Genomic DNA, 144179 nt, shown 5'->3' on the forward strand with positions numbered 1-144179 from the left:
TATGGACTTTATTAAAATAGCTATATAATTAGCCTTGAAATTAGTAGAATGATTCCTCGTACTTGATTCTATCTCAGAATTGTTTTGGCTTTTCTAGTTCCTTTGCCTTTCCATAGAAATTTTAGAATAATCTTGTTTGTATCTATAAAAGAATCTTGCTGGAATTTTCATTGGTATGCATTAAATCTGCATATCAAGTAGGGGAGAATTGGCATCTTAACTGTATCAAAACTTCTAGTCCATGTATGTGGAGTATCTTTATTTATATCTTTGATTTGTAGTTTTTATTTTTTTCATTTTCTTTCTGTTTAGAGAACTTCCTTTTGTCATTGTTTTAGTGTAGGTCTGCTGGTGACAAATTTTCTTAGTGGCCTTTATTTGAGAATGTCTTGATTTCCCCATAATTCTTGAAGCATATTTTTGCTGGATATAAAATTTGGGGTTGAGAGTGTTGTTGTTTTTTAACACTTGAAAATTTTTTAACCCTATTTCTTTTTTCTTTCCTTCTGGGTCTCTGATGACACAGATGTAAGATGTTATTTTATAGTTCCACAGAGTTTTGCTTGTTTTATTTTTAGTCTATTGTTCTTTAGATTGGCTGATTTCTGTGTTTCATCTTATAGTTAACAGATTATTTTCTCTGTGTTTCCCCTTCTGCTGTGACCCATTGAGTGGTTTTATTTAATTTTTAGTTATGTATTTTTTAGTTTTCAGAGTTCCTTTGAATGTCTTCTTTATATCTTTGCTGAGACTTTCAATTAATTAATTAATTAATTAATTTCAAATGTGTTTGTAATGACTCATGCATTTTTATGATGGCTGTTTTGAAATCCTTGTCTCATGATTCTAACATTGTGCCATCTTGGTGTCAGCATTCATTTTTTATTATTCAGTTTGAGATCTTGAGTCTTGATTATGAGTGACTTTTTTATAGCACTTTAAAAATGTTATTCCACATCTTCAGGCTTCCATTTTTGAGAAGTTTGTAAGTCTTAAAGCAATATGTCCCCCCCCCCACTCTTCCCCCCACCCCCTACTATTAGTTAAAGCTTTCCAGTAAAACCTTTTTGGTTTTCAGCAATCTTATTATGTTTAATTCCCTTAGGCTTTGTTTTGTTTTGTTCATTTGTTTTCTTTTTAAAAAAAAATCTCTTTTATTGGAAGTATTACATATGTCCCCCTTTTTTCCCATTGACCCCTTCTAGCCCTCCCCCACCCTAGGTCTTCACCATCCTATTGTCTGTGTTCATGGGTTAGGCATATATGCATACAAGTTTGTTGGTTGAGCTCTTTCCACCCAACCACCCACTCCTGCCTTCCCTCTGTAGTCCTTTTTTTGAAATGGTGAGATGGTGTCTTTCACCAGTTTTTGTGTGACCAGATTATACATTTTTAGAAATTTGCATGATTTGGAATTAAACTACAACTAGGCTATCACAGAGTAAAGAAAAATAATGTTACCTGTGTGTAAAAATATATGTGTTTATAATGAAAATAGGCTATTCTAAAGCTACTGTTTAGGGATTTCAGTAACTAGTAAAGTAAGAAAAATGTCTATTTTTGTTTTCCTTAGCTCTGATCCACAAAGCATTAAATAAAAATGAGCATTTTTATGTTTTTGGCTGTATGAGTTTTCCCCCCATATTTTGTGGGTGATGAAATTTCTTAATAGTGAAGTCCAGATTTCTGATTAAGCAATTTGTTCTTAGTGGGCTTTTAAATCAAATTTTATCTCTGAGCTTTGAGAGTTAGGGCTGCCAAGATTTGAATGAGGAAGAAAAACATTTTGATCCCTACTGACATTAAATTTTAAGACTTTGTAGTTGTAAAACATAAATACTAAAAATAATTCAAGTTTGAAAATAAAGTTGCAATTGTGTTATTATTTTTATTATATTTACTTTGCATGGAAAAATGCAATCTAATATAGGTATGCTATACAGTTACATTTGAGTTGTATTATAAGTTCACGTTAGAGCCTTAAAAATTTGTTTTGTAAAATTTTACTCTAGTTTTTTATGTTACCTTACTCTTTATATTATAAAGCCCATAATATCAAAATAATACATATATTTCATTAGTTTCCTCGCATAAACAGTTTGGTAAATGAAATAATGGCAATGTGTAAGACTATCCAAAATTTTTAATTATTTTAGAAAATTTATTGATGCTTTGTACTTGAAGTTGAAAGTTAAACATTGAAGTTTCTACTTTTTAAATTGTCATTAGTATTTAAATATATTATACTTATAAATGGAAGGTACTTAGCTGCAAATCCCAGTTTAGAGTGCTTAGGGAATGGGATGGGGCAGCAACCCAATCAGTACCTTGATTACATTTCTCTAACTCAGCAATTTTGTGCGTAGAGTACCGTGTTGCAAAAATAACTATTTTTAGATTTGTAGTGTAATTGAACTGTTAAGGTTGCCCAGAGGGAAAGAACATACCTAAATCTAATGAAACAAACTCATTTATTTTCAGTGATATGTATACATTTTTGGTTAATTTAGATTTTAACTGGGTTAAGTATTAATCATACCTGCATAGGTGTTTTAGATCCAATACCATTATGAGTGTTATCTTGTGAATAGTTTCTGATTTTGTAAATGTATACCATACACTCAAATAATCATGTTGGGCATGTTTATTTACTTAGCACTTTCTATGTGCTGATCATTCATGTAGAGTGAAAGAGAGACAATGTCCCTGCTTTCAAGTTTATCATCTAACTAGTATTTACTACAGAATTCGCTTAAATATGTGTGGTTTATATCTGGGCTCTCTACTCTCTTACAGTAGTCTGTGTGCCTGTTTTTTATTCTAGTACCATGCTGTTTTGATTATTATAGATTTGTAATATAGCTTGAAATCAGAAAGTTTGGTGCTTCCAGCTTTATTATCTGTTAGGATTGTTTTGGCTATTTGGGATCTTTTGTGGTTCCGTACAAATTTTAGCATAGTTTCTCCTGTTTCTGTGAAAAATGCCATTGGGATTTTGTTAGGGATTGCATTGAATCTGTAGATCACTTTGTTTGGTATGCACATTTTGACAATATTAATATCCTTTCCATCTAATCACAGGATATCTTTTCATTTATTTGTATCTTCAGTCTTTTTTATCAACGTCTTACCATTTTCAGTGTTCAGATCTTTTCCCTCCTTGGTTAAATTTATTCCTAAGTATTTTGTTGTTTTGAGCACGTTGTCTCTCTGAGCACAATCAAGGTTCTGTCATTAAAGGAAGGAGAAGCATATATTAGGTAGGCATTTCTGGCAGAAAAGTTGTTTTATAGAACCCATTAATTCTACCAAAAAATATATTAAATCAGAAAATTAAAAACCTTAACCTATTGGGCTGGAATTCTTTCTGTTGTTTGAATACTGAATCAAGGACATTTGTTACTGTTTTTGATCCGAGTACTTTCTCAGACTGTGGCCAGAGGAACCCAGAATATACCAGCGAGAAATGGTAGAAAATGCATGTAGTCTGAGGACCAACTTATAAATATGAAAAATAGTACATAAATATGTGATTTCAAACATCTTTAAATTTATATACCATGCTTATAGTTTGTTTTTGTTTTTAAGAAAGAGAGGGAGGGAGAAAGACATCAATGTGAGAGAGAACTATCTATTGGTTGCCTCCTGTACACGTTCTGATTGGGAATTGAACCCACAACCTTTTGGTGTACTGGGACGACGTTCCAACCAACTGAGCCACCCATTCAGGGCCCAATTATATTTTCAAATGTGCATTATTTTGTTATGTTGCTTGTGATCTCAGATGAAGATAAGCTTTCAAATTAAATGATCAATATGCTTATAACAATTCTATAATAGGAAATAAACATAGCCAGATAGATTATCAGATATACGTAGTTACACTTTGTTCCTGCAAATAATATGTGATGTAGGTGCAAAATTGTACAGCTAAAGATATTTCCAGTGAGATCATCAAATTGGCAAAATATTCCTGAAGGTTTTAAGAATGAGGTTCTGAAGGTATGCAGTTATTTGAAATATATTTTGGACAAGCTTCCAGTGATGTAGAAGTTAAAAGGTCTAGCCAAAAGATTGAATCACTGAAGAAGTGCAGAAAGAACCAGCAATAAACTTGCTAAGTGTCCTTTCTGGAAATGCAATCATTTCATTGTTACTCACATAAGTCTTCTAAAGTGCTTTGGGATACCACCAGTAATATAGATTCTGTGCCCATGAGTAATAAAATAAAATATTACTCTTAGTCACTTGGAATTTTAAATGTTGCTTTATTTCTAGATACAGTAGAGTCATTTTTCTTCTTGGTTTCCAAGGAAATCCTCAAAATAATTGTATTTTCTTTTTATATTATTACAGTTGAATAACTATGTAATAATATTTCACATGAAAAAATGTACAAGGTATAAATTATATCAAAATGATTTTTGAATTCTGAAATCTTGTTAATAACAGAGTCCTCAAAGACTTTTTATATGTAAGGAAAATAATTTTATAACAAAATTAGCTTTATTTTAAAACTTTCAACAACCAAAAGAAATTAGATGGGCCAAGATAATAAATATTATTTCAGTACCTCCTGTTTTTAGGGCACTAGCTATGCTGGCACTATGCTAAAAATCATATTGCCCTTGAGAAGCTTATAGTTTGAGCAGATAACAGAAAATAATTCATGACAGGACAGTTTACTGATATGTAAAACCATTCCAGCAATAAAAAAAAACCATGCTGCTGACATGACTGCCTATTTTGGTTATTGCTGCATAGCAAATCATCCTAAAACTTTAACGGCTTAAGACAAAAGCACTTTTATTTCTCATGATTCTGTGAATTGGCTGGGTGGGGCTCATCTGGGTAGTTCTGTTGGTTTTACTTGAAGTCTCTTACACACTGCAATCAGATGGTAGTTGGGCTGGGATGGCCAAGCCGACTTCTTCATGCACATGTGTGAGGGTTTTGGTCTCCAAGTGAATTCTCTCTTCCCATAATATCTCATTCTCTAGATTCTAGAACACCTTACTGTGGCCTTTTTTCTCCTATGGGTTAGCCTTATATCACGGAGTAGGGATCCAAGGGTCAGGAGGTGGAATTTTTAGTACTCAAGTCCTGGGATCAGAAGTACTATCCATTTTCACCCATTTTATTGATCAAGATAGTCACAAGACCAGCCTGTGCTGGTGGGATGGATTCGGGGAATAAGTTCTAGCTCTTGATGTGAGTAACAGCAGATAGCTAGTGGAGGCATTTTTGTGGGTCATTTGGGAGATTAGTTACCACAATGCCTGGAGTGGTGGTCCAGGTTTTAATTGCTGTGGGAGTTCAAAGAAAGATGATTCTCTGAGTTTGGGTGACTAAGGAAGTTTCCAAAGATTAGCTAAGGCTTTACTTCTGAGTTAAGGCTGAGCATAGAGGAGATGGCAGGGAAGGGGTGTGTGGTGGGTATTGTAGGATCTGCTATAGGTAGAATAGCATGCAAAGTACACAGGTAGAAAAACAAAGTCATTACGTTAATAAGAGTTCTAATAAAAAATTTTAGAAGTTGTCCCCCAAAGCATTGCTTGTTTCAGTTACAATAGAACTGGTGAAATGCGTAGGAAGTAAATGCTTATGAAAGGCTGATAGTTCTAAATAGGGAGCATATTCTTTAACCACAGCAAAGCCAATGACTCTAGAATTGAACCATTATGAGCTTAGAAATAAGATGGTGAAATTTGATTTGGAAGAATCCTCATTCATTCCTACAGCAGACAATGAATGTCATCTATGAGTTAAACACACTCAAAATGACTTGAACTATAACCCTGAAATACAAGGAGTCAGCATTGGGAAGATCTGCTGGCAGAGAGTTCAACACTGAGCACACACACCCTAACGAGGAAGTAAACGTAATGTATTCAAGGAACAGGAATAGAGTTGGCCTTGCTGTAGCTGCTGAAGAAGAGATGAGGCCAGATAAGGGTGGCCTCTGAATCCATGGTAAGGACGTAGGAGTTTTTTCTGAGTATGAAGGGAAGGTTGGGGTATGTTCTAAGCGGGGAAGAAATGTGGCTATGATTTACCTTTTATAGGGATCATTTCTGATTCTGGATAGAAGGGAAAACTACAGAAGAGCACTGATAGGAAGATGCCAAGAAGCTATTGCAATAATCCTCAGGATAATGGCAAATTGGAGTAGGTGGAAGTGGAATTACTGAGAAGTTGGATGCTATCTATCCCTCACTCCTTTGTCTAGCCCAGTGGTCGGCAAACTGCAGCTTGGCAAACCGCGGCTCGAGAGCCACATGCGGCTCTTTGGCCCCTTGAGTGTGGCTCTTCCACAAAGTACCGGCTCTTCCACAAAATACCGACTTCTGTGCATGGGCCACACAGTTTCAATCGCACTGTATGTGCACGCCTGCATGTGGTATTTTGTGGAAGAATCACACTCAAGGGGCCAAAAAGTCGCATATGGCTCGTGAGCCGCGGTTTGCCGACCACGGGTCTAGCCTGTCTTTGCTCTCCACATATTGCCCCTTTCTTAATTCATTGCAATAGTTGGTGAGTGCCTGTCCTTGGTCTAGCCCTCTTTTCTCTCCTGCTTTACTTTCTTCTCTATTGTTTCCCATTTTTTTCTGTTTTTTTTTTTTCCATCTCATTCCTTTCTGATTTTTCCCTCTTCCCCTCTTCATTACTTGAGCTATATGTAGGCCTTATAAAGATCATCTTACTCTCATTCAGTGATAGACTAAACCTTGACTCCTTTGAAGAGGCATATGAAGGGGCCAGTCTTTTCTAGCTTATCCATCCTGGGAAATGTACAATATTCTGACCTGGTCTTTCTTTCTTACAGAGGGGACTGTGGAATTAGCTCTCTGTAGCTTTGGCTAGCACTGGAAAGGTATCAAATTGTAGTGGCTCATTAAAGGAAGCTATCAATAAATATAATATACATGTCCTGAAGCTGGAACTGGCTGAGCTACTAACCCAGTTTTGATTTGGCTGTACTTCAGAATCTTGCTGGGAATGAGTGAATGAATGAATGAATGAATGGAAATAAAATTTTCTGGTCCACACAAGCCATCTATCCCTGTGTACATGGCTGAAAAATTTATACCTTAGTGGCTTTCACATCCTAGATAAATGCTTTGGACCTAGGTGGACAAATGGGCCAGGCAGCCCACATTCCTCCTGGGACAAATGGGCATCTTTCAAGGTCAACGTATTCCTGACTTGGGATTCCAACTATCTCTAGTTTTGTATATTGTTACATTTGTAACAGTCGGCCTCTCCTCATTCCTATCATTAATGTTTAAAAGTAGTAACTCAGGAACCAGCTACATCTCCCACTCACAGTAATAAAGTTGACAGGGCAGGGGCTAAGGACAGCTAAGAGCAAAACCAGAGTAGATACTGCAGCTGACGTCCAAGAACTGGGCATTTCTTGGGAATTCACACAATTTCTAGGGCTAATTCTGTCATACAATTTATACTTCTAGCTGTATTGTTAAAATACTTTATTCTCTAAAGGCAAACTGAAGAGCTCAAAATGCTTCTCCGTGGTCATAGGAATTGGCAGCAGGAAAGTTGCACGTGGTGAGTAAAGTGCCCCTAATACAAGGAGAGAAGCAGAGAGGTGCCTTCATGGGACAGCCTGGTGCACCTGTGTGTTCGGGGTGGGGCAGTGATTGGTGCTTTGGTTCTCATTTTGACAATGCCGCCATGGGATTAATTTACTCTGTGTGCACGGTTCAGCCTGTGTGCACGTATTTGTAGGTAAGGGTGATGTTCTATTTTTGTGAAGGAACACTAGCAATACATCAAGTAAATGAATTATTTTATTTTTAGATTCTAGGATTTGAGGACAAAGTTAGGATAATACAGTGCAGGGTCTTTACCCTAGTGGTGTGCAGAAAGGGGGATATGTGAATTGGGGAGAGCAAGAGAACCCTTCAACCTAGACCTCTATTCACAAAGGTTATCACATTTAAATTGCTATTTTTCAACTAAAGTTATGTAAATGATTACAGAGAGACACAATTTTAGAAAAAAGATGTGTCCTTTTATGGAAACATTCATCCCCAATTGACTTCACTACATGTTCATCAGGTTATTTATTCCCCAGCCCCTATTACAAAGAAAAAAAAGGCCAGAGGTAGTTGCTGCAGAATGGAGATTTGAGTTGCTACTATTCAAAAACTTTATTTTAAACCTTGGTAAATGTAGCACGCAAGTAGTATCACTGTCTACTTAATTTAAGTGGTGATGTGGCGGGAAGGGCCTAGTAACAGCTTCTGCAGCATTGCTACAATCAGTTGCAGAAGGTGATAGTTAAGTACCGTGCCAATTTTTTAGACTGTGTGAGTCTGTTGTACCACAAAATTGGGACAGCTAGGAAGTTTTCTAAAAAACACACTTTTAAGAAATATACTTTAATCCATCTTTTAACTTGCTTTGCATAAGTAAACCACATGCTAATACACCACTTACTTTAAGAGTACTTATCCAAACATCACAAAGTCAGTTCCAGAGTCTAGACAATTTCCAGTCCCTCTGTCAGAAAGCAAATAACAACAAAAGACTTATTCCAAACGTAAGTCAACCAGAACCTTGGAGAACCTTCACCATAACTTGCTTTGTACAACTTCAAGAAATTTTGTGAATAACTCACAGTGGGGAGGAGCACATCCCCCCCTAAAACTGAGAACATATTGCCCAAGTTACACATGCTGACAAGGTAAACATCTGCTTAAGAATTCTTTCGGAAGGGAAAGTGGTATGAAATAACCAGGGGATGCTGTCCCCTCTTTGAAACTCTAAATTAACTACAGCCTTGGCTGTACCCATGGCCCTCAGGATCTGAGCACTATGCATGATCTCATCTTTGGTTTTAAGAAAATGGAAGCTTAACTTTTCCACCAAAATACTTGTAATTGTTAACCTGCTGGAATGAAGGTAGGCGTGGGTATGGGTGGATGATAGGTGATGTTAATTTATGATTCTTTTGTACTTCTTGCTATGTATACACTTATCAGCTGACTCCTAGTGACTCCACATAAAGGCACAGTTATGTGTATATTCGTTTGGTTATTTTCTTCCGAAGAGCACAAGATGATTGATCATTTGTGGCGTTTTTCCAGCATGGATGCAATTCCCAGGTAATTACTATAGTGCCATGAAACCAAATTACACCAACTCCAGAAGTCTTGCACTTAGCCATAACCCCACACCCAGGGGTCATTAAAGTTAAAATGTCCCTTGAGTTTCTTTTTAACATTAAGTTAATTGCAAACACTACAGATGGAGATAAAATAAAAATAATGTACTGGCCTTAAACACTCTCTTCCTGAATAAAATAAAGTTATGATGGTGAGATATTTTATCATAGTGCTTCAGGATCCATTCTTGTGATATTACCTGGTTCACATTGGGTGCAAACACAGGGAACAGTAATTAATCTTATGTTGAAAGTATGAACTTAAAGCCCTAAAGAAGAGGATCAGAGCTGTGTGCACACAACAGGTTGCAGAATGTCAGACATATTTATGTGGCAATTTGAAAATATTCCTGATTCTCATAACTATACTCCTTGGAGGAAAAGGAAATTCATCTCATATTCTCTTTTTAAAAATAAATTTTTATTGATTTCAGAGAGGAAGGGAGAGGGGGAGAGAGAGAGAGAGAAACATCAATGATGAGAGAGAATTATTGATTGGCTGCCTCCTGCACGCCCCCTACAGGGCATTGAGCCAACAATCCTAGCATGTGCCCTGACTGGGAATCAAACTGTGACCTCCTGGCTCATAGGTGGGTGCTCAACCACTGAGCCATGAGGGCTGGGCTCATGTTATATTCTTTATGGAAGAAGGTTATGTATAAATAAGTCTGAAGAAGAAGCAGATGTTAGCTACTATTGTTTTAAATAGAAATACATTGTATATAGAAACTTAAAGAATTTGACCCTATATCAAATGTAGAAGAAAAAACACTTTATTTAACTATAATAAGCATAGGCAAAGCACCAGCTTTGCACCAAGTCTTCTCTGGGTGGAACAGTGATTATACAGGTAAGAAACACTCTCCAAAGAACTCGCAATGCATAAAATCCACAGTTCAGGTGCCCTTAATCCTAGGCAACATTTTTTGGGTTGCTGTTGAAAAATTTTAAAATTAAATCTTAAATTGTGAGGTGGAGACTTTGCCTTTTTCTCCTTATAAGGTGTTCTTCCTTGGAAAATGGGAAAGTTCATTGGAAGAACTTTGAAGGAGATTTTGCTATTACTGGAGCCTGAGACCTATGTTACATGTGCCTTGGGAATAAAGGAAAGATACTGGTCTCCAGTGCTGTCAGGCTGGCCTTTTAGGTGCTTGATTTTTATTATGCTGCTCTGCTTACCCTGAAACCTACACTGGTATATTCCAACCAATGTGGTCTGAATTTCATCCAACATTTTAATATTTATCAGTGCTAAACTCAGTATTGCTTGATACGTCAAATTTGTTGCAAATCATTACCAGTTGTACAAATACATTATTTACTCATAACTGGTAAAAACACACTGTCATTAAATGAGTCGACATACTCAGTGTAATTACCTGGCTGGGAGTCTGGGTAAGTGTGATTATTCTGGAGGAAGAAAAATAAGAAAAAAATAAAGTATAATTTCATGGAAACTATAATCTTTGACAGTTATAAAGGTAGGCATTTTCTAAAACTTTCATTTTATTGTACCAATTTTTATTTTTCTCTGTTCCTTTTTATAAAGTCCCTATAAATTGAAGTTTGGATGGATGTATTGAAATATTTCACTCAAAGCTTGGCACTGATGCACTGTACCTAGTTTCATTACCAGTTCCAGATGACCCACCCTCCCGATTGAGTTCGTGGGTTGTGCCACCAAACCCTAAAGTCATGGGGAAGTGACTCATTTGCCAGGGGAAATGCTTATGGCACAGCTCCAATCTGGAACAGAGACTGGCAGTTGATTTCAGCTTGGAGCAGAGGCAGAGAAGGAGCCAGAGTCCAGACTAAAGCTGCAGTAAGGCTGTCCAAGTACTGGAACATCCTCCAAGATTCACAGGGCTGTTCTCAAATTTTGTATTAAACTGAAAGTAATGAGACCTCATATCTGGTAATGATTTAATTCGGCATTTAGTGATGAGCAATGACTCTGCTCTTTATGGTCATAGCAGGATGGCTCTCTGCTTTGGGTTGCACTGTCATAGAAGTCATGGAAAGGACCAACAAAGAGGTTAATAAATTCTACTCTGGCATGTGAATCATGTCTCAGGTGTCTCCTTGAGATTATAGGCAGGGGGCACCCAGTGTCTTAACTCTAGCTTGTCACATAATGCATAGTAGGCATAAAATATTTCACTCATCAATTTATGTCATAAGCATTTACTCCTACTATGCAATAAGTATGATACGCCTAGTATACAGGGTAAATAGCAGTGGCCTCCACAGTTATGATACCATCATCAAGAACCTGCAATCTAGAGTTTGTTGAATATATTTTTTAAACATAAAAAATTTATTTAGTTTGTCCTGATATAACAATAGCATAGGAACTTTTGAGTCATTGTTATTTAGTGACATTAATCCATTCTGCATAGGACCTTCACTGGCATCCGAGTCACTTCTGTTGCAGGCAGTACTGCCCTTAGAACAAGGCAAAAGGGGCCTCAGCCCTGGACCTTATGCTTCTTTAAAGACCTAGTTGATGACCAGTACTCAGCCCTGATAGAGCAACCAGGAACCTTTAACATCCCGAACATCTCTTAAGACTAACATTTTTTCAGACCCCGAGGAAATGCTCTTCCACTTTTTTTTTCTTCCCTGCTGTGTTCTTGAAACAAAAGGCAACTGTTCTGAATGTGGTGAGTCTGTAGATTGTGCTGCTGCTCTTTTGAGATAGATGCAGCTTCAGGGTTTAGGAAAAATCCCCCCACCCCCAGTTTTATTGAGATACGCTTGGCATATAACATTGTGTGAGGTGTACAACAAATTGAATTGGTACACTTATATGTTTCATGATTACTACCACAGCATTAGCTAACACCTCTGTGACCCATTTGAGTCGAAGAAGTATTTAGTTAGATCAGGGGTCCTCAAACTACGGCCCGCGGGCCACATGCAAATACAAATATTGTATTTGTTCCCGTTTTGGTTTTTTACTTCAAAATAAGATATGTGCAGTGTGCATAGGAATTTGTTCATAGTTGTTTTTTAAAACTATAGTCCGGCCCTCCAACGGTCTGAGGGACAGTGAACTGGCCCCCTGTTTAAAAAGTTTGAGGACCCCTGAATTAGATACTTGTTGAATCTTAGATAGTTACTGTAGCGAGCCAGCACGACCATGGCATACTCAGCCCCACGTTGGGCACCTTATGTGCTGAGCCAGTTCAGCCAGGTTCGGTGAGCCTGAGAGGGGGCAGAGAAAAGACAGACAAGAGAAGAAAGCTGGGTCTGGATGGGACGCTGTCCTCTGATGGAGAGCCTCTCTGATGGAGAGCTAGTGACAGCGCCATGGACTACAAGCCATGTCTTTATTTTATAGCCAGATTCCACCAGGCAAAGTAAGGGCGTGGCCAAGATGTTTACAACATTCTCGTGAGTTTCGATCCTACTCAATTACATGCACCTGAACCTATCAAGCCCACATCACTCAGGCATGTGGGGCCACGTGTTCGGGCCATAGGTTCAAGCGTACAACTATAGCTGTTGGCTATAATTGTGCTGGGAGGGCTCTGCCCTCCAAGCTGGGACTTGCATGTGGCCATGAGAGGACTGTGCCTTCTCATTAGTCCGAGGCTTGAACCTGTCCAAACACTGTAGCCATTCTCCACAAGTGACTGAAATAAATTCTTATTAACAAAGTTTCCTGACATCTATTTTTTTTTGCTGCTTTTGTGTTTCAATTTGATTCTGAAGATGCTCACAAGTTAGTATTGTATTTACTTTGCATGAGGCAGGTGAAGAATATTGTGCAATATTTAAAAATTTATATTTCATTTAAATTTATGTAGGTATACATGTAATATGCACTAAGTATTAGAATTGCTAATAGTTTTTTATTAAAATGTTTAATACATTTAATTTTTTTATACATTTAATTTTAAAAAAATAAAATTTCAGCATTTAAATATTTTACACTTAAGATTTTTTAAAAATTTTATTGATTTTTTACAGAGAGGAAAGGAGAGGGTAGAGAGTTAGAAACATCGATGAGAGAGAAACATGGATTGGCTGCCTCCTGCACACCCCCTACTGGGGATGTGCCCGCAACCAAGGTACATGCCCTTGACCGGAATCGAACCTGGGACCCTTCAGTCCGCAGGCCAACACTCTATCCAGTGAGCCAAACCAGTTAGGGCTACACTTAAGATTTTGATGTGAATTATGATCTTGTCCTTCACTTCCAATAGGGAATTTTGAATATTTTAGAAGAAACTAATTTTGAAAATATGCATGTGAAATAATTTTAATATTTTGATTTTTAAAATTACCTTAATTTACATTTTTATAAAAATATCTCTCTATATAAAAGCCTAAGCGACCATATGACCATCTGGTAGCTATGACACACACTGACCACCAGCGGGCAGACACTCATCGCAGGAGCCGCCGAGCTGTGGTGACGTGGCAGCTGCAGTTCTTGGGTGATACACCCAGAACCAGAGAGAAGGGAGCCCGATTCTGGGGTGCATCACCTGAGAATTGCCCTCTTGCAATCTGGGACCCCTTGGGGAGTGTCGGAGAGCCAGTTTTGGCCCAATCCCTGCAAGCCAGGCAGAGGAACCCCAGCAGTGCACGAATCCATGCACGGGGCCTCTAGTGTTCATATAATTTATGATTATATTTTAAAAAATTCTTCATTATTGCCCTTGTCAGTTTGACTCAGTGGATAGAGTATCGACCTGTGAACCAAAAGGTTCCAGGTTCTGTTATAGTGAAGGGCACATACCTCGGTTGCAGGCTCAGTCCTGGTTGCACCAATGTTTCTCTCTCTCTGTCCCCCCCTCCCCCCCCACCCGCTTCTACTCCCTCTAAAAATCATTGGGGGAAAAAATTCCTCTGGTGATGATTGACAAAAACAAAACAAAACACTTAAAAAATTCTTAGTTACCTTTAAGACTAAACAATATAATAATTATTTATCTGAAAGGAAGGTAAAAAAAATGATTTAAAAAAATAAAGCATGATGTCCGGCTTATGTGGCTCAGTGTTTGAGCATCAACCTATGAACCAGGAGGTCACGGTTTGATTCTTGGTCAGGGCACATGCCAGATTTCGGACTCCATCCCCAGTAGGGGGCATGCAGGAGGCAGCAGATCAATAATTCTCATCACTGATGTTTCTCTCCCTTTCTCCCTCTCTGAAGTCAATAAAAATATATTTTAAAAAAATAATGAGGAGAAACCAAGATGGTGGCATAGGTTAACGCTGGAGTTTGCTGCCTCGAACAACCACTTCAAAAATACAACTAAAAGACGGAACGGACATCATCCAGAACCATAGGAAGGCTGGCTGAGTGGAAGTTCTACAACTAGGAGGAACCGAGAATCAGAGGAGGCGCGGTGCTGAAGTAAAATACTAAGGTTCGGAGTGCGCGCAGCGCGGGCTGGTGGCTGAGGGCGCGGTTGTCTGTTTCAATCCGGAGGGAGCCTCAGAATCTGAGCTCCAGATCCGGGTGAGTCTCTAGGGACCCAGACTCAAAAGGGAGAAGCGGGACTGTCTGGCTTCGGTCCCTCCGAGGTTTGCAGCAGTTGCTGGGACAGAGAGGCAGAGCCCTGGGGACGGACTGAGAGCAGCCATAACTGCTCCTCCTCCGCCCTGTTGATCCGTGGGACCCGCCCCGCCCAAGCCCTGCACAGAGGCATTTGCCGGATAGCCTCAGGCAAAGGCTAGATTAGCACCTCCCTAGAGGACAGAAGTTCTCCCACTGCAAACACAGCTGATTCTCACAGCCAGTTGGCCTGGAGGTCAAGTAGTAATTACCTACAACAATCAAGGCTTGACTACAACAAGACTGCTCATAGAGACCACAAGGGGGTGCACCAAAGTGTCTACCTCAGGTAATTGGGACACTTAACACGGAAAGCCACTCTATCGACACAGCGAAGCATAAAAAAATGCCAAGACAAAGAAACAGGCCACAAAGGACAGAACCGGAGGAAAGCAGGCTACTGGATATAGAATTCAAAACCACACTTTTGAGGTCTCTCAAGAGGCTTCTAGAGTCTGTCGATAAACTTGATGAGATGTACAGGAAATCTAATGAGACCCTCAATGGTGTGATAAAGGACCAACTAGAAAGTAAGCATACACTGACTGAAATAAAGAATATTATACAGACTCCCAACAGCAGACCAGAGGAGCGCAAGAATCAAGTCAAAGATTTGAAATGCGAGGAAGCAAAAAACACCCAACCGGAAAAGCAAAATGAAAAAAGAATTCGAAAGTGTGAAGATAGTGTAAGGAGCCTCTGGGACAGCTACAAGCATACCAATATCAGAATTATAGGGGTGCCAGAAGATGAGAGAGAGAGCAAGATATTGAAAACCTATTTGAAGAAATAATGACAGAAAACTTCCCCTACTTGGTGAAAGAAATTGATTTACAAGTCCAGGAAGGGCAGAGAACCCCAAACAAAAGGAATCCAAAGAGGACCACACCAAGACACATCATAATTAAAATGCCAAGAGCAAAAGACAAAGAGAGAATCTTAAAAGCAGCAAGAGAAAGAAACTCAGTTACCTACAAGGGAATACCCATACGACTGTCAGCTGATTTCTCAACAGAAACTTTGCAGGCCAGAAGGGAGTGGCAAGAAATATTCAAAGTGATGAATACCAAGAACCTACAACCAAGATTACTTTATCCAGCAAAGCTATCATTCAGAATTGAAGGTCAGACAAAGAGCTTCACAGATAAGGAAAAGCTAAAGGAGTTCATCACCACCAAACCAGTATTATATGAAATGCTGAAAGGTATCCTTTAAGAAGAGGAAGAAGAAGAAAAAGGTAAAGATACAAATTATGAACAACAAACATGCATCTACCAACAAGTGAATCTAAGAATCAAGTGAATAAATAATCTGATGAACAGAATGAACTGGTTATTATAATAGAATCAGGGACATAGAAAGGGAATGGACTGACTATGCTTGGGGGGGAAGGGATGTGGGAGATGCGGGAAGAGACTGGACAAAAATCATGCACCTATGATGAGGACATTGGGTGGGGAGTGAGGGCGGAGGGTGAGGTGGGAACTGGGAGGAGGGGAGTTATGGGGGGAAAAAAGAGGAACAAATGTAATAATCTGAACAATAAAGATTTAATTATTAAAAAATAAATAAATAAATAAATAAACAGCAACAACAAAAAATATAATGATATAGTTCTTTATTACTCAGTCCATCCACAGACCACTTTACATACTATACTTATTAAATTTAATTTTCTCTGTTATAAAGCAAAGCTAAACATTTTATTTTTCTGTTTTGAAATATTTGTCAATATAGGAAGATAGAATATATTTTAATGAAAAGTTGCCTTGACATAATTTAAATATATAGAGTATGATATGTTGGCCTCCATTTGTAGTCTTGCCCAGGCTTACAAATGCTAGAGTTTACCAGGATGGTTGGTTAGTTGGTAAGACTTTACAATGTTTCAAACATTTTATTTTACACAAATTATTGAAAATTGACATGATTTAAGCAAAAATCTTTTAAGGGCTTTAGCTTTATGCTGCTGTTTTTTTAGTGTTCGGTTCTAATGGCCACCCTTCAGCCCACTGTTGCTGCAGGTTCCTTGCTTGGCAGGAGTTTGTAAGGGCGGCCAGGGCTGCAGAACTGCATCCATCTCTGCTTTGCCCTTCCACCCACCACTCTGCTTCTAACCTCTTCTCTTGACTGGACTTCCCAAGCTGTATTTTATTGCTTTTGCTCCAGGATCTTTTTATCTTATTTGCCCTTTGTATTGATGATGTCTTTGGGCAGTCGGCCAGGTTTTAATTTGGCATCACCTCAAAGTGCTGCATTTGGTACCATCTACTACACACTCCTCCCCTCAAACACCTTCCTGGCCCATGCTCCCTAGTCCCCCAGTGACCCACCTACCCACTTCCATATTAGTAAGAAGAAGAAACAGTTGTAAATAAGCTAAACTTTCATATAAACACAATTCAATTAGTTAAAATCCATAAATGTACTCTTGAAATATGGGATTTTATTAAAGGTAAAAGTGGTTTTACCTGGGGAATGAGATACAGGAGTAGAGGAAGTAGTTAATCATTTTAATCCATTCTGTAGATTTTGATTTTTCTTTTTTAACCACAAACATGATCTGCATTAAGTTCAATTAATTTTTGTTTGGCCTTCTACCCTTTACTAATAGAACCTCAAGTCCAGTCTGTGTGGTCAGATAGGAAACAAAGGCTTTCTTCTTTCCTACTTGTGACATCTGCTACAATGAGACTGTTTCACTGCCTCCCAGTTATAAAACAAATGCAATGTACATCAATGGGAAGAGAAACTTCCCGTGAGGCCAATGCTGTCAGTGTTGTCAGTGTATTGCAATGCCCTGCCCTCTGCTCAAATTAGCATTGGCTGTTTGTTTTTTTAAAATGTTTTTATTGATTTTTTTAGAAAGAGAGGAAGGGAGAGGGATAAAGAGATAGAAATGTCAGCGAGGAACATAATCGATCAGCTGCCTCCTACATGGCCCCTACTGGGGATGGAGCCCGCAATCCCAGCATGTGCCCTGACCTGGAATCTAACTGGAACCTCTTGGTTCATGGGTTGACGCTCAATCACTGAGCCACACCAACTGGGCAGCATTGGCTGATTGAATAAAAGTAACAAAATGTCTTATTACTTACACCCTGTACTATTTGACTGTATTGGACTCCGTGCTCAGAACATAATGGTCATCAGTTCCATTAGTCAATTTCCACTGTTCTTTGGATTCATTCCTGTACACCATTAGTCAGTGTGCATATTCCTGTATACTGTGTTCTATTTTCATGGGCCTGTATTTCACAGGTAGGCAATATCTTTCAACATATTAATGTTCATTTTTCCAGTCTGCTTCTAGGTAGATACTAGGGGCACGAAGATGAATCAGACATGGCCTTAATACTAGGTGAACTCATGGTCTAGTAATAGTAATTATAGTTTATATTGATAAGTATTGTGGTTGGTATATAAATAAACTGTGTGGGAGCACAAAAGTGGGAAGCAGCAAGATTAAAAAGGACATTCTCCACTTGAATAAAACAGACTTTAGAATTTAGTAGTAATGCCAGTAAGCATGATTACTAATTGAAAAACAATGATAATTCACCACACATAAATTATATGTTTTTAAGTGACTAAGTAATTTATTTAGAGATTAACTTAGTTAAAGAACTTCGTGGTTAGCAAAAGAGTAAGTCCAGACTATGAATCCTTAATTTCAATTATAAATTAAGTAACTAAACTAAGAAAATGATTCTCTAGTTTTTCCTCCTTAGAAATAAATCCTATACCTTTCTACTTTCCACTGAGAAACTGTCCTAATTCTCCCAATGACAGAACTCTACCATAGTCTTTCTAGACATGAAATCTATGTATTCCCAGACCAGGCCACATCCTGGCTACTGTCCTAAATGAATCACAGTTAAAAACATAAACTCTGAAGTATGTAAAAAAAAAGTTGGAGGAATTAAATACAAGTTTGTTGTTTTATATCCAGTATACCTTGATTTTGGAAATTATATGCAAATTCTACAGAGAAAAGTTGCTATTTTTTTAACCTTGGTTTTTGAACTAACCTATTATAACAACTTTTCTGTCTTCACCATATAAAATAATATATATTAAATGCCTTCAAAGGCAGTTAGTGTGCTTGTCATTTTCTGAATCAGCAGCTAAAGTGAGAAAGCAAACATACCTTAGAATTTTAAATATGTCATGTTCAACACTGCATATCTTGAGTTGCCCAAGGGCCAGTGCACAATAGGGACTTAAATATCTGCTCAATGACTACATGGAAAAGAAAGTATTCAAAGAATTTCTATAGATTTGATAATTATGGCGGGAGTGAATGAGTGGTAAAGTTATAAATCTCATTCTGTTTTCTAATAGCACTGTTGTATGGACAGATGCAAAGAAGATGTGAATTGATCAATAATGTAATTTGGGGGGCGGGGTTTGGTTACATGTCTTCCTAAACAAATACCTAACAGGTTTCCTCCTACTCTGTGGTTTACACAGACTTGATCTGGATTGTTAATTCATATATAATCCAGAAGGGCTAGCAAAACTGCCCGTGTCTACTTTCCTAAGCACCAACCACATGTGTTTCTTCAATGTAAGCTTGAATTCTAGACATTATGAAACGTATTAGCCAGACCCCTACTGACTTTTAGTAAACAGAATTGAGTGTAAATAATATTTATGACCTTGTAGACTACTTGGCTGAATCCACCTTAAAAGACAGCTTCATTCTGCTTATACAGCAATGTTTCACCATCTACAGTAGCACACACGCACATATACAAAAGTACAGTTGGACCAAGCCAAAAGGAGAGAAGAAAGAGAAATTCACCAAAGGAAAAAATATATATAAAGGAAGGTGACTAAACTGAGACTTCATACAACTGTTTATTTGTTATAAAACCATCCATGAGCTAAGATATAAGCATAAGCATTAAGTGAATGACAGTTGTTTTATTGTGTTTTCAACATTTTTAGTTGTATCTTAAAAAATACCAGATGCTGTCCACATGATGCCAAACATATGGCTTTTGGCTGTGCTCCTATGATCTGTAGTAGATTGCTATAATGTACAGGGCAGGGAAAAAAAGAGATTTACAGATAGCCCTGGCCTGAGTGGCTCACAGCTGGATTTAATTTCACTGAACTGATGGCCTCTTCCCTCCAGCACCTTCTATTTTATCAAATGCCACATATTGTTTTTTGAAGTGGTTCTTGTTGTCATAGTGAATACCACAGATGGATAGCACACAGGACATTTGGTTGTCTGTTTTCTGACTAAGGTCAGGACCTACTGTTGTTCATGTTTGGGTGGAGGACATATTTCATGGGCCTGCCCAAAAAACTAATGAGTTTCAGCTGTCTTGGAGATAATGTATAAGACATTGCTCACTTGGTTGACATACTTAGAGGCCATTATAGTCACTTGCATTCTTAAGCACTAATACGGTGCCTGGCGCCCCTCAAGTGTGTCTTGGTATATATAGTAAAAAGGCGAATGAGTACATGTGAATAATTACTCAATTTAATTGTGATATCTTTATATATTTTTCTGCTTCCCTACTAGAATTTAAGCTTCTTGAGTGTCCAAAATATGTCGTTTTCAATACTGAATAGCCTGAAGATAGCCCAGGGGGTGATACACAATAGGGACTTAAAGATCTGTTCAATGACTAGATGGAAAAGAAAGTATTCAGAAAGTTTCTATAGATATGATAATTATGGAGGGAGTGAATGAGTGGTATATGAATGGTAAAGTTATAAATTTCATTCTGTTTTCCAATTTTTCCTTAAGCCCTATTGTTTTAAGAGCTTTGTTCTTTGTTTATATGATCTGTTTCTTCTAACTGTAGCATAATATTTGCGTGTGCATTTGCTACATTTTACCTATCATTCCCTAACTGATGAATAGTAAGATTTCCTCCAATCCCTTTCCAACACAGGAAATTTCCAGCCATCTCTACTGCTGCCATGACACTGTGATGTGGGACCATATGGGAAATAATTGCTATCTTCACTTACAGATGGGGCTGGTCAAGTTTTAAAATGTTACTGAAGTCTTATTTACTTTTTTTCAAAAAAATTTGTTTAAACACAATTTTATTTTAGTTCATTATTAAATTTATTGTAGTGACATTGGTTAATAAAATTATATAGGTTTTAAGTGTAAAATTTTGTAATACCTCATTTATATTTTGTGTCCTGTGTTTACCACCCAGAGTCAAGTTGCCTTTGTCACCATATATTTGACCCATAGTTTCTAATAATAGTTGTTTGCTTCTGAATACCTTTTTAATCTTCTATTTTGATATATTATTGAAAATGTAATTAAAGTTATTTTGTTTTTTAGTAATCTTTATTTGACCTGGATTGAGAAGCTTATAAACATTAATTATAGACAATACTGAGATCAATCTCTGACAGTAAGATTTTAATTAGAAATAAGTGGAGTCTATGAGAACAGACCTGGTGAAAATCTTCTAGTTGACAAAAGATAACCTTTACTCCATCTCAGTTTTTTCAACTCTGTAACTTACCAGCCCAACTCTGGATGTACATGGGCTCAGGGGAAATTATATCAGTGGTTAAAGAAACTTGGAAATGTTTTTGACATGATCTACTGAATCCATCTCATGAAAGTTTATAAATAGAGTGTTAGTCTATAAGTCTATTAGTTTAAAATAGCAGCAAAATTATCCCTACGTTTATTTGCTAAAACTTACAAATGTTGAAATGTATTTTTAAATCAATATTTTTAGAAATTTTTCACATATAGTTACATCCCTAGAAAAATAACCTATGATGAAATAATTTTTCAGTTCTAAATAAACTCCAGATAAAATGATGGGAGCTCTACCAGCATTTATAGCTCTAAAATAATTATGTTAACTTTCCATTTAATAGACTACATGGAAATCTAAAGATTCAAATTAAAACCCATCAGCATATACCTTGGCAAAGGATTGCAAATATCAAGGCAGACCATGTCCTTTTTATAAGAGAGCTGAATCAGGATAAGAAGGAACATATTCTTAGTGTAGGAAAGTTAAGTAACACAGTCCTCTGATACTGAGATTAAAATGACCAATGCACTTTTATCCCTGCCAAACATTTCCTACCCTTTTCCAGTTAGTAAGCATAAAGTTTTTAAGTCTAGGGAAAGAATAAAATTCCTTGGCAGACAGAATTCAGATTTTGTGTACCAAAACAATTATTCACTCAATTTAATTTATTGTGTGCTTACTGTATACCAGGCACTGCTCTAAGTGAATAACTATGAAAACAAGGCTCTTGTCCTTATAGGATTTATGTTCTAGTAAGAGGAGACAAATACTAAATAAATGAACAAAACAAGAACTTGTCAGCTAGGGCGTTCATTTTTTATTAGAGCTATAACAAATTGCCACAAACCTAGTGACTTAAAATACAAATTTATTAGTTACAGAGGTTGGAGTCTGATATGGTTCTCACTGAGCTGAAATCAAGATGACAGCTGGGTTTGCTTCCTGTGGGGGACCTAGGGAAGAATCCATTCCCTTGCATTTCCAGCTTCTAGATGCCTCCTGCATTCTTTGGCTTGTGGCCCCTTTCTCCATCTTCAAAATGTAATACTCAACCTTCTCCTCCCATCATCATATCTCCTCTGGCTGACCCAATCCTCCTGCTACTCTTGTAAATGGTCTTTGTGATTGTATTGGGCCTACCTGTTTAATCCAGGCTAATCTCATCTTAAGGTTCTTAAATTAATCACATGTAAAATCTCTTTTTCCTTACTATATGCACATGTCTGAGATGAGGATGTGAACATTTTTGGAGCCATTATTCAGCCTACCATACATGGTGATAAATGAGAGCATGAATACTGATGGCACTATGGAGTACAATTGACTTGCTTCTTTAGGTGGTCAGGAACATCCTTCTGAATAAGTAGAGTTAAGATGAGATCCAGATAAAAAAGGAACCACACCGTGGAATATCAGGTCAGGGAGGATTCCAGGTAGAAGAAAGAGAAACAAGTTTGGCTGTGCAAAGAAAATAAAGAAGGCCTGGATCTCAGAGCAGAGATGGGAGAGGGGGGTTGAAGCCAGACAATGTAGGATTCAGTAAACTAGGGAGAAGTATCTTTGTTTCTGCTACCTTCACTAACCACATTTCAAGAGAACAATAGTATGCAGTAAAAGATGAACTTTACATAATTAGTCAGGGTTAAAAGCGGTGTTAGGTAACCTGATGCAACTGGAAATCAAAGCTGTTGGTGGTGAGGATTGGAGACAAGTAAGCTTGATTTGTCTTGGCAATGTTGTGGTATGTCTATCCCGTCTTTGTAGTGGGAGAGTCTGCATAATGTTGACCAAATACTCTGCAAAGATTCACTGGAGGATCAGTGAAGAAAGGAGATTGATTTAGAAATGAACACCTTGGCAATGGATGTCCTCTTCACGAAGCAGCTTTTAAGGAAAGTTCCACGCTGAGCCCTAACTAGGAAGAAAGGTTATTTCCACGGAAAGAAAGGACTCCCACTTAAATAGGCCCTTCAAAGGGAAAGATGTTTAATAGCTGCCAATTGCATTAAAATAGGGACACAAACATGGCTGAAGCCGAGCTTTATTTTTCAATGTCTAAAGACGGTCTAAAATGGCAATCTGCTCTCTTAGGGAAATGGGGAAAAAATTAGGAATGTGTGATTAGCTCCTTCTTGGTATCCACAGGGCTTCTAAATAGGGGAATGAGTGTGGTTAGGATTGAAGACAAGAACCCTTTATTAATTTATTAAACATTTAATGAGTATCTGCTTAAAGAGAATTGGGAAGATAAATGGTAGCTAATCCAAATACCAAGGGGTTGGGAGGAAAATATGTATTCTTAGCTCCTTTTTGCTCTCTTGTCCTATGAAGGTTTATCCTGATGAAATTCATGTGATCTAGCTATACTACCCTCTACTCTTCCACATTGACTGTTGATAACATTTACAGATTTCATTAACACTTTCAGTATATAGCGTATAGTATCATATCCTGCCACATTTCCTGCTTGTCATCACAGTCTGTGTGGATGACAAGTTCTTTGATCTCAAGTCCAGAGAGCTTTACTTTTTTGTACTTGAGCCACTGTTGCCTCTGGCTTTATCATGAAAATTGTTGCTATCTGGAACTATTCCTTTATGAAATCCTAAACCCCAATATCACCACTTTTATTTTTCTGGTCATTTTATTCACTTAATTCTACATCCATTCTCCAATATTTTATAAAAATATTTTTTTATTGATTTCAGAAAGGAAGGGAGAGGGAGAGAGAGATAGAAACATCAATGATGAGAGAGAATCATTAATCAGCTGCCTTCTGCATGCCCAAAACTGGGGATGTAGCTGCAATCCGGGCACGTGCTCATATGGGGAATCAAACCATGGACACTCAACCACTGAACCACACCAGCCAGGCTCCAACATTTTTAAGGCCTCTTTTTTCTCCTTCTAATTTTCCCCATAAAACACTACCTTTCTTATACACTTTATCTTTTTTTTTTTACACCATGTAATCTAGATTGGACTTCCATCAGTTTTTGGTCTTTTTGCAATAACTGCCTGACAAAACCTTCAATCTTAGGTAATTCTGTCTACAAAGTTGGTGTACCTATCAATCAAGGATTGCAGTTGGATTCATGCAAGAGAAGATAGTCAAATACAATGGTTTCACTAAATAGGATGTTTATTGTTTTAGTAAAAATAATAAGTCCAGAAGCTGACAGTAGATGGCTGGCACAGTAGTTCTGCTATATTATTAGTATTCTGAGCTCCTTTTATATTTCTGCTCCACTATCCTTGTCACTTGGCTTTAATCCTCATAGTTATATCAAGATCATTTTAAAGCCAAAAGCAGTTTGCCATCTTCAGCCTCACATCCAAAGAACAGGCAGAAAAAAAAGAAAGTAAGAATGTAACAAAGAGAAAAGTGACATGCCGAAACTGGTTTGGCTCAGTGGATAGAGCGTCGGCCTGCGGACTGAAAGGTCCCGGGTTCGATTCCGGTCAAGGGCATGTACCTGGGTTGCAGGCACATCCCCAGTAGGAGATGTGCAGGAGGCAGCTGATCGATGTTTCTCTCTCATCGATGTTTCTAACTCTCTATCTCTCTCCCTTCCTCTCTGTAAAAAATCAATAAAATATATTTAAAAAAAAAAAAAAAAGAAAGAAAAGTGACAATGCTTATGGTAGGAAAGCAAAACTGTTTCAGAAATTGCCAGCATACTTTTTGTCATTGGCCAGAACCACCAGTTATAACTGTGGGCTGTGAATATATGTATAAGATGGACACACTGCTGTTCCAAATGAAATCCCATTGTGTTCGTAAGAAGAGGAGGAGAATGGATATTGGGAAGTCACTATTGGTACCTACCTCAGCATCATTACAAATTAGCTTTCCTATGTTAACTTCTCAAGTAATCCTCCTGTGATTACCTAGCTATGTACCTCTTAGTATTAGTTTGCTAGAGCTGCCATAACTAAGTAGTGGTCTCCTAAGGCTGCTCTCCTTGGCTTGCTGATGGTCATTTTTTTTTTTACTCTGTCATCACATGGCTTTTTCTCTGTGCACATATGTCCCAGTGTCCCCCTCTCTTCTTATAAAAACACTAGAGGGCTGGTGCACAAAAATTTGTGCACTGGCTGGGTGGAGGGGTGTCCCTCAGCCCCACTTGTGCCCTCTCACAGTCTGGGACCCCTTGGGAGATAATGACCTGCTGGCTTAGGCCTGCTCCCAGGTGGCAGAGGGCAGGCCCAATCCCTAGGTGCAGCCCCTGGTCAGGCTCAGAGCAGGGCCGATTGGGGAGTTGGGGCGCCGCCCCTTGTCATGCACAGAGCAGGGCGGATCGGGAGATTGCGATGCCACCCTCAGTCACGCTCAGGGTAGGGCCGATTGGGGGGCTGGGGCACCGCCCCCTGTCACACTCAAGGCAGGGTCGATGGGGAGGTTGCAGCGCCACCCCCTGTCACGCACAGAGCAGGGACGATCAGGGGGTTGGGGTGCTGCCCCCTGTCACTCACAGAGCAGGGCCAATCAGGGGGTTGGGGAGCTCCCCCCTGTCATGCACAGGGCAGGGCCAATCAGGGGGTTGAGGAGCTCCCCCCTGTCACTCACAGAGTAGGGCTGATAGGGGAGTTGGGGCACCACCCCCTGTCACACACAGAGCAGGGCGGATCAGGGGGTTGGGGCGCTGCACCCTGTCACACACAGGGCAGGGCCAATGGGGAGGTTATGGCTCTACCCTGTCACACACAGAGCAAGGCCTGTGGAGGGGGGTTGGGGCGCCACCCTCTATCACCCACAGAGCAGGGCCGATCAGGGGGTTGGGGTGCCGCCACTGTCACACTCAGGGCAGGGCCGATGGAGAGGTTATGGCTCTACCCTGTCACACACAGAGCAGGGCCCGTGGGGGGGTAGGGGGGGTTGGTGTGCCGCACCCTGTCAAAAACAGAGCTGCAGGGCGATCAAGGGGTTGGGGAGCTCCCCCCTATCAGACACAGAGCAGGGCTGATCAGGGGGTTGGGGCGCCTTCCCCTGTCACAAACAGAGCAGGGCGAATAGGGAGGTTGTGGCCCCGCCCCCTGTCACACACAGAGCCGCAGGGCGATCTGGGGTTTGGGCGCTGCCCCCTGTCACGCTGATCCTGGTGCCGGGAGGCCTTGCGGCTCCACTGATCTTGGTGCTGGGAGGCATATTACCCTTTTACTATATAGAATAGAGGCCTGGTGCACGGGTGGGGGCCGGCTGGTTTGCCCTGAAGGGTGTCCTGGATCAGGGTGGGGGTCCCCACTGGGGTGCCTGGCCAGTTTGGGTGAGGGGCTGAGGGCTGTTTTCCGGCTGGCGGGTGACTAAAGCTCCCAACAGCTCCTTTTTTTCTTTTTTTTTTTTTTTTAATTCTGGGCCAGCTTTAGCTCTGAGGCCTCGGCTACTGAAAGCCGGTTTCTGGCCTTTGTTTTTCCTTCTGTATTTGATACAATGTTGCAGTCCGGCTGGCTGAACCTGGCTGACTGAAAGCCGGTTTCTGGGGTTTTGTTTAGCTTCTTATTTGCAACATAGTTGCTTAGAGTTGCAGCTGAGAGGCCGGCAACTCAGGCGGGGAATGTTAGAGTCAGCTGTCACTGGAGCAAGCAAGCCTCCCTGTTCACTTCAGTGCATGGCTGCTGGCCGCCATCTTGGCTGACAGTTAATTTGCATAAGGATATGCTGATTAGCCAATGGGAAGGGTAGCGGTCGTACGCTAATTACCATGTTTCTCTTTTATTAGTGTAGATTAGTTCCAACTGGATTAGGGCCCCACTCTTATGACCTTATTTATCATGATTTACCTCTTTAAAGGCCCTGTCTTCACAAAAGTTACAATGGGGATTAGAGCTTTAACATATGAATGTTGAGGAGGAACATAATTCTGTGCACAACACTCTTCTATTTCTTACAAAAGATGTCACACCTTCACCTTTCTTCATCTATCAACTACACACCACTCCTTTCCTCACTCAAAAAATTTACCCTGCCTTTACTCTAACTCATAAAAAATAGGGACTATCAGGGAAGAACCTCTTCATCTTTCTCCCCTCTCCTCTTCACCTGAAAGTTTAACTTCAACAACTTTCACACACTCAGTGCGTCCTTCCAGTTAATGTTAGGGAGGTGACAACAGTAGCAGATGAAGATTTCAGAATTAAAACATATGTAGAGTGAACAGCATCTTCTGCGGTAGTAAAACTAGCATGATATTAGAGAACCACAGTTAATTGTTTTATCAAGGTTTGGAGTATTCTTTTCAGCAGAGAGTAGGAACTTTAAGATAATGACAACATTTCATATGCTTTTCCCTTAAAAATTGTATAATCTTTCTAATTTTATCAGACATATAGTTGTCCATCGATATTTGAATGACATCACAATGACACCTAGTGCTGTAGGAATTTCTTTCATCTCTATGAAGTATATCTTTAAAAATAGAAAGATCTTTCTAAGCGGAACATAAGAAAGGAGAATGAGTCATTATAATACACATCCATTCCATTTGAAACAGAAACAGAAAGGATGCAGAAAAGTTGACACCTGGAAAAGTACCATGCTAATGTCCAGTGGGACACTTCATGGAATCTCTCTTGTGTGAGCAGAAATGAGCAGGTTGATAAAAAAAAAAAGTATTGTTAAATATGATATAAAATGACTTCCAGGTAAGAAACTAGTTATCCACATACGTATGATCTAGATAATTTTAGTAACAGAACCAGGTCAAAGTCATCTTTTATGTCTTTGCTTTACATAAAAAATAAAAAATAAAATGTCTGCAGTGGTGGAGTATGGGGTGGGTGGAGGGTGGTGTTGGTATGTAACATGAGATATCCTTTGGAAATATAGCATTTTCCTAATAAGGAAATATGGGAAGTATTCATAGACCATTGATCTTAGTAAAAGACAAAATATATTTTTTATCATCCTGAAGTAAAATGTTTTTTAAGATTTTAACGACTAATAAATTTAGATTCTATAAAAATTATATTAAAGATTTTGTTTAACTTTTAGAAGAAATTACATATGAAGAAAATTAACTTGCATTGTTTATGTTCCTTTCTTTTTACAGCATGGTGAATAATATATAGAACAGATACTTAGCCTACCAACATATATTCAGTCTCAAAAACTTTGACCAAAAGGATATAAAAAATATTCTCCAAACTTTGATGTCCTTTTAAGATAAATATATTTTGTGAGGTTCATCCTGAAGACCCCACACAGACAAACTGAGTTGCATTTAATTTATAATTTTAGAAGGGCAAGTGGCTGAGTCAATCATGACATATTTGAACATGTGGTTAGAGAAAGTCTAGATGAGGTTTTAGACCACTAAAGACATTTTATTCATCTATGTAACATACTAAATTACTGCTAATTTTTTTTCCACTTGAATTTAGGGATTTATAACTTCATAGCACAAGTAATTGGGTCCTTTCCCACAATCCAAATCATGTTTCAAGGATTGACTAGGACATGTGAGTATAGGTACTTTTGTGAACATAAATTAATTTGTGGGGAAGGGAATTTAGGCCATGCAGATAGACTTTACTCTTAATTCTGCACTTTGTGTAATTCTTTAGCTTAAACTGGAGGATAGACCAGTGCCCTCTGGAGACACGATTGATCCTTATATTCACCACTGTTTTAGGTGTCGTGCTTTCGTACTGAAATTTTTTAGGTGGTGGTTTTCCTGCTCTCTTTTTGGATGATCATTTGTTGGATCATTTGAATGGACAATGGCTGTGCAACATTTACAACTCTGAAGGTCATTGATTTTAGCTCTGTAACAGACACAAATACTAAGAAGGACTAGAATTTGTATTCCTCTCCTAAGCCAGGATCTTAGAACCCTAATTGCATCAAGAGAATATATCTCATTCCCAATAAGTACTAGGGCCTTCAGTACATTGTATAGTAGTTTGACCAAATTATCTAATCTTATATATTCTTTGTTTATTTCCTGGATCTATTTAGAAATGTTAAAGGTCCTAGAGAGATCTGTATGGACATGACAATACTTTGAGCGGTCAATATTATAGCTAATGTGGCTGTATTTTGAACTACTGCTTGTTCACGTTCATCAACTTCTTGGGCAAGGGTTTTATGGCTTATAGATATTGTATGATTCTCCTGGAATTCTTATCAGAGTTAAACTCACTTTCCACATACATATGTGACATCTATGTGTCTTGACATTTATTCCTTAACCCACTGGAAGAAACTATACCTCCTCTGTAATCAATAAACTACAGAGTGTGTGGAATGCTGAAGACAAATGTAGTTTGAATATACTTTAAAATAATGTCATTGAACTGAATATTTTCCCCTTATTTGGTTGAACATCTGTATTTTTCTATGGTACAGTATGAGATATACCCTAGCAATATCAAAGAGTTAATATGTTCCCTTAGATTTCTAACAAAATGGCCCAGTGGAGGGCAATATTGGAGAGAAGAGAACTCTCTGGAAGCTGTCTACTCAATTCTGGCAGAAGAAAAACTGTGTTCACTACCACAAAGTACCTTGCTCTTGGCTCAATATAGGAGACAATAACTGTGCCTCTGCTTTTTGTAAAGTTGGGTATATAATATTTCTGGATATAAAAATCTTGTATACTCATTTTAGAAAAACCAGAAAATGCTTATGAGCATAAAAAGGAAACAAAAATCAGCATTATGTCCACCACTGATTTACCACTATTTCTGTGTGTATTATCACAGTTTTCTGTCTCTAAATACACAGACATAATTTTTTTTCAGTTAAAATAAAGGATGCACAGAAGTCCTTTTCATTAACTATTCTTCTTAAATATATTTAATGACTGCATAATATTGTATTGTATGCTTTTACAGTAAATTGCTTGTACAGTAATTTGTTGTTTAACATTTAATTTTTTCCCAAGGTTTTTTTTTCTTTTTACTACTAAATAATCACTATAAATCTTACTTTGTTTTTATATCTTCTTGCAGATTAGTGATTATTTCCTTAGCATATATCCCAAGAAATATGTAATAATGTTCATTTTCTGGAAACTCTTGCCAAATCATAGTTTATTATTTTTAATTTTCTAATTTGATAAGTGAAAAATAAATATCTCATTTTAATTTGTGTTTCTTTAATATCTGGTTAGTTTGAATTTTTAAAATGTGCCCTTGCCGGTTTGGCTCAGTGGATAGAGCATCGGCCTGCGGACCAAAGGGTCCCAGGTTCAATTCCAGTTAAGGGTATGTACCTTGGTTGCAGGCTACTCCCTGGCCTGGGTCCTGGTCAGGGATCATGCAGGAGGCAACCTATTGATGTGTTTCAATATAACATAAAAATAATAAAATAAAATAAAATAAAAATGTATTTATTAGTCATTTATATTTCTTCCTTTGTAGGCTTATTGTGTGTCAGACAATTTCCACACGGATCTGAAATTTCCCCAGATACATGGAGATATGTAATCCTAAAAATGCCTCTCTACTCATCCCCCAAACTGTTTCCTCTCTTGCCAGGGGAAACATGAAATATTTTAATTTTGATACATGTTCTTCATGCCTCTCTGTCTTTCTCCTTGCTTGTCCTTCTGCCTATACTACCCTTCCTCACTTGGGGAAATCTTGTCCTCAAATTCCAAGGTCACTCAAGTGTCTGTTCTCCCACAGTATTTTGTGGTCTCTGTTACCTCACTTATCATGGGAATCCTAGCTTTAGGGTTAGTGGCTTGTGTCTGTATCTGGAACAAACTTTGAGCTATGCCATGCAGGGACCACATGTTATTTCTCTCTGGGCCCCCTCCACCCTTGATTTATTAGCACAGTATCTTGAGCATATGAGGCCTGCAGTACAAATAGGTGATGAAGGGAAGTATAAGTACAGCTCAGTTTGGCACTTTATAACTCTCTTAAGTGAGATGAACCCATATGCAAACTACAAAAGGATGATTTGCCTAGAATATATTTAAACTTTAATTCAGAATTATAAGACTGCTTACATGTGACCCATTCAAATAAAATATAAAAGACACATGTCAGTATAATTGACATATTCACACTGCTTAAGACCCATATCTTTGCTAGATATGGAGCAGGCAGAGTGATATTTTGCACATGAATCTAAGGTCTCCTCGCTGTGGGTCCTGGTGAGGCAGCCATGCTCACTGCTCTGGGGAGGATTGGAACTCTTTAGAGCAGTGGGTCTGGGAGAGGCCAGATGTTGACATCTGTATAGTTGATGTCCTCAATTCATCTAGTGAATGTTTTACAAAATAAGGGTGATCATATTTTTACTATATCTTTCGCACCATGAGCCTACACACATGTACACAGATATTGTCCAGCCAGCTGAAATCATTGCCTCAGGGACAAAAGAGTTTTTTCCTCCTATTTTGTCCTAAGTATCTTTAGGGCAGCCAAGGAGCCTGTAAAATAGTATACTATTGGACTTTATGAGATAAACACCTGTTGATTTAAAAGTACATAATCTTCTAACCCATTGGATGATTAGAGGAATGACTGTCCCCCGGGGCCAGAGTTTGGCATATTGAGCATTGACTTTCTCTTTGACCTCCCAAGTGTTCTGACCTCAATGTTTTTTTTTTCTGAATCTGCTAATGTTGGATCACATTTTTAAAAGATGTACAATTTAGCCGGTGAAATAAAACAGAGCAATGGCTGAGATTCCCTCATCCTTCACATTTTTTTTGTGTTTTTTTTTTCTGGCTAAACAAAATGTATGAGATTTGGGGATTGTTTCTCCAAACACACACTGGGCCTGATTATGTTGGTGAAAAGACTGCAAATGCCTCTCGTTGGTTAAGAGTGTTACCGCTTTTAAGTAAAGTGTCTTTTGAGTAGCCCAGTTTTCTGAAAACTGTTGTAGGTGCTATGCTAAAAAGACACTTTTTTTTCTACCTGAACCTTATTTACTCTTATTTCTGCTCACCAGATCCCCAGTCCTCACTTTTCCCCTGAGATTTGAAAACTTGTCATGATTTATTTCTTAACCACGTCAATTAGAAAAATTATTGGCATATAAATTATAAGTGAAACTTTATTTGGGATGAAATCTCCCAGAAAAAAATGTACAGAGAAGGATCCGAGGACAAAAAGATGGAGCTTTGGACTACCTAGCCACTTAAGGGGTGAACAGAAGAAGGAGAAATTGAGATAATTCTAAATTGGAATGGATAGAAAGTTAGGATAAAAATCAGGCTTATAGAAACCAAGGGAAGAATTTAAATAAGAAGAAAGTAGTGGTTAATTCTAAGAGCATTTGATATTTTAGTCAATTCTCTGATTTACCCACTGCTTTAAAAATAAGCTAGTGAGCCCAGCTTGTGTGGCTCAGTGGTTAAGTGTTGACCTATGAGCCAGAAGGTCACACTTTGATTCCTGGTCAGGGCACAAGCCTGGGTTGCTGCTTGGTTCCCATTAGGGTATGTGCAGGAGGCAGCCAATCAATGATTCTCTCTCATCATTGATGTTTCTATCTCTCTCTCCCTCTTGCTTCCTCTTTGAAGAAAATATAGACCAGTATATGCTTTAAGAAACCAAGTTAGTGAGTTTATCAAACAGTATATTTCCATTAGATTTTAGCAAACTGCTCTGCTTGGAAATGCCAAGTGTCAGATTTTTCCTGAGTTCTTGTAATCTGAACTACTTCTAATCCTACCTGATATATGTGATAAATTTGCAAACCATGTTATTCCAGGCCAGAGTAAACTGGAGGAAGGTGTATAGAGATTGATTACTAGAAATGGGCAATATTTCTTTGGCCTCACTTCCATCTGCTGTTTTAAGACTTGACTCTATTCTAAGTCTTTCTCACTTTATTGGAATTACACCAGATAACATACATGTGATCTCTAACAAGTTCTCAACCTCCACAGGTAGCCCATGGCTTCTACCTCCTGCATTCCCAATACCATTGTCCTTGGGAAATACTACCATTGCAGGCATTCTTAGTTGTGCACTGCATCTCACTTCCCAGGGTGTCCTGAACCCCACAATGCTCTAAGGGGGTTGGGGAATATGTTTTTCTGTTGACTTAGCATTATTTTTCCCCCATGGATATATCTTTAAAAATTGTCTTGAACCTTAATATTTTAAATAGCTTTTTATTTAAGTAGCTTTATAAGTTTAGATTTCTTTTCTAATTTTCATTCTCTATCTCCCTATTACTTACACATCCAATTGACACAGAAGGTAAATCTGATTAGTGGTAGACTATTTATTGTACTCATTATAACACTTAGTACAACCCCATTGACCAACTTAGTTTTTTTTTTCCTAGTTACTATATCTTTTCTCATGCTATTAAGGATTTTTACTCTCATTATTCTGAAGTCTGTTTCAGATAAGTTTCTTACCTGTGTTTCATTTATCACTTTTTCTGGAGAATTCTCTTATTCTTTCATTTGTGGGTTGTTTGCTTGTTTCCTCATTTTGGCTGCATATTTGGGTTTGTGACTATGTATTAGGTAGATCTGCTATGCCTTTCAATCTCTAGTGCAGGACAGTGTCAAATGCTGTTTCTGACTAATCAGATCAGGCAAAGACTCAAAGCCTCCAGTCTAATTAGCATATTACCCTTTTATTAGTAAAGATGTCTCCACCAGTCCTTGGAATAGAATAGCTCAGGGGTCCTCAAACTACGGCCAGCAGGCCACATGCAAATACAAATATTGTATCTGTTCCCGTTTTGTTTTTTTACTTCAAAATAAGATATGTGCAGTGTGCATAGGAATTTGTTCATAGTTTTTTTTTAAACTATAGTCCGGCCCTCCAACGTCTGAGGGACAGTGAACTGGCCCCCTGTTTAAAAAGTTTGAGGACCCCTGCTCCAGAGACTGCCTCTGGCTGCAGACTGATAGGATTCTTCTTGATCTGCCCTCAGGCAATCATCCACAGGTGTGGCAAGAGTTTTTTTCAACTGGGTGCAGTAATTGTTTCTGCCTGGAGGCTAATTGTTATTCTCAGTCTCATAAGGGGCAAGGTGTTTTCCAATAGGGTGGGTCAGCTGTTCCCCCCCAGGCAATACCACCTGTATTGCAAGTGTCTGCATGAGGAAGATTACCTCTACGGAGTGAGGGAATGGCTCAGCACAGGAAACCAGGATGTCTACCTTCTGAGCTCTAACCCCAGAGCCCCTGATCCTGGCTTCTGCTCACCCAGCTGTAGTCCTCTACATCTCCTCCCTCTGCTGGAGCACCAGGTGGGTGGCTCCACAGGGAATTTTGTGTGTTGGCCCTTTAAGAGGGTGCCTGAATTTCCAGCCGTCTCTCGTCTCTCCCTGGGCAGACGGCAACCCTGCTGCTTTTCACAGCCAGATATTCTGTGGGTACCCTTCTCAGTTCTGGTGCTTTCTGCTCGAGGGACCAGCTTGGGAATTAGACTCCAGAGTTCTCAGTGGTAACTGCCCGCATCCGAGATATCTCTCTGGGTCTTCAGTTGCTGTTTGTGGAGCCTGGCCAGCCCTTTCGAGCCTCAGTCCCTCCTACCAGCCTCTCTCCGGTCTCCATTTTCAGTTTTCGGTTATCAAGGTTCTCTACAGCGAGTCTCCTGTTGATTATTCAGTAAGTTTTTCTGTATTTTAGTTGTAATTCCAGTTTAGACCTGGGAGCGTATCCATGCAGCATCCACTTACTCTGCCGCCATTATTTCCCAACTCAGTTGTTTTTATTGGGCTATGAACTCAAGAAGATTCTTTGCCCCTCACTCAGATAAACATCTTTCTTGCTTGCCTGACGTCTGCCAGACCTGAACATACCTGTCTACTGTAAATCTGAGCTGTGCACACATCTACGTGGGACAATCTCTCCAATACATAGCGATTGCCATAAATATGGTTAAAAACTCATACCTAATATAGCAAAGTCAGGAGGCATTTTGTCAGATGGTCATCTTGTGAATAAAACACATTTTCCAAAACCACTTTGGGGTGGGAGTGGTAATAAGCAAAAACACTGACTTTGTGCCAGCTGTCCTGGATTCATGTCAATTTGTCTAACTTGCTCAGGCTCAGCAGAGGCCTATTAACCCTGATTCTTTGCTTTGAGGCTCATCTCTATCAATATCCAGGCTATACATCAGTATATTGTCTTTAAAAAGAAAAGTCATTTATATTTTTTAGATCATGCATGAAAAATTTTCTTTAAGAAAATATATGATCCTCTTTCTAAAGTAATTTTTATCTTGAGGAGAGATATCATGTCTACTGTATTTAGTAGTTCCTAAATTCTGGAAAAGGTATTTTCGTACTTCCTTCTTTTCCCCTCTTTCTCCTATGTATTAGGAGGTCTTGTGCTAGAATCTATTTATCATGACAATTAAAAATGTCCATGGTTACCTGAGTGGTTGAATGAACCAGATTGGAAAATACTCTGCATCCATCAGAAATTTAGTGGTTACTTATGGAGAGCATACGAAGCATTTCTCAAGTTAACCCGAGTTTCTAAGATGAACAGTGTGACACCGCAGAAACTGGCTCAACTTTGTCATTTCTTTCCAGGTACCTGAAATCTGAAGACTGGAGAACATGGTCAGGTAAGGAACACAAGAATTCTTGTAGAAATAAGGGTGGAAGGTGGTGGGAAATGAATAAGTAAAAATAATTTCTTAAATATGTGGAAACCAATGTTTTAATTAAGTAGTTTAAGAAATTGCAATGTAAAACAGCCTTTAACAAAATCTCTTATGGACAAAAGTACAAAATAGAATGTTTGTGTCTTGATATTCAACCTTGTCCTAATCATGGGGGACAAAAGGGTAGAATTTAAGGAAATTTGCATAGACGATAATGATGATGAGTGTGATCCTGTTAATGTCACTCTAGTCTTCTGCTCTTTCGGAAGTATGCCCTCATATGTACATTAATAAACATTTTATCTTCACCTGGCTTTATATGGAAGTTAAGGTATAACACTTTGAAGCTGACTGGCAAAGTGGCTGTTTAAGTTGCAGCATTTTCTCTCTGAATCCATTGGAAAAGAATTTAATAGATTTTCTCCCAAGATAGGGAAACACTTGTAGAGACAAAGCAAAGTGCTAGTACGTAGTTTCAGAAATCTGTTGACTACATGTTCCCATATGTGTTCCAGGAAATTCACATTTGGATTTCAGTACAATTCAGAGTTGTGGTTGTGCTATCCAACACTTTTTTGGAAGGGAGTTTGCTTGATACCAACATAAAGTTTGCCAAAACTCAGCAGGCCAAATCCTAGTTTTGGAATATGTGGGAACCAAGAGGTCAGCCGTTAAATGATGAGGACTGTATCACTTTCAGTTCTCCAAGGAAACAAATCTACCTAATGGTCTAGAGAAGGTCATTTTGAATATAACCAATAATCTGTTAAAAATGAAATGTCTCTTTTGTGGCATTTTATAGGGCATGTAACATTTAAAAATGAAAACGTACAATTACATTTCTTCTGAATACTGGCTAACATATTTCAACTTTGCAGACTTAATTATACCTGGCTAGACATGTGCAATTATGCTTACCTTTAGAAATGGAAACCGATTAGTATTCACCATGTGTATTAAACTAAATTAGAAATTCAATCAATTTATAGCTAATCTGTGTCAAAACTGCCCTGGTTAAAGTGATTAGATCAACGTTAAACTCATGACTGAATACAGAGCTTCTCATATTCCTCTAACATGTTGCTGTTAACCTGGCAAAAATCTAGCGTGTTAGAATTACAATAAGTGTAATAAAGTAAGAATTTGTAAACCATAGTCAATCTGAGAATGTTCATTGCTTTTCCTGAGAATAAGCTATAAAATATAAATGCTAGAAGTGATCTCAAAGGTCAGTAGTTAAGTACCAGGCACCCCATTCAAAATGAATTGCTATCTTTTCTATTCTTAAATTTCCTGATCACATGCCTTGTCTTCACAGCCTGTTTTAATGCCTATCCACATAATGAAACGTTGTGTAATAATCCCAATTACAGCCTGTCCTGCTAAGTCTTACTAGTATCCCCCAGGTATGCTATGTCTGCTATTGTTTTAAACTCTTTCATCTTGTCATGGTATGGAGCAATCAGTTAACATTCCCTCATAATGGCCTTTCATATGGAGAGAGTAGTAAAGCATCCTCTTCTTCATTTTAAACCATCTCTGCCTCTTTACCTGTGTTTAGTAAAAATGCCTTTCTGTCCTTTCAATAGCTTTCTCTTGGACTCTGGAAATTTTGTGTTTAATATTTCTTTCAGAAGGGAGAACACTAAAATTTAATAAAGCTTTTTAATGCAAGTGTACAAAAGGAAAAGTGCATTATTTTTCTTATTGTCTATGTAAATCTGTATATTTTCATAGTAAGCTTACTTTTTGTGCTAATAGGGTGTTTAACCTCTCTGCCATTCTGATTGTAGTACGTTTTATTTTCTGCCTTTCTGGTGCTTTACTAGACTTCATCCATCTTCTATCTGTTTATTTGGAGGGGGAAATTCTAGATGCTTTAGGAAAACTTTGGGACTTCTCAAGACACTATATCTGTTGTGGAAATTAGGAAGTTAATTTAAGGCCCATATCCTGCTGTTAAGTGAAAAGGTGGATTAGGCATTTTTATGAACCCTGCTATATGTGTTATTTGTTTTAATTAATTTTCTCAGATAGGCAGTATTATTCCAATTTTGCTGTTTAAAAACAGTAAGCGAGAGGCCAAGTCACTTGCCTAGAGTGTTATGGATTATTAGTCAGAGTCACCTGGAAACCCTTGGGCCCCTGCTCTTCCCACAAGACCACATTGCTAATACTTCACTTTATTTGTGTAGCTAAATCTTTGTACTCTAAGGGCTTAATTTTCTGTTCTTGAGAAAAATGTACTAAGAAATGCAGTGGAAATTTTTGGAAAATAAATACTATATTTTTTGATATAAAATAATGTCAAATGATATTGTGCTATCATTAAAAAGTTGGTCTGTAAATGACTCATCTTAGGACCAACCTTATTGTTCAGAGTTTTGTGTTCTGGAGTTAAAGAGGGTAAAACGACTTATAATGATATATACAAGTATTTCCTAACAATAAAATTTCGGAGACTAGAAATGATAATAAATAATTTTATGTATTTTCTGCCTTCCTCCCCCCCATCCCCCACTTAATACATTTACTAAATAATGTAGGTGTGTTCTTGCCTGGAATCAGGTAGGTGTAATAATCACATTCAAAAGACTTTTTAATCTATAGTTCTATAAAACTGAGTAGTCAAGGAAATGGTAATTTTAACAAGATGCTTTTCAGACCACCAAAGATAATTTTTTTTCAATTCTCATCCAAAGATATTTCTCCATTGATTTCCAGAGAGAGTGGAAGAGAGAGGGAAAGACAGAAAGAAATATCAATATGAGAGAAATACATCAACTTGTTGCCTCCTGCACATGCTCCTGACCAGAATCAAACATGGGACCCTTTGGTCCAAAGGCTGATGCTCTATCCACTGAGCCAAACCAGCTAGGGTGATACTTTTTGTTTCCAGATTGTTAGTGCTACATAAAGATAACAATCATTATTCTGTTAGTTGAAACATAATTATTATGAAATTTATATTATAATGCCTTTTAGGGGCCAATCTTTAGTAAGGGCTATGAATTGAAGCTTTACTCACTTGCATCCCCCAAATATGCTATTTCCTCCTAAATTTTAGATATTGATTGGCATTGTAAGGATATCTAATATTTCAAATACTTCCCTGATGTTGGTATGCAGGTGGGGGTTCAAGCCCCTGAAATGTGAAGCACAATGCCAAAGATGGCAGCTTTGGAAAATATTGTAAAAGACCTGTGATCTCATGAAACACATTCCTTTCCTTTAAAATGTTTACTAATAGCTAATCATAACCTTCCTTGTCTCCATATGCCATTAGGCTAAATGAAACACACACACACACACACACACACACACACACACACACAATTTATATGCTCCCATTCATTTTTATTCCTGTTATATATATTAGTTTACTAATAGAAGAAAAGAGAAATAGAATTTGTAGATATACTATCCAATTTCTTTTAAGCATGTGACCTACTTTCTTTCTGGTGCCAAATTAATGGATTAATTCATATGATTGTTATTCATTATGATGTGAGAAGTAATAGTTTACTGTTGGAGATTTAGTGTTCTAATGTTATATGATTCACAGCTCTATAATATATATTAAACGTTTTTCATAGTGTTTGGCTTGTTAATTAATAAGCTACATTTACTTGACCTGTGTATGAATCATTGAAGGGTTTTCCTAGATCAGGCACACCAAAGGTAAGTCTGCAGATGGTGACTTTTTATTTTAAATGCCAAAAGTTTTTTCTGAGTGTTTGAATGGCTCATTTCCTCTAAGCAAAGTTCCATGACAAAAATGGCAAAAATCAACCTAAATTTATCATAAAATTAAAAAATAAACTAAAGCCAGTTTTCATTTACATATCTATTAACTAAATCATTTCATACTATAAATTCTTACACAAGCTATCAGATGTATCAGTATCATGCTCAGAATTTGAATCTGACCGAGTTGAACTTTTAAAAAAAATATATATATATTTTTAAAATATATTTTATTGATTTTTTACAGAGAGGAAGGGAGAGGGATAGAGAGTTAGAAACATTGATGAGAGAGAAACATCGATCAGCTGCCTCCTGCACACTCCCTACTGGGGATGTGTCTGCAACCCAGGTACATACCCCTGACCGGAATCGAACCTGGGAACCTTGAGTCCGCAGGCTGACGCTCTATCCACTGAGCCAAACCGGTTAGGGCTAAAAGTATATTTTTTTTGTTGATAATATTACAGATATCTAGCTGGTTTGGCTCAGTAGATAGAGTGTGGACCTGTGGACTGAAGATCCTGGGTTCAATTCCAGTCAAGGGCACGTACCTTGGTTGCAGGCTCGATCCTTGGGCCTGGTCAGGGCATATGGAGAGGCAACCAATTGATGTGTCTCTCTCACATTGATGTTTCTCTTTGTCTCTCCCCTTCCCTGTCACTCTCTCTAAAAATTAATGGCAAAATATCCTTGGGTGAGGATTAACAACAACAACAACAAAAAGTACATCTTTACCCAGTTGAACTTGATTTCCATCTAACTCTACTTAAGGCCAACACGTAGGCCCCCATCACTTGAGCCAAATCCGACAATGAGTAGGCTCTTTGGCTCCTTGGTTAGTGGGAAGATTTTATAATGTCAGAACCTCAGTTTGAGCAAAAATACAGCTTGAAATTATAGTGTCTCCTGGATTTCTTCACCTGGTTTTGTCTATAAATGGAAATCAATGTATGTATTTATGGAGTAACTGAGACATGCTTTAATAAAGTATTTTTTAGCCCTAACTGGTTTGGCTCATTGGATAAAGCGTCAGCCTGCGGACTGAAAGGTCCCAGGTTTGATTCTGGTCAGGGCATGTACCTTGGTTGCGGGCACATCCCCAGGAGGGGGTGTGCAGGAGGCAGCTGATCGATGTTTCTCTCTTATTGATGTTTCTAACTCTCTATCCCTCTCCCTTCCTCTCTGCAAAAAATCAATAAAATATATTTTAAAAGTATTTTTAATATTTCCAAGAATAAAAAAAGAATTATATGACAGTTACCATAACAATTTTAAGCTCATTGATTTTTCATGTCAAATGATCAGTTTTGGTTTTGTTTTATTCTGGTGTAACAGGTATAAAAGGAAAAGCAACATTTCTAGTGTTGAGTGTTCAGTTATAGTGCTAATTGAGGATTCAGAACAATGTAAAGTCAGTGTACAATAAGGGTTTCACTTTGAGAGAACATTGTGGTAATTGTTGCTGTTTAAACAGCTGTATTGCTCTGGAGTATAGACTCAGTAAATAAATTTCAAATTAAAATATAAAATCTTTTTTTATGTGGTGAACATTTATTGATTTATTGGCAAGCCTTGAGAGACTGTGTTTTGTTTTGTTTTCTTCCAGCAGAAAGACTTCCAAAATCCCCCAAATTAACTGAGGGTCTTGTATTACTCTTCTATTATTAATAACCAGTCTGGAAGAAAATATTCAATGTTAACATCTAGCAAAATATAGTATTTTTTAAAATTAAATCTTTATTATTCAGATTATTACATTTGTTCCTATTTTTTCCTCCCATAACTCCCCTCCTCCCAGTTCCCACCTCACCCTCCGCCCTCACTCCCCACCACTGTCCTCATCCATAGGTGCACGATTTTTGTTCAGTCTCTTCCCACATCCCCCACACCCCTTTCCCCCCTAAAAATAGTCAGTCCATTCCTTTTCTATGTCCCTGATTCTATTACAATCACCAGTTCATTCTGTACATCAGATTATTTATTCACTTGATTCTTAGATTCACTTGGTGATAGATGCATATTTGTTGTTCATAATTTGTATCTTTACCTTTTTCTTCTTCTTCCTCTTCTTAAAGGATACCTTTCAGCATTTCATATAATACTGGTTTGGTGGTGATGAACTCCTTTAGCTTTTCCTTATCTGTGAAGCTCTTTATCTGACCTTCAATTCTGAATGATAGCTTTGCTGGATAAAGTACTCTTGGTTGTAGGTTCTTGGTATTCATCACTTTGAATATTTCTTGCCACTCCCTTCTGGCCTGCAAAGTTTCTGTTGAGAAATCAGCTGACAGTCGTATGGGTATTCCCTTGTAGGTAACTGAGTTTCTTTCTCTTGCTGCTTTTAAGATTCTCTCTTTGTCTTTTGCTCTTGGCATTTTAATTATGATGTGTCTTGGTGTGGTCCTTTTTGGATTCCTTTTGTTTGGGGTTCTCTGCGCTTCTTGGACCTGTAAGTCTATTTCTTTCACCAGGTAGGGGGAGTTTTCTGTCATTATTTCTTCAAATAGGTTTTCAATATCTTGCTCTCTCTCATCTTCTGGCACCCCTATAATTCTGATGTTGGTACACTTGAAGCTGTCCCAGAGGCTCCTTACACTATCTTTGTATTTTCGGATTCTTTTTTCATTTTGCTTTTCCGGTTGGATGTTTTTTGCTTCTTCGTATTTCAAATCTTTGACTTGATTCTTGCGCTCCTCTGGTCTGCTGTTGGGAGTCTGTATAATATTCTTTATTTCAGTCAGTGTATGCTTAATTTCTAGTTGGTTCTTTATCACAACATCGAGGGTCTCATTAGATTTCTTGTAGATTTCATTAAGTTTATCGGCAGTTTCTAGAAAATTATTGAAAGACCTTAAAAGTGTGGTTTTGAGCTCTATATCCTCCAATTCTGACATTTGTGTCCTGTTTCTTTGTCTCCACATTTTTTATGCTTTCTTGGTGCACCCCCTAGTGGTCTCTGTGCGCAGTCTTGTTGTAGTTAAGCCTTGATTGTTGTAGGTAATACTGGGGGGGATTTGACCTCCAGGCCAACTGGCTGTGCGAATCAGCTGTGTCTGCAGTGGGAGAACTTCTGTCCTCTAGGGAGGTGCTAATCTAGCCTTTGCCTGAGGCTATCCGGCAAATGCCTCTGTGCAGGGCTTGGGCGGGGCGGGTCCCAGGGGATCTATGGGGCGGGTGGAGCGAGCAGTTATGGCTGCTCTCAGTCCCATCCCCAGGGGCTCTGCCTCTCAGAGTCCCAGCAACCGCTGCAAACCTCGGAGAGAAAGCTGCCTTTGAGTTCCGACCGAAGCCAGACAGTCCCGCTTCTCCCATTTGAGTCTGGGTCCCTAGAGACTCGCCCGGATCTGGAGCTCAGAGTCTGAGACTTCCTCCCGATTGAAACAGACAACCGCGCCCTCAGCCGCCAGATCGCTCTGCATGCACTTCGCACCTTAGTATTTTACTTCAGCACTGCGCCTCCTCTGAGTCTTGGTATGCTTTTCTCTTTCCTCCTAGTTGTAGAACTTCCACTCAGCCAGCCTTCCTGAGGTTCTGGATGATGTCCGTTCCGTCTTTTAGTTGTATTTTTTAAGTGGTTGTTGGAGGCAGCAAACTCCGGCGTTAACCTATGCCGCCATCTTGGTTTCGTCCCCCGCAAAATATAGTATTTATCTAATTTTTTCTCTCTCCAGACATTCTCTTGGTGCTTAATTTCAAGTTTACTTTATAAATTACAAATAAACTATCTTTTTTAAAGGGTTCCCTTTTTATGGAAACCTAAATTAGATTGTGCTTAACAAAATAAGAGACATAAATGAAGTTATTTCATTTGGATATAAACCTTTCATAAGTGTGTAGGTGAATGATATGTAGCTGATTGAAAACTAAAAAAAGTAAGGAAGGGCTCCAAATGACTAATGTAAAGGGTAGGAAGAATCTTATCTGATCTCAACATCACACAGGAAGGAATCTATTTGCTGATAGAAAAAATGATCACACATTAACATCTGGACTTCATGTGGATATTTGCTCAATAATTAGCAGCAGCCCCTGTTCAGATACATTCCTACATCTGGTAACAAAACATCATAGAGACTAAAAATAAAGACAAAAAGAGAAGTAAAAAAATTGCCTCTGGTAAAATAACATGATTGCTATACATTGTAAATTAAAGGGATCTTGTCACCCTCTTTGGGTGCCCAATACACTTTCCTCAATAGATATACCTGAGTACTTACTGGGTATACCTTGTAAATTGACATGTTATTCTATTCAGAGGAAAAGATTATGATCTTAAATCATGCTTAAGTGAGTTAGGACTTAAAACATGATTGAAAATATTATTAAAAGCATTTGCATACTGATATACTTTTAAATAAACAGAGTATATCAACATCAATTGATAGAATCATCTTATATGTTTCTTCAGGGCACAATAGACAAAAATTGCTTAAACTGCATTACATGCTATGAAGACAGTGGCTTACATAGATACAAAACAGAGTACATTAGCTACTATATTATGGCTAGAAAAAGACTATATTTTTGCCTTTAAAAGGAGAAAAATTGCAGAATACTAACTACACTATATAGTCTGCAATTTCTCTTCTGTTAAGAATGGCAAAATAAATATACCTACTCGTGCCTAAGAACAATCTGATACTGGCAGGTTTCGTGCGACTGTCATGCAGACTTTTATTCTCTGTTAAATTGTAGATCCTATGGAAGATACAGTAGTTTCTCTATTATGGAATCTGTGCCACATGTTTCTGGGGCTGCTTATCTTTTAATTGACTGGAGAATAAGCCCATATGGTAAACACAAGCAGGGCCTGTAGTTCATTGTAAGGATGGAAAAATTCTCCAGAGATTTGAACTTTGGTTGCCAGACCCCTTTGGGCCAACTTGAAAGAGCTTGGTCATTGTCTCTGACAGTGGCCCAATACTCTTGGAGCAAGAAGGAAGCCTGAAACTACCAGTCTTTCTCTGGTCTATCAAACTTGGATATTATCAGTGAGGGTGACTCTGGGAGATCTCAGGGGCACAGACCACACTTTACAGTTTGTAGTTTTCTTCTCTCCTTTGGTTTTATTTATTATTTCTTTATTATGTTGGTTACAAAGTCTCAGTTCATCAGCCCATTGCCACTGTGTGCTGAACAACTGACCACTAATATTTGTACACGAATATTTGTACCAAGTTGATTTGTTATTTTGGCCACTTGAAAACAGCCTGTAGTTTTAGCAAAACCGGGGACTTTGAAATATACCTGTTTTAGGCCAATGAAGGAAAGATTTCTTACCACTCTCTTTCCACCTTCTTATATTCCAGGCCATTTCAGAGTTTTATAGCCAGAGTCATGGTGTTCCCCTGGCATCATTAAACCATTTGTTGTTCATAACTTCTGTATCATATTCAAACCACTCATCCTTGCCTTCAAGCAATTTCCTCAGCCCTACCTTCATCTCTTTCCACATTTCCCTACTTTTCAATTCATGGTCTTCAACAACTTTTATTTGACCATTTGTTTTCTTTCCCATTTTGATTGCAAACAGAATTAGGAAATGTCTAAGTCAGATCACATCTGGCAGGCAAACTCACATGAGCTGATGCATGTATTAACTCACTTCCCTTGGAAGACAAAAGTCCCTCACCCTTCATTGGGTTTCCTGATATCTAAATGATTTTATGTGTGTGTGGCTGTCGGGAAAAAAATAAAAAAGGCCTTTAATAAAGGGATTCTATTTGGAGGGGAGAACACAAATAAAAATAGTTTGTGTGGTTCCTTAAGCCCCAAGAGTAGCCGTGAACAGTGAGTGCTGAGCTGAGAAGGAGAGGAACAGTGGACTTTCTATTTTAAAGATTTTGAATTTTGGAACTTGCCCCCACCACCCCCCGCCCCATTTTTTTTTTTTTTTTTTTTTTTTTTTTTTTTTTTTTTTTTTAGCAAAAGTGTCATTTTGGGGTTGTTATTTTGAAAAAATAATTTGGTTATATATGTTCTTTTATGCTTTTAAAAAGTATCATCTAACATATCTTAAAAATTTGCAAAAGTATTATTAATGACCTGAAAAAAATCCAAAACCACTATAGGTTTAATTAAAAAGTACATTCTAAGCCCAACCAGCGTGACTCAGTGAGTGAGCATTGACCTATGAACCAGAAGGTTGTGGTTTGATTCCTGGCCAGGGCACATGCCTGAGTTGCAGGCTCGATCCCCAGTATGGGGTGTGTAGGAGGCAGCCAATCAATGATTCTCTTTCATTATTGATGTTTCTATCTCTCTCTCCCTCGCCCTTCCTCTCTGAAATCAATAAAAAAGAATATAAGCTAACATATAAGCAATATGTTATAGATGACTACATAAGAAAACTAAATCATACCAAACAATTCAAACATGTATCTGCAAAGTCAATTTATTTTCATGAAGTTCAGAATACAGTGGGGTATTTTAGCATGCATATACTTTTTTAAGAAGTCATCCTTCTGCTCTATTTGGTGTTAGATACATTAGAATACAGGGAGAAGCTTAATAACATTTTAATACAGGATGTGGGAAGGCTGGAGAAGCCCAGTAAAGATGAAGGCATTCACAAAAGACTGATCCCTTTGAGGAGGATTAGAGGAGTCAACAAGGCTTGTATTAAAGAAGGAAAATATAAATAGCACGTAAATATTTTAGAACGCAATGGAAACATTTTAGTTCACCTAGTTAGTATTTGACTTGCTTCTATCATAACTTTTGTACGATAGAGACTAGCCTACTAAAGCGGTACTTCTGAGAACCCTGTGTAGCCAGGCCAGGGTTCCACTTATGATTTAGCTTCCACCACCCTGACACGCCTGATGGAGACCTGGAGGCAGAAGGGAGCAGTCGTGGTGATGTTGAGATCAAGCAGTTGGCCATCCTGAGAGTGGAGGTGCTTAGTTCTTTAAGGCAAACTGGAGTTTACGTTTCTGGAGATTCTGGGAACCAGTCCCCGATGTCTTAGGTGTCAAGCAGCAAGGTGACAGATACCTGGCTAGCTGTCATGGGTACATAAGAATAGTGCATGGAGGTTTGGTCATTTTTCTTTGGAACTCTATTCCCGGCTTTATAGTATTCAAACTCAAACTTTGGTTCTCGCAGAGATTCTGTAAATTGCCTCAATTTACTTTTTAATAATTCTCTTCTAAAAGTAGCTATAGTGGATTACTTTTTCTGTAAGGATCCTGTATAACACAGCTATAAATAAAAATTGTTATATGATGATAATAACTTGTGAATGCTTTTCACATGCATTTTAAAATATGATCTCACTTAATCATTTTTTTCTCTCTCACTTATTCTTTATATCTACTCCATGAGGCTTTTTCTCAAAACCACCCAGTGGTCACTGACAAAAAGCTAGTCAAATCCAGGAAATTGGTTCAAATGTAAACCATATAGAGCTTATTTTAGACACAAAAATAAATAATTTCATAGAAGATTTATTATAGCATTGGACTAGATGAATTAGTGAACTCAAAATTTCACCAGTGAAAATCCTTAAAATGGGTTTGCGGCCAAGCAATCATTTATTATAAATTTCATTTGACATATTTTCTAGCATTTTAGTTTTTTATTTTTATCCACAGGACTTTTAAATTTCTATTTGACCAATGTAATCTGAGGTTAATGGCTCTAAGGTGCTCTATAATATTTTATGCTAGCATATTGGTAACTTAAATAATGTGACCTTATAAAAAATAAAGATGGGATTTTTATGGTCAGTTGTTTATTCTTTTCCAAGGAAGAGAGCTATGACATATTTAAAATCCATCATTAATTCCTTACTATTAAACAGTATTCAAAAAGTGTTCAAATTTCAATTGCTTCAATTTTAAGATTGCTCAAATCAGGATTCAAATGAAGTTCATATATTGCAATTATTTGGTGTGTATCTTAAGTTTTTTTGCTCTATAAGCTCATTTCACCCCTCTCCCCTTGGCAATCTCTTTGTAAAAGAGATTGAGTAATTTGTACTGAAGAATTTACCATGGTCTGGGTTTTCCTCAGTGTAATTCTGTGGAATTATTTAACATGCTCCTTCCCCTGTATTTTCTGTAAACTAGTGAAATTTAGAATTCAAATTCATGTTTTATTTTTTATAACAAAACTAGAGGCCCGGTGCACAAAAATTTGTGCACTCAGGGGGAGGAGGGATCCCTCAGCCTGGCCTGTGCCCTCTCGCAGTCTGGGACCCCTCAGGGGATGACCACCTGCTGGCTTAGGCCTGCTCCCTGCGGGATTTGGCCTAAGATGGCAATCAGACATCCCTCTGGCAGCCCGGGAGCCCTCGGGGGATGTCCACTTGCCAGCGGGGAGCAGGCCTAAACTGCAGTCGGACATCCTTAGCGCTGCTGAGGAGGCAGGAGAGGCTCCCACCACCACCACTGTACTGGCAGCCATCAGCCTGGCTTGTGGCTGAGCAGAGCTCCTCCCATGTGAGAGTGCCCTGACCACCAGAGGGCAGCTCCTGCATTGAGCGTCTGCCCTCTGGTGGTCAGTGTGTGTCATAGTGACCAGTCATTCCCAGTGGTTCTGCTGTTAGGGTCAGTTTGCATATTACCCTTTTACTATATAGGATAGAGGCCTGGTGCACAGGTGGGGGCCGTCTGGTTTGCCTTGAAGGGTGTCCCAGATCAGGGTGGGGGTCCCGCTTGGGTGCCTGGCCAGCCTGGATGAGGGGATGATGGCTGTTTGCAGCTGGTCACACCCCCTTCAGGGTGGGGGTCCCCACTGGGGTGCCTGGCCAGTCTGGGTGAGGGGCTGAGGGCTGTTTTCAGGCTGGCAGGTGCCTGAAACTCCCAGCCTCTCCTTTTTTTCTTTTTTTTTCTATTCTGGGATTTATTTACCTTCTATGGCTGTCACTGGAGCTGAAAGCCAGCTTTAGCTCTGAGGCTTGGCTCCAGCTCTGGGACCTTGGCTGCTGAAAGCAGGTATCTGGGCTTTGTTTAGCTTCTATAATTGAAACATTGTTGCAACTCCAGCTCTGAGATCTCGCTGGCTGAAAGCAGGTTTCTGGGGATTGTTTAGCTTCTATAATTGCAACATAGTTGCTTAGAGTGCAGTTCAGAGGCCGGCAGCGGCAGGCGGGGAACCTTGGCTTCCTCCATCACTGGAGCAAGCAAGCCTCCTGTTCGCTTCAGCTGCCTGGCTGCCGGCCGCCATCTTGGTTGGCAGTTAATTTGCATATCGCTCTGATTAGCCAATGGGAAGCATGTCGGAAGTATGGTTAATTACCATGTTTGTCTATTATTAGATAGGATATTTCATAGATAGTCATGTGTACTTTTATCAGGAGGCACATTTTGTCTAGTTTTTTCACTTTTTATGATGTTAACTGCCATAAATAATTACAGTGTAGATGCATTATTTCGTTAAGGTTAGTGATATTTTAACTGTATATTTTCATTGATCATCTAGTAACTTTTTAAGGTAATTAGCAAGTTTATTCTATTTCCTATATTCTCTCTTCTCCTTCCTTTCACTGCTTAATAATTGTGCTGTGTGTACGTCATCAGAATATGTAGGCATTCTCTACTATAATGTTTTCTTTGTATCCATCATTTAACCTTAGTTCTATAGGCAACATGTATTAAAGTCTCACCATCCATCCTTATGCCATGGGCTCTGTAGTCATTTTGGTTGTCCAAAGTTTGTTCTCTTGCAGATACTCAGGAAGGTCTCCATGGGGCAATATTTCCTGAATTCTTGTATGTTAATAAAAAGTTCAGCGTTTTTATTTGAAGGTTACTTTACATACAAAAGCTTTGTATCATGCCTCCTTTCCTTGAATATTTCAAATATATTAAGATATTTCCTTGTCTTCTGTCATAAAGTGTTTCTGTTAAAAAGCCAGATGACAATCAGGTTTTCTTCCCTTTATAAGTGATCTTGTCTTTTTTGTCTAGTTCAGGGGTGGGCAAACTTTTTGACTCGAGGGCCACAATGGGTTCTTAAACTGGATCGGAGGGCTGGAACAAAAGCATGGATGGAGTGTTTGTGTGAACTAATATAAATTCAAAGTAAACATCATTACATAAAAGGGTATGGTCTTTTTTTTTTTTTTTTAGTTTTATTCATTTCAAATGGGCCGGATCCGGCCCACGGGCTGTAGTTTGCCCACGGCTGGTCTAGATACTCAAAAGATTATTGTGGTTTTTTTTTTCTTCTTCAAAGTTAGTATTACTCTAATAGTATGAGGTCTTTTGATTAAATTTTTCTAGGTATGTGGTTTGCCTTTTCAATATGTAAATAGCTTAAAGCTTTTGTTTATTTTAGAAATGTTTTCTTGACTTATGTACTTTAGTATTGAGTCTATTTCTTTGGGTGTCTTCTTTGGGGACTTCTACATAGGTGGTGGATTTGTTTGCCTTTTTCTATTGCTTTCTTTTAAATGGTTTAATTTCTTTTTTTAACTTTTATATTTTCTTGTAATTTTCTCTTTTTCATATTCTTTTTTTGGTAAGGCATTATATATGTATCCAAAGGCATTATCCCTTATCCAAGTCCATTTATTTGTTCCTTTGTTCCTTCCAGTTTAGACATTATTTCTGAAATAATTTTTTACTTTTATTCCTAAATCTTTCTTGAGTTCTATTTGTTCTTTTCAAATATTCCTTCCTCCTCCTCCCAATCAACTCATTTCTGAGTGCTTCTAATTCTGGTATTCTTTAATAGTCTTGATTATTTTCTTAAATTCTTATAGCTTGTTTTGTTGTTTTGAAACATTAGGGAATATTTTTATCTATTTTGTGGGATGTTTTCTGTCATGCCTCTATTGTCTACATGAATATTAGATTGATCATTACTTTTTTCCCCTTACAAAACTTTATGTGCGATCTGTCCATAATGTATTCCTCTTTCTGATTTTAAATAAGAAGGGTTTTCCTGTATTCAAAGAAAGGGAGGGTTGAATGAGCTTTCCTAGCTTGATGGTCTGCCCTTCTCCCCATACTTTTATTCAGTAGCTTCTCTTTCCCTTGCTTAGGCTCCTCCCCAACCCCACCCCAGTTTAGCTTCTCTTCCCAGCCATTCTCCTTAGGTTGAGGGTTTGTTTGAAAGGGGCCTTAGGCTGGTCAATTTGGAAGGTTCTTGGTATGGATATCCCCCTGCATGATCTGTCTGTTCTGTGGTTCCTTGAACTCACTGATGAATTATTGCTTCAGACTGTATCTCCCACATGTGTCTGCTGTTTATAAATTGGCTCATTGAGCTTTTCACATTAGTGAAGACATCTCACTTTTTGGGGAAATACCTATTAGTAATTTGCTTTCTGCTTCTTTCACTTATTAGAAATGCTTTTGTCTTCCCTCCACTTTCTCCCATATGGTTGGCTGATACTGTGTGGGGCTTGATAGCAGGTCCAAGTTTGGGGGTTGCAGGAATACCCTTTCTTTGAATTTTGATGTAATTTTGGATCATGATTTTTTTTTTTTTTTGGTCATTCTAGCTTCTCTGTTTTATTGGGGGTTTGGGAAGATAAAATACTAGGCCAGTATTGCCTATACTACCTTGCCGGAAACCACTAATCCATTTATCCTTAATCTTATCTCATGACTGCAAAAGGATTTGAACTTTTTTTCCTTGAAGAGTTTTAAAAGTAGGTTAATTAATTAATAATAATTTTGTATATTTGGGACACTGATATGTTAGGAATCTGTGAATTCAATATGTTCTTTTGAAGTCTTTTGCCATTATTATGTCCTATACAAGTCACTTTAGAAAAGTAGTGACTAAATAAATTCTGAACAAATAGAAACTTTATAAATAGATTTATAACTTTAGAAATATATGTTTATACATATATCCATACATTTACTATATGTACTACATATGCAGCATATGTAATAAAAGGTATATGAAAATTAATTTGTTTTTCAAATTTTTAAAAGATTTTTTTTATTAGAAAAAGAATATGTGGACTTATTGTTGCTTATAAAAGACAAAAGCAATGCATTCCCACTCTAATCATTTTTGTTTTTACCCTAAATGTTTTCTTCTCACCTAATAAAGAAGGGATGGAATGTTTTGCCAAGCTCAAGACCCATTTGGATCTGTGGTTTCTAAATGTCAAGCCCTGATCGAATGCTTTGGAGTTTAACCTTGTTTGCTTGTTTCCTGTTTCTAAGAAAGGGAGAAAAAAGCTCTAAAAGTCGATTGAAAAGATCACAAGGCTTCTCCAAGACCCAGTGGCTCACTTGACAAAACACTTTGATGACTTATGTACAAATGCATCCAGAAACGTAAATTAAATTTACCTGGAAAATACAGTTGGCTTTATTAACTAAAATAATAAAAAAAATAATGGTAGACTGAGACAAAATGTCTTTGGGAAAAAGGCTGCTAGGTTTTGGCCAAACCCAAGTGTTTGAAAAACGCTATTGCTGGAGAAGGACAGTGAATTCAAGATTTTTTGCAGTTTCTGTGTTTTTCCTTCTTATAATTTTGTTGTCCTTATTCCCACAGCCAACTTTAAATGACCCTCCACCCCACCCCACCCCCCAAACCAGGAAAAAACCAGGGCAGCTGAAAAGTTTGCTTAAAGTTCTTAATACTTTTAATCCTTACTTGTTATAATTTGATTACTGAGACAGATTTTCTCTGTGGGCCTCCTATTAAATCACTTTCAAGTTGAAACAAACCAGAAATCCTTTTAAATAACAGAGCTAGTATTCACTTTAAGCTGCTCGGATTTTATACAGAAACTGTAGAATGTCTTGTCCAAAATGCTGTAAATGTGCCCACAGGCTACTGTGATGGGCTTATCCTTCCCAAAATATAACCCAAAATCAATAAATACATAATTGAATGAACATGATGTTCTGGGTTATAAAGTGGAGGACAATGTTACTCAGCCTTCTACCTGATTTTATTTATTTTCTATGTTCGTAGATATTAGTATTCATAGGGCTACCTCAAATTAACATTGGAGCTAGTTTTTTACCTCATGTTCCCAACAGTATAATTCTGTTGGTTTAATATTATAAGGATCTGGTCTAAAACAATCTTTACATTATATATTTTAACATGAAAAAATTGTTAATTGTCTTTAATAGAAACTTTATTAGGATAATTTCAGGATGTCCAAGAATGATATAGATGTTGTGCCATTAATAAGATATTTTGAATTATTTATCTCAAAGAAATAACCTAAGCTACTAGTTTAGGCCTATCCAAATAGGGAAAAGAGTGGAAAGAACAATAATTATAGTAATTGCAGCCTTTTACATACATAAACATTTCTAGGGGAACCCCTTAAAATGCATGCTTCAAGGAGGCTCAGTCCTAGATTGAATAGGTGATGCCCAGGAATCTGCATTTATAACAGGATGCTGTAGATTGTCTTCAGGCCTTAGTTTGAGAAATAATGTCATTAGAATTTTAGATGTAAAAAAAAAAAAAATCTAAAAACAACTTGGGAACTTTAGTGTCCAAGATAGAATTATTTTCTGAAAAAGATATTTTGCAGTTGTACTCTAAACAGTGGCAGAGAAAAAGTTGGGACAAATATGAACAAAAGTTACGAAAATGATAGCTGAAAAAAGAAAACTGATTAGCGAATGGAAGTATGTTTTGTAAAGTATTAGAAACTTACATTAGTGTGCAGGTATTAGTGTCTAAATAAATAGATATATTTTGAATGTTCATACTGATTCATCTCAGTTCTTCCAGATCAGGTGTTGGGCCAGCTGGTACAACTTAAAATTGGGCCACTGTCCTGAGCAGCTCGCTCTGCACTACTTCATACTTTTGTGTCCTGACCCGTTGGTGATTTCCTAGCTTGTTACCCCATGACTCATTTTTCTGCTAATAAATCCCCAGAACTGTCTTTGACCTTTGGCTTTCTTGCTTTAATCACAATTTAGACTTCTCTCTCTTTTTAAAAAAATATATTTTTATTGATTTCAGAGAAGAAGGGAGAGGGAAAGAGAGAGAAACATCAATGATGAGAATCACCTATCCAATTGGCTGCCTCCTGCATGCCCCACACTGGGGATTGAGCCTGCAACCCGGGCATTTGCCCTGATTGGTAATCTAACCATGACTCCCTGGCTCATAGGTCGATGCTCAACCGCTGAGCCATGCCAGCTCTGGCTACATTACTGTCCACTGCCTTGGCCAGTGGGGATTTCAAATATAAATAATATCCAGCCTTTGTTCTCTAGAGGCTAACAATTTAGTGGGAAAACAGACACATGTACAAGTAATTACATTACAAGGTAGATTATGTCTACTTTACGTGGGATCTCAAGTGAAATAACTTGAAAGTTCACAATCAATATTATGATTATGTCATAATAAAGGTAGATTATGCCTAGGAAGCTACCACTTCCTCTACCTACCAGTATGAGCCAGGTCATGCCTTGAAATGCTAGGACTCTGGATCATGAGTCAAGTTCACACCCAGCTCTTACCTCCACTCACTGTTCTACTTTGTATGTTGTTTCTTGTGGCATTGACTATAGTAATATGTGGCTTTGGGGATATGTGCCCTTTGCTTCCTGTTCCAGAGTCAGCCCCCTATAGCCAGGTCAGTCTTTACTGACCTCATGGTTCTCAAATGTTTATGTCCACTGAAATTATCAGGGGAGTATGTTTAAAGTAAGAATGCTTAGTTTCCAGTAGTTCTTGTGAGCAATCCAGTTCAGTGTTGCCCAAAGTATGATACTCGGACAGGCAACATTAGCACCACCTGGGAGCTTGTTAGAAACATGTTATTGAGTTCTACCCCAGATAAACTGGATCAGGATAGCTGGGGGTGGGGCCGATCAATCTGTGTTTTAACAAGTAGGCCCCACCTGGACTTGTTGGTTTTAGATGATGCTAGTGTTGGCTGCTGGTCTTTAAAAATATTGTCTAATCCCAGACCTGCTGAAGCAAAATCAGTATTTTAACAAAATACCCAGGTTCTAGAAGTACTGATAACTGTGCACTTAACAAGTCACCTCCATGGTTTTCAGGCGGAACAAAGTTAGAGAACATCTGCATTAGCACACTTGCCCGCACTCGAGAGAGGGCAGCACTGTTCAGTCTTAGCTCGATGCTTCCCCAAGGATTTAGTTTAAATATATATCTCCCAGTGCCCCTCTGCTTCATAACACCAACTCTGTGTAATATCCATGTTTCAGAGCTGATTTGAGGCTTGACTACTTAATGCCTATAAAACCAGCTGAGATCCTCGGGTAAATCCCAGGGTCAAAGAAGCACCCATATATTTGAGCTTTGCTGTCACTGGTACTGTAATAGATTTTAACACGCCATTCATATAACTCCCTGCAAATGATTGCTCCACCCTCAAGCCAGGTGCTGAGACAAAAATAGAAATAGAAATAATAGAAACCAAGTAATAGAAATAAAATGATACTAAGGCTATACATCTCCTCCTCCCCCAAAAGTAGAGTAATAAGAAGCAAGAGAATATCCATATATATATTTTCATGATTCATTCAAATTGAATATTCAAACTGAGTATTCAGTAAAACTATCTTGCCAGTAACCAGAAGCTGTGTTTAGAGAGTTTGTGACATCTTATTTGTCATTACTGTAAGTTAAACATGAACTACAATTTCTGAACGAATTACACTGATGCAATGTCATCTTTACAGATAAAAGTTGCAGATATTTACCTCACAATATGTATTTGAAAAACCTGCTTGATCTCTTAAAGATATCACAACTCTTTATTGAGTTTTCTTGAAAAGAGAAATGAGAACAAACATAGTCCAAGTCCCCTGAGTGCTGTTGGAATGAGTAGACATATTTATTTCATTAGAATGCTACTAAAATTATAACCCTTATCACATAATCTACCTTGTAATGTAATTACTTGTACATGTGTCTGTTTTCCCACTAAATTGTTAGCCTCTAGAGAACAAAGGCTGGATATTATTTATATTTGAAATCCCCACAGTGCCTAGTGGTGCCTTGCAAAACCTCAATAAATATTTATAGAATGGAAAAAAAAAGAATGATCTCTTTGCTCATTCCAAGTGCTGGAACTTTGTTCATCCCATCTTTCTAAAGTGTATTGCTAACCAAACTTCTGGCTAACTAGTAAGATAACTCAGAGTTCAAACCCTTAAGAAGCTACTTGACTGATACACTGAAATGGCAGGGACAAATTAAACCCTGAAAATTTATCTGTTTTCTCTGCTGTGTCAAAAGGGGTTGTGGATTAGGTGAAACTAGTAAATAATTTCACAAAGAAAATAACTAATGTTGATCTTATCCCTACTATAAACATACCCTTCTCAGCTCTTAAATGTAATAACTTCAAATCCTCAGAATAATTTCCTATCCATCAAGCCTTCTTATAAATAGTCTTGCTCACTAATGTAGGGAAAAAGGACAGAAGTACTGAAAGAATTCATGGGAAATGAGAAACTAAAAAAAAAAAATGACCTAAGTGAATTAGTAAAGCAAGTTTCCAGGGACACTGATGGTTAGAAGTTCTGGATTTTTAAAAACACATTTGAGCTCTGCTTTTATTTGTTTTCTAATGAAAGGCTCAGGGTAAAACCAGAAGGAACTTGAAATATTTAACTCTATTTGCAGTTGTTAAATAACATGCATTAGACCACTTTGAATATTTGTTAAAGTGTAATTTTGTAGTCCTAACTTACTGAATTGGGGTCTTAGGGTGAAGCCCTGAAGTAAGCATTTTTACTAGGTATTCAAGATGAATCTTACACCAAATCTGGTGGGATACCTCTTTCTATGGTTGAGATAACTAAAGTCTGAAGAACTAAGTGATGCATCCTCATGTCATAGAGTTAGTAAGTAGTAGAGTTGGTTCGCTAATCCAAGAAGTTTGGATAAACTCACTTTCCACCAATTATTGTTCTTCCCTTCTCTGTCCTCCTGCCACTGGCTCTAGATATGGGTGTGGTCCCAGTAGTGTATAGCAGGGTGGAGTGACTAAAATCCCAGCTTTATGATAAGTGTGAAAGGGGAGCCCAAGAGAATTAATAAACTTGGGAGGGTTCATGGAGAGGGTGGTACTATGAAAAATGATTCCATAAGTTGATTATTAACTTCTGGGCTCACCCTGGAGCTGTGCATGTACTGATTTGAGCCTAATCACCATACTAAGGACTCTGAGAAGTGAACTAACCAATAGATACCATCCCAGTCACAGAGTACTCACTGGCTGGTGCTCATGTGGGATGGATATAAACAGAACTGCAAAGACTTTGAAAACAGAACCTACATTAGAACCATAGCATACAGAAAGTGACTTAGAACTTACAGCCCGAACTTAACCAGATCAGTGTCCTGCTAAACCAAGAATGTCAACATTCTTTTTTTTAAAATATATTTTTATTGATTTTTTTTACAGAGAAGAAGGGAGAGGGATAGAGAGTTAGAAACATCGATGAGAGAGAAACATCGATCAGCTGCCTCCTGCACACCCCCTACTGGGGATGTGCCCGCAACCAAGGTACATGCCCTTGACTGGAATCGAACCTGGGACCCTTCAGTCTGCAGGCCAACGCTCTATCCACTGAGCCAAACCGGTTAGGGCAACATTCTTAATAAGGCTGAAATAGGACCTACTGTCTGATAATATATATTCAAAGAGTCTAGGATTCAACCCAAAATTACTTGGCATATGAAGAACTAAGAATATCTTAACTTACGTAGAAAAGACAATCAAAATGTCAAAATCAAGATGATACAGGTGTTGGAATCATCTAACAGAGACTTTAACATCTCATTATAGAAATGCTGCAGCAAGCAATTGTAAACACTTATGCAATGAAAAGAAAAATAGAAAGTTTCAGCATAGAAATTGAAGATATATAAATGAACTAATTGGAAATCTTAGAACTGAAAAATAGAGTAACCAAAACAAACAAACAAACAAACAAACAAACAAAAACAAACAAAAAACAGCCAAACTACCATTGAATGAGCTGAAGAACAGAATGGAAATAACAGAGAAGTTGGTGAACTTGAAGATAGATTAATAGAAGTTACGTAATCAGAAGAACAAAAAGAAAAAAGGTTTTTGAAAATGAAAAGAACCCAAGGACCTGTAAAACAATAGTAAAATGTCGAACATTTATGCTATTCAAGTCCCAAAGAAAGAAAATGTACAGTGCTGAAAAAAGTTTGAAGAAAAATGACTGAAAAATTCACATTTGGCAAATGACATAAACCTAAATTCAAGAAGTTCAGTGAGCCTCAAACATGATACCCTCCAAAAAGTGTTTACTGCATCAGTGTTTCCAAATATCAAAAAAAAAAAAAAAAAACATGAGAAGCATCATTGATTGGATGCTTCCTGCACACCACCCAAAGGGTATTGAATCTGTAGGAATCGAACCAGTGACCTCTTGGTTCCTGGATCGATGCTCAACTGCTGAGCCACACCGGCTGTGCATAAAACTAGAAAAATTTTAAACAAAAACTTGATAAAGGTTGAAAGAGGAATTTAAAATGAGTCTGTTAAAGCATTACTTTTCTTACTATTCCTTGGAAGCATATCAGACTAAACAGAAATAATTATTTATTCTTTTAAACTAGTCTTTGAGGGTACTACTCATAACTTATAAAATAGAAAAACTATGTTCTTAGCCAATACCAGTGATACTCTTTTCTTTTTCTTCTCATACTGTTTTTTCCTCATCTTATTCTCATTTGTCCAGTGTGGGTTATACACATTAACCTTAACCTCATCTCCTGTCATTTCACAAAAAGTCTAGATAACTGTTGAATGAATACTGTGGAGTAAGCATCATAAAAAGCACATCAGATTTTATACTCCCAGGGGATGAATAACGGTAGACATGGATATCATTTTCAGCATTGTGGACATTAGCCTAAGACAAGTAGAGCTGTAATTGATGTCTTTTCTGTGTTGCCTTGGCAGCTGAGTAGCTAACACCAGGATATGAATAATTTAATCCAGGCGTTCCCAAACCTAATTGGGTATCAGTTTTGCTAGGAGATCTTTGGAAAAATTTACATTTGAGGTTTCTCACCTGGAGATTCTGATTCAGTACAATGTCTGGGGTTGAGGCTTAGGAAACTATATTCTGAAAATGATTTCCAGGTGATACTGATGCATTATCAAGTTTGAGGGCCACTATTTAGGCACCAAATAACATCCATGATTGGCGGGGAAAGACAATTGATCATCAAAATCTGCGCAAGAAACTGGAAGAAAGTGACAAGATACTGCTGTATATGTTTGCAGACAAGGGTGGGCATTGCCTCTCTTTTCTCTGATTTGAAGAAATATACTTATTCCTCACTGAGTATATGTAGTTTATATAGATTTCATTCATTTATTGCTTAACAAATACTATTAAGCATCCAACATTTGGCCCACATTGATCTAGGATGCTGAGGAATTGGCAGTGAATAAAATACAGCAATTCTGCCCTCATGAAACTTACACTCTACTGAGTGGAGACAAAAATAAAGATAATAAATAAGTCATGGGATATGTTAGAAGTTGACAGGTGATAGCAAGGAATGGAGATGGAATCTGTAGGAGGAGAAGTAAGAAAAGTGAAATTTTAAGTAGAGCAATTAGCAAAGGCTTAAATGAGAAGGTGACATTTGTAAAAAACACCCGGTGGGAGGCATCACCTGGCTTATAATACTGTTGAATGTTTAATCTATCAACAGAAAAACCCGCATGAGCTCTCTGAATGGCACGGTTCCTTGGCAGGGAGGATTGGGGGCAATTAACCAATGTTGGGTGGTGACATTGGACATTTTTCATATGAAAGAGGCAGGTATTTGTCCTCACTTGAATGGAAACATATTCTGGATATGGATTTGCTTTCCCTTTCTGTCTGTAATGCTTCTGCTAATAACACCATCTGTGCACCCAGAGAAGGTCTTATCAGCTGTCACGACATTCTCCATAACATTGTGAAATGAACTAATTTCACAGCAAAGGAGGGACAGTGATGGGCTCATGCCTGTAAATGAACTGGTTTTATCACCTGTACCATCACCTGTTAGTGGCTGGCCTAAGTGAAAGGTGAAATGGCTTCTTAAACATTCAGTTATGCACCCATTGGGACACAACAGTCTGAAAGGATGGGGTTCTTACAAGATGAAGTATATCCTTTGACTTTCAGACCATTTTCTTGTACAGCTTTCCTCATAGCAAGAATATGTGGGTCCCAGAATCAAGGCATGTAAGTCATCACCAAATAACCTGAATTTCATGCACAGGACTCTCTGTTTATCATCTTCATCTTTCCAACTCTCTATTTCTGGCATCTTTATCTCAACTCTCCCTTGACCTACTAGGAATACCAATTCATACCCCCATCTCACCTATTTTCTCTTCTCTCTACAGTGTTTATGTTTTCTGGTCACTGATAATAATTTCCAAATGGACAAAATAGGTGTGGTGTGTTTAAGAAATTTTTGTGTATTTTCAATAAGATCCCAACATTCCCTGTTGGAAGAATCAGATGTATCTCAGGGATTTCAAGAGCAAAGAGTGAATTAGCTGCATTGTAAGCAAATCAAGTCATGTGAGAACCATAGTATGAAATGAGATTATTCCACAGGCCATTAATAGTTTCTGTTTCTCCATACCTTTATGCTCCTGACTAAGGACTTCAGGAGAGTTATCTCTTCAGCCTGAAACACGAATTGTAAGCAGTAACAACTGTTAGATGCCTCAAAATAAATCCTGTCAACATCAACATGTCCTTTAGTCCAACTATTTCTTTTTTTAAGACACACTTTATTTGGTGGTTGAATTTTAATTATTTGTTTTTGAACAACTAAATCTCATTATGTTTTCAATAAACAAAGATGCAGGATTGCTGTTCACATTTAAACTGGAAGAAAAATATATTCAATTGATGACAATTATGAGTTTAAAACTTAAACCAAAATTTTGGTAATTTAGTTAATTATTTATATTTATCACGAGAGTCTTTAAACTTGCAACCACATGTGTTAATGTGGAAACAATTTGCATCAAGGGTTGGGATTTGTTTTAAATTTATTTAAAGAGGGAATCCTGAATTACACTTGAGACTCTTAATTTAAGATTTTAAAGTCTTTTCTGTTGAGAACCAATGTAACCAATATTGTTTTATAAAGCTTCTTAATACTCAAACTGATGTTTCAGAGAATTTGGCCTGAAAGTCATGGAAATTTGACTTTATTATCCATGTTTGCACAATTGCTTTTCTGTGTAATGCAAGCACTTTGAAGAAGAGGAGCCTACTGCATCTTTCCAGCGTTGAGTGTCAATACTCTGCCCTAATATGTTACCCCTTCATGTACTACAGTGGGTTTTTAAAAAATATATATTTTTATTGACTCCAGAGAGGATGGGAGAGGTAGAGAGAGATAGAAACATCAATGATGAGAGAGAATCACTGATCGGTTGCCTCCTGTACGCCCCACACTCAGGATCAAGTTGGCAACCTGGGCATGTGCTCTGACCGGGAATGGTACCATGAACTCCTGGTTCATAGGTCGAAGCTCACACTGGCCAGGCTGATTTTGATTTTCATTTGTGTTGCTCTCTCTGTGCTCTCATGCTGTTACTTACATTTTCTTTTTCTTTTGAATCAATATAATTTTATTTGTACTTTGTCTTACTTTTCCTCTTCATTGATTTTGAATGTATACACTCTATTGCATTTCTTTGGATGGATACTCTTGAGAGTTATTGTGCATATTGAAGGCTCTGGCTCCACTCAGATGGTCCCAGGTTCAAGGCTCAGGATCCTAATTGATATGTTACTGTATGCAATTGCCTTTGGTTACTGTTCAGTTCCCCAAGCTCAGACCCCAATGTATATTATCACCCTGGACTAGTTATGTTTCTTTTTCTTTTTAATTGTGTGAGAATATCTTATAAGGTGAATATGAAATCTTGCCAATTCCCTTTAAACAATGACATAATTCAGAAAAACATTTACTCTGAAAAAATAAAAAGTCAAGCAACTTTACCTCAGCAAAACAGACATGCTAATTCTGTACTGTATTCTCTAATTTTTCATCTGCTACTGGTAGTTTTATTAGAGACTGGCTCTTGGGCAAGCCACCATGTGCTGCTAGAGTTGGAAGTAATTGATAGATGCTTTATTGCATGTTTGTGCCCATTTCGGTTAATCCACTATAAACATTCTTGAGGGAAAGAACTTAGCCCTTAGCTACCAAACCTCTTGAATTTTTTTCCTGTCTTTATTCCTAATCTAGGTTCATATTCTCTTCTGTAACTATGCTAGTATTTCCAAAACAATGTTAAATAATTATGGTGACCATAAACATCTTTGACTTGTTTCTGGCTCTAACAAATGCTTTTAGGATTGGTAAGTATGATTTTGGTTTTTATGAAATAATGCAGCATTTGTCCTTCAGTGACTGACTTGTCTCACTTATCATAATACGCTCCAGATTTATCCACATGATCACATATTGCAAGATTTACATCTTTTTTAAGACTGAGTAATATTCCACTGTATGCATATCTCTCATTTTCTTTATGTATGCAGGACCAGATGACTTCACTTGTAAATTCTAAATACTTAAAGAAGAATTAATGCCAATCTTTTTGGAATTCCCCTCCCTCCCCCCACAAAATAACAACAGACAAACTGAAGGTGAGGGAACACATCAAAACTCATTTTATGAGGCCAGCATTTCTCTAATACCAAAGCCAGGCAAAGACACTTAAACAACAACAAAACTACATGCTAATATCCCTGATGACCATAGATGCACAAATACTCATCAAAATATTAGAAAGCTGAATTCCATAGCATTAAAAGGCTGACACATCAGGTCCAAGTGGGATTTATCCTTGGGATGTGAGGATGGCTTCTCATCTGCCAGTCTATTAATGTGATATACCACATTAACAGAACATGATCATTTAAATAGGTGCAGAAAGTATTTGACAAAATTCAACACCTTTTCATGATAAACACTTCCAGCAAACTAGGAATAGAAAAAAAATGACGTTAACATAATAAAGGCATTTATGAAAAGCCCACAGCTAACTTCTTATACAACAGTGAAAGACAAAAAATGTTTCCTTTAAGTTAGGGTATAAGGCAAGGGTGCCCATTCTGGCCATTTCTGTTCAATGTATTATTGGCAGTCTCAGCCAGAACAATTAGGCTCTTAAACGTTTTTATACTGCTTGCTAAGGATCCAGTATAATATAATTTTCCACATGAAAATCTTGTGGGTTTAAAAGCTCAGAAATTCTGGGCTTGAACCAATTACTGGGATCCCACACTGTGACACAGCTTTCATATTTCTCACTGAGGGTATAGGGGCTTTTTGTATGTGGCCCAGAGCAAAAACGACTTAGAATGTTTCTATAACAGGTGTTTCCCAAAAAAGTTATTAAAGTCAATAGAGAGAATTCTCATTTTTTATCTCCTGTAACCATCATGTCTGGAAGGTTCTACTCTCCAAGATAGTAAATTACTATCACTCTGAAGATGGTTAGAATATTTTATCACCCTCTGAAGGAAATACTTTATAATTTAAGTCATATGCAAAAGGTGTCACTACCTTTCATCAAACCAAGCATCTATTCTCACTCACTCATTTTGCTCTCTCTTCACCTGTGATCACTAACTGCGGTGACATGTAAAGATTTCTAAAAGTAAACATGGAATCCATTGAAGAGTTTTATTAGTCCTAGCTAGTAAAAATAAAGTGGTTTTAAATAAAACAGCTACATTATCCGGTTCCATAAATTTTATTTTCCTACATACAAAAGCAAATTTTAGGCACATGATTAAGAGAAAGGTTGTATTACACTAGCCTGTATATCTTACAAGGCTCATAATCACATTATATGTGGCATGTGGAAGGTGAATACTTTGAAGCAGCAAACAATCCTTTTGAACATCTGTTTCTGAAAAAGGAAAAAGCAACAACTGAAAATTCTGAAATTAAAGATCTTTGAATTTTCCATTTTTATTTTTAACCTGATTTTATTTTTATAATAGTACTTGTTTTGAAAATGCAAAACTTGAAAGTATACCAAAATAATACAAGTGGTGAGTGATACTTCTATATTAGTAGAAGGTTTTACAACAAGAAATGAATGGTTTTATGAATCTATGAGTTGCAGTCCAATTTCATTTTCTCAACATATAAAGGCTGGGGTACAAAGAGTCATGTTTAGTCAGGCTTTGTCAAAGTCTCCATAACCTGGCAAAATATTTGGTATGTTGGGAAGAACAATGGCTCTATATCTATATCTATCATCTATATCTATCATTTATATCTATCTATATCTATATCTATAGATTTTTTAAAAATATATTTTATTGTTTTTTTACAGTGAGGAAGGGAGAGAGATAGAGAGTTAGAAACATCGATGAGAGAGAAACATCGATCAGCTGCCTCCTGCACATCTCCTACTGGGGATGTGCCCGCAACCCAGGTACATGCCCTTGACCGGAATCGAACCTGGGACCCTTCAGTCCGCAGGCCGATGCTCTATCCACTGAGCCAAACCGGTTTCGGCTATATCTATATCTATATCTATATCTATATCTATATCTATATCTATATCCAGCAGACTGTAGTTTGAAGTCTGTTTTTTTCTGCTTACCAGTAATTTACTGTGAAAGATAGTTTTTAAAAATTATAACTATATACATATAAGACCTTTGACATAAGGCCTTTTAAGGCATTGAAAGATGATGTTATTATCTACAGGTATATACAGTATCTGAGGTTGCTTAGGCATTCATTCTTTAGTTTATACTACTCTTGATAGCTATGACATCTTTTTTTTTTTTTTAAATATATTTTATTGATTTTTTACAGAGAAGAAGGGAGAGAGATAGAGAGTTAGAAACATCGATGAGAGAGAAACATCAATCAGCTGCCTCCTGCACATCTCCTACTGGGGATGTGCCCGCAACCCAGGTACATGCCCTTGACCGGAATCGAACCTGGGACCCTTCAGTCCGCAGGCCGACGCTCTATCCACTGAGCCAAACCGGTTTCGGCAGCTATGGCATCTTTATATAGGAAATGCCAGAGCTAAAAAAAAGACCTTGGAAATTATCTAATTGCCACTAACTGCCTCATTTTACAGCTGAGAAAACCATCACCATCATGTTAAGAGCTACCCAAGGTCACAAAGCTAGCATTAATAGCACAGCTAATATTAGAAATTAAATTTCTGACTGTAATTTCAGTGTTTTTCTACCTTACTGCCAGTACATCTTTCTAGTTTACCTTTAGGAGGAAAAAAAATCACCTAACTGTTTCCTGTTAGGACTTATACTCTTCCTACTTAATAGAAATGTAGTAGAATTATGTCCCAGTTACCCATCAGGGATAGTTGGCTATTAATTAGAGGATAGTTTGTGTTTGTTTAATTGTCTTGTGCATTGTGGACAATTGCCACTGAGCAGTGCATTTGGTGGTGATTTTCCTATTGTTAATTTTTCTTAAAAATATTACTTTGAAGAATTTAAACAGATCAACATGTCCTTTAGCTTTCTATTGAAAGACTCTAAATGTTTTTCTATTAGCATTAGTGATGATCAAATCTTTTAAAACTCCATTTTGATTTTAAATCATGAGAGAATCAGCGTTTTTATTCAAAACCTTTAATGTGGCTTATCTGGAGGCAATATTTTTTCCCACTGTGTGTTTGATTTTATCAAGTGAATCCTGTATGGAAACCACAGTTCGGATATCTTTGTACTGGAGAAGTCACATTGTGTGTCACTTTGAGGATTGCAAAATGGCTTTCATTAGCACCCCGATTCTGATTCCCGGTCCTTGCAATTCTGATTTTGGGATTGTATGTAAGATTTCCCAGCTATATTTTTTAGGTCACTGTAGCATTTACAGTATCTGAAGTTGAGAAAATATTGGTGTATCTGAACCTCTTCTGAAGGAGGTGTAACATAAGTTAGACAACCTCTTTCTCATTCATACAGGCAGATGTTTTGAGAAATTGATGGGAGCTGACCTTATATGTCATCTGTGTGATTTTCAGAGCCAAAATTCTGGAAGCGTCTAATGACAGAAGGGTGAAAAGTATATGTGAAGCATTACCAGTTTAAATGTGTGACTCTCCTAACTCAGTTCTCTATATACAGCAAATGAGAAAAGGAAATATCCTGAATCAAAAAATAAACTGAAGTTTATTAGAGAAACAAAAGCTAAAGAAATCTCTTTCCATAATGAAAGCATGAGGATAACAGGGACTTAGAGAAAATTCAAACCTACCTTCAATAATTCTGGGTCACACTTTCCCCACTAACCTTGATTTTGCTAACATCCTCTTGTCTTCAACATCCTATTGAACAAACACCAGTCGTCCCTAGGAGAGTACAATGACAATATAAAATTTGTTTACTTCCCCAAAAGAATGACTGATAGAATTAAAAACCAGCTTGCTGATACCGATAAAGAACATTAGTAAAAGGTAAAATTGCAAATCATTACAAACAAAATAGGTTCCCATGAGAACAAATCCAAAAGGACCTTGATAAAGTGAAAAGATTCAATAACACTTTTTTTCATGATGACATAGTACATTTACATGAGCAAATTTGTGATAGATTATTGAACTATTTTCAAGAACTCTCTGACAGCAAATAAACATTAATATTGTTTAATTCTCATACACTTCTCTGTGGTAAGTACTATTACTCCACTTCCAAAATAAAGAAACAGACTCAAAGAGGTTACTAGTAAATGTCTTGCTCCGTTTTGTGCATGTAGGATTTGAGCGAAGACTAATGGACTCTATATCCTGAAGTGTAAAGGTTTGAATTTGTATGAGTGAAGAACAGAAATGTGATAGGGTTGCAAGTATTTTAAGAAACTTAAATGATAACTTTTAAAAGATGTTTCCAAATGAATCCCTCCCCCAATTGTCTTTTGATCCTCATATCCTTTTGCTTTCTTTTCTTTCATAGCAAAGCTTCTAGATTCCAGCAGGAGTCCTCTCTGATGGAGTTTGTACTTCTTCACCTCTGGTTTACTCCTCAGCTCACTGCCATCTGGCTTTTTATTTCAACATTGCTTGAAACTGCTTTGTCTATAGGAGAACAATGATCATTAATTTCTTAATTCTACAAACACTTTTCAATCCTTTCCTTAGTTGACCCAGGCAGCACTTAATCCTTGTAATCCAAGCCTTTTCTGACTTCAAAAGGCTGTATCTGCCATTGGTCAACTTCACAGGAATAACCTATATTTCATTTTTATACACTCACTGTTCCTTTCCCCCTCATTCCGATACCAGCAAAGCTATTCCTTTGAGGGAAGAGCTTCCCCTGACTCCATTACTTGGAGAAGGGAGTTTACCCAGTCAGACAATGGTAGTGTTTTGTGTAAGAAACAGCCAATCTGAGTGAATTGGTGATTTTCCTAGGATTGTTAAATAAGAAAATAGAACGAGAAGTCCCTCATTTTTCTTCCAGGTCATTAAGCTGGAAGAAAAGCCAAGCTTTGCCAGAAGCCATCTGTGTCCACCTCCTTCCAAATAGAAAACACACACACACACACACACACACACACACACACACACACTATGGAAGAAGACATTTGAAGAAAAATAGAATGAAGCTAGCATAGAGAAAGCTGAAACAAGAGTTGGAGAAAAAGGAAAGTGCTCTGAAGGAATTGAGTCCCTGAATCCTTTCCTGTCTATCCCAGGTTTGTGAGCCACAAAACCCATGTTTACTAAAGCTAGCTGCCCTTGGATTTCCGTCATTTCCATTTTTAAAAAGAGTTGACCTACCTGTCTATGGCTCACTGCTACTGGTGTGCAAAAATGATAGCCCCAAATGTCCCAGAGCACAAGAGCTGCTAAAATTGAAGTCCCACAGCCACACTCTTATTTGTGAAGAAATAGGAGAATCTTCTTGGCTCATTCTCACTTTGTTATCTAGACATGAAAAGCAACACAGCTGGGCTTCCATGTTTCAGAGTTTCTGATGAAAAAACTTTGGCTTCTGCAGCTGCCTCTCTCTTGATAGGGTGCATATGTGAAGAAAGGCCTCTCTTCTTTAGCCAAAATCGCTTGGATAAACCTTCTCATGTACTCCCTACCAGCTCCTCAGGCAATCCTGCACAACCGATTCCTGGCCTGCTGCACACAGTTTGTTCTTTCCTCTTTCTTGGTTTATGTGTCACACCTACTTGGTTTTATCTCTTTGCTCTTCTGGTTCTCCTTCCCAGTCTTCACTGTAGGCTGTTCTTCAACTGCTTTCTTTATAAAGATTGTTGTCCCAGGACTTTGTGTCTTTAATCCATTCATTTTCTTTAAAAAATATTTTTTTTATTGATTTCAGAGAGAAAGGGAGAGGGAGAGAGATAGAAACATCAATGATGAGAGAGATTCATTGATCGGCTGCTTCCTACATGCCCCACACTGGGGATCGAGCCCGCAACTCAGGCATGTGCCCTCCAGGGAATAGAACCCTAACCTCCTGGTTCATAGGTCAATGCTCAGCCACTGAGCCACACCAGCAGGGCTTTAATCCATTTCTATTCCTACTCAGCCTCCTATCCAGACACCCCATTCTGCCTTATGCCATCAGATACTACTTATAAACAAGTAACTTTCCAATTTTCATCTATAACCTAAATCTCTATGCATAGCTCTAGACCCTTACCTGTACCTACTAACTATATACATTATTACCTCCTGGATATTCAATGAGTACCTTGATTCTACACCATTACATGAGACCTAATCATCTTTATCTTCTTTCTCTTTAATACTTCTCTTCCACCATAATCATTATCATTCATCTGGTTGCTCCCTTCCCAAAAAATCAGGGGCCACATTCTGAATTTTCTTTTCTCTCGTGATGCATAATTTATCAGTTTTAAAAATGTGTCCTTCTATCTCTTAAATATTCTTTAGCATATTAAGAAAGGCTGATGGTGTGGGAGAAAGGGAACACAGACCCCTTTCCCTGGTATTTTCAAATCCCATTTTCTGAATTTGTTTTTTCTTCTTAGCAAGCAAGGATTTGTATTTGGATCTTTAATTTCTCTCAGGTTTTTGCTGTAATATAAAATCTTCCACTTGTTACATGAGAACACTATAATTTTAAGAAGTATCTTCCAGATTCCATAATTTTATTTTATTTTTACCCTTTTTTTTTTCCTTAACATTCTGGGAAAATTTTCCCAATGCTTTTCCTAACTGCTTACACAACCACTTAATATATGGCTTTCAATGCCTTAAAAATAAGTACTCTTCTGACCAAACTGACCTCCCACCATGCATGGAGGACATGGGTGTGAACCAGAGGTCCTTCCCAAGCATGTAAGGGTGAGTGATGCTTATAGTTCTCTTCCTAGCTTCTCACTTTCTCCCTCTCCCCCTTTTTCAGAGGACAGAAAGGAAGGGCAAAGAAGACCCAGTTTATTATTTAACTTGGTTTTATTATTTCAAAAATATCTTTTCTATATTCAGACACACAGAGAAACAAAATAGTAATAATATAAGACATTCCAGAGTGGCAAGGAAAAGGTTAGAGGAAATAAAAATATTCTTATAGTTTAAAATACTTAATTTCACCATTTTACGTTATGAGGCATGGGCTTGTGGTCTATGAACATGAAGCAAAGAACCAGGAAACTTTCTTAACTAATACTGGCTCTAAAACTAGCGCAGTGGGTGGCCACGGACAAATTGCCTGATATCCCTATTTCACTTACCTCATGACTTCTAGTCAACATGGAGATCATTAATTTGAGTGACAATTCAGCTAAATAAATAATGCCCTGATGTTTTGTCAGGAATCTAAGAAATGCTGATTTCTTTAGAATCATAATATATTTAATTTGTTATTGATAGGTCACCTCAAATACCACAAAATGAATGGGAACATGCATACTATGCAAGTACTCATTAAAAACATCTCAAAATGCTGGAGGAAACTCCCTCGTGTTAAATGGCCTCTTTTGTGGTAGCAATTTTTTTTATTTCAGAGAATAGACATTGACTTAGATTTTATTGGATGCCATAGTTTTCTTGAGCTATTTGAACAAGCTTGATTTTCTCAGTCCAACATTTCTGAGGGTAAAATATGATCTGCTCAATAAAATAAGTATATCTCCTGAAGCCAGATGAGTGCCTTCCAGCAAGTACATTAGCATTCAATGTGCTATATTTTACCAGAGGTAAAACATTTATACTCTAAAGTCTCTTACCTCAGGGAACAAGAGAATGCCAAAAATCTCAACCACCATACATAACTTGGTAATAAGATCATTGGGTCAAATGGAGTCAGCCTCAGTTTGCACCTCTGCTACATGCATGAATTATGGGTAGGTTTAATAGACTTCTCCTGTGGTAATGACTAATTTACTAAATTCATCACTTCAGTATTGCATTCGTGTTTTTCTCTACCTCTTCCTATATTTTTTTCATCTTTGGTGGGATATGTTTTATTGAAATTTCTAGTTTCCAATGATCTGACCTCAAACATGGAATTCTGGATTTTTTAATATTTTGGATTGTGTAGTTGGTAAAAGTAAGCATTGAATTTTATTGGATGAATATGTAGAAATGTAATTGCTGGGTCTTATGTTAGACATATGTTTGCTATAAAACTGCCAGTTTTCCAAGCGGATAAACCAATTTTAAATTTACACCAGCATCATTTGAGAGTTCCTATTACTCTATGTCCTCACTACAATTGGTATAGTCCAGTGATGGCAAAGCATGTCAGCATTTTGAAAAATCCTAACTTAACTCTGGTGCCGTGTCACATATAGAAATTTTTTGATATTTGCAACCATAGTAAAACAAAGATTTATATTTTTGATATTTATTTTATATATTTAAATGCCATTTAACAAAGAAAAATCAACCATAAAACTGAGTTCATGTGTCACCTCTGACATGCGTGTTATAGGTTCGCCATCACTGGATAGTCAATTACTTTAATTTTGGCACTGTGATAAGTAAGTGGTAATATTAAATTTGGTATTTGTCTGCATCTCCTAGATGACTAGTGATATTGAACACATTTTCATTACCTTATTATTTACTTTGTTAAGTTCCTACTGAATCATTTCGCCCACTATTCGATTGTGCTGTCTTTTACTTACTGACTTATGAGCATTCTATATATACCAATACAAATATTTTGTCAGACAAATATATATTGCAAATATTTTTTTCAAGTTTGTGGTCAATGGTTTTACTATGACATTGATGACTTAAAATAAAAATATTTTATTTATATAAGTTTAATTTATCAATCTTTTTTCTTTTAAAGTATCCTCTTTAAGAAATGGTCATTAAGTAGTCTTTTATGTTTTCTCCTAGAAGCCTTATTGTTTAATCTCTTACATTTAGATTTTGATGGTTCTTGAATATATTTTCTCTATGGTATTTCATAAGGATTAAGTTTATTTTCTTTTCATATGGACCCAGAACATTTGTTGAAGAGATCATCCTTTTTACATTACATTGAAATAGTGTTTAATCAAAATCAGGTTAGTATTTTTGATTAGGTCTGTATCTGGACTCTCTAATTTATTTCACTTGTGTACTTTATTATTATGCTAATTTCTCACTGTCTTAAATTATTTTTAGCTTCACTAGAATCACAAAGTATATAGCCTGTTCATACTGGTGTCTTTCACTTGGGATTACACATTTAATATTCATTCATGCTTTATGTTTATAGATAGTTTATTCCTTCTTATCACTGAACAATACTACAGTTTGTTTATCCATTCACCTATGGAAGGACATCTTAATTATTTCTCATTTTTAACAATTATGAGTAAAACTGCTGTAAGAATACATGTGCAGGTTTATGTATGGACAAAGTTTTTGAATTTTTTGTGTAAATTCTTAGGAGCACATTGCTGGATTATGGTGAGACTATGATTAGCTTTATAAGAAACGGCCAAATTGTCTATCAAAGTGGCTCTATCATGTTGCATTCCAACCAATGACAAATGACAGTTCCCATTGCTAGGCATCTTGGCCAACATTTTGTATTGTCAGTGTTGTGAATTTTAGTCATTCTAGTAGGTATACAGTGGTATCTCATTGTTGTTTGAATTTGCAATTCCCTAGGTATAAGTAATGTGCAATTTTTATATGCTTATATGCTCCCTGTATACTTTCTTGGTAAGATGTTCAAATCTCTCTTGCCTATTTTTAATTTGGCTGCTTGTCCTCATACTGTTGAGTTCTTTGTTCTGGATATAAGTCAGTTATATGTGATTTGGAAATATTTTCTTCTAATCTCTGACTCATCCTTTTATTCTCTTAACACTGTCTTTCACAGAGAAGTTTTAAAATTTAAGATAGTACAACTTTTTTTAATGGATCAAAACCTAGTATTGCATTTAAAAACTCATAATCAAATCCAGGGTCACACATATTGTTCCTGTGTTTTCTTTCAGAAATTTTATAGTCTTACATTGTATTTGCCTTCATTTTTGAAGGATACTTTCAATGGGCATGTTTTAATTTCTTTTAGGGCTTTAAATTTTTCATCCCACTTTCCATTGATTTTGTTGAAAACTTAGTGGTGAATCTTACAGTTATTCTTTTGTAGGTGAAATCTCTAATTAATTTAAAGTTTACATTCTGTTTTTATATTTTGATAGTTTAGCTATAATGTACCTATTTCTTACATTTGCTATATTTGTACTGCTATAGGTTCCTTTCTTAGGTTGATGTCTTTTATAAGTTTTAGAAAATGCTCAGCCATTTCACTTTTAAATATTGCTTCTGCCCACTCTCTCAAGCCCTTCTAACTCCAACATGTCTCACATGCTTCTTTTAAAAAATATATATTTTATTGATTTTTTACAGAGAGGAAGGGAGAGGGATAGAGAGTTAGAAACATCGATGAGAGAGAAACATGGATTGGCTGCCTCCTGCACACCCCCTACTGGGGATGTGCCCGCAACCAAGGTACATGCCCTTGACCGGAATCGAACCTCAGACTCTTCAGTCCACGGGCTGACGCTCTAGCCATTGAGCCAAACTGGTCAGGGCTCACATGTTTCTTATAATATTTTATGAGATTTGATTCACGTTTCTCTTTCTGCTTCAGTTTGGACATTTTCTATTGCCCTGTCTCCAATTCATTAACTTGTGTGTTTTTTTTCCCTTCTCTGTTCAGTCTGTTTTTATCAACTTCCAATGAGTTTTTAATTTCAGATATTTTTCAGTTCTATAATATTTGTTTCATTTTTAATAGATAACTTTCTGCTATAATTTTCCATTTTTATATATTTTGTACATCCTTTCCTCTATTGTTCTATTATATTAGTGTCTTTGGTTGGCTTCCCTGTAAGCTGAGCCTGAGATAGAGATTCTTTTTTTTTTTTTTTGAGATAGAGATTCTTAAGTACATCATTTATTTAGAGAGTGCTTCAAAGTGTAAGTGGTGAGGGAGTAGGAAAAATACAGTAAGACTGGGAAAGAAAGAAAACTGGGCAAAGATTTGGGTTCTGCTGAAATCTACTTTTTTTATGGCCATACGGAGATATGGATCATCTAATGACAAGACAGAATTGTCTCATTTTATAGCAATGGACTCAGCCTTTTGTATCCATGTTTCTGCCAGTGACTGGTTTTTGGCCATCACTTAGCAAAGAATATAATCTCTTATCATTCCTTGCCATATGTGGGGAAAAAGTAAGCTTACTGTTCTTTGTATGGAAAATAATGCAATAATTAATAATAATACAAGAATAAACTGTGTTTCATGTACTCACAACTGTAAACCTACTTTTGCCACACACTATATGCATAATACGTTGATATATCCTATCTAATAATAGAGAAACATGGTAATTAGCTGTACCTCCGCTACCCTTCCCATTGGCTAATCAGGGCAATATGCAAATTAGCTGCCAACCAAGATGGCGGCCGGCAGCCAGGCAGCTTGAAGCGAACAGGAGGCTTGCTTGCTTCAGTGACAGAGGAAGCCGACATTCCCCGCCTGCTGCTGCCAGCCACTGAGCTTGCAGTTTGAAACATTGTTACAAATATAGAAGCTAAACAAAACCCCAGTAACCTGCTTTCAGCCAGCTGGGCTTCAGCCAGCAGGACCGCAACATTGTTTCAATTATAGAACCCAAACAAACCCAGTACCTGCTTTCAGCAGCCGAGGCCTCAGAGCTGGAGCCAAGCCTCAGAGCTAAAGCTGGCCCAGAATTAAAAAAAAAAGAAAAAAAGAACAGGTTGGGAGCTTCAGTCACCTGCCAGCCTGAAAACGGCCCTCAGCCAGACTGGCCAGGCACCCCAGTGGGGACCCCCACCCTGAAGGGGGTGTGACCAGCTGCAAACAGTCATCATCCCCTCACCCAGGCTGGCCAGGCACCCAAGCGAGACCCCCACACTGATCCAGGACACCCTTCAGGGCAAACCAGCCGGCCCCCACCCGTGCATCAGGCCTCTATCCTATATAGTAAAAGGGTAATATGCCTCCCGGCACCGGGATCAGTGTGACAGGGGGCAGTGACCAAACCCCCTGATCGCCCTGCGGCTCTGTGTGTAACAGGGGGCAGGGCCACAACCTCCCTATCCGCCCTGCTCTGTTCGTGACAGGGGAAGGTGCCCCAACCCCCTGATCAGCCCTGCTCTGTGCCTGATAGAGGGGAGCTCCCCAACCCTCTGATCGCCCCGCGGCTCTGTGTGTGACAGGGTGCGGCGCCCCAACCCCCTGATCGGCCCTGCTCTGTGTGTGACAGGGGGCGGTGCCCCAGCTCCTCTATCGGCCCTACTCTGTGAGTGACAGGGGGGAGCTCCCCAACCCCCTGATCGTCCCTGCTCTGTGCGTGACAGGGGGTGGCACCGCAACCTCTCCATCGACCCTGCCTTGAGTGTGACAGGGGGCGGTGCCCCAACCCCCCAATCGGCCCTACCCTGAACGTGACTAGGGTTGGCATTGCAACCTCCCAATCCGCCCTGCTCTGTGCATGACAGGGGGCAGTGCCCGACTCCCCAATCGGCCCTGCTCTGAGCCTGACCAGGGGCTGCACCTAGGGATTGGGCCTGCCCTCTGCCACCTGGGAGCAGGCCTAAGCCAGCAGGTCGTTATCTCCCGAGGGGTCCCAGACTGCGAGAGGGCACAGGCCGGGCTGAGGGACCCCCTCTCCCCCCCGAGTGCACAAATTTTTGTGCACCAGGCCTCTAATATATATATTCTATATAATAAAAGACTAATATGCAAATCGACCAAATGGCGGAACGACTGGTCGCTATGATGTGCACTGACCACCAGGGGGCAGACACTCAATGCAGAAGCTTCCCCCTGGTGGTTAGTGCACTCCCACAGAAGGAGCGCTGCTCAGTCACAAGCCCTGAGCCGGGATCATGGCTGGCGAGTGCAGTGGCAGTGGCAGGAGCTTCTCCTGCCCCTGTGGCAGCACTAAGGATATCCGACTGCCGGCTTAGGCCCGTGTCATTCGGACATCCCCCGAGGGCTCCTGGACTGCAAGGAGGTGCAGACCAGGCTGGGAAACTCCCCCCCGAGCGCATGAATTTCATGCACAGAGCCTCTAATATATATCTATATATATCTATATCTATCTCTCTCTCTCTCTCTCTCTATATATATATATATACATATGTATATATATATATATATATATATATATATATATATATATATATATATATATCTCCTCACCCAAGGATATTTTTCCACTGATTTTAGAGAGAGTGGAAGAGAGAGGGAAAGACAGGGAGAAATAGAGATGTGAGAGAAACACATCAATTGGTTGTTTCCTGCACATGCCCCAACCAGGGCCCAGGCCGGGAATGAGCCTGCAACCAAGGTATGTGCCCTTGACCAGAATAGAACCTGGGACCCTTTGGTCCTAGGCCAATTCTCTATCCACTGAGCCAAGTCGGCTAGGGCAATTCTCTATTTCTTTAGAGATAACTCTGACCTATGATGATCAAGGATAGAATTAACTTAATTCCACTTCTTTCCTTCTCCATAACCATTATTTATTTTAGTTGATAAACTTAGTGCTCTTGGTGTTAATTCTACACCTTTAAATATCAAAATCATTTTGGCCTTGACACGTATTTAATTTTGAAAATCTGTATTCTGCAAAGTTGCTTTCTCGAAAGTATGACTTCTGGGAAGAAGAGGGTTAGAAGAAGGTAATTCAAATCAGTGCAGACAGGAGAACTAACAAAACAATAATTGGTTTCTGATGAAATAACTTGGAACACTATAAGCATCTCAGTGTGAAGAGAGGCTGCCACAGTGGAGATTTAAAATACACAAAACATGCCGAAGCCGGTTTGGCTCAGTGGATGGAGCGTCGGCCTGCGGACTGAGGGGTCCCAGGTTCGATTCCGGTCGAGGGCATGTGCCTGGGTTGCGGGCGCATCCCCAGTGGGAGATGTGCAGGAGGCGGCTGATCGATGTTTCTCTCTCATGGATGTTTCTGACTCTCTGTCTCTCTCCCTTCCTCTCTGTGAAAAATCAATAAAATATATTTAAAAATAAAAAAATAAAAAAATAAAAATAAAATACACAAAACATTTAAATGGAAATGCTATTGCCACTTTAATTAGAGCTGGACTGATGGATACTGACACAATCCAGTTGGAAAAGGATTTCTGAGCCAGTAGGGCTGCCATTATGGTATACAGGGGAAGCAGTGCCACCTGCCACAATATGACAACCATGCAAACAAAGCAGGAGGTCCTTTTTAGGGTGTTGATGCTCATTTTAATTTTCTTCAAATATGCCTAAGACTTCCTGCTATCAGCAAGGTAGCTGAGAGCTTTTACCCTTCTACTGAAAAGTTTACATATACTCTTCTGATTCTATTCATCTGTAAAAACTGTTATGATACAAGTAATTTCCATACAAATTGATATCATTCTTTTGTCAATAATCCATGATGAACTGACTTGCACTACAGAAATGCATTGTAGCAGAACAATTGTACTAATGCCACTGTTGCTTGAAGTGTCAGCTTTAAATGTGGTCTTTTGACCCCTGGGTATAAAAAAAAATTAAAAATGAAATCAGCCTTCTTTCAGTTATCTCTCATGTCCCTTAACAATATACCCTTGACTTCTCATAATATTTGCATTATATTATACAATCATAATCTTCACTTTTATTTTGTTTTATTTGTTTTGCCTCTTTCTGTAGATTTCTTGGCTCAATTCTGTATTTCTGTCTTCTAGTAGACTTTTTATTACAAACTTAGGAAAACTATATTCCCTGTATTCTCCCATGTGCAAAATAGTTAAACTTTCTATTTGAATAATAGTTTGTGTATAAAAATCTAAAGTTATACTTTTGTCTTGAGTATTTTGTAGTCATTGATTGTTTCACTGTCTTCTACTTTCTGGATTTGCTTCTTGTTATAGACAAGGGTGAGGCCAGCCTACTTTAATTCAGTTCATCACAGGTTGCATCTATGCAGCCTGCCACAGCTTGTGTTTTGATTTTTCTTACTTTTTTATTTTCTATTTTTACTTCAAGGGCCAAAAGATTTACCTTTATCTTTGAAGACCAGTATTTTAGTAGACTGTATTTCATTTTCACTGTACTAGTCTTTTAATCTATAGATACAAGCCTTTTTTCTGTAAACTATTCTTGAATTATAATTAAGATTTCCTGTTCCATTATTTTTGAATCTCTTCTTCATTGATTGATACCAATGGTGAAATTAAGTATTTAAACTAAAAGAATATTTTTATTTCCTCTAACTTTTTTCTTGTCACTCTGGAATGTCTTAACTATTACTATTTTGTTTCTCTGTATGTCTGTATAGAGAAAAGAATTTTTGAAATAATAAAACCAAGTTAAATAATAACCTGGATCTTCTTTGCCCTTCCTTTCTGTCCTCTGAAAAAGGGGGGGGGGGGGGCAAGTGAGAGGCTAGGAAGAGAACTATAAGCATCACTCACCTTTACATGCTTGGGAAGGGCCTCTGGTTCACAAGCTATTGGGATTTAATACACCCTCAAATAGAAGCAGTGTCTGGTATAGGCATTTCACAGAACCTCACAAATGATAAAGAAGCCCAGGAACTGTTAATGGTTCTTGCACAGGTCCCCCTGACCTCTTCCCTGTTCTGCTATGTCTCCATGAGAGAGAATAAATGAATAGAACATGAGATACTCATCCCTGACATTTTAGCTCATCAGGGAAAATAAACTATTCTCAGATAAAGGAGAGTTTGGAATTCATCCACTACATCAGAGAAATGGAACATCAGAACAGACAGGTCTGTGCAAGGTTCAGCAACAAGAGAATAGCATGGCATCTTGTAAACATGCTATTGTTTGTATATTGTATGGGGAAAAAACAACAGTTTAAATAACTCAGTAGAGCCACACTGGAAACTGTTTGGGGGCATTTACTTTGACCCATAATTACACCCTCTGGTATATAGCATACAGAAATGAGTGCCTATATCCATCATGAAGCAGAAATAAGAATGTTTGTAGCAGTACCATTTGTAATAAAATCTAAAACAACCAAATATCAATCAGTAGTAAATGGGTAAATTTGTATTATATAAAGAAATTCCTTACAGCAAGGAGAAATGAACAAGCATGCAGCGCAATGGACGAATCTCACAAACAGTGAGCAAAAGCAGCCAGCTTCTATCTACATGAATTTCAAAACAGACATAAGCAATAGACAGTGATTGAAATTAGGAAAGCGGTTGCATCAGAGTATGGTAGTTACTGGCAGAGCAATGAGTGAGTTTTACGGATTGCTGGTAACTTTCTATTTCTTGATCTTTTGGTGATTATATGCTTGGTGAATTTTGAAGAATCATCAAGCTGTATATTTATAATGTGCAATTTTCAGTACATATTTTATATTTTAAAAAAGTGTACTTTAAACAAAAGCAGTCACCAGGACAAGGACATTTCATTACGATAAAATGCACAATTTTTTAAAAAGTCACAAAATTGTGTGCATCCATGATAGCAAATAAACCAATAAAATAAAACTATAAGGAAACCGACAAAATACTGTTATAGTAAATGCTTCATTTATGCCCATGTCAGAATTGAACTGATTTAAGAAATACTATCTGTTGTGGTAAATAAATATTTATATGGTACTTAGGAATGTCTTCATATTTATTAAATATATCTTCTATTCCAGCAAAGTAAAATTAAATTTAATTATTTTCATTAAAACAACACATATGATAGCTCATTTTTATACAAGTATTTTTATTACCCATCCATTCATCCATCTATCCTCCATTTATATTTCCATATAAATATATGATAATTATTTCTAGGTGAGTTTTTTCAACCTGCTTTTTAAATACTTTTTTGTATTGCTTAAATTCCTTTAAATTTAGAAATGTTATTTTTATAAATTAAAGTGATTTTCATTTAAAAATATTTAAGAAACACAAACATTAAAATATTTGGTAGTTTGACTCAACTAATTTGGCCAAAAAGTTTCTCTAAAACAATTGACAATTAATTTAAAAATAAAAGCTTATTTTTCTGGCATCAGATATTTGAAACATACCTTTAAGGATCAAAATTTTGTCATTATAACTATTTCGTTGGGAATACTTTTGATTTATCTTTCCCTTTGCCTTCTTAAATACTATCTGACACAATTTAAGAATTGATTGATAGATCAACCAACCAAGTTTTTGTTAAAACTTTATTAGACAAACTGCATTTTCTTCCAAGATTATTGACAGTATATGCTCATACTAAATATCTATAGCTTATTTTATAAAATAATTTAGTACCTTTTTTCATTTTCTCCTCTGTAGAGAGGTTAACTATCATTTCTTGCTTTTGACAATGTGTCACAGTTGAGCAGCCCTTATCTTTTATTTATTTTATTACTATTGTCCTTGTGCATGGATTCATGCACATTGAAAGGAAATTAATTAGAATAAATATATTTTTTTTTAAATTAAATCTTTATTGTTCAGATTACATTTGTTCCTCTCCCCCCCCAAAACTCCCCTCCTTCCAGTTCCCGCCCCACCCTCCACCCTCACTCCCCACCCACTGTCCTCATCCATAGGTGTACGATTTTTGTCCAGTCTCTTCCTGCATCTCCCACTCCCCTTTCCCCCCCAAGAATAGTCTGTCCATTCCCTTTCTATGTCCCTGATTCATTATAATCACCAGTTCATTCTGTACATCAGATTATTTATTCACTTGATTTTTAGATTCACTTGTTGGTAGATGCATGTTTGTTGTTCACAATTTGTATCTTTACCTTTTTCTTCTTCCTCTTCTTAAAGGATACCGTTCAGCATTTCGTAAAATACTGGTTTAGCGGTGATGAACTCCTTTAGCTTTTCCTTATCTGTGAAGCTCTTTATCTGACCTTCAATTCTGAATGATAGCTTTGCTGGATAAAGTACTCTTGGTTGTAGGTTCTTGGTATTCATCACTTTGAATATTTCTTGCCATTCCCTTCGGGCCTGCAAAGTTTCTGTTGAGAAATCAGCTGACAGTCATATGGGTATTCCCTTGTAGGTAATTGAGTCTCTTTCTCTTGCTGCTTTTAAGATTCTCTCTTTGTCTTTTGCTCTTGGCATTTTAATGATGATGTGTCTTGGTGTGGTCCTCTTTGGATTCCTTTTGTTTGGGGTTCTCTGCGCTTCTTGGACCTGTAAGTCCATTTCTTTCACCAGGTGGGGGAAGTTTTCTGCCATTATTTCTTCAAATAGGTTTTCAATATCTTGCTGTCTCTCATCTTCTGGCACTCCAATAATTCTGATATTAGTCCGCTTGAAGCTGTCCCAGAGGCTCCTTACACTATCTTCACACTTTCGGATTCTTTTTTCATTTTGCTTTTCCAGTTGGGTGTTTTTTGCTTTCAAATCTTTGGTTTGATTCTTGTGCTCCTCTGGTCTGCTATTGGGTATAATATTCTTTATTTCAGTCCGTGTATGCTTACTTTCTAATTTCTTTATCGTAGCATCGAGGGTCTCATTAGTTTTCGTGAGGCTCTGCTCAAGTTTATTGCAAGCCCTCAAAATTGCAATTTTTAGCTCCATATCCTCCATTTCTGTCATGTTTTTTTGTCTCCACATCTTTTATGCTTTCTTGGTGCACCCCCTTGTGGTCTTTGTGCACAATCTTGTTCTAGTTAAGCCTTATTTGTTGTAGTTAATACTAGAGGAATTTGACCACCAGGCCGACTGGCTGTGAGAATCAGCTGTGGGAAAACTTCAGTCCTCTAGGGAGGTGCTAATCTAGCCTTTGCCTGAGGCGATCCGGCAAATGGCTCTGCGTAGGGCTTGGGCGGGGCGGGCTCAACAGGGCGGGTGGAGGGAGCAGCTATGGCTGCTCTCAGTCCGTCCCCAGGGGCTCCGCCTCTCTGTCCCAGCAACCGCTGCAAACCTCGGAGGGACCGTAGCCAGACAGTCCTGCTTCTCCCGTTTGAGTCTGGGTCCCTAGAGACTCGCCCGGATCTGTAGCCCAGAGTCTGAGACTCCCTCCTGATTGAAAACGACAACTGTGCCCTCAGCCACCAGCCCGCTTTGCGCGCGCACCACCGCACCTTTAAATTTTCCACACTGCGCCTCTTCTGAGCCTCATAATGCTGTTGTTTTTCCTTCTAGTTGAAGAGTCTCTCCTCAGCCAGCCTTCCTGTGGTTCTGGTTGATGTCCGTTCCGTCTTTTAGTTGTATTTTTGAAATGGTTGTTTGCGGCAGCAGTCTCCGGTGTTTACCTATGCTGCCATCTTCGATTCTCCATATTTCATCTAGAAGAAATATTTTAATATTGCTATTTGCCCTTTCCCTAGTAGAAGTATCAACCAAATTCACGATCGACAATGACAGATCAAAACACATGAGTGTGATTGGTGCCAGAGAGAGCTTTGTATGTATCGTATATGTGGGAGTCAACTTAGCCATATATATATTTATATCTATCCCGGTGCATGAAATTTATGCACTGGGGGGTGTGGTCCCTCAGCCCAGCCTGCCCCCTCCCACATACTGGGAGCCCTCAAGGGATGTCCTACTGACGGCTTAGGCCGGCTCCCTGCTCCCCTTGGGGAGCAGGCCTATGCCTCAGTCTGGCCTCCCTTTGTAGGAGGCGACCGGGATGATCAGGGGAAGGCACCAGCCCCATCACCCTGCTGCTGCATCCACTGCCAGTCACCGCAGCCACCAAGGTGTTTTCATCAACACAGACTCCAGTCCCTTCACCATGAAAAAAATAACAACTTTCTTTAAACATTTTCAAGATGTGTCTTTCATAGGATATGACATTTCTTTATTATTATTTTTTTTATCCTCACCTGAGGTTATGTTTCCATTGATTTTTAGAGAATGTGGAAGAGAAAGGGAAAGAGAGAGAGAGAAACATCAAAGTGAGAGGAACACTTTGATTGGTTGCCTCCTGCATGAGCTCTGACCTGGGCCTCAGCCAGTGAGGAGTCTGCAACCTAGGTACATGCCCTCAGTCAGAATTAAACCCAGACCCTGCGGTGGGCAGGCCCAGGCATTATCTACTGAGCCAAACTGGCTAGGGCAGAATATGACATTTCTTAGCCCTCCAGCAGCGGACCTTTGTTTTTTTCTCCAGGAGTGAGGGGGAAAAACCCTACATCACCTTCTTGGATTCTTATTACCCAAGTTACTAAGAATATTACCAGTGGCATACAGGGAGCTTAGCCAATGAGTGGTCAGTAAAGGTGTTTCCTCTGTAGTTCACACTGATCCCCAGCTTGGCCCCTGCCCAGGCCTAAGGCCCCTACCAGGCGTTAGGCCTGGGCAGGGGACCTCCAGCCTGCTCCAATGGCTGGCTCCGCCCCTTCCCAGACCTCAGGCCTCTGGCCAAGACTAAGCCTGGGCAGGGGACCCCCAGCCCCATGCGATCGCAGGCTCCGCCCCTGCCCAGGCCTCTGGCCAGGGCATTAGGCCTGGACAGGGGACCCCCAGCCCGCTCCAATCACCTACCCAGGTCTAAGGCCTCTGGCCAGGGCGTTAGGCCTGGGCAGGGGACCCCCAGCCCGCTCCGATGGCTGGCTCTGCCCCTGCCCAGGCCTCAGGTCTCTGGCCAGGGCATTAGGTTTGGGCAGGGGACCCCCAGCCCGCTCTGATCGCCGGCTCCGCCCCTGCCCAGGCCTCAAGCCTCTGGCGGAGCCTTAGGCCTGGGCAGCGGTGCCCTCGGCTCTGATTGCAGGCTCAGGCCCTGCCCAGGAGCCCCCTGGCTCAGGCCCTTCCTAGGCTGCTCAGGGCCCACATGGGGCCTACCTCAGAGTGACCTGGGTGCCCTATGATGTTTCCCGGACCCAGGCCACTGGTGCCTAGAATGCAAATTAACCGCCATCTTAGTTGGGCTAATTTGCATATTTGCTCTTGATTGGCTGGTGGGCATGGCTGGTGGGTGTGGCAGAGGTATGGTCAATTTGCATGTTTCTCATTTATTAGATTAGATAGATAAGCTTGCTTAATTAGACCTGCTTTCTGATTTAGCTAAACTTATTCCAGACTAATGAAGCACCCTAACTTGTCTTTCAGGTAATTGTCAGTAACACAGCAGTAAATATCAACACGAAGCAGATTATTATTGTAGATCACACAGGGAGAACAAAGGGTAAAATATTTAACTGCAGCAGTGATTGATTATATTCTGGGCAGTGAGAAAACCTGAAGTCATTTTCAAGGTCCACCATTTCTTACTTCTATTCAGTTGGAACGAGTTTCTAAACTTTTTAAGTCTCCATTTTCCAGCTAATGAAAAGAAAATAGGATTCCTCTCTGTCTCCTATCTACCTACTCCAGGACTGCTGTGAGGATCAAATGAGATGAGGCACATGAAAACGCTTCACAGACATTTGGTTAAAGTGTGAAATGTTTGCACCTGGCTATAAAGCAAGTCGTGTTCCTGGGCTAAAGAAACTCCAAGGAGGCTAGTCACTAGGAAGAGGAAGCTGGGCATTGATACGTGATGTCATTACCCAGAGCCCACAACGACTGTTTCAGGGCTGGGCTGGGCTGTGAGCTGCATTTTGTGCCATGGGGTTTTGGCAGTGTTGGCTTCGATTTGGTGGGGTGTTGCTTTGGGGTGGTGGCGGGGCCTGTGTCCCACTTGGGGGAAGCCGAGTGTTGGTTTGTCAGTGCCAGGTCTGTGGTGCCATTTATTTTTAAATGGCCAGTGTGCATCATGGCAGCTCCTGCATTGAGTGTCTGTCCCCTGGTGGTCAGTGCGTGTCATAGCTACTGGTTTGATGGACACTTAGCCTTTTATATATACAGATTTTCTGTTTAACTAGTATGTTGTGAGGTTTGAAACTGTATCAAAGAGTGCATTAAACTAGGGTTCTGTATACATAGATGAGAACCCAGCAAAAGAGAAAATATTTCTTTTGAGGAATTAATTAGATGTTATGAAGTCTATGCCAGAAAGTGTTTCTATGATTCTTACAGAGAAGAATGATAATCAAGAAGATTTATATTGTGGTCCCCAGGATAAAATTGTCTCCTTTAATTAAAATATCCAACACTACATTTAACTAAAAGTGCTATTACAGTAAATCCTATATGAAACTTGCATATTTTGTTAGACTTGATTACTGACTTCCTTTCCTTTTTTAAAATATTTTTACTGATTTAATAGAGGAAGGGAGAGGGAGAGAGAGATAGAAACATCAATGAGAGAGACTCATTGATTGGCTGCCTCCTGAATGCTCCACACTGGGAATTGAGCCCGCAACCCGGGCACGTGCCCTTGACTAGAATCGAACCCCAGACCCTTCAGTCCGCAGGCCGATGCTCTATCCACTGAGCAAACTGGCCAGGGCTACTGACTTCCTTTCTTAATTAAATATTATATGTGAGTAAATAGTGCCTGTCATGTAAGAGGTGCCAAAACAATAATGGTTTAATGATGATACAAAATCATGAGTTATTTATAAATTTTCATTTTTGCCATTTTATTCAAAACTCTATCATTTTATAGATGTTAGTTTAAAGTATGTAGCGCTATAGTTTTAAAAATGCACTTTAAAGTGGGATTAGTTATCACCAATAGCTTTTGTCCACTGCTCAATTTGAATTCTGTCTACTTTTTTATTATGACCTTGAAATATATAAAACTTTTCATACATTTCTTTTGTTTACACACACTTAGTTACATTGTACTTTGTTATAATATCTAGTTTTCTAAACCATTTTTCTCTCCTTGATTAAAAAAATATTCAAAATCTCTCATACTTATGGTACTAACTAATCCATAGTTAGTTAATTAGTAGTTTCTACTGAGTAATTTGATGACTCAGAATATTTAGAATTTCACTATCTTAGTATTTTCAGACAAAACCTGAAAGAAACCTTAAGGAATTGAAGTTCATCTCTTGAAGATATTTTAAGAGATGAAGATTTTTTTCTTACTAACAATTTTGACTATGGAAGGATAATCAGATCATAAAACTATCAATTGTCAGATTATGAAATTTTTGCTGTTAATTATTAACCAATTGAAAAAAAAGGAGGGGGGAGTCAATAAGTAACTAAAAAATTGTCTTTGTTATAAAATGAAAAACGATTAATGTTGACATTTACCAACAAAACCTCTGCTCTAACCCTAGCTTGGATGCGCATTACAATATACAGAGTACATGGCAATCTTCCCAGTGATATGGAAATCACTACCACTTGAAATCACTGATTCAGTTTTTATATGGCTAGAATTGACCTGAATTCTGCATATTGAGTCAAATTTTGCCTCATGATAATGGTTCATCATTTGGTTATATTTAGCTAATGTGTCTCCTCCTGAGACACACATAACTGATTTAATTGCTGTTCAATTGCCTTTTAAATATTTAAAGACTGCTTTCACATGCCATCTGAGTCTCCTCCAGTTGAACAGCAATAGTTGTTCTATCCTTTCCTCAGAGAAAAAATAGTTGGCTTTTCTTTTCCCCTTCTATACATCAATTATTGACCCCTCTATTTTTAAAAAATGGGGAAAAAAACTAAAAGTGGAACAATAATATTGCAAATGGCTATAACTAGAGTAGAACATAGTGACACACAGAGTATACACAGTCTAGGATTGCATTAGTTTTTTTTAAAAGAATCACTAGGGTTTTGGTCATTTAGGGCTTTCAAGGAGGTAGAATCGCTGTCTTTTTCATCTCAAATGCTAATGGCATGTATAGCTCATTATGCGTAGCTTTTGTTTTACTCATTTTTAATCTAAGTATAAGTATTTATGATTGTTTAATTTCACAAAGATTTAACTCAATTTTTCTAACTTTTTGAAATATTTTTGGATTAATTAATTCATCATTTTCGTCATATTCCCCCCCCAAAAAACAATCTCCAAACACCCTATATTTAATTCATATAATAAATTGGATGCATATGATTCAGTGTATTAAACTCCACATTTAGATAATGTCTGTAAATAATATGCACACCATTTCTCTCTGTAGGTTATTGATAAAAATATTGAACAAAACTGGGCCAAAGAGAAAATCCTAAGCAATCTTCTTTTAGAATGACATTAATCCAATAGTCATAAACCTTTTATAAAATCATTCAGCTCAATGCAATTCCACCTATTAATCATATCACTAAGTCCATATTTACCTTGCTCCAGATACTATCAAATAAAATACCTGGCAGAATTCATTTGTATGATGTCTCTAATCTTCCCCATTATTTATCATTTTAGTACTTCATTTAATAAAAAGTACTTCATTATACAAAAAATTCTTACTGAAATTTTCTTTTGAAAATGGGCAAAAGGTTACGAGCAGACAATTCACAAAAGAGATAATTTGGGTAGTCAGTAATTGCATGAAAATATTATTAATTTCACTAGTAAAGAGGTAAACAGTAATTTATATGATTGACAAAATTAATAGGTTTGTTAACTTCAAGTGTTGGCAAAGAATGTAGAGCAAACAACTTTCTTAAAACGAAAAAAATCTACATAAATTTTCACAAATGTGTACAAAAACACACTTAGAGTATTTTGCTTTATTTAGAGAAATTCATATAAATTGTTATCAACCTAAATGTTCTGTAAAAGAGAAAAAGTGATTGACTGTGGTCTGTTCTTGTAGTAGACTTACACAATGAATGAATTTCAGGAGAGTTTGAATTGAAGAGAGGAGACCTCTACATACACACAGTAAGATCATGATTTAATGGGCCAAAATATACACAGAATTCAATCCATTTTCCTGAAGTTTACATTCAGACATTAATTTAATAGATTTTTTTGCCTTTTGGTATTCTGAGTTGAACCAGAGGTCCATAATTATAACTATTTTCAGACAATTTAATACTATACATCAGTTTAAAAATATGCAAAGCATGCAGAGGATTAGACTAGTGGGCTAGGAAATGTCAGAACCTCTGGATGACTGCTATATCCCTCCATTTATTCAGAATCACTTCTATGCCATTCAAAATATTAAAAAAAATTTCTCCATGAGGATTTTGCTGGATTAATTTATAGATGGTTTATTGTTCTGTTGCATTTCAGAGTGGCATCTTCTTTTCTTTTCTTTTTTCTTTAATCCTCACCTGAGGATATTTTTTCCATTGATTTTTTAGAGACAGTGGAGGAGAGAGGGAAAGACAGAGAGAAACATAGATGTGAGAGAAACACATTGTTTGGTTGCCTCCTGCATGAGCCAGACCAGGGCCCAGGTCAGGGAGGAGCCTGCAACCGAGGTATGTGCCTTTGACTGGAATTGAATCTGAGACCCTTTGGTCTGCAGGCCGATTCTCTGTCCACTGAGCAAAACGGGCTAGGGCTGGCATCTTATCTATATATATACTAGAGGCCCGGTGCACAAAAAAGCTCCCCGGGGGATCGGGCCTAAGTTGGCAGTCAGACATCCCTCTGGCAGTCTGGCAGTCCTCGGGGGATGTCCACTTGCCAGCGGGGAGCAGGCCTAAGCTGCACTCGGACATCCTTAGTGCTGCTGAGGAGGCAGGAAAGGCTCCCACCACCACTGCTGTACTGGAAGCCGTCAGCCTGGCTTGTGGCTGAGCAGAGCTCCCCCTGTGGGAGTGCACTGACCACCGGGGGCAGCTCCTGCATTGAGTGTCTGCCCCTGGTGGTCAGTGTGTGTCATAGTGACCAGTCATTCCCAGTCGTTCTGCTGTTAGGGTCAATTTGCATATTACCATTTTATTATATAGGATAGAGGCCTGGTGCACGGGTGGGGGCTGGCTTGTTTGCCCTGAAGGGTGTCCTGGATCAGGGTGGGGGTCCCCACTGGGGTGCCTGGCCAGTCTGGGTGAGGGGCTGATGGGTGTTTGCAGGCTGGTCAAGCTCCCCAGTGGGGACCCTCACCCCAGGGGTGTATGGCCAGCCTGGGTGAGGGTCTGAGGGCTCTTTTCAGGCTGGCCACAGCCCCTTCAGGGTGGGGGTCCCCACTGGGGTGCCTGGCCAGCCTGGGTGAGGGGCTGAGGGCTGTTTTCAGGCTGGACATGCCTGTGGGCTGGAAGCAGGTATCTGGGTTTTATTTAACTTCTATAATTGAAATTTTGTTGCCTTGGTCCAGCTTGAAGCCTGGGTTGCCCCTGGCAACCCAGGTTCCCAGTCCCTCCTTGAGCGGAGGCCATGCTGGCTGGAAGCAGGTATCTGGGGTTTATTTATCTTCTATAATTGAAACTTTGTAACCTTGAGCAGAGCTCAGGGCCAGCAGGGTAGGCGGGAAGCTTGGCTACCTCCATCACCGGGGGCAACTCAAGCCTCCTGCTCACTCCAGCTCCGTGGCCACCTCCATCTTTGTGACTGAGTGAGGGTTAATTTTCATATTACTCTTTTATTAGATAGGATATATAAAAATATAGAAATATGCTAATTAACCAGGACATCATAATGGGTCGACCGGACAGGAGGAGGTTGCGCGCGCAGTTTTGAGTGTGGGGTGGCAGGGGCCTTTGCCCCTGCGCTAAAGGAGGGCCTGATCAGCAGCGGCCGCGGCTGCTTCAAGGGCCAGAAAGTGAGGCAGGGCTGGACTGGCCATGGCTGTGGCTGCTGCGGGGTCCGGGGAGTGAGGCAGGGCCAGACTGGTGACTCGAGAGTGGGCGGCACTGCATGATTTCAAATCCCGCGCTGGGTTCCTAGTTTTCTATATATTTTCTAGGTGGTTACTGAGAAGGAAGAAGGATATTTATATTCATGAGTTGCTTAATGTTTGTGAGTTTTCTTTCATCTAGAAAACTTGTTAAGCTATCTGTTCTGATTCTCTCCATTGATTCCATTGGATTTCACAAAACCAATTTTTGCTTATATCTGTTTCATAGGATTTGCTATTTTTAATTGCTGTGTATGTAGATATTTCCTAGGTTTTTATCATTTTGTATTTTAATATAAACTCTTTTATTCTCTCTTTATCCTGAAATACATTTTTTAGTAGTTTTCAGTAATCATGATTAATGGAAAATATAGTCTTTATTGAAAATATGTTAATTTCATCTCCAGTAGTAAATGATGATTATGTGGTTGTAGAAGTCAAGGTTGACAGATATTGTCTATCAGTACTATAAAGATATTTTTCCATTGTCTTTCATTCTCTCTGTTGCTGTAAGAAATTGGTTATTAGTTAAAATGTCATTATTTTATACATAATCTTTTATCTCAGGCTTGTTTTAAGAGCTCTTCCTTTTTGACATTTAGCAGTTTCATTACAACATTTCTAGAAAGAAATTTAGTTTTATTTATGTTATTTAGGGCTTGTGGTCTTTCTTTAAACTGAGCTATTATTTTATTGCATATTTTCTCTCCTATCCTTTATCTCTTTTCTCCTTCTGTAATTCCTATCAGAAGTAAAACAATCCTTTCTTCCTATCTTCCACATATCTTAAAGTCTTCTTTGTGTTTATTATCTCTTAATCTTTCTGTGCTTTGTTCTATGGAATTTCTTCACACTTAGTTTTTCCAGTTCATTAAGTCTCTTTTCAAACATGTCTGCTCTGCTATTTATTTTCAAACTAGAGACCTGGTGCATGAATTTGTGCACCTGTGGGGTCTGGCTGGTCCGATCAGGCTGGGCTGGCTGGGGAGAGGGGCCATGGGCCGTTGGCCGGCCGGCCCTCCTCACTGGTAGAACTCCCGGTTGAACTCCCAGTCGAGGGGACAGTTTGCATGTTAGCCTTTTATTCTATAGGATTTCACTGACCATATCTTACTTTTTTAGGGTTTTCTTTGTTCTTTTCACATCCACTTATTCCTACTGCTCAGCTCTGTATGCGTGTGTGTGTGTGTGTATGTGTGTGTATTTCTTTTAAAATTTCTTTATATCTTTGTTAAAAACATATTTTATAATATCTAGTAGATTATTTTGATTTTAAGTTCTTGGGTTGCTAATCCTCTTGTTTTTTTTTCTGTTGACTCTAGCTCATAATGAATTGTTTTCTTATATGTTTTACAATTCTTAATTGTGAACTCATCTTCACTGTGACTTTGTTAATGAGAATTGTGTGTGACCTGAATTAATGGTTCTCACTTCTCTAGCAGTTTCATATTCTACCATGTGCCTCAGTGGTGTCATCAGATCAAGATAAATTTTCAAATTCATTTTTTGACTTGAGGTTTTCCAGATCATGCAGAGATTAGATTTCAAACTTTAAATTAACATAGGGACAGGTATGGAATTCTCAGGAGAACTTTTATTTATTTAATTTGTTTTTGGTCATTCAGAGTTCTGACAGAAACATCTGCCTAAATATCTCCCTGTGGTGTTGGACAGAATTTTTGGGTCTACCCTATGCCAAGGGTGTGTCCCTTTGAGAGTCCTGCCTTTATTCATGCTTTCAAACTACTCCTTCAGAAAGCTACAGTGTCTCTTCTCCTCTTCACACATAGACTTTAAAATCAAAGTATGGATTAGAAATATTGACTGCCACTCCCAAACTAACCCTCTCACCCTACATTTTACCACTAGTATTACAGAAACCACAAATTGTTAATTGCTGTTGTGTTCAGTTCCCTGTTTGTTTTTGTGTTGTTTTTTTGCCTCCCAACCTATATATTTTCTTTTATTTCTTGAAAACTCAGTGAAATACTTATAACACTTTCTATATTACTGTTTTCTGTTTTGTTTTGTTTTTTGTTTGTTTGTTTTACATTTCTCCACTCTGTTAACAGGATAATTTCATGTATACTGCTGTCTTGCTATAACTGGAGGCTATGAATTTTCTGTTATACTTTTCTCCAATATTGTTGATATTCAATTACTTTTATCTTTGTCATAATATCACATTGCTCCACTCTCAAACTTTTATACTTTGATTATGCTCTCTTTTTGCTACTATTGCATCTTTTTCTCTTTAACTTCTTTCTTGGTTTAATTTTTTTCCCTTGTTTAAGAGTGCTTTTTCTCCTCAAAGATAAAGATTAAAGAGATGTTTTCCACATCCTTGTGCCATCTTCAAAAATACAGATTTTTTTTTCCAATATAACACATGGTTGCCTGGAATCTTGTGTAGGAATTAAGAGTATATATCTTCAATACGTTAAACCAGTGCTTTGATTTTAATACAGATGCTCCTCAACTTGCAATCAGATTATGTTTCAGTAAACCCATTGCAAGTTGAAAATGCATTTAATATACCTAACCTAGTGACCATCATAAACATGCTCAGAACACTTATATTAGTAGCCTATAGTTGAATAATTTTATTGAGCTTCATCTTTGGAGTAATTGCCTTCCTCTTCTCATCAGACACAGGAGACAAAGATGGGCATTTTATAGGATGATGGAATGTACTATCTGAAAACCACCAGCAACATAGTACACTATAGATTCTGTAGAATATCAGTTGTTTACTCTCATGATCACGTGGCTGATGGGGAGCTGCTGCTCACTGCCACTGCCCAGTATCACAACAGTATCTTACCACGCATCTCTAGCCTGGGAAAAAATCAAAATTCAAAATTTGAGGTTCATTCTCTCCTGAATGTGTATCACTTTTGTACCACTGTAAAACTGAAAAGTCATAAGTCAAACCATTATAAGTTCAGGACTGTATATTTTCATGACTCTAAGGGGCTATAGAACTTGGTTATTCTTCCTGGAAACAACCTCTGACAATCTGTGGTGGCTGAATGGTTAACTTACTGGGCCTTTGCAGCTGGGCACTTGGTTTGTCAAGGATTCTAGCAAAACTAGCTTTAAGTTAATTGGTCTATTTCCTTCTTGATTCTTGATAGTCTCTTTGAGTATTCTTAGGTATTTAAGTATTTAAGGCATTTACCTTAGTTTTGTTAGGAATCATCTTCAAAATTAGACCACCAATATCACAAAATGTGATTTTTCAAAGATGTGAACAGGAATGTCAAATAACAAACAAAACCTGTAAAACTATCTCCTATTTACTCTTAATATCTCTCATAATGTTGCTGGTCTGGTTGGACTATGCATAATAATTCAATAGTTGTTTGTTTGTTTTTTTAACCCTCACCCAAGGATATTCCCCCCCCCCCCCCTTTTTTTTTAGAGAGAGAGATTGAAAGGGACGGGGAGAGACAGAGAGAGCGAGAGAAACATCCATGTGAGAGAGACACATCTATTGCTTGCCTCCCGCATGTGCCCAACCAGGGCTGGGGATTGAGCCTGCAACCAAGGTACGTGCCTTTGACGGGAATCGAACCCGCAGGTTTGATGGCTCTATCCACTGAGCCAAATGGCTAGGGCTAATTCAATAGTTTTTTAATTAGCTGTACAAAAGTGCTTAACTAAGAGGCAAAGATATTTGATTTTGTAGACTTATGGTTAAATTTAATGTCACATGTTTCTGAGTTGCCTATAAAAGACAATTCAATAATGGGTAATGAAACAATATAAAATTGAATAGACATATTTTTTCAAATGCAGTACCCACTTTCATAAAGACACAAGGAAAGCTGTTTATATTGATGAAAATGGCATTTTCAAATAGAAATTTATTTCAAAGTGGAAAAATTATTTTATGTTAAATGTCTATGCTTGACAAAGAGAAATATGCAATGAGAATTTTAAAAGGCAACACAATATGTGTTCCTGAGTTCGTTTTAATAAGTGCTGTAACTAGTCCCATGTTCCTGGTAAAACTCTCCTCAGTGATTGCTATGAAACCTCCAGAAAGCTGTTCTGAATGAAGCTGTTGCTTTATCTCATGTCCTCTTTTTACAGACAAAATTAAGAAATGAATTCAGTTAATGTTGACTATTAATTATACTGTCCCACATTATGATGTCAGTAACATACTAAATTTGTGTGTGTGTGTTTTTTTAATTTATGTGAATCTGCATGGATTGATCAGAGAGATGGTGAAATATAATGTTTATGATTCTGCTTCAATCAACAACAGGCCTTTGGCTAAGGACATAAAACTGGCTTATTGTTTCATTGTGAGAATGAGATTAATTTATGCAGCCTAAATTTAGAAAACCTTTTCAAGGAACATGACTTATTAAATATGAACATTATCTTGTTCTTACTTAAGAAGTTAATTTTAAAAGATTCAATTATTTAGATGGAGGTTTTAGGAAAATGTTGACCAAAACTGATTTTTAAAACAATTTGGCTTTAACAGGGGTAATCTTCAGTTATGTAGAAAATTCACCTAGATAATAAATACTTTTTTTCTCCAGGAATGCTTAGATAAATGAAGAAATGCTTTAATTCTTGAGAAAAAGAAACAAACAAGCCTGTTTCTTAAAATGACTTTCTATGTGTAAGGATGAGGGAAAAACAGGTTTTAGAAAATGCAGCCTTTCATGGTCCCATTCCTTAGTCATTAAACTGTTTTTGAGGCTGTCTGGTGAGAAAATATATCAAACAAACAAACATAGTTAATTTTTCTTCACATGAACAACCATGACACCAAATAATTAAACCTCTGTGATGAGCCCAGCATACTGGTTGAGCTTTTATATAATCTTTTATGCTATAGCCTTTTCCAAACTATTTTTGTTGAGTGGAATAGCCAAGGTGAGGAAAATTTCCTTAGCAGCTCGCCTAAAGCATATTGAAGCAGCAGTAATAGCCATGATTGTACCAGCCCTTTCACTGTGTAAATCGAAGCTGGAGTGCAGAGAACATCAAAGGGGTCAAAGAAATAGTTGAGGTTTTGTGTCCCAACTTGTCTCTATTCTCTCTGCGGTAGCTGATCCCATCTGTCTCCAAGGGCTGAGGGTAGCCTGTTCTATTGTCAGTATTGTTCACAAGTCACCTAAGTAAAGATTACACGTCTGGCTCTTTTCCCGTGTCTTCAGTCTGGTGTTAAAATGTAAAAATGAACATGTACTTGTATGAGCAGAGTCACGAGTAATGTTATTCTGTAATCCAGAATAACAAGTTATTTAAAGATATCAGTATTTGATATATATTATGATATTTTCTCTCCTTTTAAAGATGTTAGAGATTTAGGTAGCTGAATTGGATTAATAATAGCTACTCTGCAGGGTGGTCCTGAGGCTAGAGGTTTCATAAACCTGCATAAAACATATAGCACAGTGACTGATAAGGGATAAGTAATAGTTATAAATCATCTTTGGACCACAATGAGCTGAAGCAAGGTGTTCTCCATAAAGGAGGATGTATACTGTAATCTTCACCATTTTCTAATTCCTTGTTAAGCATGAAGATGGTGGCTTCCATATAGCGAGCAGATGCCACGTACCAAGCTTTGTTGTCATCACTCTACATTCATGATGCTGTATAAGTGTCCTATAATCCCCACACCTGAGGAGTTAGATATTTAACAATAAAATAGCCATATTTAAAATTGAGAAACAACTGGTCCTTAATTCCTAGGCTTAGTTTTAGGGGAAACCAGAGTTAATGCACTTTAATAAGTACTCTTGAGGTATATGCTATTGTAAGAGAGCTCTAGATTGTTGACAAAGTATACAGGAGGTGCCTACTGTGAATTAAACTATGTCTGCATACATCATTTTTCCTTCTGACTTATTTATAATTATTGAGTGTATTTTACTCAATAATCAATTGACATTGGCATATAAAATATTTTTCAAAATTAAACAAAACAGGTAAATTGAATGGCTTTTATGCTCTGTAAACACTCCCACTTGGTTCATTATAGTAAATGGGGAAGTACGAGTCATTTGATTGCTCTTTAACCTTTCGTTCTATTGACAATCTGTTATTGCCTAGCATCAACCCCATTCTTCTCAGAAGATGGCTTGGCATTTTTGTGGTGTTTTCAATCTAGGAAGATAAATCTGCACCTCCATCTGGATTGACCAGATGAGGCTCCCTTCAGAGCCAATTAACACTTTACCGATGGGGTCACCTCCGCATGGCATGAAGTGCTTTGCACCTCCAGGGTTACCATAAACTGTCCCCACAATGCCTCCAGATGCTCCAGGACTGGAAACCAATCAACCTTTTACATCGTGGCTAGCATGCCTACCCCAGGGTCCCTGCAAGACACCCAGCAACAAAGCTGAAAGAGCTATATGATTCTCTTTGCCAGAGCCTTTCGAATATTCTTTTGTTAGACTGACTCTTCATGGACTTACACCGACTAAGAAGGATGTTCACAATCCACAAGAAGGCAAACTAGGTTTGTTGTACAAGGTACAAGCCCCACTCCTGTTCAGTTTGATAGTCACACATATTATTATAACTTCTTGGCTAGCTTGAGTAGAAATTTCTCAACAACCTCAATCGTGACTATTGAAAGCCCATAAATCAATGGAGAAGGCCTTCCAGTGCCTAGTGTATCGTGAGGGTTACCGGTCACACTTGTTAAAACGCTTAAGGCAGGGCCATGCCAGGTCTGACACCACTGGAGGCAGTTTAGGGCATCTCTTTGTGGTACCCTGGCTGTATCTGGGAAATAAGCTGTTATTTCTATAGGAACCCAGACTTGGTTCACAGATTGCTGAGGCTTTTCTGCACAGGCGTCTCATTTAATGAAGCAATGCCCTTTAACTCTGCTTTAGCTGGGAAAGAATGCAAATTAAATATTCTTTAGGAAGGAGGATGGGTGGGGTGACAAGTGAAGGGGAAAAAAGAAAAAAGAGAAACAAGGCATGGGGGAGTGTGATGGAGGCACGGAGTTCCCTCAGGTGGCTGGCTAACTAGCTCAGCCTTTGTGTAGACACTGTCTGCCTGTGGGATGGAGCTACAAGACAGAAGAATGACAGTCTGGAGGAAGAAAGAAAGACAGTAATTATGGGATGCGTGTGATTAGTGCGGTAGCCAGAGAAATTAAGCCACAAGTCCTAGGAATCTTCCCTTCTGTATGGTACCTGCAGTGGGGGAGAAAAGACCTCACTACAGAGTTCAGTTGGAATCCACTCCCTGCCAGCTCAACTTGATTGGTTTCTGGGTTACCTACTGTGGAGGTTCAGCAGCTCGACTTTCCTTTTAGCAGAGCTATATTGTCCTGCCCTGAAAAAAAAAGCAGATTAAGAATTTACAGGGATCCCTCCATCACGGGCCTCTGACAGGAACACTCAGGGAGCTGATTTTTCATGGTTCAATTTGCCTGGGGCCAAGATTCTTATCAAAATGTATTCTGTTCATGGAAAGTGCCACTGCAGATTTAAGAACTAGCTAACTTCCTATTCAACTTTGTCTCCCATCTGTGCTCCCACCATCCTCTTATTTTAGTAGGTGACATTTTTCCTGAACTACTTCAATATTGTTGTTATTCTTTGAAGAATACATCCATTTTGAATTCAGGTTTATAGATGAACAGTAAATCATGGCACTTAATAGGTTTATAATGATTTTATAGGGAAGTAAATTGTATTCTGTCTTGTGCCTGAGATATTCCTAGCTCTAATTCAGATCATACTTCATTTGTTTAATTTGATGTGAAGGCTTAAATTCAAGGCTACAGGTTTGCAGAATGCTTTTTTCTTGTTGTTAATACAAAAGCTATTTAATTTCACCAAGTTTGGAAGAAACAGGCTACTCCATGCCTTCTTAGTTTCAGGTGTCTTTGAGGGCTGTTTCACATGGTGGAGAGAAAGGGTTAGTCGGATTTTGCGCAAGGGATCATGTGAGGCCTCTGTATGTACATTATCTCAGATAGTTCTGATTAGGTTGGTGTATTTCTGTCCTTGTTTGCCTCTTTTGATTATAAGTAACTTGACATCAACCATTTTAGCATCTTTAACTTTCTCAATATTTATGCTGAAATTGTGAGGTTTTGCTGGTAAATGACATAGTTGTGCTATACTTGTTCGCAGTACTTCCAAACAGAAGGGGTTCTTTAATGCTGTATGTTTTGCTAACAGGAAAAGTAAGAAACTGGAAATAACATTTATTAGAGACAAGAAAGCCTACAGATGGGCTTACTGATTTTTTCGGAGGAGGAAATGAAACATCTTTGTTTCCTATTCATATTGGTGCCACCTGGCATGGCCAGATTCAGAACAGAGTCCCTCATTAGCTGGCTCAGCAACAATGCCACTATTTATTATTTTTATATATTAATATTTGATACATATACTTTACATATTCAAAATAAATACTTTAAGATTTATTTAAGACTTATTCATTGAAGCCCCTTCTTTAAAAACATTCAATATGAAACATATCTAGTCTTGTTCTACACAGGCTTACCTTAATACTGAGAGCTTTATATCATAGTCTGTCCTATTACAAGATCTTTAAACATAGACCTTGATCCCTATTATAATGAGACTCTGGTGATTTGGGGTCTAGGAAAAGTACCTCAGAAATGCAGTGATGGTTCCATTGACCTACCATCTCTCAAAGCATCTTATCTATTTTATTCTCACTTTTTTTTCTTACAATCTATATAAATACAGATCTATGTATTAATGGTTTATGTTGATTTTAAATGAAAGATATGCATTCTTCATTTTAGTTATTTCACAATATTCATTGATGAAATTTCTGAAAAATCTAATGGATTGTCTCAATAAATAACTCTCATGATTTTTTCACAGCAAAGATTTGTCAATAAGTAGGTAAAGTCTAAGACATTACTATTTATTACTTAAAAATTTTCAGGTTTTTAAAAAATATTATTAAGAGAGAATTTTATTTTAAAGCACCAAAACCATCTGTGGCATTCTTCTAATGAATACTTAAATAGGATGGGTGTGGTGAGAGTTTAAAAAATAAGAGGAAAGAAGATTTAAAAATGAAAGTCAGTTAATTGGTAATATATCTCATTAAGAAGATAAAATAAATAGGGTGGTCAAAAAGACTGAAGTGACTTGTTCATTTACATATCTGACACTAACAAATTATGTTGTGAAATAGTACCAAAATAATGCCAAGGCTGAAGGAAGAATAAATATCAGCTCCAAATTAGTTGACTGGGACAGACAGCTATGTTGAGATGCAGAATAATGTCAGAGAGCCCTGAGCATGCTGTGATTGTATCAGCGTACAGCAGAGTGTGCTAGCATTATTAGAACGAAACTACTGAGTAAGCTCAAGTCTGTGTTAATGCAAGAGTCAAGAAAAGAAAAAGAGCCAAGGGAGAAAAGGACAAATAAGGAAACTGGCTGTTGATAGCTCACACGCACTTGCAAGCCATAAAGACTGTTTGAAGTTCTAACAGAAACAGCCCCTGTAGAATAATGATAACAGGAGAGACAGACATTGATGTGTAAATGACATCATCACCCGAAAGCCACTTTCACTCAACCAGAGTCCTGGATTATATTGGGGTTCAAAGGGACTCTAATCTTACCCTGCTCTTTTTTCCCCTCCTAAATTCTTGCCAGAAATGAGGGCAACACAAAGAAGCTTGTTCATGTCAGCTTTTCTAACTTGACCTGGAAACTGAGAGTCACGAAACTTAGACAAGAGCTGCCCAGAGTTCACAGATTTTAGGATCAAGTTTGTAAAGACATTGGCTTAGATTTTGATAAGGACATTAGTTGAAATTAGTCTTATATAAGCTTGAACAACTATCTCCAGAGATGTCTAATACTGTGAGAGAAACATGTTGTATCAACAGTTTATAAATAAATGTGAATTTATCATAATGTTGCTAGAACTTTTTATGGAAGGAAAAAAAAGTGATTTCTCCTGCCCTGAAAAATCTATCTTTTCCCTTCCTGAATACTTTAGTGCTATACAATTTGCTATTTTATAGGTCAGACTAATCAACATTTCCCCCCTTTTCACTGGAAGATAAACCTGTCAAGCAACATGAGGAGAGTACCTTCACTTTCTGAGTCATTGGCCGAAATTCCAAGGGTTCACCATGTTTTAAGAACTGGATATTAATGACAGTTTCATCAAACTTTACATATGTAGTATAAAAATAGCCTGGTTACTCAATGAGAGTGGTGCATAGAATCATGAAGCCCAGCACAGGAGAATTCACATTGAAAGGACAAATCAAATAATGGTATTTGCCAAAAGTTATCCCCTTAATAAGGACCATAGATTAATGTCCCTAAATTCAAACAACAAAGCCCTTTCTCAGTATAAAGTGTTTATATAGTGCGAGCTAATTAGTATTAGAAATATCTGCTTTATTTCCTTTTCTCTGCTGCTGAGACATCTAACTGGGAAGGGGCTGAGTACATGGAGTGTTCCTTTCAATGTAAGCAATAAGTAGTTCACTTCCTGTACTCTCCATGAACTTTGTAATGGTTAAATGGAGCTATATTCAACATGAACTTGTGAATGCCTTCCTTTTAATTTTTTTTTTTTTTTTTTTTGGCCAGGATTGAAATCTCAATATAAAATAGAAACCGTTTGACTTTCTGTTCTAACGCCATAATGGGTTCTTTAATGGAATGGTAATATTAATCAGATGTGGCAATTTGTTATCATTGTAAGTTAAATGAGAACTTTGTCACTGTACAATGTTGCATTAGGTTTGTGTTATTACATATTCCTCAGCTGTTAAAATATTATATGACAGTGGTGGGAGTCTTTAGTAATTATTCAGACTAGCTTTAGTTTATCCAGTGAGAGTCTCTGTGAGGTGCGGTCTTGGGTTATACATGGGAGAAGAGGTTGCCTTGTAAGTGAATGTGTTTGTATATGTTAATTTGAAATGGGGATATGTTTGGCCAGGATTCAAGTTGGCAATTAAGTAATAAGTCAAATGCAAGGCTCACGGCTCCTACGTAATAACTGGTGAAAAGAGATGAAAATTGTAAGTTAGAAGTTAGTGTGTAGTTACTGGAGGAAACTAACTTTGAAAAATCACAGAGGAGTGATGCCTGTAAACATATTTCCTCGCTTCTACCACTGAAGCCTCCACCCTTCAGCCTGTGCTTTCCTACCTGTTGTGTTATCTTTTGCATTCTTCCTCTTAATGGAACCTATCCATGAAAACATTACTTTCTGGTTATTTTCTCATTCTCTCTTCCCACTGGCTCTCCTTTGCTCACTCTTCTTCATATAAGTTCTGCCAAATTTTTTAAAATATATTTTATTGATTTTTTTACGGAGAGAAAGGGAAAAGGATAGAGAGTTAGAAACATCGATCAGCTGCCTCCTGCACACCTCCCACTGGGAATGTGCCCGCAACCAAGGTACATGCCCTTGACCGGAATCGAACTGGGACCCTTCAGTCCACAGGCCGACGCTCTATCCACTGAGCCAAACCAGCTAGGGCAAAGTTCTGCCAAATTTAACCCCCCAAAGCATTCTTTGACTCTTTATGCTCATCTCCATCTCTTGTTTTATTGCCTCAGTTCAGACCCCAGGCACATGTTTTTTCCTCTGGTCTAGGCAAAGTAAGTTGAAACTGGTCTCCTGCCTTTAGTTCATCTACCATACAAGTGACAAAATATTGCCTCATCTGTCCATATGGCTTTCCTTTCTAAGGTGACTCTGCATTGCCTAGAAGGTAGAAATGATGTTTTATAACTTATGATTTTTCTGGACCCTCCATAATCTGTCTCTTGCCGACCATTCCAGCTTCATCTCTGTCCATTTCCTACCTTAACATTTTTGGATTTGCAAACTCGTACCCCTGGGGTCTAGACAGTTAACTAAGATAAGTAAAGTGGAATGGTAGAAGAAGTAGGAAGTGTTCTTGGAACTGTGGCAACCTGAAGTATGCAACCTGCCCCCCATTTGAAGTTATTTGTGTTAGAGCAATAAATCTTTAGGACAAAGGATGGCTCAATTTGTGCCCTGTGCTAGCAACACCAAACTACTTGCAATTGCCTGCTTTCACCATGTTAATTTTTTTCTTTCCATAATGCATTTACTTGCTCATACTATCTCTTTTGTGGGTAAGGTTCATACACTTTATGTTACCCCTCATTAACCTCATCCTTCTCAGGTTCACTATCATTATTTAAGATTTAGATCAACTAGTCATATCCTTCAAAATCATGCAGTCCCTATTTGTTTCCTGCAGGTTTCCATATAATTTTCTATAGCACTTGTATTTATTTTAATTAGGTGCCTGTCTCTCCTACTCTATTATGAATACCACGAGGGAAAAGACATACAGTGGGGCCTTGACTTACGAGTGTCCCAACTAACGAGTTTTTTGAGATACCAGCTGTCTCTCAGCCGATTTTTTGCATTGAGTTGATAGAGTAATTTGAGTTAACCAGCTCCTCAATGAGCTCCTTAACGAGAGCTCGGTCTCGGAATGAATTAAACTCGTAAGTCAAGGCCCCACTGTACTGTATTATAATCAGTATTCTCGAGGTATAGTGGAAAGCCAGGCATGAGAATGAACAAGACAGAAAGCACCTAGAAGTCCTTGGAAGAAAAATGAATACAAAGGATAAGCATCTTTCAGTTTTCTTGTAACCCATCCTCACAGGGCTGCCAAGTGACTCTGCTGTTTGCCTCCCACCAGGGTGTGTCAATGATGTATTTTGACAAGTGCTTAAATACTGAGGTAAAAAGTGTAGTGAGTGTGAGTGTCAAAGGTGGACTACAACGCAAAGCTCCACTAACGTGCCTGTTTTCACTGAAGATAAATAGTTTGGCTTTGTAGTAACAAAGGACATCCACATCTCCAAATCGGCTATCTTACAAATCAGGAAGTTGTTCTCAAGGAGGCCTCAGCTTAGAGCTGACAAGGCCCGATGGTGGGTGAGGGGTGTCATTCGGGTACAAAAGACAACACATTGATAGTCCTGACATTTGAAATCAGCCCTCAAAGCATGGCTACCTTTGCCAATATGGATTTGAAATATACATTTAACTGAGCTCTCTTCAGTGTATAACCACCATTTTTCTTTCCATCTCCAACTACACTCTGGGGCCTTAGATTTGAATAGTGAATAGAACATGTGCCAACCATCCCTAGCCACTTTGGCTCAGTGGATAGAGTGTCGGCCTGCCCGCGGACCGAAGGTTCCATTCCGGTCAAGGGCACTTACCTCTGGTGCAGGCTCCTCCCTGGCCCGGGCCCTGGTTGGGGCTTGAACAAGAGGTAACCAATCAATGATGTGTTTCTCTCACATCGATATTTCTCTCTATATTTCCCTCTTTCTTCTACTCTCTCTAAAACTTAATGGAAAAATAACCTCAGGTGAGGATTTAAAAACAAACAAACAAACAAACAAAAAAACCATGAGCCAACCAAATTCTCTTTGATAACCAGAATAGAGAAGTCTAGTGGTCCTATTTTTATATAATAATAGCCATATGTATATAAAACATATATATATATATACACATATATATTAGCAAATAATAGCCATATTTATAAAATAAATATAAAGACATTACTGCAAATAATAGCCATATATATACCACAATATATATATCACAATAAAAATCACAATAAAAAGTGTCCATGGTTTAAGTGATTGAAATTTCTATGAAGTAATAAAATATAAATGCATAAAAATTGTCACTTGAGGTCAATAAGGGGATACAAAATATAGAGAAAATTCAGAAGCAGACAAGAATAACTGTTCCATTGACTGTGAATGTTATCTAAAGGGGTTAAAAGAAATCAGCCTTCCCTGTGGTTGTGCATGGGGTATGCATTATGCGCTGTCACTAAAGGATTTTTCCCCTGTTAAGCAAGCATCCCCTGCTGGGACATCTCTTTGGTTTGGTGGGAGTCGGGAGTTGTACCTGGAGTGTGTGATACCAGCTAGAAATTACTCCACATAGAAATTTAATGCTATTGTCCTAGCTGTTTTTCAATTAGTGCATGTGTTTTATTCACATGACTTGGATTATTGAGCACATGAATTATAACTCTGTGGTAAAACACGATCAGAGTTTTTTATTCTTTCCCTGCTATAATCTTATGACTGATGAGAAACTGTGAACAACAACAATGAATATAATTAAAATAAATTAAGCCTCGCTGTTGGCAATAATTCTGAGATGCTGAATTGTCCCACATTGGCTGGTTTAAGGCTTTCATTTGGATTATCTTGAAAACTCTGTGCACAGTGTTCAATCACCACACCTATCTTTTTGCTTCCAGCCCCTGTGTTTAAATCCATCAGTGTCCTGGAGCAGTGGGTTTTAAAAAGTATTTGGAAGGACACCAAGCTGAATGTTTTGAGAGCACTCACCAAGATACACGGGACTACATGTATTTTCATGGACCTTGAAACAGATTTATTTTTCCTGAGAACATTTTTAAAGAAAAGCCTAAATACTTAGGAAGGACGGTGGAACAGTCAATGTGTACAGCTGTTTTGCTTAATTAAATCCATATCTTTTCAAGGCTTGTGAAATTCAGTTATCATTGGAAGACCCTTGTGATCTTTTTTGTGGTGTGAAATAATTATTTTCATTTTTTGAAAAACAAATTATAATTGTTTCTTTGGCGGGATATGTATCTTTAAAGAGAACTAAGCATGTGGATTTTGAAAATGTCATTGGATTAATCTGTTGGAGGGTATGCTGGACCATGCAGTACTTGGTTATATTTGTGCCCCTCTTTCTGTTCTAATTCATACTTTTATTCAGCAGTTTTTTACTTTTTTATTAAATTTATTGGAATGACCTTGGTTAATAAAAGTTCACAGGTTTCAGGTGTACAATTCTACAACACATCATCTGTATTATGTGTTCACTACCTCAACTCAAGTCTCTTTCTGAACCATTTACCTTCTGACTATCCTCTCCTACCTCCGTCACCCGCTTCCCCTCTGGTAATCACCATAGTATTTCCTGTGTCCATGAGGTTTTCTTGTGTGTTTTTTTGGTTTAATTTCCCCACCTTTTTCACTCAGCCTCGTAACCCCCTTCCCTCTGACAGTTGTCAGTCTGTTCTCTATGAGTCTATTTCTATTTTTGCTTGTTAGCTTATTTTTGTTCATTAGATTCTACATATGTCTTTCTCTGACTGGCTATTTAGCATTTTTATATCAGATATCACTAGATGCAATATAATTTTATAACAGATCATTTATTTATTTCCATCCCTCTGAGTACTTTAAGACCATTGAATGTTCTCCAACAACTTGGATTTAATCTAAAAATAACTTTAGGCAAATTTATTTTTCTTAATCCTTCATAAGTTAAATGAATAAGGGTTACATATATGGATTTATTTTTTCTTTCAGAATTCCTTCTGCAAAGAGACTGATTAATTAAAGGGGAATCCTCCAGAGATATACTATTCCAATATCTCTCTCAGCACCCCAAATATTGATCTATTTAACATCTTTCATGTGTATAGAACAATTTTGAGTCTCTGATAACATAGTATCAATCAATGCCACAATTAGAACCTGATTTATCAAATGAAGTCACAGACAGTTCTAGATCTGACATGGTTTATGATGAAGTACTTTAAAGTTGATGAAATCAAATATACTATCTCTCTGAATTTAATAATAAATATATTTTTTATTTTTAGGTCATATTCAATAACCAGAAAGTGTGTGTATTTTGTATTAGACATATGCAGATATTGGGAGGGCAATGTATGATATAAAAGTGCAAAAAATAATATGACACATGCTACTCTTACTGCCCCAAATGATCAATTGTGTATTGTTTTTTGGTTCAGATAAAAAGTTTCCATTTCCTAAAATATGGATTTTTATAAGCACTAATTAATAATAAATGGACTTTTACCCTGGCCAGGTGTCTCAGTTGGTTGGAGTACTGTTCAGTATACCAAGTGGCGGTGAATTTGTTTCCTAGTCAGGACACAGGCAGGAGGCAACTGATTGATGTTTCTCTCTCACATTGATGTTTCTCTCTTTCTCCTTCCCTTCCTCTCTCTAAAATCAATAAAAAATAATAATGAATTTTTACTTTTTCTACCTTCATTTTCTTAATCTTATCTATTTAAATGTACTGAGAAACCTAGGTGAGTCTACAATGAAAATCCTGCTTGTTTTCTCCAAACAAAATTCAATAAAGTTTTAATGTTGGTAGGTTTTGGAACACTAAATAGGAAGGTGCCGTAAAGGTGTTTAATTTGCAAAGTTTAGCAAATTAAACTTTGTCCTAGAAGGAACTATAAGTCAGTTTGCATGCTGCTACATTTTCTCACCACAATTTTATTTCTCTTTCAAATATTTTGTTATCCTTCTTGGAAGTAAAATCTCTTTGTATTGCTTCATTTTGCTTTTTCAAGGGAGTCCATATCTTATCTCTTAAAATACTATAAAATGTGCCCTAACTGGTTTGGCTTAGTGGATAGAGTGTCGGCCTATGGACTGAAGAGTCCTGGGTTCTATTCCGGTCAAGGGCATGTACCTTGGTTGTGGGCTCCATCTCCAGTAGGGGGCAAGCAGGAGACAGCTGATCAGTGTTTCTCTCTCATCTGTTTCTAACTCTCTGTCCCCCTCCTTTACTCTCTGTAAAAAATAAATACATATTTTAAAAATATTATTAAAATGTTTAAATAAAGATGCTACATTTTAATTGTTAAAGGGATGAAGAATTCTGAGAGTGAGTGGTGGGAAACTAGTTTGAATTAGTCAAAAAATCAGTGTGTGAGACTGCTGGACCAAATCAAATCTCGTTGTGCTCTATGTGGAATAGGAGCAAAGTTATTTAGCCAACTTTCAAAGATGGTTCACTCAAAAAATTGTCGTCTCTAAGTTTGGAGCACATCTCAGAATTAGTTTCGCTCAACTTAGCTATGTGACTTTTGTTTGCTTTTAGTTCCAATTCTCCTGGTAGTTCTGAAGGAAAGAATGAATTTCACAGAGGAATCTTGTTTGCACATTGTAAACCACCTTTTCAATGAAAAAAAAAATTACATGATTTACGTTTTCCTGGAAAGATGTGTCCTAAATATAAGGCAACTGAAATTATTTTAAGAAATGTATAAAAATACAATTTCTCTTTAAAAGCTTTCATAACAAAGTACCGATTTCCTTTTTACAATCTAACACTGGCTTTATCTTCTATAGAATGATAAAGATGGCTCCAATTCTATTTAATCCCCACTAATTTAAGCATTTAGATGAATGTTATCATCACTTATATTTCACATGCCACAATGAGAACCTTACCAAATGAAGTCACAGACAGTTGTAGATCTGACATGGTTTATGGTGAAATACTTTAAAGTTGATGAAATCAAATATACTGTCTCCCTGAATTTGAGAGTAAATGTTACAGCAGCTGCATTATTTGGCATTTATGTGCGGGCAATGGGTAGGAGAATGTTCTGCCCCGTGTGATTGCAGGAATGAGCGTTCCCTTTGGTTCTTGCTCTTTAATGTTCTAGTCACAGGGCTTCTCTGCATGATTAGATCTCCCCCTCCCTTTTTCAAGGCAGGTGGTTTCCTATTTTTCAACAAAACTGAAGGAAAACCTAATCTCATTGTCAGCTGGTAGGTCATTAAAAATAATTTTTGATGATAGATCACCATGTGAATTTTGGCTTGAAGTGCTGACAGAGTTCAAAGAATTTTATGACATTTTTATGAAAACAGTTTTTTTCATTCCCATCTCCTTATTTTATGAACATTTTTTTATGCTTCATTTATTAAGGTGAAAAATAGGATAGAATTGATGACATGCCCTGTTCATCTTAGTACAAAGGATGTTTACTTATTCATGAACCAATTGAAAAAAAAACCTGCCTTATTTGTCACATTGAGAGAGTATTTTCTCCCCTAAAGATTTACTTTTATATTTAATAATTATTGATCACAATTGATATATTGTTTGTACAAATTCTGTACTGCTAGGAGTGTTAACAACTCAATATAGAATATTTAATTTTAACCCTACAGACTGTAATGACAAGGGAAATAGATTCTATTGCTTTCTATTTATATATATTATTTTTTTTGTCAGTGAAGTGTTTTAGCAATTAAAAACTTTCAAGCATATGAGGTAGAACTGTTTTGGACGTGGAATTAATATAAGTTCAAGATAAAAAAGCTAACATAAAATTTAAAAGCGAGATTATCTATATTTATTTAGGTTGATGATAGTATATGTTGAAGTACCACTCAGGTTTTATTGGATATATTTAAAAGAGTGATATGACATTATTTAAAAAGCCAATGTGACATTATTTAAATAGCCAACATGCATAATTATCCAGAAATTATAGACTTTGCAACTATTTAATTTTATAATGATTCCATTATATGTTAACTTAAAGATATGTGAGGAGTTATCTAGTTTTCAAATCCTTTAAAGTTTGTGAACAAAAAAGTTTGAATACCATTATTCTATGCTAAATCCCAGCCTATTGGCCTTGGATTTTGCCATGTGCTTCACGCTGGTCCGACCTTTTATTGGACCATCATAGGTTATGATGCAGGCGTGAGTCATTGTGGATTAGTCACCCTTCTTTTGGGTATTCAAATGGAAAATTTCTCACCTCTTCTCTCTGGTTCACACCTATCCTCTCAGCTATTAGGAATTCCTCTGTTAAAAATCTAGCCCTCCTATAAGTCTGAATTTAAAGGCTGCCTCTTTGGTATTGCCCATGGTCATCCCAGCCAGGGGAAATTGCTCTTTCTTCTGTACCTTTCTAAGAATTAGCCACTTTATAATGCTTATCTGACACTGCCTTTTAGGTAGATTAGGAGCGTTTTTTTTTCTCTTACATAATTATAACCTCTGATGTGTGGAGACCCTGCCTTCCATGAGTTTATATGCCACATATAGAACCTAATACATAGAAAGCTTGTTTGTGAAACGAATGCATAAATGAATTAGATATGTAAAAAGGGAAATGTTTTCAATTATATAGAAGTTCCTTTGATGTGACTTTCTTGTAACTTCTGTCTTGGGAAACATAGAAGATACTGAAATCAGTGAGAGTATATCGCCCAGTAAGTGAGATAAGAGTCCATATTGAAGAAATCATACTGCGAAAAATATTTTAGATAGCTAAATATATTGAGATTGGGAAGAAACAACATCAGAAGCATTGAAACTAGACAAAAATTGGCCTTTTCAATCTGATATGCTACAAAGGCAGGTAGGAGTGATTTTAAATGGGATGAGAGGAAAAATAAAGAGTTGACCCAACAGGTAAATCCACAGGCAGGAACCTCAAAGGAGATGGAAGGAAGCAAGGGACTTGGTCAATATCATTTTTAAAAAATATGGTTTTATTGATTTTAGAGAGGAGGCGGAGGAGGAGGAGGAGGAAGAGAGAGAGAGAGAAAGATAGAGAGAGAGAGATCAATGATGAGAGAGAATCATTGATAAACTAACTCCTGCACGCCCCACACTGGGGGTTGAGTTGGGCATATGCCCTGACCATGAATTGAACCGTGACCTACTGGTTCATAGTGTGACGCTCAACCACTGAGCCACCATGACCAGGCATATAATTTTTTTTTGGTAATTTAGCCTGCAGGAATCCAATCTAAGAAGTGTATGGCAAGAACAGCTGTACCTTTAATTGTTTTATTACTTTTTTTTCTTCACAACATGAGTTCCAAAGTAATCAAATTACTTAGACAAATATAAAGGGTTTTTCCATTCCATTTTCTCATAAGATTTTTGTTTTGTTTAGTTTTTATTGGGGGATAAAATATTTCCCAGCTTTTCTAAATTTTAAAATAATGTTGCAGAGGACAGCTATCTATAATCTAGAACCTAGACGTTGTTTCATTCCTCAAATAGTGCTTTTAATGGTCTCATAACACTTGAGCCAATGTGGCTTCCAGAACCAGAAGTCCATGTGTCATTCAAACAATGTCTGCTGGGGAATCTTGATGTCAGGTTTTGTGTTTTAACATGCAGAGTCCAGGTTTCTCACACGGAGGGTATATTTTGCAAGCCTGTCTGCTATGGGATCTGACTTTTTTTTTTTTGATTTGGAGGTGGGCAGTGATGACGTTAAAACTAGGTTTTTTGCTCGCTGATATTGCATTCTTGAAACAATATATTTGGCAACTGATAGCAAAAGCCAAAGAATTTCTACAGAACATTTAATTATAGGAATAAGGTGAAATCTTGGGAGGAGTTGCCAGTAATTACATAACACTTATAGGAAGCAGTAACAATTAAGTACCAGATTCTGAGAAGAAAAATTACATTTAAAAGTTTAATTACTAAGCTGTTTTTCCTGGAATATAAAGAATTTATGCTGAGATTTCAAGGTTTTTGAGATGTGTATTTTAACAGAGAAGCTTGTCTCTTCTTCACCATGCCACTACAGAAATAGAGGCCCAAGAAAAGAAAGATATTTAGATATATTTCTAGAAGTGGTATTAAATATATTTACATTTGACCCAGTAATACCACTTCTAGGAATATATCCCAAGACAACAGAAACACCAATCAGAAAGGATATATGCACTCCTATGTTCATAGCAGCACAATTTACAATAGCTAAGATTTGGAAACAGCCTAAATGCCCACCAGCAGATGAGTGGATTAGAAAACTGTGGTACATCTACACAATGGAATACTCCATTGCTATAAAAAAAGGAGAAACTATTACCATTTGCAACAGCATGGATGGACCTGGAGAGCATTATGCTAAGTGAAATAAGCAAGTCAGTGAAAGAAAAATACAACATGACATCACTCATTTGTGGAATATAAAGAACATTATAAACTGATGAACAAAAATAGATAGAGGCAAAGAAGCATCAAACAGACTGTGAAACTACAGTGGGAAGGCGGGGGGTGGGGGGGCCGGGAGTAAGAGATCAACCGAAGGACTTGTATGCATGCATATAAGCATAATCAATGGACACAAGACACGGGGGGGGGGGGGGGGGGGGCATGTTTGTGGGGGGGGAGTGGCGGTAGGGGAGGCCGAGGGAAGATCAATGGGGAATAAAAAGGAGATATATGTACTACTTATTGTAATACTTTAAACAAAAAAAAAAGAAAATTAAAAAAAGAAAAGAAAGATATTTAAATATCTATTTATCTACCTACCATCTACAGATATAAGAATGTATGTATACATACAGATTTCTGCATGTATTCATGACCTTTTAGTTTACATAATGGAACTAAAATATAAATCAAGATGTCCCATGCATTTGGATGGTACTGAAAAGTCATTTTTTTTGTCATGGTCACACAAGATATTTTTATTTTAATAATAGCATACATTGGCTTATCACAGTTATGAGAAACCTTCTTTATATGATGGTTGATTCAGAAAGAAATAAAATATTTATAGACCACATTTTTATTAATTTAAAATAAAAATAGCTATACTGAATCTTGGGGTTGGAGGGATTATTCTCTTATAATTTAGAATACTTGCTTTTTAAGTAGAACAATATGAATAAAAATTGATATTCTCAAAGACCAATTATTTATTTAAAAATTACTTATTGAGCACTCACTATATGTTGGGTACTAGTCTTACGACTGAACAAAGCTGACAAAAAACCTCCTCTCTTTTGCAGCTGGTAGGGTGTCTCCATATTGTCTTCTCTGCCTGCCAGCACTTGATTTATAAGATTGGGGCAGAGATTTATCATCTAATAAGAACTGGAATATTCCTGGCAAATCAACATACATTATTGATGAGATTGTTTTTGTTATAGCTGCTAGTGTTACCTAACCAAATTGTCACTGGAAGTGGGGTTACTGCTCTTAAAAAGCATAAATATGTAGCATTGACCTCAAGATTGGGTGTTGATAAAACAAATCTTAAATGTTGGGAAAATAGAGATGCATGCTTTGCAGCGGCAGAACTTGTGGTAAACTGTTGGCTGTGATGACTTTGAAGGTAAGCCTTATGCCTTCACAGCCTATGGTGGCAGGCCCAGAAGTTGGAAAACAGAATGTTATAGTGTTTGTTGTTATTTGCTGCATTTTATAAGATACTAGAGGCCCAGTGCATGAAAATTCATGCACTGGAGGGGGGGTCCTTCAGCCCAGCCTGCCCCCTCTCACAGTCCAGGAGCCTTCAGGGGTGGGAGGTGACCCAGCGATCAGAGGAAGGTGACGCCCCCATCACACATCTGCTGCTGCCACTGCTGGCAGCACAAGCCTCGGCCAGCCCTGGTTACCTGACCCTCAGGCAGCCCAGGGCGGCTGGGGGGCTGAGAGGACTGGGGGACTCCAGAGGTAGGTACATGGAGCAGCTGGCCCCACTTGGGGGCGGGCCCGGCCTTGCTGCATGCCTGCTGCCACAGTGGGGCTGAGGGGACTGGGTGCCACCATCTTGTGGCTGTGTGCACCGCCATCTGTGAGGGCGTGGCAGTCAATTAGCATATTCCCTCCCTATTGGCTGTGGGCGCCGCCATCTTTGCAATGGCGTGAGGGTCAATTAGCATATTCCCTCTTTATTAGATAAGATTATAAGAAAGAGATGAATTCAGGCAAAACTTCACTGGTCCATGAGCAGAAATAAAAGGGAATAGATAAAATCTAGAAATCTCAGGCCTCACAAGGTTGGGGAAAGCTTAAGGCTCTGGGCCCCAGTTGGATTAAATAAGATTGATAAAGTCTCATTAAAACTTCACCTTAACATTTGGGCTTAGCTCTGTAGTGAAGATGAAAGAACTTTGGTTGCCATTATTGACACATGGAATTCACTAGAAGCAAGCAGATCAGAGCCTACTAACTTTGAAAGAATGGTTCTGGCAAGGGAATTTTGAGCTAGAGTCTACTCAGAGAACTTCTGCTATTGCCAGGGTAGGAGTTTCACAATACCATCCAGGGACACCACATGTTTCCTATTCTTCCTTTTTTCCAGTGGTAGATTTTATGGTGATTATCCTGTCCTTGCTGCAACATTGTATAGTAGATGTCAGGGGTGTAGAGGGAAGACAACTTGCCTTTTAGTTCATAGGTCACCCAACTGTAAGTTGTCACATATGGATCTGGTGGAGAGGACTGTGTATTACTCAGAGCTCCTAGATTTTGAGCTGGATGTTGTGACTGGATGAACCTTAGATAGCCTGGGAGGAAGTGAGGGTATCCTGGTGGGGAAGAATAGTGCACAAATATATTTAATAGCTGCAGGGGTTGGTTGTGGCATAGATGGCTAGCTGTCCACATAGGATTTGTGTTTCCCCCTCTATACCGTTGAGATACCACTCGAATGAAGCTATTCCATCAGGAACTGCATTGTCCAACCCTGTTTATATCCAGGTGGATCATGTGATTAATTTTAGCTGATGGAATATCTATTGAAGTAATATTTATCATCAGATAGGTGTTTAAAATAGTGGCTGAGGCTTTTCCACCTATTTCATTTTTTTGTTTGATTGGAGCAAAAGACTCATAAATCCTAGCAGATGAGTGGGCCACAAAGTGAAAGCAGCCTAGGCTTCTAAGATACCACACTGAGAAAAATTCACCCTCCAAGGAGGGACACCTGCCCTGGAGAACATGAAAAAAAAATCTTCTATTATGTTAAGTAACTGAATTTGGGGGCATATTTGTTACTACAGCTATTGCCATAATTAATTCAATATATTATTGATAATATGAGAACCACTTTTTTTTGATGATTACTGTGTACCAGATATATTAATAAGAGTGTCAGATATACTAATTAATTCTAAAACAAGTCTTCAACTTAGGAATGATTATTTTCATTTTCAACTGAACCTGAAATGCAAGAAAGCCCCTATGCCCTGACTGGGAATCAATCTGTGAGCCACACTGGCCGGGCTAAATGGGCCTGACTTTTCGACATAAGTCCTTACTGAAGAATAGAAGCCCAGGAGGACAGATTTCTTTCTTTTCCTGTAGTACTGTTGTGTTTCTCTTGTTACTTGTCAGGGCTGGACACATTTCCTAAGACTTTTTTTTTAAATTTGACATCTTGAAAATATTACATTTTACTGAACTCATTCCCACTGGCTTGACCTGGGCAACTGACCTCAGGTTTTAGAATAGTGGTCAGTATCTGAGTCTCTGGAGCGCCCTGCGAGGGGCTGCAGACTGAGTAACGGCATGCCTCTCCACTGCAGACCAAATCATGCCAAGGGTGCTTGGGGGGTTTGTGCTGATAAATCCCATTCCGACTCTTCTCTGCTCAGTCATCCCTGGCTGTCCACAGTGACCCACACTACAGATAAGCTCACCAGCAAAAACAAATTGGCCTTCAAGCCTTGGCTTCTTGGTTTCTGCTTCTCATAGATCTGGCCTTACTCTGAGCCTTCCAGAGCTTCCACAATGGATTGACAAGAAAGTAAAATGTCTTGCTATTGTCTCTCTCTGTGAGTATTCTACTTGATATTTTGGTTAGCATTGTTGACCGAAAGTGCAGAAATAGCATTCATTTTTTAAATGGTTGTACTTGCTTGTTTAAAAACCTTAATAGAGAAGCTTGTTTTGTCTACATACTCTTCTCACTTGGAAAGTTCTAGTACATTTTGGATTCAATCCTATCTAATAAAGAGGTAATATGCAAATTGACCATCACTCCAACACACAAGATGGCCGGCAGGGGAGGGCAGTTGGGGGCGATCAGGCCTGCAGGGGAGGACAGCTTGCGGGGGGACCCAGGCCTGCAGGGGAGGGCAGTTGGGGGTGATCAGGCCTGCAGGGGAGGGCAGTTGGGGGGGACCCAGGCCTGCAGGGGAGGGCAGGTGGGGCGACCCAGGCCTGCAGGGGAGGGCAGTTAGGGGGGACCCAGGCCTGCAGGGGAGGGCAGTTGGGGGCAATTGGGCCAGCAGGGGAGCAGTTAGACATCAATCAGGCTGGCAGGGGAGTGGTTAGGGGCAATCAGGCAGGCGAGCGGTTGGGAGCCAGCAGTCCTGGATTGTGAGAGGAGTCCCAGATTGGAGAGGGTGCAGGTTGGGCTGAGGAACACACCCGCCCGCCACCCCCCACCCCCCGCATGAATTTTGTGCACCAGGCCTCTAATATAATATAATTCTGTTGCCTGATATTATATTACTCATATTTCTTCTTACGTCTGTGAGAGAGCTCTTTCTTGGCTCTGTCTAGTATGGAGCTTCATGACCACCATCCATGAATTCCTTGGTGTATGTGGAAAACCTGGATGGCTACTCTAGCAAGCATTCATTCAGTCCTTAATTATTCACTCTGCTTGGTTCCTTGGAAAACAAAAATGGTTAAGAGCATTTCTACCATTGAGGAGCTCATTCTAATAGGATCACAATAATGAAGCCTTGAAAGAAAAAAGGGAAAGAACAGGGCATATAGATGACATTTAATAAACACTGGTTAAATGACTGAGCTGTAACACATGTAAGAGGAGGAAATGAGGTATTCTGCGAGTTAAACAGAGAGTGTGGTGGAGGTATTATGACAATGACCAGATATCTCAGAGTGGCTGAACCTTGTAGGATGAGAAAGATTCACTAAGTAGAGAAGGAAAGCAAGGGATCTCAAGCAGAGGGAGCAGTTAAAAGCTTGACTAGAGACGTAAGAATGTTAAAATTCATAAGGTATTTGGGTAGGAGGTACAGAGTATGATGAGGGAGAGTAAAAATGAAGAATGATGAATGGAAAGCACATGATTCTAGATTAGCAGTTTTCAACCTGTGGGTCGCGACCCCTTTGGGAGTCGAACGACCCTTTCACAGGGGTCGCCTAAGACCATCGGAAAACACATATATAATTACATATTGTTTTTGTGATTAATCACTATGCTTTAATTATGTTCAATTTGTAACAATGAAATTGGGGGTCACCACTGTATTAAAGGGTTGCGGCATTAGGAAGGTTGAGAACCACTGTTCTAGATAGAACAACTTTTCATTCTACTCCTCCACTCACCTATTAGTCAATATTTGATGACTTGTATAACAAAAATGGTATTAACTACACCAATATTTATTACATTTATTTACAACTTTTTTTTTCTCCAGTACTCTGGTAGGGACTTCAATTAAATACTCATGTTTCCCACTTTTTTATTCAGCGTCTGAGGTCACGGTTCCAGCAGAGTCATGCTCCTGCTGAAGGCTGTAGGGGGGATTCTGTTCCTTGCTCTTCAAACTCCTGGTGGCTTCAAACATTCCTTGGTTTTTAACTGCATCACTTTCTGTCTCCATCATTGCACAGCCTCCTCCCCTTTGTGTGTCTTCTCCTCTATTTGTGTGGCATTTCCCTCTGCTTCTATTTTATAAGCACACTTATGATGGCACTTAAGGCCCATCTAGATAAAGACAATCCAGGGTCTTTATCTTTTTATCTCAGGATCCTTAACTTAATTACATATAAAAAGACAACTTTTTTCAAATAAGGTAACATTTATATGCTCTAAAGCAGTGATTCTCAGTCAGTGTGCTTTAAGAATTTTTAAAACATGCAATTCCTGATTATTTAGTCTGGAGCACTGACTTCTTTTCCCTTAGACTGTCAAATAAAAAAATGACAATAGCCAACAAAATAGCCATCAGCTGTGAATGTCCTGTCTTGAACCATAAACATACAGGTCAGATAACAAAGTTGTATCTTATTGGTCATGTTGCATAATAAGTTTGTGTCTGATTAGTTAAATCTTGGTATTAGAAATCCTTATTTACAAGTATAGGCATCTGATTTTTTAAAAAGTCATTTTAGAGCAAATAGGGTAGGTAATTACTATTATTATTATTTGTCTTTCTTTTAAAAAAGATATGTTTTTATTGATTTTTAGAGAGAGGAAGGGAGAAGGATAGAGAGAGAAACACTGATGAGAGAGAGGAGCATCATCAGTTGGCTGCCTCCTGAAGGACCCCTGTTGGGAATCAAACTCACATGTGCCCTGACCAGTAATTGAACCCATGACCTCTTGGTTCCTGGGTCAACACTCAACTGCTGAACCAAACTAGCTGGGCTATTATTTTTCTTTATAAATCAAAATTATACCAATTTTTTTGTCAGATCAGTAAAAATATATTTTTTGGTGTGTTGCAGAATTTTACTAATAAGTTTATGTGTGGCATGAGATGAAAAAGGTTGGAAATCACTGCCCTAGAGATTAGGACTTCATACCTTTGGGTGGCAATTATTCAACCAGCAAGTGTGATTAATTTCATTTTATAGATGAATGAGCTGAGATTTAGAGAGATTAAAGTAATTTGCCAGAGGTTCAATAACAAATGATATAGCCAAGGTTCAGACTATACTGACACCAAAATATCTTTTTTTTTCTAGTATGTTATTTTTCTTCATAAGTAACATGTGTTAAGTAACATGGTATGGTATGTCCTTTCATTTCAACCTTTACAACATTCTTTAAATATTTTAACCACATTTTATTTTTAAAGGCCCAGAATGATTAATTAAAATGGAAATGTAATAATGTACCCAGAGTCATAGTTCTGCAGAGCTGAGATTTGCACACAGGCCTGTCCAATATTTCTTCTGAATGTTTCTCAATGTCTTTACTCAGTTTTTAGGCATTATCTTGAAATAAGGTATCTCTAAAGTTCTATCTAGTTTTAATAAAAAAATTCTATATTTCTTCTGCATGTTAAAAATTTCCCACTTATATACTTTATAAAATGTATCTATAAATGTTTTCATTTATAATGCAAGGAATTGTTTTTTTTTTCCTTTTTTAGATGAATAACATACTTGTGAACCAGATTATTATTTAAATAAAATCACAAAATCTTAAGGACTCCTCTGTTATAAAATATCCTATATAATAAAAGCCTAATATGCTAAGTCAGTGGTTCCCAAACTTATTTGGCCTACCGCCCCCTTTCCAGAAAAAATATTACTCAGCCCCTGGAAATTAATTTTTTTAAAATTTTAATAGCAGTTACTCATCTTCCCCAAATGCACCTGTGGCCATCACCGCCACCCTGGATCGCTGCAGCACCCACCAGGGGGCGGTAGCGCCCACTTTGGGAATCACTGTGCTAAGTGTTCAACCGTTCATTCGACCGTTCAACCAGTCACTATGACATGCACTGACCACCAAGGGGCAGAAGCTCCAACTGGTAGGTCAGCTTGCTGCTGGGCTCTGAGAGATCGGGACTGGGTGAGATGGGCCAGACATGCCCTGGAGCCCTCCTGTGTGCCTCCCTGGCCCCGATCGTGCACCAATGGGATCCCTTGGCCTGGCCTGCGGGGATCGGGCTGAAACCAGCTTTCCAACATCCCTGAGGGATCGCAGATTTCACGGGGCCTCTAGTCTACACTAATAAAAGAGAAACATGGTAATTGGCGTACGACCGCTACCCTTCCCATTGGCTAATCAGGGAGATATACAAAGTAACTGTCAGCCAAGATGGCGGCCGGCAGCCAGGCAGCTGATGCGAACAGGGAGGCTTGCTTCCTTCAGTGACAGAGGACTCCAACGTTCCCCGCCGGCCTCTGAGCTTCAGTTGGAAACATAGTAACATTTATAGAAGATAAACAAAAGCCCAGAAACCTCCTGTCAGTCAGCCGGGATCTCAGAGCTGGAGTCGCAACATTGTTTCGAATACAGAAAACAAAGGCCAGAAACCTGCTTTCAGCGGAGCCTCAGAGAGAAAGCTGGCTCTCAGCTCCACTGACAGGCGTAGAAGGTAAATAAATGCCAGAATAAAAAAAAAAAAGAAAAAAAGGAGAGGTTTGGAGCTTCAGTCGCCCGCCAGCCTGAAAACGGCCCTCAGCCCCTCACCCAGACTGGCCAGGCACCTCAGTGGGGACCCCACCCTGAAGCAACAAGATGGCGGCTAATTTGCATACTGAAGGCAGGTGGCAGCAGGCAAGGCTGTCTGCGGTCTGGGACCCGGATCTGTGACCCGGCTGGGTGGGATCAGAGGAGCCTCGGGGCCTCCCGGCACCGGGATCAGCGTGACAGGGGGCAGTGCCCAAACCCCCTGATTGCCCTGCGGCTCTGTGTGTGACAGTGGCGGCGCCCCAACCCCCCCTCACGGGCCCTGCTCTATGTGAGACGGGGTAGAGCCATACCTCCCCATCGGCCCTGCCCTGAGTGTGACAGTGGCGGCGCCCCAACCCCCTGATCGGCCCTGCTCTGTGTGTGACAGGGTGTGGCGCCCCAACTCCCCCCCCCCCACAGACCCTGCTCTGTGTGTGACAGGGGGCGGTGCCCCAACTCCCCTATTGGCCCTACTCTGTGCGTGACAGGGGGGAGCTCCTCAACCCCCTGATCGGCCCTGCTCTGTGCATGACAGGGGGGAGCTCCTCAACCCCCTGATGGGCCCTGCTCTGTGCGTGACAGGGGGGAGCTCCCCAAACCCCTGATGGGCCCTGCTCTGTGAGTGACAGGGGGGAGCTCCCCAACCCCCTGATCGGCCCTGCTCTGTGCGTGACAGGGGATGGCGCCGCAACCTCCCCATCGACCCTGCCTTGAGTGTGACGGGGCAGTGCCCCAACCCCCCAATCGGCCCTACCCTGAGCGTGACTAGGGGTGGCATCGCAACCTCCCCATCCGCCCTGCTCTGTGCATGACAGGGGGCGGCGCCCCAACTCCCCAATCGGCCCCGCTCTGAGCCCGACCAGGGGCTGCACCTAGGGATTGGGCCTGCCCTCTGCCACCCGGGAGCAGGCCTAAGCCAGCATGTAGTTATCTCCTGAGGGGTCCCAGGCTGCGAGAGGGCACAGGCCGGGCTGAGGGACCCCCCTCTCCCCCCCACCCCCCCCCCCCCCCCCCCCCCCCCGTGCACAAATTTTTGTGCACCGGGCCTCTAGTTTATTATAAAAGCCCAGAGATATCTTTTAGAAAGTTATTTATTTTTCATTGGATTATGACATTTTTTTCCATTTTGCTATATATATTTGGTTGATAGACACATTACCCACTTATACCTTTTACAGTTACATTCTTAGCTCAATAATAATTAAATCTGTAGTAGATCACCAGCAATGAGACACAAGACAAAACACAGTTGTATATAGTAATAAGTTTGTGGTCTAGTTGAGTAGCCAGGCAAATAACTAAGGAAATCATTAGGTAACCTAGTAAGGGCAGTGACACAGACATTCACAGCGTGCTTCAGGGCCAGGGAGGGAGGGTTTGCCTGGGTCAGAGGAAAGGTCACAACAAATGTTTTGTTTGTTCACTGACTGGAAATGACTTCATAATCTTTTCTTATATTCCTTTGTTGTGAATTCTCTGTAATAGTTGTAAATTAGATAATCTTAATTCTTTCTCATGCAAAATAATACTAAAAGCAAAACTAATATATAATTTGATCTCTAAATTCTGATCAAGTATAAAAGAATACAGTAGTGACCCACTGTCACAATTCAATGGTTTTATGATGTTTACTGCTAGGAAATTCTTTCTTGTATCTACCCCAAATCTCTCATGTCAATTTCAAAGTCAACCTCCTTTTCTTCAGGCTTTTCCAGATGGAATTCACCAGGATGAAAAGCCCATCATGTCTTCTTCCTTTCTAAGCATTCTCCCTGAGACTTCACTGTGACTCAGTTTTTTCCCCAAAAAATATTCTTTTTATTTATGGAGGATAGTTTACTAAACTTACCATTTTGCACTTGCTCCTCTGCTAAATCTTGAATTCACTGTAGCTTCAAATCCGGGCTGATGCTTTCTGAGGTTAAGAAACATGCTTTAGCATATAAATCAAATGTATGACATGTCATAAGAAATATTTGATTGGTATATTTTATGGATGCTTTAATTGATTTAGAATAAGCCATTGATTTTAAATAACAGATGAAGGATTTATCAAAGGATTTACATCAAAAGATCATTCTATTGGAATTATGATGTTTTTGTTCCAAACCAAACTTTGATTTTTTTTCAGGCTATATTGTTTTACATGACAAGTGCCAAAGATATTCTCAGCACATCTTGACAGTGCCTTGCATATACTATTGCATATTACAGTTTCTGTAATAAAGGAAACTGTCAATTAAAATGATTATTCTGTGCTTAAATTCTTTCAAAATGGTTGCTTCTCCAGACTCTCATTGAATATTCCCTGAGACTTATATTTAAAGTTGGTGAGGTGTGCTAAAGTTAGATGTATATTTTAACCTCCACAGTGAACCTGCGACTGTGTATGCTTTTTCTTGCTTTCTTATTTTCACCCTCAAAAGCATTTCACCCTCATGTTGTTAGGGCTTAATAAATGCTTTTGAGGGTGAAAACAAGAAAAACAAAAAACAAGAGGCTCTGGAATTGAAGCAACCTATTTCATTAGACACAGGAATTTACAAACTCAGATCAACAATGTTAAAAATAAGTTATGCATCAACACATAGTTACCATAGACACATTACATGATTATAGTTTGCTTTGTTGGACCTCTGTGTTACACATGCTATCCAAAATTAAATATATATGTCATTTTAAACTAAATATGTTAAGGGGTAATATAACTATCATTTATTAAATTCTAGCTATGTTCATGATCTATAAAGTATGTATTTTACACATGGAGTATCAGTTAATCCTTAAAACAGAGATGCCTACAAAAAATGGTAGTCTGTTCATCCTTCACTTGTTTGTTGTTATTGTTTGTTTTTGCCAGAAAGAAAGATCCCTTCAACTTTCCTGGGACTTTGGTATGTGCAAAGTTCTCCAAACTTGTATGGTGCTTGAAAGAAGAAAGTTCTTTCCATGGAAGTTTCAGCAAGTGAACATGGCTGTGTACTTTTCCTGAGAATCAGACTCCTTCCTCCCTCCCTCCCTCCCTCCATTCCCTCCTTCCTTCCCTTCCTCTCTCTCTCCTTTCCATATAGGGATTATAATTCTTTTGTTTTGAACTAACCATCACAATGGAACTTTTAGCAGGATAGTCACTCAAGAGTAGCCCCTGCATTTTTCAACTCTTATAGGAAATGCCATGTCTCAGAGTAATAACACCACATGTGTGTTCTGCAAATGTATGTCACTGATTTTAAAAAACTTGCCAGTTCTCCTAGGAAATGTACTGTCTTTGTCCTTGGAATTTTTCCCGATGTTCTGTTAAATAGGGTTTTTAGAAAATGAGGCTGGTTTGGCCTGAGTTTGGTTTAAGACCATAGATACCAATGATATAACATGGAGTCCCTTTCTTTGTCATTGTTACTTATCATATTGCTGGAGTTATCCTATTTATAGCAAACTTGTATTTTGTTTGGTGCATGTTAAGAGGCCAGCAGGAGAAAATGTTTCCAAAATGAATGGGTTTTAGCAGGCACATGACCTGAATATCATTACTCGAGAAGGAAAAACGTATTCTGATATTACACGGCTTTTTATGAGAGTTTCCTTCTCCAGTCAGCTTTTGTGCATGTTGAAGTACCCTTGTCTGAGACATTGAGTGGAAACTTTGGGTCATAAAAAATGAAAATTCCTTCCTGCATTTGTTAGATATGTTTATAAAGTAAAATTATTTGGTGGGCTGCTAGTTTTCATTACATATAACATCACTTAGCTAAATTGAGACATGAACCTAAATAGCACTTGGGTGATTGCCCAGGTGTGAGGAATCCTTTGGGATTAAGGGTGGATGATACTGAATTCACAATAAACTTTGTTAACTAAAAGGAACTTTTAATTCCTCAGGATGCATTCCTATGTCTGGTTAGTAACTCGTTTGTCCTGTTAATAAACAAACTTCAACAGATTCAGAGGTTAGGCTTGAAAAACAAGTGCCCAAATTTAGCACTCTTTATCTTAACACTGATCTAATCTTTTTTAGATTTGTCTGAAGCAATAATTTTTGTTTCTTCCTATTTCTACACAGTATTAAATGTCCTTAATAAATAACTTCTTGAGGCATAATTGTAGTTTTCTTGTTAATTCTGTCCTTGCTCAAGAATCTGTGAGGTTGAATAATAGTGGGAAAAGAATTCATCTATGAAGTGAGACCCTGCTGGGTTTCTCAGCATTTGTGATTCTAATTGATATCATTGTGTGCCCTCTGTGTCTTGCTTATTGTGCGCAGAAATAATCTGTTCATTTTATTTTCATCTCAGAGAATTGTATTTTGTTGAATCCAACATTGCTTAATGTGTGAAACATCTATAATAGGACTGGTTAGCTGGCTCCTTTTTCATAAATTGTGTTTTTGTTGTTGGTGTGTTTTTTTTTAGGGGTCATGGTGGTAGTCAGGACGTCTTTGTATGAGTCTAGGTGTTGGGGAACTCAGAGGTCAGTGTGAAGAGAGGAAATACCCCTGTCTGGTGTCAGATTCAATAACTTCTCAGCAGGTGGTACATTAGTTGACACAGGGGTAGCCGTACAGACTCTGCTGAGAAGGTAGCGGTGAAATAGCACTTGAGGCCAAGGTTAAAAATGAACACAGTAGGGTTTGAACAGGTAGTGGTAGGAGTATTTGAGGATACTACGGTGATAGTGGTAGCTAAAAAGCTCCCCATAATGACTTATAGAAAAGCAAGCACTGTAAGCCTATTGTGCTTCTTCTTTATTTTTTAAAATAAATCTCTCAATGACTTGGGTCACTGTTGAAGTCTACTGCAGGAAGTCAATCATAGAAGTAATTTTAGGCAACCCAGCATAAATAGTCCTCACTTGCCCTCAAGGACATTCCTAGTAACTCATTCTTTACTGGGAAACTTGAATAATGCCCAGTCTATAGAAAACATTCCTCTGTCTCTACCAGGTCATCTGTTCAAGAAGATGAGACCTCACATGTTGCGGTGAGTAAGGGAAGCCTTGAGTTGCTGTAGAGTATTAGGTAGAAAGTTCTGATACTCTGCTGTTCTCTCTGGGTTATTCACTTAGTCATTATTACTACTTACGGCATCCCTTCTTTACATATGTCTGCTGGTATAGTAGCCAGCCTTCATATAGCCCCAGTGATTCTGAATGCTTCCTGCTAGTCACACCCATGCATTGCCTCATCCTACGTGAATTGTGGGTGACCTATATAGCCAAAAGGATATTGAAGACTTAAGAGATTTGTGATTTTGGGGTTGTTTATAAAGGATACTGTGACCAGGCGAGAGTGGTTCAGTGGTTGAGCATCGACCTATTAACCAGGAAGTCACGGTTCGATTCCTGGTCAGGGCACATGCCCAGGTTGCAGGCTTGATCCCCAGTGTGTAGGAGGCAGCCGATCAATGATTCTCTCTCATCAGTGATGTTTCTCTCTCTCTCTTTCTCCCTTCCTCTCTGAAATCAGTAATTTTTTTTTAAAAGGACACTGTGGCTTCTGCTTTGCTCCTTTCAGATCACTTGCTCTGAGGAGAGCCGGCCACCATGCCATGAGGATACTGAAGAAGCCCCATGGAGACATTTATCCGGTGAGGAACCGAGGCCTCCCACTAGCAACCAGCACTAACTTGAAAGGTATGTGAGAGAACCACCTTGGAAATGGGCCCCTTAGTCTCTGTCAAACCTTCAGATGACTGCAGTCCCTGCAAAACTGCAATCTCGTAAGTATAAGAGATCCTGAGCCAAAGACACCCAGGTAAGCCGCTCCCAGATTTCTGATACACAGAAACTGAGTTAATATACGTTTCTTATTTTTAAACTGTTAAGTTTTAGGGTAATTTGTTATGCAGCAATAAATGATACCACCAGCCTAACTGTTCAGGTTAGAATCTGGCACAGAAGTATTCACTTTCTATTAAAATGGTTTAGTCATATTAAATTAAAGTTGGTCACTGCCTCCAAGTTTACAATTTATGTCTCAGGTCAGCCAACAGTCTCCTAACTGCTTCAATCTGTTTCTCAATAACAATAATAATGCCATTTACTAAGGTGTTATTATTGCTTAAAATTTCATTATGTTTTATGTGATGATGGATTTAAAGCAAAAATCTTACTCTTATGTGTAGAGAAACGTGGTCCCCATTTTCATGTTATTCTAACCATTATATCATGGATATTTCAATACAAGTCTTATAAACAGACACTGAATGCCTTCTTCACTCCTATGGGTCCTTCTTGACTTATAAATTATTTTACCTTTCTTTTTCTTGGGAGAGACCCAGGCCATGGTATGTACTCTATATTAGAAAAATGGAGATGATTTTCTTTGTACTATATCCAGTGGAACATATGTAATGCTTCTGAAATGGTTCATAACTTTAAAATTATTCTAAAAACAAAACACGTACCAAAAAAAAGAAACACATATGTCACCACAGCCTAAATTTCTAGTTTTAGAAGAATCAGCACTTGAGTCCATATTGTTATTTCTAAGAATTAACAATATGTGAACTTGCTAAGAAGCAAACAGAAATCATCATCAATAATAAATAACATGGGTAGCTGGAGTTAATCATCTGTAATGAAGACATTAATCTGAGTGAAAGAAAAGATTTGGTGTGGTCTGAAATGAAAATTCAGTTTTTCTGCCATCTTTGCCATTTTAGTTGAAGAGGGTATGAGAGTGGTGGGTTGGGCTAAGTCATGCATTTCATCCAGCAGTCATGATTACTGGTGCCAGAGCATCCACAATGTGCATTATGGGAAAGAGCCGAAAGCCACATACATCCCCATTTCTTGACCCAGGAAATGTACCCCTGGGTTGACTCCTGGAGCATTCTATTCATAATGTTGCAGTGGATTTGTTCTAGTCTGCGTGATTGGAAGTAGATCCATGATGCAGTATACACTCTCATTCTTTAGTTATTACTAATCATATCACACCAATAAAAGAGAAAGAGCAATGAGTGACAGGACAGCTGCCTAATGAAGTGATGGTGAAGGAGTATTGAATTGTGCTAGACATTTCTATTTGCTGGTGTTAAATTATGCTGCCTGCTCTAACTGCTTTCCCCATGAAATGTTGATGCACTGCATTCGTGTTATGCAATTTATGAAATTTCAGATGGCCTGCACACCTACCTGTCAATAGCAACCCCATAGTAAACCATGATTAACAGCAGTCCAAACAATCCTCTTTCCCCATTTGCTCCTTTGCACAGACCCCACTGTCTTTTCCTTTCCACTCCACCATGACTTGTCATATTGTCAGTTGTCATATGTCTAAGACAGCATAGAGTCTGGCACAGATGTAGAAACAGATTTCTCCCATAGCATTCTTGCTCTTCAACACGAACCTGAATGAAAGGGAAAAAAGGTTGGCATGTCTTTATTTTCTCCTGTATCATCAGCAGGAGATGAGAAGAACACTCAACATTTCTATGAACAACTTAGTGCCAAGTGAGATGGAGGTTATTCTATCACTCAACATTTACGTATTGAGCCTCCGTAATATATCAGGTGCTGTGGATGTAGTGGTAAAAAAGAAATGCATGACCCTTACTTTTTGTTTTTTACAGTTTCAAGGGGGTGGAAGAGACATATTACAAGTCCTAGAAGTCTTATAATTGGAAACATTTAGGATCCTATGGGAGATGTCAGGGGCAAAATGTAGGCCAGGAGATCGAGTTTATTGATATTAGGAAGTCACGAGCTTACTTCTTTTTTGTTATTGTTTTTTCCTATTCTCATTTTATGTATGCATTGGAATCACAATGCTGTGGAGATATGATGAACAGGAATATGCCAATTGACATGGTTTATATAAGGCTTCATAATGACAAAGAATAGCGTCATCTGTTTGGAAATGTTTACCCAAAGCAAGAGGCAGTGTGGCATGCTTCCAGAACAGTTTTAGTAGAGATTCCCAATCTTGACTGCACATTAGGATTACCTGGGGAGCTTTTAAAAATCCTGATGCCTAGGCCACCCCCAAAACCAATTAAATCAGAATCTCTTGGGGTGAGACCCAGACACCGATGCTCTTTAAAACTCCCCAGGTGATTTCAATGTGCAGCCAATTTAAGAACCACTGGGTTATAGGCTTCCTAGGTTTTCTAAAATTCCCTACACCCCTACAGCTGCCAATTTTACCACTTTTGGAGAAAAAAATCACCAGGTGCAAGAAGCTCCTCTTTGCCATCCTAAATTTTTAACTTCATAAAAAAAATAAGGTATAATTACACATTAAAATGCACAGATCTTAAATGTAGAGTTCCATGCATTTTGTTAAAGTATATACTCATGTACCCCACATACTAATGGATATACAGAGCATTTTATCACCTTAGAATGTTTCTAATGTCCCTTTTCATTCTTTGCCCCTCCTCACTAACGGCAAAAATCATTCCAATTTCTATTTCATAGATTAGTTTTGGCCATTCTTGGACTTCATAAAAATGGAATCATACAGTGTGTCCTCCTTTGTTCTGGCTTCTTTCCCTCAGTATAATGTTTTTGAGATTTATTGCAGTCTTAGAAATTCTGTAAAAATGTCATCTAAAGAGCTTTACCAGGTGTTTAGGAAGATTGATTTACCAATATGAGGCCATTTAAAAAAATTTTACTTTGACCTGGTTTCAGAATCTAAAGTTTACTCCATCTCCAATAGAGCGCTTATAATATTTTTGTTTTATACCAAAAGAGATAAGGACATTAGATGATTCTACTATGTATTAATTTGATACTGAATCTAAAGGATAGAGAATGAAATACATAAAATATGGTAGAATATGAAACAGATTGTCACAATATGACCTATTAAGGAAAATTTACTCCGGAGGGCCAATTTTGGAAAAGAGATAGTAAATCTCTTTTAGGCAAATCAAGCAGATGAAATGTTAAAGAATAACATTTCAAATAGGAAATGTAATTTAAGATGACAAGTTAGAAAACAGAACCCAGTGAATTATTTTATGTTGTCAGTTCTTCTAAGTGATAATATTAAAAATTAGCAATTGGCTGGCCCGGCCAGTGTAGCTCAGAGGTTGAGTGTTGAACTATGAACCTGTTCAGTTTGGTTCCCCGTCAGGGCACATCCTCGGGTTGCAGGCTCAATCCGCAGTAAGGGGCATCGTGCAAGAGGCAGCCAATCAGTGAATCTCTCTCATAATTGATGTTTTTATCTTTCTCTCTTTCTCCCTTCCTCGCTGAAATCAATACAAAAATATTTTTAAAAAATTAGCAATTGGCATTAACGTGCCTTTTTCTGCATCGGAAACTGAAGGTTCTCAGGAAAACAACAACTAGAAACAAGTGGGTAACAATGGTGGGGCCACTGACTGCCTGGGGTGTTAGGCAGTTCTTCTGTTTTTTTATACTCCTAACTCATTATCGTTTTATTTACAATTGGTCTATGACAGTGACTCTCCAATGAAAAAACAAAAACAGATAGGTGGATATCAATGTTAATAATGTGAGAATAGATCAGTAATAACTGACCTCCTTTTAACCTTTGGTTCCTGTCTTTAATGTGTAAATAAAACTGGAGAGAAACAGGATCTTTGGTATTTTGGTAACAGAGGATAAGTTCAAACTGATTTGGCTGATGTTTCACTAATGGGTGGGTAAAATGCCATTAGTGTGCGAGAAAAACACACACAAGCTTTTCTAGTTTTTATGCATCTACAGTAAATGTAGATGTCAAATAAGGTAATGGATGAAAAGCTTATTTGGGGAAGTATAAACACAATATACATGTGAGGTATTATTATTTCAAGGATTAACTTATGGATTATAATTGTAGAGATGACCTGAGGTAAAATATGTGTACTTTCAAAGTAAACAACTTGGTCCCTATGTGGCCTATTTGGTCACATCTGAAATAAGACATTGTTAATCTGGCCCCCAAATGGGAAAAATAAGGATCCCACAAAAAATTAATGGAAACAAGAGTACACAAATAATATATAGGTATTTATAATTAATTGGCGTTCATTTGAATTCAAGAATTAGAAGGTATCATCAAAAGGTGGAGTTAAAACTTACATGCTAATAAAGATTCAAGACTGCCTTTATTTGCTTAACTTGCTTAAGAAAATCAACTATATGGACTCTCATCAAATCACATTAAGAGTCTATACCACATCCATCTCTCCCAACCATTTTTGCTGTCTGTTTCTACCAAATAATGACCACAACATCATTTACTGACATATAAGAGAATTTAGGTTCTGTGCCTTGCTAGGGTCAGAGGTCAAATACTTATGTCAAAAAGACTTTATTCAGTAGCAATAAAAAATTGACCAGGTATCAATAAAAGCCTGTGGGGCCATATGAGAACTGTGGGTTTTCAAGTTGATGTGTATGTAGAATAAACATTTATTTTTCACATAGGCCTTGAGATACTATAATCAGCAGCTTTCTTTCCCAACACCTTTCTCATGCCATCTTCAAGAGTAAAGAATGGTGTCTTCTCTTTGATAACTTACATATAAGTTCAGAAGGTATAAAAAGGCAGGGATTTTTCTTTAAGAAAAAAAAAAATTCTGAGCATGCAGGTTAGAAATGTACATACATCATCAAGTTGTGGTGGTCTGGGGAATATCATTACATGAATATCCAAGGACATTGTTGTCATTAAAAGACTATAATGATTTAGCTACAGTTGTGTGTATGAATTCTATGTTTGTTTAATGTTAGGTGGGGTATTTTTACTAAATTAAAACAAACAAACATTGATTGATATCTTCTAGATCGATAGTTTAAGTCAGAAAAATCCTCTTGTGAAATAAGCCATGGTTATGCAAAGTAGTGTCCAAAGACCAACATCATCAGCAGTATTTGGGAGTTTGTTAAAAATGCAAAAAATAAAAAATAAAAAATTGAAAAATAATTGAGATACTATACTGGATCTTTTGAATTAGAAACTGATTTTCACAAGATCCCTAGATTATTTGCATGCAGTAAAGTTTTAGAAGCAAGGTATCCAACTTTATTTGCATTGGAGGAGATATTAAAGCTTTCTACCTAATCTTAAGCCTTTCTTATCAACTCAGTTTGTGGTAAAATTTGGAGAGTTTGTAAAATTTATTTACTTTTTTTTTTTTTAGCTTGCCAGATTTCAAAAGGGAAATGAGACCTTAGGGAGTAATGAGCTTTTATTTTGCAGAAAAACAAGGGTTCACCAACAGAGCAGAAGAGGCAGGGACCCAAAGGTCAGAGAAAATTTGTACTCACTTCCCAGCCCATTTCTCAGCCACATGATTCATCTTTTTTATCAGGAGCATATTTCTGCATAATCTGGTAATATAGGCATTACCCAATTTAAGAACTGATTGTGGTCCAAATGATCCTTTGTAAATTGGTGACTTGAGACTTCAAATGCATTTTTCCATAGGAACAATGTTATATTCATTAGATAGATTTCTAGACAGTCTACCTAGTAACAATCTTTATATATACACATATATAAATATATATACATGCACACATAAAATCTTTAATCAATAGGAGAGTGTCTGTAAGATCATTAAATAAATGAATTTATTATTTGGGGCTATACTAAAACTTACTGTGGTGGGAAATAGAATTGAGTGCATTATCACAGTTGTAAATAAAACACCTAGTTGTAATTTGTGGGAGTCATTTTTTCACCTAATGAAAAATTAAACAAACATAATAAATAGTATCCTTAAAGTGGCTTTCTCTGTTTCTCTCTTTCTTTTTTTCCTCCCTTTCTTCCTCCCTCCTTTCCCTCCTTTCTCCCTCCCTCCCTCCCTCCCTCCCTCCCTTCTTTCCTTCCTTCCTTCCTTCCTTCCTTCCTTCCTTCCTTCCTTCCTTCCTTCCTCTTTCCATCTTGCTCTCTTCCTCTATCTATCATCTACATCTAAACTATAAGACTGCAAACTGAGAGAAACCATAACATATATTTTTCTAATTCAGGGACATTACTAGTAATATTGCAGCTAGGGAGGTGTTGGTCAGATCTGATCTGCTGAAGGAACAAGTGCTGCTCCTATGTATTGGGCTGTAATACTAAGAACACTGGGTTGATCTATAAACTCAGTGTACCAAGTCCCTGAATTTTACTCTGTACAGGAAGTTGTTCTCTGGTCTTTTGTATGGAAACACAGAATTGAACATCGAATATAAGGAACTGTTGTTTTTGGCTTGCTATTTCTGTGGAGAAAACTACAAAGAGTTTAAAAATTAAATTCTTCTGCCCAGGCAGGGTGGCTAGGTTAGCTAGAGCCGCACCCGGATGTGCCAAGGTTGTGGGTTTGGTCCCCAATCAGGGCACAGACAAGAATCAACCAATGAATGCATAAATACATGGAACAACAAACTGGTGTTTTTCTCTCTCCCTCTCTCTAAAATCAGTACATAAAAATTAAATTCCTCCAAGTCTTTGATTAAAAGTGGAAGTCTATGAAGGCACACCATATTTTTATTTGATTTTGATTCAAATGAAGTGGTCAACACATTTCTGTAGTGCTCAGGAGGTAAGCATACATACAATGAGAAAGCAGAATTTTCTAAATTCAGAACGTTGGCTTTTAGTAAGTACTTTTAAAAGATTTCTTTCAAGGTTACACTGAGGCAGAGTGGCAGAACAGTTAAAAACATGGGCCTCAGAATTAGAATTTGGCTGCTTTGAATTTAGATCCTGAATGTGTCATCTCAACTGTGGATCCTCCAAAAGCTATTAAATCTGACTATTTTCCAATTAATTTATTTATAAAATAGAGAATATATAAAAAATTTCATAAAGTGGAGGTTTTGTTGCCTAGTACATTATTTACCAGTTATTTCACGTGCTTAATAAATGTTGTTCCAGAATTTTTGAGTCCAGACTTTGTGTCCTCTTGATTTGAGTTCCTGGTTTTTGTTTTGTTTTGTTTTATATTGGCTCTTTCAGTATTCTATTATTTTATTCCCTTAGGATTCATGGTTTTTAGTCACAGTTGCTTGAAAAACTTATTTTTCTTTCTTGAAAGCGTATATTAGTTTTTTTCCCTCCTAGCTTTTATAATAAAGTTTAAACATTTTAACTCACTGGAAATTGCCCCAATTATTCAGGCTATTGGTAACAGCAATAGACAAAAATCATATAAAACAGACACATGCTGTTTTTGAATTTAACTGAAAAAAAGTTACCTGGCAAATTAGTTCTTATTTGCCTTAGAATAGCATACAAAAGAAGAAAATTGTATTTTCTATTCATAAGTTTTCTATGTTAAACTCATTACTTTTAAACACAGACTTTGGGCATTTAAATTAATTATTTTATAAGATTTAATACTTTCCCAAGTGTGTGGTTAAGGATGTCAGACAATTTTAGTAATTTCCCTTCATCTTCATTGGTTCTTTCTCATTGTTTTTTGCTGATTCCTCTCCTCGCTGACCTCTTCATTTTGCAGTCTCTAGTCTCAGTCCTTTTGACCTTTTCTCTGTTTTCATTCATTATCTTTGTAAACTCATCCAGTCACATGTGTGTGTGTGTGTGTGTGTGTGTGTGTGTAATTGATTTCAGAACAGAAGGGAGAGGGAGAGAGAATCATCAACGACGAGAGAGAATCATTGATCAGCTGCCTCCTGCACACCCGCTACTGGGATGGAGCGTGCAACCAGGGCATGTGTCCTGATCGAGAATCAAACCATGACCTCCTTGTTCATAGATTGGTGCTCAACCACTGAGTCACTCTGGCCTGGCCAGTCCCTTGGTTTCAAACACCATTTACATGCTGGTACGGCCCAGTGTTTATCTCCAGCCTGGTTTCTGTGCCAAACTCTGGTTTTTTATACTTCACTACCCATTATAATCCTCACTGGATGTTTACAGGCATTTCAAACCTAGCACCAAGCTCCTGATCTTCCCCCAAATCCTGCTCCACTCACAGGCTTTCCTTTCTTGGTAAGTGGTGGCTCAATTCTTCCAGTTGCAGGTCAAATACACCAGTAGATAATTTTAGCTCTACATTCTAAATATGATCTAGTGACTTCTCATCACTTTCCCTATTTCCCTCCTGGTCCAAGTCACCTCTTAGCTGGATTACTGCCATCACCTTCATGCAGGTTTCCCTGCTCATATTCTTGCCCTTCTACTATTATCACCACAGTAGTTATAAGAGTGAATCTTTTAACATTAACGTCATATCATACCATTCCTCTACTCAAAATTGTCAAATGGCTCCACCTTTCAATAAAAAGTCCTTACAATAGCCTACTAAGCCCTTAGCTGTATCAGTTCATCTCTTAACCCTCTTCCTGCTTACTCTGCTTCAACACTACTGACCATCTTCCTTTAACAAATTAATCCTTCTCCTGCATCAGGACTTTGGCCTTGCTGTTCCTTCTGCCTAGAATACTCTTTCCCCCAGATATCTTCTTCACTTACTCCTTTGACCCCTTTGAATCATGCCTACTTACTAAGGCCTACTTTTGCCATACTGTTGAATAGTATAACCTGCCTACCCCCACTTGCCATACTTCTGACTCCCATGCCCATCCTCAGCACCTATTATCATACTACAGTATATAATTTACTTATTTTTTAGTTATATTGTTTATTGTCAGATTCCTTCCATCAGATTTAAGTTCTTTGAGGGAAGAGATATTTGTCTGTTTCCCCACTACCACTGGTACATCAAGCCCCTCAAATATTGACTGGCATATAGTAGGCACTCAATTAATATTTGTTGGCTGAATGAATAAAAGTTAGCAAATGTTCTTCCTTTTTTATGGGAAAATTCTGACATTCTACATGTCAAAAATACCAATGAAAAATTAGGACCTATATTTTTAAATCATGTTTCTCAACATGTTCTTGATTTTCATAAAGTATAACAGACCAATATAGGACATTTCCACTCTGTCATTTGACTCTGAGGATTGAAGATACTTTTTTACTTCATGTTAAGGAATATAAATGTCAATTGGGATTATATAAATATTAATAAATTGTATGGCAAATGTTTTTTCTGGAACTAATTTTATTAAGTATATTGAATGTCTTGATGATTTTTATCTGTAGTGTATACAGTTTTAATTTTTACCAGTTGCAGTTCACTAATATTTTTAGTAGGAACAATAATTTAATTTCTATCTTTTTGCTGTTGATATTTAAATTTTCCAATTATAATTTCTGTCACTAAAAACATTTTAAAAAGTCATTCCTATAAAAATCCACTTTTCCTTGGATTGAATTTTAAATATCTAAATTATGCCAAATATTTTATTATACTAATTTCTTCATTTTTAACCATTGTCAACTTTATTTTGTATTCAATTATTCTTCCAGTATTATGTACTTTGGATTTAATAAAAAGTCTAATGATGAGCAAAGAGCCTTGGCAGGCCACCCTGGAAGAGCTGCAGGGATATAGGCTCAATATACCAGGCTAATTTGACAGGACTGAAAATACTGTTCCATTTGATTTCAACTAGTTTTTCAAAGTAAAAAATGTAAATTTGTGACATTTTCAGTAATTACCTATTAATACAATTTTATATTAAATAATGCACTAAATGTTAGTCATTTCTTCTCTTCTTCCTAAACTAGTATAATTTCCTTTATGAACCCTCAAAAATACACAACAATTTAAAGTTTTTCCCCCCTTCAAATAACATACATGTACTAGAGGCCTGGTGCACAGGTTCGTGCACTGGTGGGGTCCCTTGGCCTGGCCTGCGGGGATCGGGCCAAAACTGGCTCTCCAACATCCCCCGAGGGGTCCCAGATTGTGAGAGGGCTCAGGCCAGGCTGAGAGACCCCACTGGCACGAATCCGTGCACTGGACCTCTAGTATGCATATAAGATCTTTGGTTAATCTCTTGCCCTCCCCTACCCCCTTCCCTCTGAGTTCATCAGTCCATTCCATGTTTCCATGCCTGTGGTTTCTGCTCCTGCATCGAGAGTCTGTCCTCTGGTGGTCAGTGCATGTCATAGCTACCGGTTGAACAGTTGCTTAGGCTTTTATATATATAGATTATACCCGTTTCTATTTTATGTAAGTACATTTTGATAAAGTGACTGCATTACAAAAAAACATTAACTACAATAAAATGCTATGGAGTTTTAGAGAGCAGTGAACTATTATTGAAAAAACAGTTGGAGAAGGTCAATGACTGAGGGATGAGTTTCATGTGGAGTAATGTGAAATACAAATAGAATCAAGACTTGAGTTTTTATTTTACTGGTTTTCATTATTAGGGCTTCTCTTATTACATATTTTAAGAGAAACAAACAAGCCTTAGTCAATAGTCCATTATGTAAACTTGAATTTAAAAGAACACTTTTTTTTGAAGTAAAATTAAATTTGAATACTCATACTCAACTGAACTAACCATTCTATTGAACAATCTAAACTTGAGGATGCAAACATGAAGCAGTATTTTCCCCCCCACCAATCTTTACCTTTGACCATGGAGGCACAAATCTCCTTTCCCCGTTTTCTCAGTGACATCTTGAGTAGGTCTCAGAGCTTTCTTGTCATTTTAAAGAATAAAATAGTAAATGCAGTCCAATTTAATCCAGTTTAAAATGTCAAATTCATAGTTTTTTTCTCCCTAAATTCAAACTTGATCCTGGGCCAGTGACCAGTGGAGGTAGCAGTGGGGGCTGTTCTTCCCCTCATCCTCTTCTTCTGGATCCATTTTTAACCAGGCACAGAGAGGATTGCTTTAGAGAAAAAGCTCACATTCTCCTCTTTGTTGATTTTCCTGCCCCTCCTTCTAAGCAGTCATTATGGCAAGCCTCTAAATCAGTGGTTCTCAACCTTCCTAATGCCGCGACCCTTTAATACAGTTCCTCATGTTGTGGTGACCCCCAACCATAAAATTATTTTCGTTGCTACTTCATAACTGTAATTTTGCTACTGTTATGAATTGTAATGTAAATATGTGATATGCAGGATGTATTTTCATTGTTATAAATTGAACATAATTAAAACATAGTGGTTAATCACAAAAACAATATGTAATTATATATGTATTTTCCAAAGGTCTTAGGCGACCTCTGTGAAAGGGTCGTTCGACCCCCAAAGGGGTCTCGACCCACAGGTTGGCGACCCATAGTTTTGAGAACCGCTGCGCTAAATGATGGTCTTTTAAGTGTCTCATGAGTTGATTCTTTGGAAGCACCTTTGAGAAATTCTTCATTTTATCAGTCACAGATGAGGGAGATTATTTTCTGGCTTGACCTCTTCTAAACAGTTTCTCAGGTCATCTCACTTCTGGCTGTTTATCCCCAAACTCTTGCTAGGATTTTTTTGGTGGAATACCAAACAGACAACAAAAATCTCAGTTTCCTTCTATATTATCCACTGGACCATCCTGAGGCATGTATTTGCTGCCACCCAAAGAAATGAAGACTATAGACTGCAAATGGACAGATTTAGACCAGCAACTCTGTTGCATAAACGGATGCTCAACTCAGAAGTTAGATCAGTGATTTTCAAGAACCATTGCAAGAATTTTTAAAACATGCAATATCTGACTATTTAGTCAGGGGCACTGACCTCTTTTCCCTTAGATGGCAGATAAAAATAATGACAACAGACATCTGGTATAAATGTCCTGTCTTAAGCCATAAATATATAGGTCATATAGGAGAGTTGTATCTTATTGGTCACATAGCATAATAAGGTTGCATCTGATTGGTTAATTCTTGGTACTAGAAAACCTTATGTACAAGTTTAGGCACCTGGTTTTTTTGGTTTTTTTGTTTTTTTTTTTACTTTTTATTGAATTTATTGAGGTGACACTGGTTAACAAAATTATACAGGTTATAGGTGCTCAATTCTACAACACATCATCTGTACACTGTATTGTGTGTTCACTACTCCAAGTCAAGTCTCTGTCCATCACCATTTATCCCTCCCTATACTTTCCACCACTGCTCCCCATTCCACCTCCCCATGACAATCACCACACTATTGTCCATGTCCATGAGTTTTTTTTTCTTTTTTCCTTTTTTGCTCAACTCCCCCTTCCCCCAGCAACCACACCCCTTCTGACTGCTCTTATAGGCACCTGATTTTTAAAAAAGTCACTTTGGAGCAAAAAAGGTAGTAATTACTGTTATCATTTTTTCTATAAATCAATAAAATATGCCTACTTTTATGTCAGATCGGCAAAAAAATATATTTTTGGTGTATGGCAGAATTTTGTAATTGGTTTTTGTGTGCCATGAGATAAAAAAGGTTGAGAATCCTTGAGTTAGATGATTGTTTTTATTGTAACTCAATTACCTGTGTATGTGGCTCTGGAAATCTCCTCAAATATCTCTAGTCTTTTGTTCTTTTGGAGTGTTGGGAAGTAGAGGGCAGCAGGAATTTCTGTCACTGTTTAGTAGACCTTGTACAAATGTATGTGGTCCAAATTCTATTTGGTTGTTGCAATTTTGGAAAATTTTTTGTTTATAATATCCCATTCCTGAGCATCTAAAGTTTGTTACTAGAAGAGTGTGGCCAAAGCATCTTCATATTTGTCTCTTGCCTAAAGGAGAGAAATGTGAAAAAGTTCATTTAAATTTGAACATTTTCACCTGAACTATAAGGTAATAATTTCATTCAGTCATTCAATGAAGTTTTACTTTTTAAATTAGTATCAGGATGGATCTTGAAGCTGTTTTTTTTTTTTCTGTAAAGAGTTGTTTTGGTTTTTTAAATTTTTTTGTTTGGTTTCTCTGCCCCAATACCACCATACACAGGCAACATTTCTCTTTCAAGATTTGCTTTTTCCTATTTAACACCTCTTACTCTGTCTAAATAACTTATTTCCACACTACTCTCAAAACCAACTTGGAACATTCTTTGTTTTCCTCAGATGACGGTCAGTGATGTATGACAGATGTTACAATTACTTCAGAAAACAGAATTTAAAATGAGATCTAGCAAATTAACAGAGAAGGAAACATTTCTATGGCTTTTTAAAATCAATCTCTTGAGCCCTAGCTAGTTTGGCTCAGTCGATAGAGCTTCGGACTATGTACCAAAGGGTCCTGGGTTTGATTCTGGTCAAGAGCACATACCTCAGTTACAGGCTCCTTCCTGGCTCCGGCCCTTGTTGGGGTATGTGCAGTAGGCAACCAATCGATGTGTTTTTCTCCATTGATATTTCTCTCTGTCTTTCCCTTTTTTTCTACTCTCTCTAAAAAAAAAAAAAAAAAAATCAATGGAAAAATATCCTCAGGTGAGGTTAAAAAAAAAATCAATCTCTTGAAAAAAATTAGCACTCAAAAATTCCTTAAAACTTCTGATAATATAAGGGAAAAATTGTAATGATTTTTTATTTTTCCTTCTTAAAATGATATATTTTCTTTGTTATTTATAATGAAAAATAAAAGTAAAAGTGATGACATTGAATAAAATATTTTATCTGATGCTTAAGTATAAGCATTCATGTCACGTTATATTTGGTAAAAACTTTTAGTTAAGTAACTGATTAAGAAAGTAGAAATTATTCTCCAATCACTCATATATTGTATAAGAGTTAGTGAAGAGTCTTATCTTTTGTATAAGACTAGGAATCCAAGAAACTTTCAAATATGAAACTGCAATATTTATTTGGATTCAAAGTTTGAGGAGTAGATGATCTAGACATGATTGTGCACAATGTATTGAACTCAAAGTAATAATCTCTATTACACCTTTCAATAATAAGTACATTTGCCTACATGAAAATTATAAAAAGAACTGAAAAATCTGAATAGAGGTATTTTAGTAAAAAAATGTAAGTATACTTTTGGGAGCAAGATAGAGTTGTACGTCAGTTTCTGTGACTAAACATGAATGTATTTTTAGATGAAATACTTAGGGCTTTCTTATTAACAAACTTGAATTTTTTTCTGAATAGAGAAAGAGTTTATATGTTAGTGGAATGTTTTATAAAATGGGTTTTGAGATCTGTCATGATCTAAATGATGCAAAGTAAAAACAGTAAGGAAAGTCAGGCAAGTGCTGGATGCTTTTCCAAAGGCTGACTCACTTAACCATTAATCATCTGTCTGAATTCACACAGAAATTGTAGACAACTTTTCCAAAATCATAGAGCTATTAAGTGGCAAGAGGCTGTCTCTCTTCCAATAGGCCTGGAAGTGCAGGGATACTGCTTACAGAGCAGGACAGAGGGAGCTCTGAAGGAGACAGGCTCTGGGCCCAGGCAAGCAGTGACTCAGAACCTTGCAGAGTGGGTTTCAGGAGGCAGAGGCCCGGGAGGGATCACTGAAACATTATTTTGGGATTGAATGTGTTGGAGACTTTTTGTCCAATTATTTCCTTGTAGTTCTTCAATGAAGCCATAAAAATGATTGAAAATAAGCCATTTGAATAGAATTTAGGGCCAAAAAAAAAAAAATGAGGAAGATAAACCAGAAGTAGCAGCAAAGGCTCAACATAGTGTTGGCCTTATTTGTATTATAGAGTTAATTAGTGATATGTTATATTCTTTTTTGTATTTTCACTAAATCTTCACCTAATACTCATGAAGAGTTTCTGGTCTCATATGTTAGAAATTATAGGAGGAACAAAATAGTGTGTGTGTATGTACACCTCATTTATATGTAAATGGTGATGTCAGAGGGGAGTATTTCTTTTCAACTATTATACTGTGTTGAGCATTTTTCTAATTCTCCTTACTATTCACATGACATTAAAAAATGGGTAATATGACTGTGTCACTTCCTAAGTAGAAATTGCTTTCTCAGTGACAATCTTATCATTGGAAAGTTTGTGAGTTTTTAAAAATCTCCTGCTAGTTTTTAGGATGTCTTCCCATATATTCATCTGACAAAAGAGAAAAATATATGGAAATTGCTTGTGATGTCTGTGTTATCATAGTCATATAGTGAGTATTAGAGAAAGTAGCTCAAACATCTGCATTTAAAAGTAGAAAGGGTGTACAAGTGAACACCAGAGTAATAGTAAATGGAATTACAACTTTGTAATGATAATTTAAACTTTAGTGAAATGCTAGCAATAAATGTAGCGGGATTCAATATAAGAGACAAAAAGCTGAGCCTTTATAATCCTTATCATCTTAGTTTTAAAATATTTCCATTGTGTCACAAGCCTCCAATAATTTTGGAAAATAAGTTCCTATTTCTTATATTTAAAATTCAAATTTATGCAACTACATTCATTCCCTCCAAATCTGCTCTCTTTTCTATTTCCAGCCCCCTTTAATCTAATCACCTACCACTTAGAAGTCCAGGGAGTTTTTTTCTTCTCCAAATGCATCCTTTATTTTTCTTCTCTGCCTCTTTCATTATGTGTATGTCAACATGCTTCCAAAACAACCACTTCATTCAGCCAGATCAGTGAAAAAAGAAATCAGTCAAGTCAGTTGCTAGGTTCCCTGTAGACAAAACATGCAGCTGATTGACTGGATGTGTCACTTATCCACTGTTTTGTCATTATTTAGATGTAGCCTTTGTCTCCTTCTCCTCCCCCTTTATTGAGGTGACTCTAATTACTTTAGTATTAACTTTTTTTGGCATGCTTCTAGCTTCCTCCTCCCATTTTTGATTGTTTAAACAGTTCTATTTATAAATGCGTTCTTCAATCAATCTATTTGATATGTGTTCTACGTGGTTTAACCCAAGTATATAGGCTATTTGTCTTGATATTCAAAGTCGGTGCTCAAATAACTTGAGTCAAAGTTTGACTTGAATAAGGTTCAAGGCCACATGTGCTAACGTGTTTATTTTTTATATCTGAGCCAGCTTTCTAGTATTTTTAGAAAATAATGTGAGAGCAGAGAGAAAATAAAGACAATTATCAAATAGTCAGGTACTGGCTCTTTGCTTCTTTATAAACTCACTTTTACCCTACTTCTTTTGGATTCCGTGGACCAGACATCACATCCTTCTGGCATAACTTGGTGGTGATGAAACACATTTGTTTTCTGTTTACTTTCTAAGTATACCTGAGCAGCAAAACTTGGCAAAAGAAAAGCACACAAGTGCTCAAACTGGGCTCAATTTAAATCTGGAAGGGACACTCCACACTTCCAGAAAATCACTGCACTTTTCTAGTAATTTCACTTTCAGATTTTTTTCTCTTCAAATCTTTAATAAACTCTTCCCTTTTAACATTTATATGATGACATCTCAAAACATTCACAGAGAAATGTAATCTGATGAGAACAATATCTCTTGTTTCCACCACCACCAGTTTGGCAAGCTTGCCTGTGTCTGCACCTGCTGACTCAGCCCTCTGTCCTGTTATGAAAGAGAAAGTGTGCCCACTCCTCAGACCAGCTCCTCCCTTGGGCTCTGGACCTCATCCCCTTTCTTCTCAAAGGCTATGCCTTTAACCACCCCCTTTACCGGAATCACCAGTTTATCCCTCTCCACAGGATAGGCCTACACACAACTTAAAGTCACTGATCTTTAAAACACAAAACAAAAACAAAGCTCATTTATTGAGCCTCTATTCTCCCTTGGCCACTGACCTGATATTCTCTCCTTAACAGCAAGACTCCTCAAAAAATGAACCTATTCTTGTTCACTCCACTTTCTTACTTGCCATTCTTTCTTCAACCCCTTCCAGTAAGACTTTTTTCCCCTGTGGTTTTTTGTTGGTTTGTTTTTCTAAAAATCTATTAAAACAGAAACAAGGTCAGAGTCTAGAGGGAGGAAAAAGCAGTTTTAATCACATTCAAAATACTTTTAAAAGATAGCATAGCACACGACTTCCTTATAAATAGGATTATGTTGTAAACTTTTCTTTCTAAAATTTTGAAATGTTGATTCTTTTTTTTAAAATATATTTTTATTGGTTTTTTTACAGAGAGGAAGAGAGAGGGATAGAGAATTAGAAACATCGACCAGCTGCCTCCTGCACACCTCCTACTGGGGATGTGCTCGCAACCAAGGTACATGCCCTTGACCGGAATCGAACCTGGGACCTTTCAGTCCACAGGCCGACGCTCTATCCACTGAGCCAAACCGGTTAGGCTGAAATGTTGATTCTTAAGAACTAGAGCTTATTTTTATTCCAAATCTGTCTTGTACTACCGAAACCTGCATAGAGGCATTGGAAAGCCATTTCTTTACCAGGATGTATGTTTATTCTTGCTGGAAACATATTGCTACACTGAGTGTGTGATTTTTATCAAGATCATCATGATGTTGAGAAGTGTTGATGATAACCTCTCTCTGGTTTCCACTTTCTTTATTAGAAGGGTCCTTTTTGAGTGGCTGTCAACCAGGAGTGAATCCAGGCTGGTTTCCTTCAGGTGCAGAGAAGAAATTTTGGAAGAGGCAAGGGAATCCTATTCCCCACCTCCCAGCAGCTTTTTATAGGTGCAAATGTAAAATTTAAGGGCCCTAAAAATACAATAAGATAAATTCAAGGGCCCTGCTAACATTCTTAAGATCCTGATATTCACAAAGACACGGTCCATTTCTCCCTGCCTGCTCTGAGTCTCATTCTGCCCAGGGGCCACCTTACACAGCAGAGTTCTTTTGCTTTTCATGCATCTGGAGTGCCAGAACCTTGCTAGTTTTTTTTTTAAGTCATTTGCTCTGCAAGTGAAGAACTGGCCTGTCTCTGGTAGTCTTTGACTCCTGCTTCCCCTGGCACAGGGCATTGTTATTCCAGTTTAGTTAGCAGCTTCACAGAGATTGTAAAACTTGGGCTAGTACCATTCTTCAACCTCCCATGGTTCTTGGCAACCACACTTCCATTCTGCAGCCCCACATCACGGGGGCCACCATGAGGTGAGGCTTAGAAACATCCCCATCAGTTTGCCCTTGCTGAGCCTGAATCTGGGTCTGTCGGCAGCTCATGGATTTCATCATTGTACAGTTTCTTCCAAAAAAACTCAATCTTTTAAAATCAAAGATCAATTAGAAGTCCAAATTACCAGTTTCCCTTTATTTCCTCTAACTCTAAGGTAAAGAACCAAATAATGGAATCATGTATAATGAATGATATGATAAGGTTTGACACTGTCATCCTATAAATACACTTTTTTTGACTGTGAGGTTTCTAGACTTAAAACTGATTTGATTCTCTGGATCAACCAGGAGTGGCTGTCAACCAGGAGTGAATCCAGGCTAGTTTCCTTCAGGTGCAGAGAAGAAATTTTGGAAGAGGCAAGGGAATCCTATTCCCCACCTCCCAGCAGCTTTTTATAGGTGCAAATGTAAAAATTAAGGGCCCTAAAAATACAATAAGATAAATTCAAGGGCCCTGCTAACATTCTTAAGATCCTGATATTCATATGTCCCATCCTACTTCCAAGGAGATTCTGAAACTCCCTCTCCCCCCCCCCCCCCCCCCCGCCCCGCAATCATCAAGCAAGTAGACAACAAGTACTGGTTTGAGTATCCTTTTTATTGAGTTGTCTTTAACAAAGAGTTTTCTCTTTAGTTGTGAAAAATTCTTTAAAATGTTCATGACTGGATTGTAAATAAAGTTATCAGAGTGATGATTTCTTAAAGACATTACTCAACCTTACTCAGTGAAGGTTAACTTGACTACTGTAAATGAGCATCTATATATTATGCTTCTCATTTGGCTGCTTCCTAAAGACCCCTCATTGAGGTGGGGGTTGCTATCATCTTCACTGTCATGGTCATTGTGGAGAGTTTCCAGAATAATTTATTTTTGGATTGCAAACATCAAAAATTTTAGATTTAAATTTTCTTTGATTTGTATATTTTTTACATATTTCAAGCTTATACATCAAACTTTCTGTTTAACCAATATACATATCTTCTATTCAAATCTAGTTTTTAAACTATCTCATAAAAGTACTACTATATAGCAAAACATACTTACTTATTATTTATTTTTATTTTTGTATTAGGGAACTTGCTTTTACAGGAAGTGGAAGTATATTCAATGGTATCCGATTTATAATTGAGTCCAGAAATTAAATTGATTTGGAGAAGCCAGGTTTTCTTTTTTATATTTAAAATAAGTATAGTCACTGGTTCAAAATGTGACACATTAGTTTAAAAATATAGCAGCATGGGTCTGCTCTGACTCATGGATAAAGCAGATGTGTTAGCAATAGTCATGTGGGCAAAAGACTTTGGCATAATCTGAATTTATTACACTCTTTTCATATTGATGTGACTATAGCTGTACTAAAAACCACAGCATAAAAATATCAAGTAAATATTTTTCTATGGAATGCTAAACATTTTTTAAATGGACATTTCTTATGAAATAATACTTATTTAAAGCACGACAAAACTGAACAGTATACTATCTTCATAAATAAAAACAAGAATCCAAATATATATTAGGATAAAAAGTTCCCAGGATAGTTTGGTTGAATGTCACTTTCTTATTTTAACTTTATAAATACCAACAGTGTTTCTAATGACATATCTTAATTAGTGGCACTTTGTAGAAGCATATCGGTATAGAGCAGAATAACTACAAGGACATAGTATTTTAGATGTGCCATTTCAAATGCAGCTTTCATTTTGCTGCTGGTGTTTACCTAAATCACCTAACATGTCATCACTGTGCCCATTTAAATATTCTATCTTTGGCAAATGAAAAATGGCCACTGTGTCATAATCTGCTAGGCAAAAACACTATTTCTTTGGGATTTTATCATTTGGCCTCTGTGATGTGTTTATGGATGATATGAAGGTAACTTGAAAGGTCAAAATAGAATGTTAACATTTCTGTATGAACTTCCCAATCAGAAAGTTACTCTTCTGACAAAGGAAGTCAAATATAGCCCTCCCCATTTCCACTTCCTGGCAGAGACAGAAGCAGAACCAATGTCCCTGGCCAGAGAGAAAAATGAGTCTTTTTTTTTTTTTTTTTTAGGGCTTACAAGAGGAAGTTAGATTGCATGAAAATCAAGTGGTAAAGTTGTACTTAGGTGAACTCTGGAAAAGTTCATAAACCAACACTGAAACTGAAGGTTTGGAATAAAGCAGAGATGTGCTGCTACACATTCATAAAGTATGTATCCAAACTTTGGAAAAGAGAAATACAACCTGGACCAGAAGAGAGATTATTCCCTTAGCCACACTGTGTAAAAGTTATTCACCAGATTTGTAGTGAAAAGGAACTGTAAGCTTATGTCAGAATTCTACTGAATAGCTTTCAGGTATTGTCTTATAGATTTGTTCTTTAACAGCATAGTAAAATGTCTATTTTCCTGACTTTGTCATTTGGATTTGGTCATCCTCAGTAATTTCATTGATTTTGTTCATAAGATCCCAAGAGTCATCATCATAGCTGGAATTCTGCATCAAGTGCATTCAACCTGGCCTATTCATTCAAGTTTTTAGTATACAAAGTGAATAGAACCCCATAAAATGGGTCCTCTCCTAACATTTACATTTTACTTCATGTGTGTGTGCGCATGCTTGCGAGCACACACACACACACACACACACACACACACACATTGACATATAGCAAAGTAGGTCACCATTAAATCAATCAGGGTCACCTTAGTTCCTAGTCAAAGTCCCATCAATATCATCACCTTAACACATTTTAGATGTTGGGGACTTATATACTGGTAAAAGCTTAAACTTTGAGTAGAAAGCAGCAAGAATACCAGCTATTAATCCTATGAAATTTCAGTTTAGATTATTCAAAACTTCTAGTGTCCTGAATCTTTTAATAAGGTCGTTGGTTAAAAATATGTTCAGTGAAGCTCTTAGCACAAGCCAACTTGTGGGGTGACAGTGGCACCTGCACGGTGAGTTCAGGGAACCCCGTTCATGGCAGCACTGCTTTGCTCACTCTGCTCTCTGGATGGCCGCAAGCTGGCAGTCACCTCCGTCCAAGTGGCGCACCTGGGAGGAATAGAGAGTGAATTCTTCCTAATGCAGGAGAGGTCAGTCACAGTA

This window comes from Myotis yumanensis, unplaced genomic scaffold, assembly GCF_028538775.1.
Source record: "Myotis yumanensis isolate MYYU_CA2020_CCGP unplaced genomic scaffold, mMyoYum1.0.hap1 SCAF_6, whole genome shotgun sequence".
Classification (NCBI taxonomy): Eukaryota; Metazoa; Chordata; class Mammalia; order Chiroptera; family Vespertilionidae; genus Myotis; species Myotis yumanensis.